The 116886-nt window shown below is 35.7% G+C and overlaps 13 protein-coding genes and 2 long non-coding RNA genes across 28 annotated transcripts; 2 read left to right on the top strand and 13 right to left on the bottom strand.

Moving 5' to 3' along the window:
• Nucleotides 1–7057: 7057 nt before the first annotated feature.
• LOC143344933 (uncharacterized) lies at nt 7058–18706 on the bottom strand. The gene is made up of 2 exons (XM_076771568.1): nt 18388–18706; nt 7058–7332 (listed from the first exon to the last, which is right to left on the bottom strand). The coding sequence occupies exons 1-2, from the start codon at nt 18440–18442 to the stop codon at nt 7058–7060; spliced, it is 330 nt and encodes a 109-aa protein (XP_076627683.1). The 5' UTR covers nt 18443–18706.
• Nucleotides 18707–19148: 442 nt separating this feature from the next.
• LOC143340551 (esterase E4-like) lies at nt 19149–26084 on the bottom strand. Of its 3 annotated transcripts, XM_076762677.1 has the most exons (10): nt 25975–26081; nt 25206–25362; nt 24560–24848; nt 24312–24497; nt 24038–24237; nt 23797–23953; nt 23199–23525; nt 22969–23113; nt 22762–22909; nt 19149–19180 (listed from the first exon to the last, which is right to left on the bottom strand). In XM_076762677.1, the coding sequence occupies exons 2-9, from the start codon at nt 25338–25340 to the stop codon at nt 22771–22773; spliced, it is 1578 nt and encodes a 525-aa protein (XP_076618792.1). In that variant the 5' UTR covers nt 25341–25362; nt 25975–26081; the 3' UTR covers nt 19149–19180; nt 22762–22770. The 3 variants fall into 3 exon arrangements, with proteins under 3 accessions (XP_076618792.1, XP_076618783.1, XP_076618774.1); XM_076762668.1 differs by lacking the exon at nt 19149–19180 and having other exon boundaries at nt 22637–22909; nt 25206–25384; nt 25975–26084; XM_076762659.1 differs by lacking the exon at nt 19149–19180 and having other exon boundaries at nt 22637–22909.
• Nucleotides 26085–27047: 963 nt separating this feature from the next.
• LOC143342976 (defensin-A-like) lies at nt 27048–27945 on the bottom strand. The gene is made up of 3 exons (XM_076767362.1): nt 27622–27945; nt 27258–27418; nt 27048–27179 (listed from the first exon to the last, which is right to left on the bottom strand). The coding sequence occupies exons 1-2, from the start codon at nt 27698–27700 to the stop codon at nt 27258–27260; spliced, it is 240 nt and encodes a 79-aa protein (XP_076623477.1). The 5' UTR covers nt 27701–27945; the 3' UTR covers nt 27048–27179.
• A 1132-nt stretch (nt 27946–29077) lies between these two features.
• Nucleotides 29078–30358, bottom strand: LOC143340669 (defensin). The gene is made up of 3 exons (XM_076762896.1): nt 30200–30358; nt 29620–29800; nt 29078–29406 (listed from the first exon to the last, which is right to left on the bottom strand). The coding sequence occupies exons 1-3, from the start codon at nt 30267–30269 to the stop codon at nt 29367–29369; spliced, it is 291 nt and encodes a 96-aa protein (XP_076619011.1). The 5' UTR covers nt 30270–30358; the 3' UTR covers nt 29078–29366.
• A 327-nt stretch (nt 30359–30685) lies between these two features.
• Nucleotides 30686–31797, bottom strand: LOC143340676 (defensin-like). Its single transcript, XM_076762906.1, has 4 exons — nt 31779–31797; nt 31534–31643; nt 31205–31365; nt 30686–30940 (listed from the first exon to the last, which is right to left on the bottom strand). The coding sequence occupies exons 1-3, from the start codon at nt 31790–31792 to the stop codon at nt 31205–31207; spliced, it is 285 nt and encodes a 94-aa protein (XP_076619021.1). The 5' UTR covers nt 31793–31797; the 3' UTR covers nt 30686–30940.
• Nucleotides 31798–33768: 1971 nt separating this feature from the next.
• LOC143340682 (defensin-1-like) lies at nt 33769–34576 on the bottom strand. Its single transcript, XM_076762919.1, has 3 exons — nt 34467–34576; nt 34166–34329; nt 33769–33900 (listed from the first exon to the last, which is right to left on the bottom strand). The coding sequence occupies exons 1-2, from the start codon at nt 34543–34545 to the stop codon at nt 34166–34168; spliced, it is 243 nt and encodes an 80-aa protein (XP_076619034.1). The 5' UTR covers nt 34546–34576; the 3' UTR covers nt 33769–33900.
• Nucleotides 34577–35604: 1028 nt separating this feature from the next.
• Cat (catalase) lies at nt 35605–49457 on the bottom strand. The gene is made up of 8 exons (XM_076762555.1): nt 49119–49457; nt 42364–42535; nt 41504–41645; nt 38426–38576; nt 37987–38166; nt 37515–37706; nt 36725–36961; nt 35605–36109 (listed from the first exon to the last, which is right to left on the bottom strand). Exons 1-8 carry the CDS (start codon nt 49440–49442, stop codon nt 35708–35710), a joined length of 1800 nt encoding a protein of 599 aa, XP_076618670.1. The 5' UTR covers nt 49443–49457; the 3' UTR covers nt 35605–35707.
• Nucleotides 49458–66488: 17031 nt separating this feature from the next.
• Nucleotides 66489–66935, bottom strand: LOC143345236 (uncharacterized). The gene is made up of 3 exons (XR_013080249.1): nt 66895–66935; nt 66678–66751; nt 66489–66590 (listed from the first exon to the last, which is right to left on the bottom strand). It is a non-coding gene; the product is annotated as an uncharacterized LOC143345236 (long non-coding RNA).
• Nucleotides 66936–70739: 3804 nt separating this feature from the next.
• On the bottom strand, nt 70740–85444 carry Syd (JNK-interacting protein syd). 5 transcript variants are annotated; one of them, XM_076778604.1, is made up of 18 exons: nt 84799–85444; nt 80871–81188; nt 80645–80765; nt 79856–80263; nt 79541–79774; nt 78441–78458; nt 78205–78262; nt 78082–78138; nt 77496–77831; nt 77238–77417; nt 75679–75880; nt 74729–75612; nt 74397–74616; nt 74029–74314; nt 73750–73947; nt 73455–73544; nt 73114–73171; nt 72320–72443 (listed from the first exon to the last, which is right to left on the bottom strand). In XM_076778604.1, exons 2-18 carry the CDS (start codon nt 81177–81179, stop codon nt 72440–72442), a joined length of 3663 nt encoding a protein of 1220 aa, XP_076634719.1. In that variant the 5' UTR covers nt 81180–81188; nt 84799–85444; the 3' UTR covers nt 72320–72439. The 5 variants fall into 5 exon arrangements, with proteins under 5 accessions (XP_076634470.1, XP_076634381.1, XP_076634547.1 ...); XM_076778519.1 differs by having other exon boundaries at nt 73114–73174; XM_076778355.1 differs by lacking the exon at nt 73114–73171 and having other exon boundaries at nt 70740–72443; nt 85101–85443.
• A 230-nt stretch (nt 85445–85674) lies between these two features.
• LOC143352003 (uncharacterized) lies at nt 85675–95063 on the bottom strand. 4 transcript variants are annotated; one of them, XM_076784241.1, is made up of 12 exons: nt 94914–95063; nt 94093–94156; nt 92729–92931; nt 92546–92610; nt 92391–92468; nt 90233–90699; nt 89425–89581; nt 89184–89357; nt 88604–89098; nt 88400–88535; nt 88061–88286; nt 85675–87973 (listed from the first exon to the last, which is right to left on the bottom strand). In XM_076784241.1, exons 2-12 carry the CDS (start codon nt 94116–94118, stop codon nt 87415–87417), a joined length of 2586 nt encoding a protein of 861 aa, XP_076640356.1. In that variant the 5' UTR covers nt 94119–94156; nt 94914–95063; the 3' UTR covers nt 85675–87414. The 4 variants fall into 4 exon arrangements, with proteins under 4 accessions (XP_076640356.1, XP_076640347.1, XP_076640339.1 ...); XM_076784232.1 differs by having other exon boundaries at nt 88061–88283; nt 89425–89584; XM_076784224.1 differs by having other exon boundaries at nt 89425–89584.
• A 260-nt stretch (nt 95064–95323) lies between these two features.
• LOC143340986 (uncharacterized) lies at nt 95324–96981 on the top strand. Of its 4 annotated transcripts, none has more exons than XR_013079541.1 (3): nt 95324–95646; nt 95743–96104; nt 96216–96981. It is a non-coding gene; the product is annotated as an uncharacterized LOC143340986 (long non-coding RNA). The 4 variants fall into 4 exon arrangements; XR_013079540.1 differs by having other exon boundaries at nt 95743–95788; nt 95881–96981; XR_013079542.1 differs by having other exon boundaries at nt 95331–95405; nt 95531–95646; nt 95743–96981.
• A 13-nt stretch (nt 96982–96994) lies between these two features.
• LOC143340977 (protein zer-1 homolog) lies at nt 96995–102693 on the bottom strand. Its single transcript, XM_076763457.1, has 9 exons — nt 101893–102693; nt 101471–101738; nt 101058–101376; nt 100760–100965; nt 100503–100674; nt 99503–99826; nt 99275–99424; nt 98951–99203; nt 96995–98407 (listed from the first exon to the last, which is right to left on the bottom strand). Exons 1-9 carry the CDS (start codon nt 102365–102367, stop codon nt 98211–98213), a joined length of 2364 nt encoding a protein of 787 aa, XP_076619572.1. The 5' UTR covers nt 102368–102693; the 3' UTR covers nt 96995–98210.
• A 202-nt stretch (nt 102694–102895) lies between these two features.
• Nucleotides 102896–108297, bottom strand: Rnrl (Ribonucleoside diphosphate reductase large subunit). The gene is made up of 12 exons (XM_076771403.1): nt 108024–108297; nt 106564–106833; nt 106376–106464; nt 106088–106265; nt 105421–105784; nt 105044–105348; nt 104803–104965; nt 104352–104740; nt 104082–104269; nt 103666–103974; nt 103395–103583; nt 102896–103301 (listed from the first exon to the last, which is right to left on the bottom strand). The coding sequence occupies exons 2-12, from the start codon at nt 106598–106600 to the stop codon at nt 103044–103046; spliced, it is 2469 nt and encodes an 822-aa protein (XP_076627518.1). The 5' UTR covers nt 106601–106833; nt 108024–108297; the 3' UTR covers nt 102896–103043.
• A 37-nt stretch (nt 108298–108334) lies between these two features.
• Gat-1b (GABA neurotransmitter transporter-1B) lies at nt 108335–114540 on the top strand. Its single transcript, XM_076771540.1, has 14 exons — nt 108335–108503; nt 110334–110630; nt 110807–111026; nt 111123–111224; nt 111293–111461; nt 111546–111678; nt 111883–112017; nt 112105–112208; nt 112460–112584; nt 112672–112784; nt 112848–112979; nt 113083–113286; nt 113622–113789; nt 113880–114540. The coding sequence occupies exons 2-14, from the start codon at nt 110397–110399 to the stop codon at nt 113979–113981; spliced, it is 1941 nt and encodes a 646-aa protein (XP_076627655.1). The 5' UTR covers nt 108335–108503; nt 110334–110396; the 3' UTR covers nt 113982–114540.
• Nucleotides 114205–116020, bottom strand: LOC143344963 (male-enhanced antigen 1). Of its 2 annotated transcripts, none has more exons than XM_076771740.1 (4): nt 116002–116020; nt 114895–115116; nt 114748–114819; nt 114205–114678 (listed from the first exon to the last, which is right to left on the bottom strand). In XM_076771740.1, the coding sequence occupies exons 2-4, from the start codon at nt 115069–115071 to the stop codon at nt 114463–114465; spliced, it is 465 nt and encodes a 154-aa protein (XP_076627855.1). In that variant the 5' UTR covers nt 115072–115116; nt 116002–116020; the 3' UTR covers nt 114205–114462. The 2 variants fall into 2 exon arrangements, with proteins under 2 accessions (XP_076627855.1, XP_076627767.1); XM_076771652.1 differs by lacking the exon at nt 116002–116020 and adding an exon at nt 115444–115581.
• Between the last annotated feature and the right edge of the window lie 866 nt (nt 116021–116886).

A 116886-nucleotide genomic window follows, 5' to 3' on the forward strand; every position in this document is an offset into this window, starting at 1 on the left:
TAAAACGACTCGCTGGACGCCGAGGTCTTCGCGGACCTCGTATACTTAATTTTAAACCGCGGCGGACTGCACTTACCGTGAACGAAGTTACAAGTTGTAAACTACACGTTGACGTTTACGACATCGTTCTCGTGACTCTGTTATTAAACTCGAAGGTGTCGCGGAAGATACCGCGGTACGTTTATCTTGCTAATGACTCGTCGATAATTTATCGAGACCGTTCGACGCTTCGAGACTCGTTAGCGAAGTGGCTATTGGACGGGGACTTTTCTAACGCCCTGGACGTTAAATTCTAATCGAGAATTACCGAAGTCTGATCAGTGGAGGCGCGACTGGGGCCGGAATCCGCGAAAAGTTTCGTACGCGTAAACGAGTTAATAATTAGACCCGGAATTATTCACGGTTTTCGCTTCCCGGGAACTCGTCCGTCTGTCTTGGAGAATCGCGGGCCATCCCCTTGGGCAAACCGCGTTAATTCGAAGTTTACGATCCGCCACGGATTGAGACGAGCGGCTGGGATCTCGCGAAATTAGAGTCTGCGGAGCGTCGATGCTCTCTACAGATTTCAGGAGGGCAATGTGTGGGAAACGAGCGACGCTGCAACACTTGCGAATCGTTCGAACGTCTCTCGACGAGCACTGCACCTGATATACGGGTAAAAGCCCGTTTGGAAGATATCCTGAAGGACAACGTGGCAGATCCGGACACCTAAAACGGGCCACGCTGCACGACAAACTCTAAACCTTGAATCTAAGTTCGCTGATGACCCACCTGATGGTTGTAAAAATTACTTTTTCCTCCCCGAGGAAATAATTTCCAAGTAATTGTTTTTCTCGAACGAAGCTTTATCGAAGTTCGTAAGAAACTAAAAAATAACTCGTAACTCGTTGTTTGGTTCGTGTGTTTTTAAGAGCAAATCTCTTCGATCTATCATCGATGTGTTAAGGTTGTTTAAATTGGGACCAAAGACACGTATCGAGTTTTCGAGGACGAAGAATTCGTTTTAACGAGATCAGCGTAGTAAGTTTCGCTGTTCGAGCGAAGTAAACTCGCGTGTAGTGGTCTGGTGAACAGAGTCGTTGCGATTCTGACGAGTACTTCCGGCTGGGAAAGCGAGGACCAGGATATTTTCCTGATGGTTATAGCTTCGATTACTAGTTTTGCGGAATCTTGCGAACGCGCCGAGGCGATCGTAAAAGGCAATCGCGTAACTATAATCAGCCTGAGCCGTACAAGCGCCGGTAAAAGCCGTTATGGCCGCGAAAGAGACGAATGCTCCCGGAGCGGATAAGCCGGAAACGGGATAACGTCCGCATCGCCGCGACGTAAAATTTCATGGGTCTGCGAAATTTCTGCCGAACCTACCAGTCCCTATTGCTCGAATGCCTCTTTCGATCCTGATAACGTGCGCTGATTGTACGCAGAGCATAGCCGAAAATCGATCAAATTTAGCTCGTTAACTCTGATCATCGTAAATTAATTCCGACAAACGATGGGATTGATGAACAAGTCATCGAGCTATCGAGACTCTTAACTCGACGATTGTATCACAGCTTTTTTCAAGCTTTTCACAGTTTGTCATAGTGACAAAAAAATGTTAAAAAGCTGATCGACTGAAATCATTTTTATTAAGAAGTTCGCTAGTATTGTAGGATGTATTATTATTAATCGAAGATATACAGGGTGTTCGGCCAACCCTGGGAAAGATTTTAATGGGAGATTCTAGAAGCTAAAATAAGACGAAAATCAAGAATTTCAATTTCTTGACTCAGCCCTCATTAAAAAGTTATTAAAAAATTTCAATTCATTCTGAAAAAATTATTTTTGGTTGCGGGGCTCAATTATCATCATTTTTGGTTATTGAACATACCCTCGAAATCCTACCCACTTTCAAGAAAAAAATTCGAATAGATGTGAAATTTTTCGACAAGATTAAAAAATTTCAAATCGTTCTAAAAAAATTCTTTTTGGTTGCTGGGATCGATTATAATCATTTTTGTTGAATAGACATACCCCCAAAATCCTACTCAGTTTCGAGAAAAAAATTCCTTACCGAAAATATAATTTCAGGCCAGAAATGTTACCCCGAAATTTCATGCGAATCTTTAAAACGTGATAACTTCTGCACGGATTGGACGATTTTGATGTTTAAAAAAGCAAACTACGCGTATTTTGGCGGAGAATATGTACAAATCGCAAAAATATTCGAAAAGTTGGTCCTTGACCCCGCAAAATGAGAAAAACCCCATAAAAATGGTCCAATTTTCAAATAGCCATAACTCCTACAATTGTGAATATATTTCAATGAAACTTTTTTCTGAAGTAGAGCTCATAGATTCCTACAGAAAAGTATTAAATAACTTTTCTATAGGGTGTCAAACAAAATTACTAAAAATCGACAGGGTGTAAGTGCTTAAATTTTTCGACGAAAAAAAAAATTTTGAAATCTGTCTAAAAAAATTATTTTTAGCTAGGGGGATCTATAACAATAATTTTTGGTTAATAGACATACCCCCGTAATCCTAACCACTTTCGAGAAAAAAATTCAGTACTAGCGGAACTTGAAATAACTTTTTAAAGAAGTCTCCATCAACAAATTGGTATTCTTGATTTTCGTCTTATTTTAGCCTCTAGAATCTCCCATTACAATTTTTCCCAGGGGTGCCCAAACACCCTATATAATATGATATTCTATTAATTTGTTGACTATTTTTAGTCTTCTGTTCGTTTGATAATCCTTATGCTACCTTGCATGGATATTTCTTGAGTTTATATCTGTCGTTTGCAAGAACTAATACATGCTAAAATATTGCTTTCGTTTCCTGCCATTTTATAGAATTGTTTAACTCTTCAATAAGGTACATCAGCATCGACTGTCCAAATTAATTAAAATCTGTATCGCAACGTTATTTGTAGAATTGTTTCGACGCTTTCACTCGATGTGCTATTAGTAGAATCTGACCTGATAAAAACGTTCTCGTTTCGTATAATTGTTCGACTCTTTAGCTAGATACATCAGCATCATATGTCGATTAATTATCAGTTTTCTATTTTTATTTTAAAGTTATTCTGTTTAAATCTGTACAGAGTCTCGTGCATTGAATGCTACAAACTCCTTGCACGCGTCTTTCAATGTCAGTGTAAACTAGCTTGGAAACTCGTTTTTAGACTAACGCGTCCAGATACGGTCGTACTAGTTACGGATGCATCGATCGCTACCGCGGAACAGGAAGAAGTATCTGGCGAGAAGTAATTTGTGCAGTCTCCACTATGAAACTTCTTTCGATCGACATAAAACGAAAATTATAAAAAATAAAATAACATCGTTCGAACAACCACCGCGATTGCGTGTTACCAACGTTTTAATAACATTTAATTTCGCACAAAGCTTTACAACAAAATAAGCAAACGCGTCTGATGATTTTAAGCATGCTTGCCTTATTTAGTTGGAATTTTCTACGAAAAGAACTTTGAAAAAGAAATGGAAATGCTCGTGTGTCGAGTGTCGCGCGGGAAATAATGCTAATTCGGCAAAGGTAGTGCTGTTGGTTTCCGATAGCGCGCGTAAAGCTGAAACTTTATTCGTTTGCGAACACGAGGTCGTAGCTATACATGGAAGCCGTCGTTAGCCTTAAGCAGCAACTAGAGTTTGTAAGTTGCTAATAAACTAAATAAGGACTTAAGTATGGTATAAGGAAACCGAGTTTGCGGTTCAACGTGTTACACGGCAAATTTAAAATCATACGGGACGCGGAAACGAGATAAGTTCGCCTCCGTTTAAATACATTTCGCAGTTCTTATTAAACTCGGTGGGATTATACCGTTACTTTTTCTCCTTTACCAAACCTTTTTTCACAAATTGAAATAATTATTTTTAAATAACTATTCGAATTTGAATCGCGACGCAACTTTCCAAAAATTTACTTTCAAATTAATCGCGCTTCCGTCAGTCTGGGAAAGATTCAATGGTTGAGATTCAATGTTTCGTTCGCGCGTAAAAACAGCGTTTTCGTCGCGTGGTCGATCCCCAAACATGTGAAGCAAATGTGAGCAAATCCGTTATTCGACGAACCCATATTGTTCTACGAAGCACTGAATTCGAAGCACTTTCAGGTACAAGAAAACAACTATGAAAGAATCTCCGAGAAAGTTCAATTTAGAATCGAGAAAATAGAAGGTTCTTTGAAACAAACTCCAGGAAGATTTCTGTTCTTGGAGCTGTAATAATCCAAAGATCAACAGCGTTTCTGACCGTGAATTTATTTGAAAGTTCGTGTATGAAAAGGGCGCGAGATTCGAACGACGAAAAGGGATCGAAGGCTTCGAGGAGAGACGGTCCACGATAGTAATGGTGAAACTGTCGACGACTTGATCACATCTGCGTAATAGTCGCGAGATCGTTGTTAATCCATGAAGGTAGATAGTCACTCACGGACAGACAGGGTAAGCGGATCGCGGTGGATTTTAATTAGAGAGACGACCGCTGCCCGATTTCATCGTCTGGTTCTCCGGCTCCGTTCCTTGGATTCACCGTGCAGTCGCGTCTGGAAAAATGCCTGGCTTTAATTCTTCGGGTATTCACTGGTTCCCGTTAAATACACTTTTGCCAGAAACTTCCCCCGCGCGTTGAATAACCAGATTCAGAGGTTTTTCGTCCGCCCCGACACCGGGCATTTCAATTCACCGGAAACGACCGCCGCCATCGTTCTAATACAATCTATTCGCGATACGTTGACCCGGGTTCCTCCGATTTAATCGATCAAAACATCGATCGGTGACTCGTGAATCGCGAGCGCGGTTCAAAAATATCGGATCGTTTCGCGTAACGAGCGTTCCCGTTTTACAAAATTGTCGTTTTGCTGAATAATTTCGTGTCTGAAAGTCGCTTTAAACGATGGACGTGTGTCCCTTGGGTCAGCGAAATTTTCCAATCGCCACCCCGATTTTCGCTCTCGTCTCTGTCAACATTTACAGAATCCTGTTAAGTGTTTCGTTGGGCGATCGTTATTTTGAATAATTTTCTAACGAATTCTCTGGTGTTTCCTTGCATTTTGAGTCTTTGGTATATCCGTCTCTCCTATACACTCTCCACCGTTGATTTTCGATAACACCGATGTCTTCCGATGATTTTAATATTCATATTGTTCAATCAACGATGGTCGAGTTCTCTCGAAATGCACAGTTTTTAATAATAGCGTTCGGTGATAAGATTTCTGGTTTCTGATAATGTAAAACCGTCTGAAATTGATTTCCCGGTGCTTGAGCAATACGGTATAAACTGTGTGAATCGAGAAAATTTTTACAAGCGGGTTGATCAGCAGAACGACCGATCGTGATTTCAGTTTAAGCTCGCATTGATGAACTTATTCAAGGCGACAGGCCCTATTTTCTCTTCTTTACGAAAATATTCAAAATAAAAGCAGTAAATTTTATTCGAATTTACCATGTTATTTATCGTCACAGAAAAAAAATTCTTTAAAAGATTCTCCCTCTGTTAAAAAAAATCTTGCGAATTTATTAAACTTCGCGGTTTAAAATAGTTGATATCAAAATCGTGTACACCGAAAAAGTAGAACCACAAAAAAAATGGAATTGTTCAGAGTGAAATTCGTCCCAAAACCGATATCAGATACAACTAGACTGCGGATGTTTATGCAAATACAAATTTGCGAAAACCCTGTATTATTTTTCGGTCGCCGGAACAATTCGATTCCTATCTGAATTGCTGGATCGGCGAACTAGGTCAGCAAAGACTGTTTTTTGAACATTGGAAAATATTACAGAATGTTTGTAAAGCTATATTTGAATAAATATCTGCAATCTACACTATGTGTAACAATGTCGATTGTCTATTTTATATCCGTACGAACAAACCAAACCTGGACTATCGACCATTGACACATTACATGGGATACCACATTGAAAATATTCTTTACTATATTTAACTCGTACTTGTTACAATAACATAAAATGGTCTGTGACGAACGATTTTTCAACCGAGTGGTGGTAGCAAACGTGTCGGTATTAACATCGAACAGTTATTATTCATCCGAGTTTCGAATTGTTTCCAATTTCGAGGACCTTCGAGTATCCCATCGCAGTTAAATACTACAAAATTGATCAAATATTTATTTTCCCACTACGTACACTCGAATTATCGCTATTACAAGATCACATGTCCCTTCGTACAGTTCCAAACCCCCGAATTAGTATTACATTTAACATTGAAAAATTATTCCTCACCCAAATTCCAAAAGTTTCGAGTGTCCCACCGTACTAAAAAATCCATCAAGTAATTATTTTCTCACTCTATACGCTCGAATTATCGTACCTAAAACACTCGTCCCTTCGTACAGTTCCAAACCCCCGAATTAGCATAACATTTAACATTGAAAAATTATTCCTCACCCAAGTTCCAAAAGTTTCGATCGCCCCACCGTACATAAATACTAAAAAATCCAGCAAATAATTATTTTCTCACTCTATACGCTCGAATTATCGTACCTAAAACACTCGTCCCTTCGTACAGCTCCAAACCTCCGAATTAGTATTACATTTAACATTGAAAAATTATTCCTCACCTAAGTTCCAAAAGTTTCGATCGCCCTACCGTACATAAATACTAAAAAGCTCAATAAAACATTTATTTTCTCGCTCCATACGGTTCCAAAACCGCGATCCATCGACGATCGTCGCTCGATCGATCCTCTAAGCGAGATCGACGATCCTCCTTATTCCGGTCGAGTGTCGGGAGCGTATTTTTCGTGCGCTTCCGGGGTAAATCGCGAGAGAGGGACGGCGAACGACGGGACAAGCGCGTTTCGGGGAGAAAGAGAAAGAGAAAAAGGGGGAGAGAGAGAGAGAGAAAGAAAAAAAAGGAGAGAAGAAGCAAGAAGCGGCGGGGCTCGTTGTCGGTGCAAAGGGGCGGTCGAGTCAAGGGGATGAAAATTTTGAAATAAAACGATAACGAGGTCGGCGCACGCTACGCCGAGCCCGCTGCTAGAAACCGTCTGCTGCTTATTACGTCACGCTGAACGTAGTTACTAATTAGTTACATTCAAAGCGCCGCGGCGCGCACCGCCGTCGAGAGGGATTGAACGAACGCTGCCGGGTTGCTCGGGGTTGGTGGTGGTGATGCTGGCGCTACCTCGTAGCTGGCATAGGCGATGGAGATGGCGGTGTTGCAGCTTCCCAAGCTGCAAGACCGAGACGATGCTGGGTTGTTCGGGGTTGGCGGTGGTCCCGTCGATGATGGTAACCGGAAAATGGTAGAGGTGGGCCCCGGTGGTGCCCGTAGCGAGATGGCGGCAACGATAGTGGTGGTGTACAGCCCTGTGCACGGAGAACGAAAATTTGTTTTCCTGCCGTGAGCGCGCGGGGAGACAGGGAGGAGGTAGGGGAGGGGGGACTAACGGTAGAGGGGTGGTCGGACCGGGAAAAAGGTAGAAAATGGAAAAAGAGGAGCAGAGAAATAGGAAGAGACGGGAGCAACCGTCCTTTCCCCTGTAGGCGGGTAGTTGAAAACGCGGGCACAACGCGTCTGCGTCTCCTCTCCTCTATCTCGCCTTCTCCTCTTATCCGACAGCTCGGCTCTATCTCTTTCGACCCTCTCTTTTCCACTCTACGTCCCAGGCCCCGCCACTCGCAACCCTTTTATTTCGCGATCTCGTTTCCGCGGCGGCGTTCCCCTTTTTTTTCCTCCCCTCTCTGCTCCGTCTCTCTCTCTCTTCCAACCGCCCGCGACGACTGATTCTTTCTCTCTTTCTCTCTATTTTTTTTCTCTCTCTCCCTCTTTCTCTCTCTCTCGCCTGTTTGGTCGCTTTGACTATCCTCCACCGTTCGCCGCGTTTTTTCTTCCCTCTTTTTGCCCGGTTCCGAGCGTCTCTTTCGCTCGCTCCGACCGCCTCCGCGTATCCACGGCGAAATCGATCGACCGAAACGTTCCCGGAGAGCCGAGGACGAACGAAAGTAGCAAGAGATGAACGGGTGAGCTGGTTAGAGGGACGTCAGGAGGGGCTGGGCGCAGGATGAGAATTCATAGGGCGATTTAAGGGCACCGCGGCAAGAAACGAAACATTGGCGACGCCGAGTATCCGACGTCCGCTCAAAACCGGCGAACCGCTGTGATTTTTATGACCCGGCTGATTCACTGCTTCCCGGAGCTTCTTCGTACGGATCGAGCCAGGTTCACCGTGCAAACTTCCCTTTTTTCGAGGGAACTCGCGTGTATTCGACGCACACAACGACCGAAACACGTACGCTTTGTATCAGTATTACTCCAGCGAAGCTATACCAAAACCAATATACCGGTATTATTTCGGTATTCCGTCGTTGAAGAGTCATTAAAGATTAAAGCGACGTATCTACAGACTCTTACTACGTTCCGTAATTAGAGAACCTGTATTTAGAATATACTTCAACCTCCAAAATTTCCTCGTCGCTGTTACCTTCATCTAGTTCAAAGATCGATAACATCTTTAATGTTTAATGTTTATTAATCCGAGTGCTTGCAAAGTATTCAAATATTAAGTTACTCCAACAGTCTTGTCGATCGAATTTTAATTCTCGACGAGGAAATTAAATTTTTATTCTTGTAGACATTCCCTCTAATCCGTCTTGTAACATTCAATGTTCAGTCTAAGCACTGTACTTGCACAGTATTCAAATATTAAATTACTCGAACAGTTTTGTCGATCGAATTTTGATTCTTGACGAGGAAATTAAATTTGAATTTTTGTAGACATTCCTTTCAAACGTTCTGTAACCTTCGAATAATAATATTTACGATATTATTAAATTATTCGAATAATCTCTCAGTTTGAGTACTCGTAGTGCTCCACCAGACGCGGCTTGTTTGTTTCTCCGTCGCGAATATTGAACTCGCGATCCTCGGTGCCCTCGAACATCTCGATGGAATCTCCGTTCGCTGTTGGTCTTGTTTGCGTCGTGCCTGTTTTCGCTGAATGCTTGATTTTGACAATAAGATTGTAGCGCGCGGAGGCAAATATTGAAACACTCTTGAACCCGTGTTAACTGATGTTAGTTGATTGAAATTAACGAAATAACGGTATTCCTGATGTGTTAATATTCCTTCTATGCTTAACTCGTCAAAAGTTCGCATCAAAATTGTCGCTGCAATCGTAATTTATACGATAATGTTATATATAAACGTTTTGAGCCAATTTGGACCCCCTTCGATAAAAGGGGTAGTCTAACATATAAAGAATTATTAATGAATTACCTACTGTTAGACAAGCTAAAAAATAGATATTTAAACCTACCACGATAGATCATTTTACCGGTTGAACGATTTATATTCTTTTGTAAAAGACCGGACAAAATTTGGTATCAAATTTTGATTAGCTTCCGATGTAAATAGGAAATATATAACAAAAATGACAGGAGAGAATCTTAAATTTAGCCACACCTACGCAAATAACTAAACCAATCACTTACGGTGACAATCACTTCTCCGCCACACCAATTAGCTAATAGGAACACACACCGAACTGATGTAAACAGCAATCACATATCCAAAATACATTTCGTGCTCAACAACCAAAGAGTCCACTTCAGCAGTCAAGTGTGACCAGTCCAGATAATTTTCATACATTTACAACGATCCCGATCACATTAGTTTGTTCTTCGGGATATTCCAATTTAACATTTCTCGTCGACCGTCAAATTATCGATACATTTACCTTACCGAATACGTATTTAGCGAAATTAACTTCGATGCACCGCCATTAAAAATGCACTATTTTTGCATTCGATTATACGAAACATTTTATCTCGATATTATTTCCGATAACCCACGTTCCGCCGTATCTCCATTATGTGCTCGAATTATGTAAAGTGAAAAAGTTTATACGGTCGTTTCGTACCGGTTCGATCACGGTCGAAAACCGTACACGAAATATTACAACCGAAATTTGGTCGAACAGAAGGTCCGGTTGGCTCTGCGGTAGCCATTTTTAATAATCACGTTGGCACAGCGTCAAATTTTTATTCTGCAAATTCCTCCGGGATCCGCTGGTCGACCGAGTCCCTTGTCGAACGTTCCATTTCATCTCGAATATTTTTATCTCATCGCCGCATGCACCGGTAACTCTTTCATAATCAGCTCTCCTTTTTTTCTTATCTCGCGAACCAGCCTGGATCAATCGACCGTAACGTTTTAAGAGTACGTTTCGCGGGGAGAACGTTTGAACTCGTGACCTGCAAAAGTTCAAAGTGATTTTGGCCCCCGCTAATCGGGTGAATCTAATATCACAGGCGTGTGTGTTGCTTCATCGGAGCATGTATTCGTCTGGTTGCTTTACCCTTTGATACTAAAATTGCTCGTGCTTTCGCGAAACTCCGGCGTAATTCTGATAATGAAAATATATTGGCCTCGCCGGATAACTGACGTTCCTTCTTTTTTTAACGCTGAGACTCGTTGAAAATTTCAGTACGACGAGTGCTTTCAAAATCAACGTTCATTAATATTTTCTAAATATTTGAATATCAGCTTCGCGCAATTTTATCGTTAACTAAATATTCGAATGTCAATTCCGTTCGTTCCCCTGGCTCTATGTTTCTTCGTGCACCTTCAAAAATTGAATTTAAATCAATGATATTTAGCAAACTGAGCTGCTACAGCTGATTCTACATGTTCGATAACTCTTTGTTTGCGCTAATGGAAGTTTGACAACTCAATTTATTGAGTAGACAATTGAATGATTTATCGCAACAAGTGCCATTAGATGTACTTCGCATGGTAGTTAATGCATGACGGTGCACCGTCCCATTTCAGCCGCGTAGTCGGACAGTTCTTGAATGAACGATCTTCAAACAGATGGATAGATCGTGCAAGACCTGTTGCCTGCGTGTTCTTCGGATCTAAATCCATTAGATTTTACCAGCACTTAAAAACATTTGTTCAGTGTACCGTGTACACAAAAAGACCGACAACGAATTTCCCCGAATGGGTAATATTCGAACCCAAAAAAGCAAGGAATGAATAGAAAACTAAGCAAAATAAGACACTGTGTTCTCAGTCTTCTAAAGTGGATGTTAGAACTCTCTATAAACTATATCGACCGCGATTCGCCGGATCACCAAGTACCGACTCCTTTTTCGTTCGATCGTGTGCCTCGTTTCTAACGGTGTCCGCCCCTTTTGTTTTCCTTTTCCCAACCAATTTCGTGATCTCGTTACCGTAAATCTTCTTCGTGTACTCCGCGAACTCGGTAAACCGATAGAATCAAATTATTCGTTTCCCCTCAGGTTTCGAGCGAAGAATACAAATGAAGTTAGTACGAAGGGACTCCTTCGTAGCGATAAATCTTTTCAAAATCCGCGAGCCGCTATCGGTTTCGTTGGAACAATGAAATCATTTTCGCGTCGCAGGTTCGCCTGGCGACTGAATTAAACCTAGGCGCTTTTTACGCCCACGAATCGCGGAAACGGTTTGTTGCTTACCTCGTCGGATTTGGACGGTTCCTCGAAGATAAAACAAACCGCGAAACGAATCGGAATAGAAGCGTTTGTTAACGTTTCGCTGATGGTGCAGCATTGAAACATCGCGTAACGTTGCAGGAGAAATTTCGTGTCGTCGTATATCATCGGAGATTCGGATATTAATAAAAGAGATCTCACTAAATCGGGAATAAAAGTTCGATAAAATATCTGTGTTATATTTCATAGTTGTTTTAAAAGCCAATATTGTACCCTCATAAAAACTGCTCAGTCTTAACGAACTCTAAGATACGTGATATTTTATGATCTCTTGTATTAACGGAGAATTTAATTCCATGTCAGAAACTTTTCGCTTCCCTCGAATAAAAACACATAGTAACGCGTCTGAAAGCTTCTACGTTTTAAAAGGATTGTTTCGGCCACGAGCAAATAGTCGAAATGTTTTTACAACTGTTGCTCGTGGTCGTTGCTTATGGCACAGCCACTCTGTGCTCCTTAACCGTGTACCCTTGAGCTTTACCCACAGAAGACGATGCTTCTGTTACGCAGGAATGAATTCTTGCGGAGACTAAGTGTGAAGGCATAAGTCTGTCAAAATTAATCTAACTTCCCGTCCTGATTTTTCCCATAGGGACTAGCCAATCCTCATCGTTGTCACTTTGACAAGGCAATTCCTAACAATTTGCAACATTCCCACCCACGCTGCTGTCCAGTGTCCAGGTACACCAGTGAGCGAGACGTTGTCCCTTTTTAAATAAACAATTTGGGGAAACCAAAGCCCCCAAGACCCCGATGGTCTGCAGCTATGCGCTACCGCGAGTTTACGATACGTAAATCGTTATTGAGGCAAGGAAAAGCTCCAAGGATTCCAAGTCCTGTGTGGAGTTCGGAGGTTCCTTAATAACAGTAACGTAACTTCCAAGTAAAAATGTCTCAAAAATAGCGAAGAAGTCACGCTCGTATCATAAACCCCGCGATGTTAAGGTTCCTTTGGAATCCTTAACAAGGATTGACGTACAAACTCGCTTTAAACGGACTAAGTAATTGTCGCTATAAACGCTGAATAATTGTAATTTTCCAGGTATCGAGGAACGTTGTTATTAATTAGAAATGCTCCATTAATTATATCGGTGGAACGGTACATCGTGCAGTTTGTTTTTATCCGAGTACACAACGTACCGTGAATGAAGTTAACAGAACGCACGAAATGATCGAATGGACGAAAATGGGAATTAGTGATACGGTTTTGTTAAAATTTAAACTCCTATAGAAACGTATTTATTCGTGAGGCGATCAAATTTTAAAGTTTTCCCTAAAAATGTTCAATGTTTACTACTAGCGTTTAAAACTCGTAAAATATTTGGCTATTAAATTGATCGAATTCTATTACTATTCTGTTAACAAAATATGGAAAAAGATAGACCTATTGTCTAGATAGTTTGGTCACAGTATTGCAAAGAATTAAGGTTCTACGACGATAAGTTTCTTTTTTTTTCTCAGGAATTTTTGTATAATTTCTGGTTTGTAGAGCAATATATGTATATCTGAACTTTGTGCGTCATTGCGTCAACCAAAAGGGGTCAAAGTGTGGCTCGTCAAATTCGTGGAACAAGAAATTGGACAACGAAGTTACGTCGATTAACGGATTAAAATTATTGATCGACCGGATACGGTTAACCGACTCTGCCAGTTAACTGCCAATCGGTTAACCGCGCGACGCAACTTTATTACGACCCTCGTCTCGCGAATTCTATGAATGGAATATCAATTGCGGGGAAACGGACGGCGGATTATCCTGACTTACTTTGCTGTGCTGCGGACCATCAGACAGCACGTGCCCGTCGAATAATTCTCCCGCCTTATTACGCAAATAATCACTTCGTTCATCCATGAAGCAAGCGTAAACTTCCCGTAGAAAAATGTCTACTTACACCAACGGTCTCCAAACTTTTAAAAAAAACAGATATTTCTTCCTTCCTTATTTTGAAATTTCAAGCATTTTTCTAGCGGTAACATACAGAAGATAAATCAAATTTTATAATTTAAATTCGATAGAATATATTTTGTCCCTTATTCTCTCGCTTCCCCGATTAAATAATAAAAAGATAAAAACACACGCGAGATTAAAACTTTAACATTTTCTCGTTTCGGCAAAATTAATTCTACAATTTGACGAGAAGCAATAACGATGAAATTCAAATAATTGATATTATTACACGTTAGCAACAATGCGTCAAGCATTGCGATGTAAATCGGTTACCACGGTTATTGCACAGTAGTAATACTAATAGCAAGTCGAATTTGCAAATGTTTACGTTAGAATTAGCATGCATACTCCAGTAAAGCTGTACGTACATTGACTATCGACTAATTGAGTTTCACTATCGAAATATCCCGGATGATCTCTGACGATGCGAACACGATGTTTATATTCATTATAAAATCGATCGAAGGAACACGCCATATCTCGCTTGCGACTTCGAATCTCAAGATGCAACTGTATCTATCGTAGTAACAAGATTCTATAAATATATGAAAAAAAATGTCAAATATTAAACTATTTATAATATTTAGATATCATATTTGGAAACACATCGAGAAATTGAATAAAAATTCAACTATGTTCGTTTATAATAATCGTGAGAACAGTGACCAATTAAATTTGCTTGAAAATAAATCGCGTTTGCAACGATTTGTTCATCGATCGAAATTTTCCGCGAATCGGTGCGGCTAGACGCAAAGTGTAAAACACTATCGCGAATATGGCAAAGACGCGCCTCTAACGCGGAATTCCAGCCCACCAGTGAGAAACGCTGATTGATTGAACGTGGCTCAGGCACGATCATCTCGTAATCGTTGTAAGCCAAATACGTAAACGCGATACGTGTTGTCGCAACTGGGATACGGGCGGGGAATGCGTCGCGGTAAATAGTAACACGACAAAGATTATCGCGGAGAAACGTTTGTACGCGTCCAATGGGCAACGACCGCAATGATTCTAGTCACGGTTTGCGTAACCATTCGCGCGTTCGAACAATACTCGACCCCGGAGAACCGCGATCCTTTTAGGGGCGAGCTGTACTTTTTCGCGATTGACACTGAAACCTAACATTGTTCACCCCCCGGGGGAAATACCGCGCCAACGTTTCGAGAATTTAGATTTCGTACAGAATTAATTTTTCCTCGAGAAGCGTGAAAAATTTTAGCTCGTGCAGAATGGGTTTTTAGACTTTGCCTTATACGAGAGTATCAAAAATGCGAAGAAACAAGAAAAGAAAACAACTAAAACGACGTTGAATCGCGCAAAAAAATGATTGTAAAATGATTGTAATTGACCCCTGCAATGGAATATCGATTTTGAACACGACTAAATAGCATCAAAAACTTAATTTGGACATAATAAGAATTTTTTTAAGTTTTTATAATACCGTTGTGAGCTTTGAAAAAATTGAAATAATTATCGCCAACTTCTATTACTTTCTATTCCCCGACTTTCGTGGTAAAAGTTGAATTTCATGGCGGTAGAATTCCGATGGTTTAAATTCGAAGTATGCGTCGACCAAATTTTTCACTCCGTCGAATTTTCGGAATGTTTGCCCTCTGAGACAGTGGTCCCATCGATCGAAATAGACGGTAATCAGAAAGTGCTGCATCTGGAGAATAAACTAGGTGATGGGAGGACTGCCCAACTTAGAAATTTCAGCGGTGATTTTTTGGGGATATTCGATCGCAATAAGAAAAGAGGAATGTTAGAAAGACAGCAAGGATAATTAAACACGTTTTTGTTCTTTGAAACTATGTTAAAATTTCAACCAAAAATGTCCATTTCCGACAAATACCAAAAAATAGTAATTTAAAATAACGAATTTCGTGGCATATAAATCTTTGTGATGCGCGTTATATACCAAAAACGAAAGCTTTCCGCGACCTAATTAACGACCAACGTCCCCATTTTTGGGGACAAAACTACAAAAGATTTTCTGCTCTCTAAATGGTCTTACCAGCGACGGTCATTGTTTCAAAATTGGAACGCGCTTTTTTTAGATTCGAGATAGACATTATATGTTTAACGGCCGTAACATTAATCTATGATCTTCGAGAATGTAACGCAAGTATGATGAAACGTTTCATGAGTGAATGTAAATTATTTGACGTTTGAACGGAGGAAAACGAAAGCGACTCGAGATTTATTTTAATTAAAGCTATTCGTCTAAAGATTATCTGAAAGGATATTGCAAAAATTCGGGATAATCTAAAATTTACACAAAAATCATTTTCAACTAATCAGCATGGATTTTTTTTGTATAAATTAAAAACATCCTCTTTTTTAAAAAGGTGACCTTTTTCCCCTCAAACCGGAATATTGCAGAACCAAAAAATTAATTTATGTTTCCGATAAACTACTTCCTGAATTTTCATATTCATACTATTCGCTCATAAATCAACGAAACGCTTTTTTCTTTCGTCGAGTCCAAACATGAAGCTTGTAAAAAAATGTGAAATCGCTATATCAGTTTCGACGTTAAACGAGTTACATAATGTAAAAACTCTACTGTCCGAGAACAAGGTACAGCCATTGCGCAAGCGAAATGATCCGAAGAGGCGAAGGAAACAATATTTATTAGTGTTATATAAGATTCAGTATTTATTATTCCTCCGTTCCATTTGAAACTGGACTGCGTATTACACGATACTTTGGTTTATTGAGCAACCATAATTACTGACTTCTTTCCTTGATATAATTCTACTTTATGCTCTCACAATTGACTCTCATCTATCTTTTAACCGTCGAACAGATTGCAGGCTACCCTGTATACTTAAAAAAATAAATATATAGCTTGGCAGCTACGAATCGTGCTAAATCTAGTTTGAACAACATTAATTCTCCCATAAAAAGAATAAACTATCAATCGTTGAAATGTATTTCAGGAAATGAAAAATAACTGTTTTCCAATTAGAAGCAAATTCATTCTGTATTCGATACAGCAAATTTAACATTTGCATCTTCTGACACAGATTTCTCGACAGCTGACTTTTCTTAATTTTTCTCGGTATTTCCTGTACCCCGATTTTAACTAAATATTTTTACCTTACTTCTATCACGCGTATTCGAGCTTTGACATTTATTCGATTTATTTTCTTCGTATTTCTATTCTTATCTTGTCATTATATGCATCTCGTTTTCGAAATAATATTGCTCGCATCAACACTACTGCTAACGAACACTCTGTATCTGACAGTTTTAATGTATCTTTTCAATCAGTGATGAGTAAGTAGACCAATGGATATCTGGCCGTAAATAAACAAATAAAATAAAATAAATTTTCGTTAAGGTATCCTAATAGCTTCGATCTACCTTGCATCGGGTTGGACGCGTTTCGAAATCTTCCCGAACGTTTCAAAATTCTCAAGGCAAGTTCGAGGAAGTTATCGACGCTGGGTCGTCGCCAGAGGCGTCGAAGGGGATCAGACGCCGGGGGTGACTGGGCTCGCGATCGTGCCCTCGAAACGAGTGACCGGTTTGGAAATAATGCGAGCGCGGGAGTACAGGTCGGTTCGGTTGGTACGCGAATTAACGCTCAGGAAATCGGATTACGTCGTGACCCACAGCACCGCCTGTCTACTAACTCTTGCATTAGCCTCCCTTCGAGCAAATTGCGTTTATCCTGGAGCGAGCAGGACGATCGGCTTGCCGGGAGTACTCTACCCCCGGGGTAAATTGCTAATTCGCGAGTCGCAGAAACAACACGATCGTGGATAGCACGCGGGATTTCGGCCCGTCGAAACTGACCCTTGAACTATGCAATGGCCCGTGGCCCGATGAGAAAAGTTGCAAACATCGTCGGAATCGCCGCGCCCGAATGGACGTTGAAAAAAACAATTACGCCTGACGTAAAATTCTCGGATACGGCGACGCTGCAGTTCCTCTACGATGGTCCATAAATTCTACCATTGTTTATTTTTTCATTGTGAACATAAATATAATAACGACAAAATTTCTTCTTACGGTGTAAGCTGCTTTGCTGCGGGTAGGATCTCGTGAGAATTTCGTAGGGGGACAGAAAAGGAAAGGAGGGGGTTTTGCAGCAGGCTCTGCCTTAGACGACTGAGATTTTGGGGAGTCGATCGAGCGCTTGTGAGAGCGCAATCCCTCTGGTGGCGAGCATGGGAAGCGTCTTTACTTATACTGTCGTAAATACGATTCGCGAACATTATTCTTTATTTTCGACTTCTTTTCACGAAGAAACAACGAAACGCCTCTATATACTGTGTCTCGAAACGAGCGAGTAAACAGCTAGGAGTCGATCGAATCCACGATCTCAAGGAGCCCGAAGATCTCGAAAACCTCTTGATCGATCAGCGCGAATCTATGGCTACGTAATTGCATCGAGGAGGAGAGCTAATAAGAGGAAAATAATCGTCGCTCGTCTCGAGCTTCGAGGAACGTTTCGAATAACCTGTTAGAGTCAAAACTGCAACGATGCATTCCCGGTTTCATTCAGTCTCGTTGGCGGGAGACACAATGCCCGGTAAAAGTAATTGCATCCCTCGCGAGAGAGAGAGAGAGAAGGTTAAATCGCCTGTTAGAACGCTAAACAGATAATTGCGCGTAATCGACCGATTGGTCAACTCTCGCCAGCGCTGGTAATCGTGTACGATCGTTTCGCCATCGATTACAATTATGGGGACCAGTCTCGTTGCCCCGACGTCCTTGCAATAACGTTACGAGCACAAAAATCGTAACGCTGTCTTTCGCGTCGAAACCGCCGAGGGAAAGTCGGGCTTCGTCGAAGGTTGCGTACGAACACGAATGTAACACAAATTGAAAGATCTCCGTACGATCACTCTCTCCCGTAAAACGTTATTATTAATGACTTACGTAACGGACGGTCGTCGTTCTTTTCGCGAACTGATCGGAGCAATTACCTGTTATTCGACTTTCGAGGCCACGTCGATCGAACCACCTGACGCCTACGGCCATATTCAGACGTTATGCTGTCGCCTGGGACACGAACAGGTCCCACGCTAGACCAGCGCTGAAAATTTCACTCGAAACGATCCACGCGAGATTTCTTGATAAATTAATTAAGCGACTAGCTTCTTCGGGAGTCGAACGACACGCTTGTGCGGATAAGAAGGAATTAGGTTGCAATTTTGACGAATCGTGATTCGCTGTCCGCGAGCCTGGCTCGTAATGTTTACGTTTGGACCAAAATCTTCGTCACGAATCAGACTCGTTAAAGTACGGAAAGGGGTTAATTGGTCTGTGATCAAATTAAATTTAGAAGCAAAAAAAATAATAAACGCGTATCCAAATCGATTACCACTCACTCGTCCGCACCCTGCACCTAAGAAATGGGTACAGGGTCCCGGGGGCCCCACGTGGAGGTGAGATGAGTGGATTTGACCAGAGTGGGCCCGCCAACTTCGTCGAAATTCTCTGCACCAAGCTGCCACCAAGGTAGCAGCCCAGATATAGGAGAATATCGGCTACATCGGGGTTTTCGACCTGTCAAAAGTCAGGAAGACCCACTCCAGCCTCGTGCCCCCTTTTCCGATGTGCAACGACGAACTCGCGCTTACGCACGCTGTAAAAGTTCGGCCTCGTTTGTTTTCTGAAACAGAAACGAACAACGACAGAAGCGTATTCTTTGTATTTTGATGTACAATGACAAACTCGTACTTACGAACGCTATAAAAGTTTGGTCTCGTTTGTTTTCTCAAGCAGTAGCATACTTTTTATTTTAATAACCTTTTCTTTTTAAAGGTATTGCTCCCACGGTATATAGGACGTGTAATGTAGTTTATAATTATTGCAAATGGACTACTTGTCCGGGCATTGTTGATATATATATTTTTTCTTCGTTAATTAAGAATCTTCGACCTTCGTAATAGTAATCATATTTGTGCTTTCGTTTCCTTGATCTCACAGTTAGATCTCATTTGTATTGCACTATGTATGCCCATAAATATTTGGTGGGAATGTTAAATACTGTACATATTTTCACATTTTCGCGCCTTAATAAATACGCAGGTGTGTGCACAAGTATTCGTACATGGTCAGAGAAGCACGTGGAGACATCTCTTCGTCGGCGATCGAAGATCCTGGCTGCGTATCGTACATGAAACCAGAGAGAATCGCGCGTATTTTTACCACGCGATCTGCACGGGATTGCACGGAATCGCAACTGTTATAAATTGATTGCAAAATTTCATTGGGGATTTGTAGCCCTCCGCAGTGCGCAATTTCGACTTGCACCTGGGTTTTTTCCCCCCGGTTGCAGGGTAATATATTTGACAACGCGTGTGTAGGTGCGTGTGACGATCGCGTAGGACAGCTTGTAGGATCAACGTGTACTAAACAAATTCACAAAAATCGTTCCATCGATATCCGTTCGATAAACGATACCCTCGAAACGACGTTCGTATCGTTTTGGAAAACGATAGGGATACGATAAAATTAATATTCGAACGCTATAGAATTCTCACGACGAAAGGTATAAATATTTTATTACACAGGGTGTTCGGCCACCCCTAGGAAAAATTGTAGTGAGCGATTCTAGAGGCCAAAATAGAACGAAAGTCAAGAATACCAATTTATTGATGGAGCCTTTGTTAAAAAGTTATTAACGTTTAAAGTTCCGCCCGTACTTAATTTTTTTCTCGAAAATGCGCAGGATTTCGGGGGTATGTCTACTCACCAAAAATGATTGTAATTGACCCCTGCAATTAAAAATAAATTTTTTAGAACGATTCGAAATTCTTTAATTTTGTTGAAAAATTTCAAACCTCGAATTTTTTTCTCGAAAGTGGGTAGGATTTCGAGGGTATGTCTACTCACCAAAAATGATTATAATTGACCCTTGCAACTAAAAATAATTTTTTTAGAACGATTTGAAATTTTTTAATTTTGTTGAAAAATTTGGCCCCCTGTCGATTTTTCTTAAAAATTCCTTTTTCATTTTTAGTAATTCTGTTTGACGCCGTACAGAAAAGTTGTCTAATACTATTTTGTAGGTGCCCATGAGCTCTACTTCAGAAAAAAGTTTCATTGAAATATATTCACAATTGTAGGAGTTACGGCTGTTTGAAAATTGGACCATTTTTATGAGGTTTTTCTCATTTTGCGGGGTCAAGGACCAACTTTTCAAATATTTTTGCGATTTGTACATATTCTCCATCAAAATACGCGTAGTTTACTTTTTTAAACATTAAAATCGTCCAATCCGTTCAGAAGTTATCACGTTTTAAAGATTCATATGAAAATTCGGGCAGACATTTCTGGCCAGAAATTATGTTTTTGATAAAGAATTTTTTTCTCGAAACTGAGTAGGATTTCGGGGGTATGTCTATTGACCAAAAATGCTTGCAATTGACGCCTGCAACTAAAAATAATTTTTCCAAGACGATTCGGATGTCTTTTTTTTCACCCAAAAATTTCACATCTTCTCGAATTTTTTTCTAGAAAGTGGGTAGAATTTCGGGGGTATGTCTATTCACCAAAAATGACTGTAATTGACCCCCGCAACCGAAAATAATTTTTTTAGAATGATTTGAAATTCTTTAATTTAATGTTTTAATAACTCTTTAACGAAGCCTCAGTCAAAAAATTGATACACTTGATTTTCGTTTTATTTTGGCCACCAGAATCTTCCATTAAAATTTTTCCCAGGACTGACCGAACAACCTGTATATTATAGTGGCCAAAAGCGTACAAATTATTTATCCATCGAAAGGTCCGTTTGTACACGCGATATTATTACAAACCCGTAAGAAGCGAGAAGCAGTCAGTTTCCAGTAAAGTAGAGTCATCGGCAACGAACGCGAATTAATTCGTTGCCTTGAACTCCGGGTACGCCGGAACTTGATTTCCCCTTAGAACGCAAAACGATACTCCCGCGACGAGAGCCGCTTAACCGTCGACAATTTGACGCGGGACAAACGTTTCGGGCCAGGGGCTGGTCGACGTGGCTATTTGCAATTCAGCACGGGTATCCGGTATCCGTATTATCGTTGAAAAGGCCGAAATGCCCGGCGCGGGAATACCCGGAGGAAATAATTTTCAACGAGCCCGCGGACCGTGGGCCTCGGAGAACGAACAAAGATGAAAAGCCCGACCGCGAATATGACTGACATCGGGGGTGGCTATATATCCTGGCGATCTACGCGAACGAAAAGTGGCAAAAAAAAAAAAAAAAAAAAGGTGGACAGAGAGTGGGGAACGTAGTAAGCGTATGGATGAAAGAATAGAGGAAACGAGAGAAAAATAGCGAACGTTGGATAGCGAAAGGGATGGACGGGAAAAAGGTACGAGGAGAAAGAGAGAAGAGCTACGAGAGAAGGCACGAGGTGCTTTAGAGAGTAGAGTCCAATTTTTAATGAAAGCGCGGAAAGAACCATAAGTGCATATAGTGGCCGCATTTGTCCGCTTCTGAAGGGTACTTCATGCAGAAGAGTCCTGCAGGACTACCGTGCTCGGTCGGTCCGATCCGGTTATAGCCCGGCTATATCAGGGGGAAAAAAGATTCCAATAATTGCTGGTCGAAAAATATCGACAGTAAACTCTCTCGACCCTTTAATTGCATACCGACGCACAAGGCATATTGGTTTTTCAGTCGTGATTCTCTCTGCACCGTGCTCTTTCGCCTCTCGTTCTCTCTCGCGCTTCGTCTGTGATCTTTCACCCCTTTCCGTCGGTTCCTTCGCTCCGAAATCGCCAAGCTTTTTCTGGTTATCGCCCCCCGTATTCGGGGTGACCTTTTTCCCCTTGACCGGAAAGGTCAAATTTTGGTACGTCGTGGGGGATACCGGAAGTTGATATGCTTTTCAATTTTTCCTAATTTTATTCGAATCGCACACTGAAATGTACCCTCGATGCTTTAATACTTTTCCATTGATACATTTTGACCCTTCGTCTTTAAACGCCACGAGCAAAGATTGGAAGAAAATCCATTGGTTACGAAAATAAATATGAAGAGAGTATCAGTTTTCAATTTGCAGCGAGCATTGTCAACTCCATTTCAGAGGAGAAATATTTCTTATTAGAAGAGAATGTTCGAACGAAAACGAAGAATAACATAAATATCGATTTAAAAGATAGATTACAAACCCTGGTATATGAGACAGTCTTTAGACGTACTGAAATAAATTGCACTTTTTAAAATCAAACCAGATATTGCCATCCGACCATAAAATTGTTTTTACTGTTTTTTCATGTGACAAATGCAGGTGTCGCTTAATAACTTATTTCTGACATCGGGTCTGGATTAGATCTAGATAGTCCATTTGAAATAGATTCACCTAGAAAGTTCAATTTGAGCTACGCAATAATTCCGGTTCCTTGGTTACCAATTCAGACTCTTCACCGATGTCTAAGCAATAGAAATTATCCTTTGTCGCGGGCTTCCAACTGGTCTTGACGAAATCATCGTGACACGTGGTAGGATTTCTACGTTAAAAATGTGAAATATATATTATTTAAATGATTGTTAAATTAATAATATTTACCCCGTTCTAGCGAAGTTGGTCCACATCGTGGTCAGACGTTCCAGTATAATTCTGTCTTTCGTGCCATTTGCAGGTGGTTCACGGTTTTTGGCTTTACAAATAGGCGAGTAAAACAGGTATGCCAATTCGTCCATATGAGATGCCCCTAAAAGTATGTTTAAGTATTACTCTTGCTTATAAACTCGACGACAGCCCTGACATAAGTGAGATTCAGAGTAATGTAGGTTTACCATTGACCAAACGTTTACACCTGAGATCCGTGAATGTGTTTTCATTCCCGACGTACGAAAATCTGTAAACGTAAGTAGGCGTGGACGTCCTTTTCAAACGATCCCTCAGGTACAGTTTTAAGGGCGCGATAAAAAATACGTATGTTTGGAAATATATAAACATGTCCAGTTTCTTTATGCTAATTGGTTGCCCATCGAAATACCAATCCTTGACAGTCTTTAATAATTCTTCTAATTCTACGGGCCCTAACTTTTCTAATTTTCCTAAGACCTTCACGTACTCCGGTAAATAATTATTATAAATTTCCATTCTTTCTTCGCCATTCGCTGAAACAAAATAATAGCATATAGATACGGCCAACGCGTCGCGTGTACGTCGATAAAATTCACGGTTACGCTTCGTTTTGGAGGACTTATTTTATGCGTCAAGTCAGTAAAGTATCGATCAAGCTCGATGTTAAATCTGTACTATACTTACGACAGAACCCGTCGCTATAAAAACGCACATAGGCTGTCTGAGTTAATCAGTGGTAATATCAATGGTAAATAATAAAGCCAAAATTGTTGGTCTTCCAAAACGAAGTTCAACCAAAATCACCGTTGCAGAACATGCTGCATTCGTATGGCAGGTAACCAGCCATAATAGGAATGCTGTTATCGTTCGAGTATAATTGTTCGATTGGCAATGGCAAAACTGGATCGTCTGCCATTCCATCGTAACTCACTCCAAAGGGCAACTCATACAACTCCAAGTCCTGTAAAACGATAAAGGAAACGTTACGTTTGTCGTTAAAAAATCGCCTGATTGTCTCGAGACGCGGTCATGGAAAATATTTTGCCTGTCTCGTAATTATGGACGAATAAGCTCCGACGATGTCCTTGTCGGGCACTTTACGCAACATTTCGACGACTTCCTCGGGATCTGTCGACGTTATTCCGAGGATCGACGCGAGTTTAAAACTGCGTTCCGCAACAAATTGTCCGGAGCTCCAATTGGCAGTCAAAAATCCACTTTGTAAGATTGCTTTGTGAAAGAGTCCTGTATAAAAATGACGATTTATCAGATTATTGAAATTTTAACTGGTAACGGTAGGTGAGAATCGATAAATCTACCTCGTGCTTTTGGCGATATAGATAAGGCGTGAGTTATTGCTCCTCCCGCGCTTTGACCAAAAATCGTGACGTTGCCAGGATCGCCTCCAAAGTTGGCAATATTCTCCTTAACCCACTGCAGAGCTGCGATCAGATCTTTCAGAGCCTGGTTCCCGGACGCGACTCGGTGCCCAAGGTTCAAGAAACCTTGAAAATTTCAACGATAAATCTTTTCCTTTAATTATCGAGTCGAAAATGATCCAACTAACCGAATGCGCCCAATCTATAATTAGCTGAAACGAAGACAACGTCTTTTGCGACCAAGTAATCAGGACTCATTAGCTCGGGGCTTGCGGATCCTGTTGTGAATTTACCGCCATGGATCCAGAACATGACTGGCTTCGATCCACTGACAGAATTGGTATACACATTCAGGTAAAGACAATCCTCGTTTCCGATTACATTGTACGGTGGATGTTGTCTCGCCTGTACGCAGATCTTTTTGGTATATTTGGTGCAGTTTCTGATATCTGTCCATGGAGCGGGTGGCTCTGGATCCTATTTCCAAGTCGAAAATAAATATTAATGTCTATTCGATAATCTTTCTACTTGTCCCATTTCAATTTACCCGGGCAAATATCTCGAAAGATACGAAAAAGATGTTCCTCGAACATGCTTGCAAAGGTAGACGTCAATTTTTTTTATTTGAAACGTACGTTTTTCTCTATATATTTTTACGGCTTGTATCGTGACATAATATTTACCTGGGTAGATTAAAATGAGTCATCCTTACGTTGCTGTTTGATACTTCTCATATTTGTTTACGCCATTGTATTTAATGGAGATTGGAGTTAAACGAGATTGTAAGCAATATTTTAAGATAATGTAAGTGACTAATAGTAATAAATGCATTACCTTGAATCTGAGTTCTCTAACAGGAGGAGCCGCGAAAGGTATCTCGTAAAAAGCGATGTAAAAAGCACCCAAAACACTTTTTACGATAGTACCCTGTACTTTACCCTGCTTTGTAGTAACAGTCGGCTCATTCATTATTGCGTAAGACCCTTGTCAGCTAAACAAGAGTTCACCACACTCTACACAATATATCTAACATAATACACATAATTTTAATACATAAATTCAATAATTTCACCGTTGAAATTATACGTCGTAAAATAAATTTTAATTCGGTCTACCGAGACTTTCTTGACTAATTGTACATACAATTGTTTATTAAATTAATAGTTCTTTTTGCGTGACGTCAAAAAAATGTCAATAATTTATACCTTGGACATATAAAAAGTTTTACTATCAACTTTTGCTTTTCAATTCGTCGATCGATTTTATACGAACAGCTTGAAGCAGCTGCTCTGACATTTTAGTCCAAAGTGAGGCCAGTATTTTAGGCCACACTCGAGGATGCTAGGAATATTAATAAAAGGAATCATAACTGTGGAAATACCATAGTGAACGTACGACGTAAAATTTCTAAAACAGTCGTCCAGGCGTTTTAAAATGGACGTTTGCTTAATCGAGGTTGTTACCTCAACGTGAATCGCAAAAATGTCTCCACGTTCGTTTGAAACGTCATAAATATCGCGTACTACCATTTCACTACCTCGGCCTTAAGGAATATACACCGTAAACGTTGTACGAACCTCATTTTTATAAAGTGTATACTCACTTTTCACTCTCTTTGTACGAGCGTATGATAGAGAACTGCGGTTTGATCTTGTCTGGTTGGGAATTTGACACGATCGCGGTTAAACATTGACATTATATATAGCAGTGTCTCAAGCACGGTGAAGTCGTTTATATATACATAATATATGTAAAATATATGCAAAATATGCCGGACACTTGTAAATATGCAAAGTACGTGCGCATAGAGCGAAATACACACGATGTCCCAGCAACAACGATGACGATCACATCTGCCAATTTTTAACATATTATTTAATATTTGCATACATACTGACAATTTTAAATGCACATTTTGCATTTATTTTACGTATTTTACACATATTATACACATCTGTCGGTGATTATGAGTTTCTGTCAAATACTCTTTGCTCCGAGATATTTATGCTATTGTGCTCGGATAAGAAATATTTTGTCAGTAATTTTTATGCGTAGATTTGACCCCTTAAGTATTTACATATATTCCTGAAAACCTCTGTACGTTAATATCTAGTTCTTTTATACGCTGTTGGCGACCTCGTAATATTACTTTTTATTTATTAATTTTGGGGTTCAGAAAATTTTAAACTCCAATTAACTGAGACATTCCAGAGTCAACGGTATGATCAACCTTATAGCGATATCGAATCTGACGGTAATGGAGAATACGCCAACAGCCAATTGTTTCAGGCGAAGTGATCCTGCATCCGCTATACGGGGGTCATAGGTCTCCGTGCGCCGCGTGTCAATTTGCTGCGCAATCGCAAGTCACTGGCCGGGAATGCACGCTTTGTACGCTCACAGAAATGAGCATAGCGCTTTCCTTGGCACGTAGATCGCGACTGTACTAAAATTAACTCTTATCTTAAGATACCAGTACTACAAATTTTGAACAAAATAATATCCGATTGTCCAAACACAAAATATCGATCTCAAACTTTTCTCGATGCAATAACAAAAAGAAACAGTTTAGTGGACAATTTTCTATTTACGAAATGGCGTAGAAAAGCGAAATTCATGCATACGGTCTTAATTCGCTGATCAGAGGCTGTATAGATTAATAGAAACACAATTACAATAGCTGCGATATCATTTATTAGTCTTATCATATTCCAACAAAAATTATGAATCGTTGTGGATCTAATAACAAGTTCCGTTACACAGAAAATTATATTGCCGGATTTGGTATGTAAACTCGTTACATTAAATCTGCAAAGAGAAAAATCACGTGAGGCCCTTAAACGTAATTAAATTTAAAAATGAGATTAAACGTAAGATATCACGTACCTAGTTGTAGCAAGTGCAAGTACCCTTTATGCATTTTCCACCCTTTCTGCCCTCGCCCCGACAGTGGGCAGAGCAAACAGCGTCCCCGAAGATGCAGGAAACACCTTGCGTGTCGACACCACTATCCGCAACATTCAATTCGAGAGGATGTAAGTCTTCCCCTGAAATATTCGCAGTTACATTAGTTTGGGTCAGAACAGAAAGTTCATCTTTCAAACGATGTTTTAATAAAAAATTATAGATAGATTTTTACATAAACGCAAACGGATTTCTTTCTAGAAACGCTTTAGAAATCGTTCTCCGAAAACCTTTTCATTCGACGAGTACTATTTCTATTTATTTCTACTTAATAATGTGTACTAACCTTCGGCCACCTGATTGGGAGCAGCCATGGCAGCAACGACTGCTACGAGCATGAAGACAACGAGAACTTGGATTTTCATTTTGCTTTCGTATAAATCGGAGTCTGGTCACTCTAAATTTTTAAACTGACTTTTCAACCGATTTACGATGTTTATATAGAGACCCACCTCACGATAACTGATATTCTAGCGAAAGGTGGGGTTCCATTTCTATCGATAAGATGTAAATCCGCGATATTTTATCGCGCTTATTGTGTCTATTGTCACCTTTTAATATCTTTATCTGCGCACTTCATTTATCGTTTCTTTAATCTATAATATTTATTTTAAAATAGTTACTTGTACGATTTTACTATTTATAGTATTTATAGAATTTTCGTGACTCATAAGAATTCAACGAACTTTGTTCCAGCGTGATCAGAAAACTGTTGAAGAAATCAGATACTCGTCAACTTGTAAATACGTGCACTATTTGTATTAATATTCAACGGTGAAATTTTATCAAACTTCAGAGTTGACTTGATTATTTATAATAGTCCAAAAATCATAATCATCGAGAAAAAGACGTATAATCTTATTAAAAACGTTTACGTCCTCAACGCCATAAATACTCGTATTGAAACATTGTTAAGCGAACATTTGATGTCACAGTTTTGTAGTAATATAAGAATAAAAATCGAGATCGTAATCGTTTAAAATAAATTGTATAAATAAACGTGTCGTGAAGATTGTCCTTGTAACTGAACGGAATTTAAAGTAACAAAAAAAACAAAAAGATTATCAGTGATCTTATCGATAAATGGAAATCGAAAATTCGAGAAAAGTAGCATGACACAAGATGTTTACTACATCATATCGCATAATCGAATCTCCTCTTCCTGTGTATAAGATTTCTCGATGCATTTATCAATTTTAAGAAATACATATTGTATTTATCTGAAAGTATATTTCCGACGAGCATTGACGTTGTACAGATTGAACGAGGTAAAATTATTTCACCCTGTATCTTAGTAAATCAATGAAAGATAAATACGACTACGCAATATAATAATACATAGAATTGATAAAATCAACGATAATCAGTCGAGCATTAGTAATTCGTGTAAAAAAAACAGATAATAACAAGGTGAAGTGGGTATTGCAAAAGATCATGTACTTGACATAAAACAATAAAATTATTGGTAAAAATACTAAGTTTATCCTCGATCATTTCTCAAATTATAATGTGACAAATAAAAGTATTAAATAGTTCTAATAATTCTACTAATAGGAAAAGGACGTTATCAAAAAAATTATAAGTACTAACACTATTTCAACAAAAACGTGTCTTTTAGCACCTTTGATAGAAATAATCTTATAGTTTATTTATTCCAAATTTTTTAAAGACACATCAATTTGAAGCGCCGATTTCAATGCATCAATCCATCAATTCCATCGTCTTTCAAACTACAGTATATCGACTTTTTCTAATATATTTATCCATTACACATAGGACAAGGGTACACATTTGGGAACAGATTTTCTATGCAAATAGTGATATCGTTTATTTTACACTCAAATATACAGAAAAAATTTCGTTCTTCGCATCGAAATTTAATAAGATGAATTTGAACAAATCGATGTACAGAATGAAAACATGTTTTATCAATAAGTATCTTGCCACTCTCTGAAAACCAAAGTCAGTCTTTAATCGCTTTAAGTAGAAAATTCCATCGTTGGATGTCGGTGTGCACGCGAATGGTTGAATTTAACCAAAACGTTGATCCCAGAGATCCTTGAAGTTAGTTCTAAAAAAGGAAGAATACTGTAAGACAGAGAACCTAATTGACGCCTTCGAAGAACGCACCAAAATTTGTGCAAATAAAAAAAAAAGCAGAAAACGCAATGAAACGTTGCTTTGAAGTGTATCATTCTATACAGAATCATTAATGAACTGAAATATGGAAATACACATATTCCAACATTTATTATAGACCAATCTAATCGAAAAAATCACATACTTGCGACAAAGACAGACGCCATCCTCGCAGCGACCACCGGCTTTGCCCATGCTGAGACAGTTGGCAGCGCAAGCACTATGCTCAGCGATCCCCTTGATCGATAGGAGGTCACAGGTCACTCTTCTTTGTCTGAGAACGCGTTCTTCCGCTGCGGGCAGTTCCAACAGTTCAAACTCGCTCTCTGAAAAGCACGAAGCAGTTGTATACATTTTGTTTACATTATGATGCAAGCGACAATATTGCGAAAGACTTGAACTGTTTTCATCTATTTACATCTAGATCATCGAATATCTCGACGTACTTGAATTTGTTACAAATTCTTCTATACAAATATTTTAACCTACGCGAATTTCTTTAATGCGTTCAAAAAATGTACACAGCGCGGGTAATTCACTGATAAATGATTTTTATAATATTAACCAGTCCATTATTCTATTAGAACCTTAAATCAAAGATTACAAAAAATTTTGCGCGTATTTGGTTATTTTGGTTCTCTCGTGAACAGACGTTTAATAGAAAATTAATAGGAAATGTGCGAGTATTCGAACATTTAAAAATCTATGATAAATTTTACACTCACCTACGGGTGCAGCCATGACCGCGGCTGCAGCTACGAAGAGAAAAGCGGCTAGAAAGTAAATCTTAACCATCTTGGTCTTCGTTTGAGATTTTTGTTCTGCTTTGAGAAAAGACTGAAGAGAAACTGATAGTTCAATCGGATGCACAAGCTGTTTATATACAAATGTTCTTTTGCACTACGGGAGTCCCCGTCAGACGCGTAAATAGCTGTAATTCCGTAAAAATCTTTTCCTACTATGTAGTGACACAATGTTATGACTACACTGTCAGTCATTATGAAACCTCAATGTGCTGTAGTATGAAAAATATATAAAAACTGCTGAATCCAATTATATGATATACGCATATCTTTATTTATCGATTATTGTAATTTGCATTAATCATTTTTTTAACCGAATGGTCTAATAGATCCAATCTTTTATTTTATTTTAGTATTTCACGTATCATGGACATACATTAATCTAGATTAATAATACAACTTCGATGCAAGGTACGATATCGTTTATTTTTAATTTAAGTGTACATTAATAAGATTATATACTTTTATAGAACAATATGATTAATTCTAGTTGCTGGAACCCATTGAATTTTCGATGTACCCCTTACTAAACAGCGATGGAAACGCGTCGAAGCGTTTCGATGATCTTTGAAAATCATTGATACTACATTAAGTTACGCAGAAAATTCTATCGCCAGATTCGATGTATATTCGAGCAGTCCGGGTCAATGTATAGCATTAGCTCTGAAAACAACAAAATAACACATGGGTACATTGTACAGATTTTCTGCCATTCTGTATTAAAAAGAATTAGAAACTTTCCATACATAGTTTAATGCAAAAAGTCGCAAACACTTGGGATCGTCTTCATAATCTTTTCAAAATCAATATTCGTGGCTTATAAAAGATGTAATTAAAAGATTTCACTGGTTATACAATGGTTGGAATCTTGGATTACAAAATTAGATTGGCAACACCGAGAAGATTAAATTTCAAAGATCGCCGTACCTAGTTGTAGCAAGTGCAGGTACCCCTTATGCATCTGCCACCTTTTCTGCCGATGCCACGACAATGGGCAGAGCAAGCCCAATCTCCAAAGATACAGGAAACGCCTTGCGTATCGACATCATGTTCCGCAACACCCAATTCGAGAGGGTGTGATTCTGCCTCTAAAATATTCGCAGTTGTATTAGTTTGGGTCAGAACAGAAAGTTCAACGAAAAATTATAGATAGGTTCCTATTTAAACAGAAATTGATTTCTTTCTAGGAACGCTTTTCAAATCGTTCTTCGAAAACCTTTTCATTCAACGAGTACTATTTAATAATGTGTACTAACCTTCAACCACCTGATTAGGATCAGCCATGGCAGCAACGACTGCCACGAACATGAAAGCGACGAGAACTTGGATTTTCATTTTGTTTCGATCAGGTCGGTGTCTGGTCACTCTGAAGTTTTAAACTGAATTAACAACCGATTTATGGTGTTTATATACACACCAGATTATGAGATATTGACATTTTTTTAATGGGTGGGGACACGTGCATTTCTCGCAATAAGTTGTTGCAACATCTTTATCGTACCTGCTGTTACACATGTTGTCACTTTACATTATCTGTGTCTTCCGTGATCGTTCGTTTCGATTGCATTTTTCCCAATTCTGCTTGCCAGTTAATAAAACAGAAAGAAAATATCTAAAATTAATGACTGCTCCAGGTCATCCAAGTATCTTCAATCGTGATGATACGAAAAAAATATTTTGTATACAATTTAAATGTTATCGAGAGATCAATACCTTGCAAGGAGTATATTTTAGTCAAGATCATCGACGTTTCCTGTTGCATTTGAGTGACCTAATTTAAATAAAAAATATTGTAACAGTGTAAATTTGAAATTTCCAGTGTATACTCTGCAATTGTTACTTTGTTTCAAAGATTGCACGGAAGTGATGCATGCATCTTTATCTCACTCTTCATCCGCTTAATCCACCGAAGAGAACATACTTCATGAAATCAATGAAAGACAAATACTACGCAATGTAAGAATACGTGGAATTGATAAAAGGGGCGTCTATCAGTCGAGTACCAATCATTCATACAATGGAATAGATAACGAGAAAGAAAAACGCATATTGCAAAAGATTGTGTTCTTAATGAAAAACCTTTAGCTAAAAATTTGAGCAAACGCAACAACATAACGCAGTTCACAGTATGATAACGATCATAGTATTTCTTCCAATCAGATGTTAAATCCTGAACGCGTATCGCACCTTCTGATACACATGTTGCCACTTGTCAATATCTAAGTACATATCCACTCTTGATTTATCGTTTTCTGAATCATTACTGCTCTTTACGAAAATATCACTCGGTTGATTTAATATGTACCTATTCATAGACTGTGCGTGATATTCGAGAAAATACCACCGTAATTATAATGTTCAATGGAATTCGTTCCAGCAAATCAGCAACAAAAATTATTTACAATATTGCACACTCAGGTTTTGATCATTTTCCGACACGATACGATCGTTTGAAGTAAGAGAAAAATAACAACGATGAATCAGAGCATCTCGATATTATTTTTTAACGTTTCACAAAACTTTTAACGCAAAATGTTGGGCTTGATCAAAAAATTAATGATCTTTCATAAAGTCTGTTTTCTAAATCTTCTGTACATCTTACACCAATTATAATATTCGCTTAGAAACGAAAATTCTGGTAGGTGATCATGAAATAATATAAATGTCGATATCGTGATTTTAATCAATCGAGATATGGAAAAATACATGTTAAAGCTACACCTTATAATCGATCTAAATTCAAAATACAAAAAGAGGAAAAAATATGACAGATACATCTTATCAGTAAACGAAAATCGAATATTCTAGAAGCTTGCCTGACGCAATGTACTCGTTACAAAATATTGTACGATCAAGATTTTAAAAATGGTCAATCCTATGGAGTACAGTTTAGAAACACACAGCCTTAGAAATGCTCGTTATATTTTCTAGATCTGCATAAAAATTAATTCATTTATTATGTATACATATTTATGTATACATATTATTATTCTATATACTTGTGTTAAGATTTCTGCTTAATTAATAAAAAAAAAGCTATGCTCTTCAATATTCCCAATCGTTCTGTCAAAAATACGAACACGGAATTTCCGGGAGTAAACAGACTGACTCCTTTTGTATGCAACTTTTCCTACTTTACGGTATGTCACGTTGCGGTGCTTCCCCGTCGTTTCCATTCTGGTTTTCCCGACAAACGTGTTATTTGTATCCATATCAATATTGCTATCTATACAAGTGACAATCCGTTTGAAGTATCGTTAAAAAAAATTTTTCATCGCGCATATGAACGTGTGTTTACTCAGAGTTGTTTAATCTGTGCTTTCTCTTGTCAAAACTCGACCGTAGTAATGTTCAGAAAGGCATCAACAAAACTTTTCCAGACTGCAAATTGCACCAGAAACGTATGGAAATGTATTTATGAAAACGTCCATAATAGGGATTGGTTGTTTTTTAATTAACATCTACAAAATATATTTTTTTATGATTCAGAATCTTTCACCATGCTTATTTATTCATACATATTTACATTACATGTTTTAAAGATTAAGTCACATTGCACAAAAAATTGTATCGCCGGATTTCATGTATACTCGAACTGCTTGTACCAGCTATTAGCATTAGCTCTGAAAACAGAAAAATAATGGTCATTAATTTACATATTCATAAAATTAGATTTTTCTTTTTAATTATTGCAATATACGTAGCTTAATTGAAAAGGGTACAAAATACTTGTGATTATTATTCTACTCGTCCTAAGGATAAACGAATGTTGAAAATATACAGAGTGTTCTGTTACAAATATAGTTAAAACTGGTGTAATGGTTGAAACCTTGGGTTAAAAAATTAGATTGGCAACACCTAGAAGATTAAATTTTTAAAATCGCGTACCTAGTCGTAGCAGGTGCAGGTACCCTTTATGCAGGTGCCACCTTCCTTGCCAATGCCACGGCAGTGGGCAGAGCAAGCCCAATCTCCAATACTGCAGGTAAATCCTCTCTCGAGATCACCATTTTCTCCCAAAGCAGCAACTTCCACAGCGTCAATTTCTTTCTCTAAAATTTACGCAGCAATTTAGTACGGTTTGTCTATTACATACGACAACTAAGAGCTACGAGCAATTTAAATCTTAAACATGGATTAAAATTAATATATTTTTATTCTTGTTGTAGATTGTATAGTGTATACTAACCTTCGGCCACCTGATTGGGAGCAGCCATGGTAGCAACGACTGCTACGAGCAAAAAAGCAACGAGAATCTGGATTTTCATTTTGTATCGAACAAGTCAAAGACTGGTCAGTCTGAAATAGTAAACTGAATTTTTTACCAATTGATGGTTCTTATATACAGCTCTCATTATCATAAGATTATCTTTAAAACGGTGGGGACACGTGTATTTTTTCTAATCAGATGTTATGTATAGATGAAATGATACGAATATCAATATCGCGATTTTAATCATTGGAGATAAGAGAAATGAAAAAACAGGTGTTAAAGTTAAACCTCATAATCTATTTAAATTTTAAATACAAAAGGAGGAAAGAATATCACAGATACATCTAATCAATTGACGAAATCGTTATAAAAAAAGTGACCAATTCTACGAAGTAAATATTCACTTAAAATTATATAGTTATAATAAATTGCGTTAACTTTGTAGTAAACTTATGGGTTTACTATTTTTTAAAATGATACTGGAAACATGCAAATGATAGTCTGACGATCCACAAATAATGTAGAACATGCACCATAGAGAAAATTAGTAATACGAAGCGTAACACCCAGCGTGCTACTTCATGTTTAAGCTCTAAATATATTCTCACGTTAAAATCTAATGAGATTTTTAGTAAACTTGCTCCAATAACTACATTTGAGACAGTTAGAAACAGACTCTTATTTTTCACAGTCAGAATTTTATCAAGAATACCATCGAGATTCACCTTGTACGATGACGTAAATTCCTCTTCGAAGATAACCCGATAGGTTACCTCGTGACATTTTTAAAGACTCGAAACGAGATAATTCCTGCAATAAATTACTTTGTAATAACTTTATAATGCGCATTCTAATCGTAATAATAATTTCAAAAAATTCGAAGCAAGATAATCTTGAATTATGTAACTCTACAAAAAAAATTTCAATATCAAATATATTCATTTCGACCAAGTGACAATGTAACGAGTTCACTCATAATCTATGCAATACCCAATCCAGGGAAAATATTTATTTTATTGCATTCTACTCGTCATAAGGGAAAAGGTAAACGGAAAATCAATCGTAACGATGTTAAACAAATAGCTAAAGACGATCTCTAACGAAAATAGGAATAATAATAATACATTCTTTATTCGTGCACAATAATAATAATTACATAGTGTATAGAAATAATAGTAAAATAATGATGAATATAATTAAAAGCAAGGATATTCTCTTCACAAATTGGCTGATTGGCCTGAAGCACTGATCTTAACACCAATTTCCTTGAGGCATTCCGTCAATCTTTTGCCAAGGTCTACATCCACCGCGCTGAAGTTCTTTACCGCTCTTTCGACGATGAACGGCGACGCACGGCTAAGATTATCTGCCAAATTCTTCACCAGTCTTGACTTCTCGTCGGAGTTGAGAACGTCTCTCCAGAATACGGTAGCCTGTCCGAAATCGTCTTCGTTTACAGGCTGGTAGCGATCCACGTCGCCGCTCACAGGATAACTTGGTGAACGCACGGCCGGGCATTCTTTCGGACCTTTGAAACTGTTGGGATAGTAATTCGGCGCGCCATTTTGATTGTACACTGTCATGTCACCATCCCGTTGGTAGTTCGACACCATAAATTTCTGAAAGTCAACGAAGTTGATCAATTATTCGTACTTGCATCTACGAAAGACTTGGCTGGTTTTCGTTTACACTTGCTATATCTTACGCTTAAAGTTGTATATTAAAGAAAATAACTGTAAAACGTTCTTGACTCTTGGTTTCGAGTCATCCTCCGTACATGAGTTTCATGAAAATGGATGCAACTTTAAAGTTTGCATTCTATTAGAAAAATACAAGGCAAGCTAACGGATTAGTGCTTCCTCCAACAAACAATATGCAAGTTAATCCTTTTCATTTCTCTTATTTTCATTATATCTTTTCTTGCTGGTACTCGTTACTGTCTGCATAATTATTTTAATCTACGGCTATTAATTTTCACGGATCTCCACTGATTCGCGACTACGGTTCACGGTTTAAATTACCCTTGAAATTGCACTTTAATTAAATTCAGTTTCCTTTTAAATAAACGTAACGAATTTATTGCATACTTGCCTCGATTTAACGCGTTGCCTCCCGCTTAAAATTAAATTAGCATCGTAAGAAAATAATGTATGTATTAACGAAAACTGAAAATTTTACGGCTTTGGTGGGTCGATAGTCGTATGGAAGTATGGAGACAAAGCTTGGTAAATTACCTTGAATGGGCAATTAACTGGAAGTTTAAGATAATTCGGACCGAGACGATATCTTTGAGTGTCACCGTAAGCGAACAGACGACCCTGCAGCATTTTGTCAGGGCTCGGTTCAATACCAGGCACCATATGAGCCGGATCGAAGCCCAGTTGTTCCACGTCGGCGAAGTAATTCTCTGGATTTCGGTCCAACACCAGCTTACCAACAGGGATGAGCGGGAATTCCTTGTGCGGCCAGACCTGTTCAACGCAGAACGAAACACTTTAATCATGGCGCGCTCTCACGCGACTTTAAATATTTCCATACAAATTAGAATTAAAATATCTTCGATTCCAAGAACTAATAATTATTGTTTAAACACGATCTCCACATTTCTGCAAGCACAACTCCATTCAATTTGAAACGAATTACTTCATTAAAATTTAATTCTGAAATTTCGACTTGGATTAAAACGGGACCTTAATATTCCCATACGCAAAACATTGTTCGATTCAAAATGGAAGAATAACTGTGTTCTGTTTCATTTGAATTTTAAATTGAGGATTCGATTCGAAATCAAAATGAAACATCTACAACTGAGACAAGTAGTCGCTTATTGCTAATAGACGATCCAAAAACGTCTCTATAAACAAAACACATTGATCGAATCGTTACTGAACGACTCGACATTGATTTCCTTCGTTGAACTTGTACTTTATATTACGCGTATAAAATTTAAATATAATTATTCCAGTTAGCAGCTCCAGTTTCTTCGTCGCCGAAGCTAGCTGCTGTTTAACATCGATTCGTTACCTTGGTCACGTCGAATGGATTCCATCTGAAGGTCTTTGCTTGACTGGGAGTCATAATTTGAATGTAGAACGACCAGGACGGAAAGTTGCCACTCGCGATTGCATTGTAGAGATCCCTGATGGAGTAATCAGGATCCGTACCGCTCAATTTTGTCGCTTTTTCGACCGGAAGGTTCTTGATTCCTTGGTCGGTCTGCATAAATATAAAAAAACAATAACACTTCTACTTCTCAGCAAACACTCTAAGCTCGGTTGGACAGATACTTACAAACACGATTAAAATTCATCATTACACTATTTTTTTTGAATTGTTGGCATTGCAAAACTAAGAACCGACGTACCGAAATATTTCTGGTAAAACCAATGTTACCAAAAATACATTGTTCGCGAGTATACGTCCACGACTGTGAACGTCGTGGGAAGTGAAAATTTTCGAGAACGACGATTATACGCTGTGGAACCAAAAATCGTACCTTGTAGATAAATTTACAATAATTTATCTCGTTCTTGGCGTTCACGAGCTTGAACGTGTGCGAACCGAAACCGTCCATGTGGCGATGACCATCGGGAATACCGCGGTCCGAGAACAGGAACAAGACCTGCTGCGTCGACTCCGGTCTCAGAGAAAGGAAGTCCCAGAACATGTCGCCGTCCTGTGGAAGACAATTCGATTAACACGTCGTTTAGAGCGGCGCTAATTAGGGAACGAGTAAACAGTATCCAGCATCGCGACTACGGAACGATAATGGAGTTGTTCGCGCGACCTTCGACGAGAAAAACGGTGTACTTTTGCAAAACGAATAGTAGACTCGATCGAAGTTTAGCAAAATTGATTCGGTATTTCGTACATCAACAACGATTAAAATTTAACTGGCAAGCAGTTACGCATTTTTATACTAATCATTGTCGCACCTTCAGATGGGTGACAGGGTTTCTCTTCTGAGTGTGAATGAAACTGGGGAACATCAGTGGATCCTTGACGAAGAAGATCGGCGTGTTGTTGCCCACCAAATCCCAGATACCCTCCTCGGTGTAGAATTTAAGAGCGAAACCACGGGGGTCCCTGCAAGCGTAACGAACCAAATTAATATTAAAGGACAAAGGTACCTCCAGTTTCAACGGTGATAAATACTTTTTCCCCGATGCAACTGCACGATGGCGAAACAACGAATTGAGTCATTTATTAAAACGCAACGCGAGATAAAAAGTTCGCAATCGCGTGATTCATTGGGAAATTGTTTCGCCGACGGAGGTTTCGAAAAAGAAACTTTTCCACGCCCCTGGACGATCGATCGCGAGGTGGTGTGCTCGTTTGCATTTCCGGTACGCTATTTCGCGCGTTTCCGTGCCACTAAGTCGGCTAATTCGAACGCAAGGAACAACGAACCGAGCGTTTCCGTCATTCTCGAGTGGCCAACGATGCAAAATACGAGGAACTGTCCGTATTTTATATCGAGGCGACTTCTTGGACTCAATGAGAAGCAAAACTGAACACACACACACACGTGGATAAAAGTTTCTGGCGACCACCTTTTTTATATACAGGGTGTTCACCCACCCCTGGGAAAAAATTTTAATGGAGGATTCTGGAGGCCAAAATAAGACGAAAATCAAGAATACCAATTTGTCGATAAAGGCTTCATTAAACAGTTATTAACATTTAAAGTTCCGATCGTACAGAATTTTTTTCTAGAACGTGGGTAGGATTTCGAGGGTATATCTATTCACCAAAAATGATTGTAATTGACCCCCGCAACCGAAAATAATTTTTTCAGAACGATTTGAAATTTTTTAATTCAATTTTTTAATAACTTTTTAACGAAGCCTCAATCAACAAATTGATATTCTTGATCTTCGTCTTATTTTGGCCTCTAGAATCTCCCATTAAAATTTTTTCCAGGGGTGGAGGAACACCCTGTATATTACATTTTGAACAACATAAATGTATAATAATTTATCAAGAACGAAGTCGTCCTAAACTTTTGTCCGCTACTGTGTGTCGTCGAATTTTTCTAAATGTCACCATCGTAATTTAAATCGAAGGTTACGTTCGAATATTCCAAATTTGCAATTCACAAAACGTACGAATGCACAGTCGACTCCGAATCAAAACTACGACTTTGGGAATGCCAGGTTCCGAAATCAGACTACGTTCGTTTCCCTGAACAATCGGAAACTGTGACTAGCGAATCGAGTAGTTTTCCTCCAATTGCGCCGACATTTGTTCGATCACGAGTGACGCGAGGCTTTTGGCATTTCGTTTGACACCGGGAACAATCACCGTACCAGAAAATGCTCAAATGAAACTTATCGAGGCAGAAGTAATACCGAATTAATGATTGAAGGGCATAACGAAGGCAAGTCGTGATCGTTAGGGCAGAGACAGAATTTACAATCTGTACTTGTAAAACTAAAGCTGAAAAGAAGTCCTTAGCTCGATTAAAGAAACGTTTCGATAGCTTCTTAATCAGGAAGTGACTCGTTTAGAAAGTTGATCGTAAAATATTTAAAAAAATTCGAGACGCCCGGATAGATGAAAATAAATTAAATCCAGTTTATTGAAAAGCTAAAATAGCGTTGCTCTACTGGCTGTGATTCTTTAATTGGCACTGATCCGTCGTCGTTTCGATATTTCACGCCACTTAGATGCCGTTACAAACCAGAATACGATAAAATCGCGGTTACGAAGATCCAGATCAATCGTTTCTGCGGGAAACGAAACCACCAGGTTACCGTGAGAATCCTAAACATCGAGAAAGCGAGTCACAGATTATGATAAGGAGCCTGGAGCGCTCAACTGGAAAACATTCTACTGCTCTTCGTTTATCCCGTAGCGGTATAAGAAGAATTCAGCGTAAGGATTTGAACTCTCGTCCTTATAAAATGGTGGCGGTGCAAGGAACTAAGCGAGCGTGACAAAGCAAATCGCGTGACTTCCTCTGAAAACTTTCTTAACTCGTTGAGGGATGAAATTGTCCTGTTAACGAGCGACGAAGCGCATTTTCATTTATCTGGTTCACTGAACGAACAACATTTACGTCGCTGGTCCGATTCGAATCCCAAACTACTTCATTTGCGTTCTCTTCGCGGTCCACGCTTAACTATCTGGTCCGGTATAACAAATTTAGTTTGAGCAACGTTCACGCAACGAGTGCAGAAGAATTTCACGATTCGAGTAAATTATGTAATATCAAACGTAACACCGTGCATTCAAATAGATATTAAGCAAGTAGGAATTGTAGATAAACAACACTTTTATACACGCGGATGAACGTTAGATAGAATTATTATCTTCGAGTGGCTACTTCACGTGTCATAATCCATCTGTTTGCACTTGCATTAACGGTAATAACCTTGTTCAAGATGCATCTATAGTGGACAGAATGCACAGTCAAACGTTCCTATTGCCATCTGAGCAAACAAAATAAAGCTTGTCTTACAATGGATACGTATTTTTGCAGTTACGTTTGGTCAATGGATCGCACGTGTACGAACATTAAACGCGCGTTTTAATCGTGTCTGCAATGTTTGCTCGTGACCTATATTTATTTGAAAATTTACTTTTAATTAGACGACAAATTCATCGTGGATAGAAAACAATAGGCGAATATGTATATTAAAAGAACAGAACTTGATAAAATTTAATTTTAATTAATTCTATCGAGCTCGTAATTACAATGTTATTAGATTGCCACAACACTGTACAGTAACAAATATACATATGAAATTATTATGTATGAGTATCACATGAAAACCGTACAACCGACGATGATTAGAGTAGACAGCGTACTTTCGATTTTATCTTTCATTCTGTAATTTATACATATTTTCTTATTTTTCATTCTTAAGTAAAAGATGACGTATTCGCGTCGAAACGTTCGAATAAAATTTGCTCAACCGCTTCTATCAAGACTGAACAAAGAGTTCACGCTTAAATATATTCTAGGATAGCGTGCGATGCGCTTTTTGCAAAATTTTCTTTCTAATTACCTGACCGTATCTGCCGAACCGCTTTCACCGCTAACGGCGGAGAATCTCACGGCGATGGGCGTTTTTTTACCAATGCTGGTCAAAACCTTCGCCTTAGTATACTTGGAAATATCGTGGGTAACTTCGAAATAACCGAAAGCACCTGTAATCGAAAGACAGAAAACATATAGTAAAGTAAACAATGGTTAGAAACCAAGAGGAAGATATAGGAACTTGAGCAAAAAAAATTTCTTTATTCGTTGTCGAATATTTCTATTTTTATTTATAATTTCCAGAGTTGAGATTCGCGAATCATGAAAATTTCAAATCATTTTGCGATTTTTTTCTTAAGAAATTATTGTTGAGAACCGATTGCATAGAAGAGAATTTGCAACAGCGATAAGTAGGTAACAAATATAAAATTGGACCAAACTATAGTAGCTTCTGAGTCATCGTGTACGTAAATAATTTGAAAAATAAAGCCTAAGGTACTTGACCCACATAATATTTTTCTTTTGTTCTGTACTCAAGATAAATCTTTAAATCAATGAACAAGATTATTGGATTTTATAATATATACTGATTATTCGAATCTTGGTATGTCGTAATAAGAGAGACGAACGCTCTGATTTAGATAATATTAAAACGAGGATTTATATGCTTTTAGAATTATTAGTGGACATCCCTGTAATGAACGTATATCTATTGATTGTTAAAGAATATTTCAGCAGCAGTCGTTTATCCTGTTACTCATTCAACGATCCTCGTATTTGGTATTTTCCCTTTGCAACGTGAAAAATCCCAACGTCGAGCGACAATCTGTACTGCAGAAAATCCTTTAACATACGTTGATACGCTTAGAACGTGACAAATTAACTAACCAGCTCCTTTCGCGTGTACAACACGCTCCGGAATCCTTTCTCTGTCGAAGTGCGACATTTCGTCGAGAAAGACATAATCCTGCACCAACAAGGGACCACGTGGACCCGCTGTCAAAATATTTGTTTTGTCAGCAATTGCTTGGCCACTTGCGGTTAACAATACTGGCTCGCCCTAGAAAAATAATAATACGTCTTTATTTTATTCGGTCTGCATACAATACGAATCGAAGGATTAAATAAAATGTGGAATAAACAGATACAATTTGTTAATTTTATTTTATTAATTATACCCCGTACCATTAACCCACTGCCCTCCTCAGAATATAATTTTCATTTATTTTTAATTTCAACGTTTGTTATTGCACATTACTTTAACGTCGCTCGTTTTATCGCCATTTTTCACGTGAAAAAAAAAATTTCCACGGTATCTCATAAAGATTTAAATTACAAGTTTAACGAACAAGCTTCGAGCAGTGAAAATTATATTTTTAGTGTATATTTAATTCTAATCCGCTGTATAATCGTTGATATTACTTGCACATTGCAAAAAATAAAAATGACGATATTAAGTAAACGATTGATGCACCTTGAAGAAATATTGTCGACATGAGCAATGCGAAACTTATCTTGAATAATGACGCTGCGTAATGTTTCTACCATTGAAGATTATCGTTGCATGAGTCGTCATAGATAATGCACATTTGAATTTAAGCGAATCGTACCTTTCCTCGCGATCAATATATTGAGCTTAATTGGTCAATATTGAATATTTACTAAAACCGTAGTTAACGCTGTTTCCTTCGACGCTCCAAATTCTAAACACATACTCTAGTTAATTTAAAATACAGTTAATTGTATTTTCTGGAGACTCAGGATCCTAAAATTACAACTTTAAAATATAAATGATTTCTTTTTTAAGTAATCGTGATGCGATTTACAAAAATTTTGTCTATTAATAGCAATTTTTAAACTTTGTCACGTTCCTCCAAACAATAGTTAAAGTATTATTATTATTCAAATAAAATTCATCTTATCTCAATCTGCAGTTGATCGATAGTTGATTTAGTGCAACAGAGACGATTCCATTATCTTTATTTTTTGACTTGCCAACTGATTTTAAGTCAATCTTCAAGTAAACACGACTCAGAGATACGGATTATTACGATATCGTTGCAGAGATTGTGTACCGATTGCATTCCGTGTTGTATGGAATAGTATTCCATAATCGAAGTTGGCATTGGTTAATCCAGAGTTACGTAATTAAGTGGAATCGTTATATGCACAAGAGGGCGATGAAACTCATCGCATACGAGAATTGTTTCACTCTACGCTGATTACTTCGTTTCAAGGTAAATTGTGAGATAATTATACTCGATCAAAGATTCTCTATCTGCCTAGATTGATAAGAAATTCTTCTATTGTTTTAATGTAATCTCTGTATCATAAAACGAAGTCATTACGAAATTTCAAATATAATTTTTCATGTTTCAAAGACCGTGATAAAGTTTAAAAACTATTCTTCACAATAGTATCAGATTTCGCTACTTTGCTCGTATAACCATGTCCACCTACATAAAAGAATGTTTCAAGTAAATATTATTTGACAAAAGTTTTCTTTCTTAACATGAAGCTAACAATGTGATTGGTTTCTAAGAAAACAACTTGCAACAACTACACTATATATTTTTACTGTATTTGTGTTTTCTATATTCAACAATGACGTAGAAAATTAAAAATACGATATTGTGAAATGTTATAATTGAAATCAATTATAAAATTTTCGAGTGAGTACTTTTCATGTGTCACAACCCATTTCCACTTACATTAATAGTACGAAATACTCTTGCCATCTGATCAAACAAAATAAGACCTTGTACAATGGATATTGTACGCCAGTGACTCATATTATTAAAAAGTTCACTTTTAATTAAACGACGAATGCATCGTAGAAAAAGAAACATACAATGGATAAATTATATATTAAAAGAACTGAACGTATTATGTAAATTTCATCACACTCTGACCTTTATGCATTATATCGGTGGTAGTTCAATTGTCGTGGGAAAAACAATTCTAAAATTAAAAGTTAATCAAATTTTACGTGTTTGTGATTACAAATTCATTACCTCTCACTACTATTTTCTAACTACAAATTGCTTTCGAATTTCCAACTAGATAGCCTGCAACCACTGTACGAGTAGCCTAATCCGTGCATTAATTAGAATAGTTTACTGTTCGCGGGAAGCCTTATTTTGTATATTATACTATGTGTTATTAGTAATAATTTATTACGATACAATAAATTAGAGAAAAAGAAAATTATGAGCACTGGTTCAGAAACATTCAATTCTCGTAAATCTGTCAAAATTATGCAGAAAACCAAGAGTATTAACTAACTAATTTTGTATCTCACTTTCCACGATAAATCGTCATTTTATATTACATCATAGATATTCGATACGATAACTAATTCGAAAATTACAGGAGCTTACAAAATCGTTTAACGATATTACGTAATAAGCACACTTTTACCTTCGATGTCGCGTTCTTTTGGTCGTTATCTAATCGAAAAGTAAACGATCCATTAAGATTTCATTTCTCCGCGTATAAATTTTCTTTCGCTATATCGAAACAAATATTTTTATTTTTAATGCCACGGATAAAATCGCTGTTTGAACTGAAATCTTTAATTGCCGAGTTCATACACGGATGGATAAACAACGATGGAAAAGCTGTTCGATTTCTAGTCGTTTCAGGAAACTTTTATCGGACGTCTATCTCCGGGGGCCATCGTTTGATCACCGAACGACCGTCGATATTTAAAATTTTCCGAAGTTACGCGTTCGAATTTTTTTTTTTTTTTTTTCTTTTTTTTCCCCCCATTGCACGCTACCGTGACACACTTCTAGATCTCGTAGCGGCAATTATCGTCGTTTCATCGCCAGCACTACGGGACACCTAAACGGCAATTTGCGGTTTGTGTATCGTACCGATTTCCATCGAACTGCCACGCAATTTCTACTATTCCGCGGAGGATTGCAGCGTTCGCTCGCGTCAATCATCTGGCGTTGAATTATTCGACCGCGATGAATAAAAATGACATACGATCGAGGAAAAACGCGCGTCCACCGCGCCTCGTTCGCCTGATCAATGAACAGATACGCAGTCTAACTAGGGGAACGGTCAGAGAAAACAACGTGCATTAGTCGTTGTTTCCCCTTGGGGAAAATAAACGTCATCGTCTTTCCAATTAACATACAAAATGAACGCAAAACGGTTTCTTCTAATTATATTTTTGCAACGATATAACGTTCACTCTATGGACGCAAATAAATGGCGTAACTCTGAAGATTGGTGAAAATGAAACTCATAAATTGAATGGGAAGTTAATTCCTTTTCTATTTCCACAAGATCGTAACTCAAATATTTACATTATGCACACCTTATCCGAATGTTTGTAAACTGAAATGTTTTAGAGACAAGCTATATCGCTTTTTTTTAAATTTGTTTAACACCGAGCCAGGTGATTCTATTTCGACAACATATTCTCCTCTAAACGTGAAAAAACACCGTAAAAATATAGAATCGGAACACGTTTTGTTTCTAAATATCTCGTAACGTGTTCGCTGTTCGATAATTAACACAGAATTTTCCTATCCGCGATCGAACGAAAGGTGGCAACATTCACGAGCTGCGTGACTCACTATGGATAATGCTTCAGGATGATGTGCCCTTGGCAGTGGTCCACTTAGGAAATGGAAAGGCTGTTATTCAATGCTATTTTTTACGTTAAGATAAACTAACCGCTGAAGAAATGCTAAATTAAACGAAGCATTATCAGCGGATCATATCGCAAATTGAATCTAATCGGCGAAACTTTGAAATCGCGAAGATCATTTTTTATGGAATAACTGATAAATCTCTGAAAACTTCCCAAGAGAAGATTTAAGGAGGCATATCGATCCAGAATTTGGAAAAAATTTTTTTCAGAATTACGAGAACTTCTCTCGTTTCTGACGAACGAGGCATGGAAATTCTCGTGAGAATCTATGTGCTAACCACCCACGCGATCGGTATTGTGTTTAAATCAGTTTCTCAACTCGTCGTGAATTATCGTAATTTCACAATGAACTAATTCCTCGCGGCGAACAAGAATTTTCAACGCGTTCAGAATTTGTAAATCCTTTCTCGGATATAAATCTAACGCTGTTCGTAAAATATTTCCGTCTACGACCACCTAATAGAAGAAATAAACTACTTTAGATCCCCCAGATATTCTGATTTCCCTAGCAAAGAGAATTTTCCTCTATAAATCAATCTAATTGCGATATTATTTAATAATTTCACGTTCACCGTCGACTCGATTCACGCACCAAAACGCCTACGTAACAAAGTGTACATGCATTACGATATTCAGGGGCAAGCTGATGTGGGGAATACCATTAACCCAAGCGATTTTGCTATTATTAGCTTCATTTGCACCGTCACTGCAAAAGAGGCACACATATATTTCGTCAAATACTCGGGCCACGTATGTGTGCAAAATGCGTTGCAGGATTAAATTGATACTACGTCAGCATCCTTAATTAACTTCCTGAGAACTGTACTATTGTTCGAGTAACTTGGAATATTCGTATTTGCCAAAGAATTTTGTAGATTTTATAGGTAAACCAGGTTATCTGGTTGGCGTGCAAGGATTATTTAAAAAAAAAGGATTCAGAACTTCGAAAACAGATAAATTGATTCTATTGCAAGCTAAGCGTGCAGGCTTTCTTTGAAATTCAGCTTGTAAAGCTCAAGATTTATCGACTCTTCTAGGACGAAGGGGACGTGAGAAGTTCTTTGCTAATTGAGGTGCCTAATTCTGAGAAATGACTGCACCGATGAGAATATATGATCGTGTCCCGTAAACTAAAAGGTACTGATATTGCTACTTGAACTTGATCACTTACACTGCAGAACGATGTACCGATCTTTCCAAATTTGAAGAAACCGGTCGACAATTATTAGAGTACCTAAAAAAATGCTACATAATTTTAGTCATCTCGTTTAGCGCTAAAAACACCACACAAAAATTAAATTTGAACTATAAAGTGTACTTTCGAAAGTGCTTAATTAATAAAAATTAAATTGGAGATACTAAAAAGGTTTGCTACGAAATACTAAATGTGCCAGTGCCTTTGTTTACGCGTGAAACGTGTCGTGATAACAATTTCGTGCCCGTAGTAATGTGAAATATTGCAAATAAAGATCCATACGTACAAAAATACATAAAAGCAATATTTTCAATAGTTACAAATGTTTTTACGCTTTAACGCGTGCTGTACCAATGCATATTTTCATCCGCCACTCTATCTTGCATTTGTTTACATTTTCGTTACTCTCATTTATTTTTAAAACGAGTTACGAAAGAATGAAACTGTCTATGTTTTTTACACTATTATTGGATGCAAATCAGAACCAAACGAAACGGAATTATAACAAATTATAATTCTATAATTTAAATCATAATTTGCTCGATGCACAATCTAGACCTTGCTCCGTCATACTATTAACTCTTTCGAGGAATTGTACATTTTCTGAACAAGACTTAATTGAACAATAATGATCGGAGTCACTTCGTATAAAAGAATCTCTCGTGGGTTTCTGCCGGACTTAATCTAGAAGTTAAAAGAAAGAAATCTTATATAAAGTTTGTGAATAAACGCTTTGTTTTTAGGGATAAAAATAAATGTTCCATCATATGGTATAAAAGATCGATTGTGTAGTTACATGTTTCTTTTTTGTAGTTCTCAAAAATAATTTTTATTTCCCATTGGAATAATCTGAGGATTCTGTAGAACCGAAAAGAAAGTTCCGATGTGATTCGCGAATTAGTTAGAATACTGTAACGAATTCATGACAATCTCAGTAATTTTAAAGAGTGCGATAACGTATCGCTATCGAGAACTCCTTCGATAGAAAACAGCGCTCGGTAGTATTACTCAACTTGTACACAAAAATAAACCGTCCAGCGTATGTAAAGAGTCGATTGTATTTGACTAAGGTCTAACTGAAATAGCAAATCAAGAAGTATAATAATATCGTTGCAAACTTTCATTCACCTTTTAATTTCACACGTTGCTTACTGATATTGAAAAGAGTGACCTTAAAGTCGCTATTTTTTTCTCATTTTTCGAAACTGAATTGCCAAATAATATCTCATGACTAGATATCAATCGCAAAAAATTTTAAGTTCAGCTAAGAATTGGTTTCAGAGATCAATGGGTCAAACTAGTCAAAAATCATTATCGCATCAGCCTACATATATCAGTCCAACAGTTCGAAATTTTCAGAATGGAAAATGGTCTATTTGCTATACTATATTGTACTATTTAATTCCTGATAAGTCAACCTTGGTACACAAACTATTTGACGATGGACAATTATAATTGCTACTCGCAGTCTTTATTGTTATTTCTACTTCAATATTATTTACAAGGCCACTACAAACAGAATATCTACAACAAATCTAACCTAAACGATACATCCATTGCTCTATTTATTCATACACACGAAAAACACATGTCGAAAACCTAAACAGTACACTTATTCCTTCGCGTGGCTAACAAACGTGACACCTGCCAAACAAATCTGCAGTATCGACCAGTGCCTGTTTTACCGATGGGTCAGCAACGAAGGAGAACGGCGGGCAAAATGTAAAAAAAGAAAAAGTGAAATTTCACTACGATGTCCAACGAGGACGCACTACCTACCTCTGAATGTTTCTTGTATTCGTTCAGCTGCTCTGCAGCCGGATCTCTCTTGGAGGGCGTCATCTTGTCCTGATCTTTCTTGCAAGAGTAACTTCTGAATGAAAGTCGATGTAAAGCGAACGGCGTGAGAAGCTTTCTCGAGAGGCGTACACTAGTTTGCGTTCCACGTTGCGAACAACTGAACACTCGCAGGAGCAACGGTCTTTTATCATCGCTGCGAACCGGTATGTGGTGGAGGCGCGACGAAATGACGTTGCGTGTCAACACGCGATCCAACGACACCACCCGAGCAACCTGTACAAGGCCCGAACTCCTCCTCGACATTCTTCGGCAATCTTCGCCTGACGCGTCACTACTTCTTCGCCGCTTCAAAAATTTACCGCGGAGACGGATCGTTCTTAAAAAGCTCTTCCACTCTAGAATTCCAACAAATTGCACATTTGTTCCCTTGCATTCTCTTCAACCTCGAAATTCTAAACTTTTGAACCATAAAATTGGAATTTTTTAAATTACAGAAGCGTAAAAGTCGAGAGCAGTTCGAAACTCCGTTTTGTGGTATCCTCGTTCTCGTTTAAAGAAATTTAAATAATTTTTGCTTTGTACTCCCATGGTTTTGTTCCTTTGCATTCCCTTCAACCTCGAAATTTTGAATTTTGTTAATAAATGATTATCGTTGATAAATCCCGATTAGAAGACAACGTTTAAAAAATTGTACCGTTTGTCGTAGCGTGTTGACAATTGCAAGTTTGATAAATTCGCGAGACGAAAAAAAACCATCGCGATCGGATTATAGGATTATTTTATTGGAACGAGTCGCGACAAAATTTATTTGAATACTAGAGACGAGTTGGGAATGAAATTCTACTATTGCACGTTGAAATTTTATATTTATAGGCGTTAAAGTGACCGCGACCGTTCCAATCTAGTGCCTTTTCTAGTAACGGACTAATTACGTGCAATGATTCTAAATGATACATTTCCAGGCAGTGTTCTAAAACAATGAAACGTCGAATTCCCTGATTCCCTACTGTTTCATTACTTTGTACTGCATACTTGCAAGCACGTAAAGTACTTCCGATTCTAATCACTCGTACAACACGAAACATTGTAGAAAAATTTTCGTTAAAAAATCAAAATATTTGATAGACTATTTTTCTTTTTTTTTTTATTTTTAACCTTGCAATGTATCTATGTTTGTCTCTGAACACGTTGCAACAGCATTTCTGCAACATTTTATGTTTCAAAGTGTACACGATCTATTTCGACAGTGAAATGACGTCAGAGAATTTCGTGTATTAGATGATCTCACTGTTTCTCCTTATAAAAGTTTGTTAAGTTCAAAAAACTTTATTAGGAAATCTGAGAAACTGTTGTAATTATCACAAGGATACGGGAAACATTAACGTACAACTCTTTCAAAATTGTTGACGATATTGAGTAAGTTTGTAGAACGTTACAAAACGAATTTTATTTTAGTTACAAATGACATCGAAGCTAATTCTTTTATTCGTTAATAATTTCTTTTGTCAAAGAAACACTCAAAGTTACGAATACGTTAAACATTTACGTTTCATGGCGTACTAAACAATTGCTGGAGAACATCATGAGCGTGTAAGAAATCAAGAGTTCTATCTATTATTGCAACGACGTTGCTGAAGAACCATGCAAACAGTAGTTACGCAAAACAGAGAAAATATCTATTACGACAAAAGAAAAGGAAAACTTGTATTCAGCGAATTAGACGATGAAGTGATTCAAACTACGCCTCGATTTTCGTTCAGGAACAATTTAATTTGCATTCAAACTGAATTACAAGCTAATGACTTAGGAACCAATCAAACCTAATCGCTACAACCTGTGAAATACTTTCGTTTGAACTGGCTCGAGAGTAGTATTAGACATTAATCGAATAATTAATAATAAAGTCGATTTTCCCAAAAACAAAGAACTGGATAAAAAAAATGGCATACAAAATAAAACATGCGCATGCAAAAACCAACCGCATTAGTCTGTGACAGCCACGTGTTAACGTGAGCGCGTTAGGTCAGTCCATGACAGTCACGAGCTGGACTTCTAAAGGGTTAAAGAATAAAAACTGTCACTAGCTGTCAATCATTATTATCATTATCACTATGTGGCTCTGATACATATTTATTTTCGTTAATTTTCAACGTGGACTTTACAAAAAAAAAAAGAAATTGCTTATTAGGTGTACATGGTTTATTTTTTGGTTAATGACAAATTTTTTACATATTATTTTCCAACCCTTAAAGTACGACTGATTTATACTGGAATGGTTCTGAACGTTTAGACTCATTTCCATCAAAAAGATCACGCGAATCGATCAATGGTTGCTCTCATAAGGGCGCAGCAAGCCTTCGTTTAATGACGAGAAATTGGGTTCGCTGGATGTCGATCAGGGGTAGTCGGAACCGAATTCTATTTCGAGCCAAGACGCGCGAATTATTCAACAAGGAAATAGAATACAGAGAGCGAAGAAAATGGAACAGCGAGGGAGTGGCCCAAACATCAAAGGTATGCCGCCCACGTTATCGGTTCCGTAACTGTTAACGTGATATAAAATTTGTTATGTTTTTTCATTATATCTTTATGAGAGAGATCAATGATTTGGAGAAATTTATCCGATGAAATTGAATCTAAATACGGCCTTATCCGGTGACACGCGAACTTGCTAATTTTAGGAACATACCGTTTCAGACGCAACTAAAAATATTCAAGATATACGACTATTCTTCTTGAGGGGTAAGACCACTGTAAAAACCTGAAATAAAGCGATTTTTTTTTTTTGGATGGATGAGAAAGTAAGAGGATAATATTCAAGAATGTTATTAACTACGTCGTTAAGTGTTACAAAAAAGAATAGTGCAAAATGACGACGCTGGAGCCATTCTCACGAGGCGCTCTGTGGCACAAGACAAAAATTTTTCTCTTAATCTACATGAGTATAGCTAATACTCATTCGATAAGTTAATTTTAATATTATTTATTGATAAATGATTGCCCCATTTTTTTGTACAAAATTGAACTTTCTACTTCAAATGCTCGCCAATCACACAAAAATTAATATTTCAAAAATCCTCTATGTATTTCTCTAGCTACACTCATGTAAATTAAGAGAAAATTTTTTATTTTTTTCCGGATACAAATTCACATCAGTTACACTGCATAGCGCCTCAGCGTCGTCATTTTGCACTATTTTTTTTTTAACACTTAACGACATGGTTAATAACATTCTTGAATATTATTATCTTCTTATTTTTCCATCCATCCAAAAAAAAAATGCTTTATTTCAGGTTTTTACAGTGGACTTACCCCTTAAACCTCTAACTTGAAATAGAAATAGCAATTAATTATCGACAATTTATAGACGTGAAGTTGTAAATTTGAAACGTGTACTTTTGGAAATTGCATCGAGATTTTTATAAAAATGTCAATTTAAACGTTGCTTTCGTGAAAGATAACGAAAAGATCACGATCACGATCTCTGTGTACAAAATTGATATAAAAATCAGTCGATCGTATAAGAACTGATCGATAAAGATACCGTGAGATGAAAAATGTTTGATGATTAAGGAAATTTGGGGAAAACTAGATTAGAGGATGAACAAACAAACGATTCTTATCAGTACTGTTGTTGATCATTCGATTTTATAGATATATTAATATATAGACTTTTGTCCATTGTACTTTTGTTAAAAAAATAAAGCATAAATGTCAAGATTATATCAGTGTCCGAATATGTTTATGAGTTACTGTGCCTGATAAAATTTAATTTTGACTAGGTGCGGCTGTCAAATATGCAGATAAAAACATTGGTCATCGTTAAAACTTCGGTAAAATCATTGATAATACTCTCGTAAAGATATAATGAAAAATATAAAAAATTTTATAATACATTAACGATCGCCATACTGATACGCTTGCGGCGACGCTTTGAAATTTTGACCATTCGTCATCGTCATAGAAAATTCGTCAATGTTTCAAGAACGAGTTAAAATAACAGAGATGCAACGAAATTTGTAAAATGATCCAAGATACATATTCTGTCGAAGAATTATCTATTCAAGCAGGTTCATAATTATTTAAAAACATTTCGAAAACGAGTAATGATGATATTCAATTTATCGGTTAACAGACTGCAAAATTTACAAAACAAATTAAGTGTTCAGTAAAAATACTGCAACGTTCAATATGCACAATGTCACTAAAGACATCTAAACATCCAGACCTAGATCCATAAACGCCTAGAGACGCTTATCTGTACTATAATTCAGTTAATAATTATGCTAAATAGCACAAGTTGCCTTCGTCATTTTTTACGCACGACCTACATTATATCGAACAAACTTTTTCTTCTATTAGCTCGTTTCAAGGTTACATTGTATCTCTTTATATTTTTTAAATGGAATCTTACATTATTGTTTCAATGTCGAATCTCGAAAATCGACAAACTCGTTTAAAAGTATCTCGAATCGATCCGAAGCCACGGAGAAATAAAAGTTATTGAAACAGAATTAACAATAAAATTTAACGATAATTGTACATTAACAAATCTATTATTTAGCTTATCCCACAATTTCGGTCTCCATTTTGAATAGTTCCATTTAATGATACAAATAATTTACACATAGGCTATCTTGGAAACAATATTATCGACGTAGTATCGTTTAAGTGTCGAACTGTCGTAAAATAAATTACTCAAACATAATACCGCGAAATTGCTATACATTACAATAAGTACCGCGTTGTTCACAACTTGGACGATGTAAAAATTTAAATTTCCTTCAAAGTTCAACGAGAACCATTAATCATGTTCATTTACAAATTAAACAATATGAATCGTACAAAATGAGTCATGAAGAAACTGATTATTGAAACGCTAATTAATTTCTCGTAAATAAAATAACCCATCATTATGCGTGGAAAACAATTAATTTCAATAAATAGTAGCATCCCAGAATATATCATTTACTACCCCAACTATTCATGAGTTTCTCGGATCAAAATTTTTCGTAAAATACAGATAAAAAATCCGTAAAGTAAACCGCGTAAAGGCCCAATTATTTTGAAGTAACGTGACTTATTACCCACTCGATTTCGTCTATTGGAGCCACAAGGTATGCACGTGGAACGATAAAATGTTTTTAATAATCTAATGTTCAATTAGCATGATGACGCGTATTGTCAAGTATACGGTAACCAGATTCTTTCTTTAACGCACCTTTGATCCGCGAACGTGAATTGGAATACCGTTTTCTCGAAGCGACTGCTTCGCTAACCTATTCTCGCTTTCCGCTTAGTATCGTCAGCAACCAACAGAACTCCTCGAACTATTTATTACTACACTTCACGCACGTAAAGTTTCAGGTCGCTGGTTGGAATTTCAACAGTAACACGAATAAAGTTGGCAAACCCGTGCTTCTATTGCAAACGATGGGTCGACAGTTCGATTATTTGGGAAACGATCAGAGTCAAGAAACTGTTCGAATTCAGACTGGTAAAAATACATTTCAGGATAAAAAAAAAATACGCGTCATACTTTCAAATTAATTTTATTTTTAATGCAATTTGTTCCAACAATTTGTATAAAGTACCACGAGACCGTGTCTGTAGTTACACGCTCCCCTTGATAACAAACTATCATTTGAAACATTCTTTTAAACAACAAATAGTTTATAAGTATTACCACAGACGAGGTATACGAGTAGACCTCTCACCTTATGGACTTTCGTAGCCCAATCTGACTGCTATACCGACCTGAAAATTCGGAGGTGATTTTAGCGTCCTCTTCTCATGGATGGCGGTCAGTTGAGAAACTATTCACTGCATTAGTATTGATAGGCAAACAGCTATAGTGTTTGCGTAAATACATGTGAGTTGACTATGGAAGGGATTAAAATTCATTTCTGAATCTGTTGGTAACGTTGTGAATGACACGAAAATGGTAATGTGGTTTCGAAACCCTATAAAAATGGACCGAAAAAATACATTGGGTGAAAGATCTACTCGTATATCGTCTCTGACAATAATCTAGAATCTTTGATGAATCAATGAGAATCAAAACAAACATAGTGAAGAAGGTCTATATTTACGATGACCTATGCAAGGTGGATCGCAGCCAATTTGCTAATGTTATTTAGTTTTTAATTAATAATTGCATTACCCAGCTAAGAGTGATACGATTATTAATTAAATGCTAAATAATATTACCCAGGTCTCACCACGCGGAGGTTGCTGCGAATGGAGACCCACCCTAATCGATTCCCAACCACCCTCCATTAATAAAGACCTTCTGTGACCAACGATCGTTGGTCAAAGAAGAAACAAACGAAAGTGCAACCAATGAAGGATGCACAACCAACGAAGAGAGTTGAAAGAATTTTCAAAAGAATTTGTCTTCAAATAAAAATAGCCTGCCTAACATAATGGTTAACCAAACACCTGCCTAACTATAAGTTTAAATTCGTTTATTATATCAAGAAACAATTCTAAATTCGCAGCCATTAGCTCGGTGTTACCCACGAAGAATAACTTTTCTATCGTGGGTGACACCGATTACCAGGTCTCACCACGAGGAGGTTGCTGCGAGTGGAGACCCGAAGGGAGATAGATGGAATCAAAGTTCCATCGATCTCCCTTTTACATTCTTACAAGCTAGATTACTAAACTAGAGAGATAGAAGGAAGCAATGTTCCTTCGATCTTCTAGTTTAGTTGTACCAAGTAATTATTTCGTTTAAAAAGGGGTGAAGCTAAATTATGGGAAACGCGACGCGACGCGATGCTGAACCGTGCAGCAGATCTTCGGATCGAATCAACACTACCCTTGGTAGATTGATTTCTATTTCTAGAAATCGATCTATCATTGGCAGGCGACTAGATCTTTCAGACAAACTGGACGGCCGATCACATGTTTCGTTCGACGAAACAGCGGTGATCGAAGCAAGAAACGAGAGAACGAGTCGAGAGAAGCTACTTGTTAAATAATTACTTGGCAGTATTGGGAGACGCATGCAATAGAGACTTAAAATTAACGTCGAAGCTCAAGTCTAGTCAAGTTGAATCTAAAATTCGGACGATAGAAGGAATCAAAGTTCCTTGTACCAAGCAATTATGTGGTTAAAAAGAGGGATGAAGCTAAATCATGGGATACGCGACGCGACGCGACGCTGAACCGTGCAGCGGATCCGAGGATCGAACCTACTGCCCTTGCTAACTCGATCTCAACAAGAAAACAGAGAACTGCAACTCCGAATCGAGGTCTCCATTTCTCCAACGCAACCCGCCGGGAGCCCGAAGGACCCGACTTAGGCTGTCTGACAAAGAGAGAGTACCTGAGACAGAGTCGACTTCCGCTGGAAGGTATGCGTTTCCGCAGAATACGGAAACTCCACACCTTCCAGCGAAGTGCCGTTTTCCCTCAATCAAGCTTACCAAGGGAAGGCGATTAGATCTTTCGGACCAGATACACGGCCGATCACATGTTTCAATCGATGAAACAGCGGTGATCGAAGCTAGGAACGAGGGAACGAGCGAGAGAGAAGCTACTTATTGAATAATTGCTTGGTAAGACGCGGAAATATGTACAATAAAGGAATCTTCGACGTTAATTTTAAGATTCGCGACGAAGCTTAAATCTAACCGACTTAGAATTAAATGTCCCTCGGCGGTTGTGGCGTACTCCCTCGATGTCCCTGTGAATAATCTGAAACTAAAATTGATACACATATTAGTAACATACGAAAGGAAATTTAATAAACACCATGCAAACTAGACAAAGCGATGGAATAATTAGTCGTGCTGATGTACCTAAGAGTGAGAATCTATAAGATTCTCGATGTTAAACCTACCTAAGGAAATGTACAAAATTTACACATGTTACAAACAAAGTATTCTACCTATACTTGCGTAACGAGAGTATAATGTCGAAGTAAAATAGCAAACGATTACTCAAATTTATCCCAAGAACCATACAAATTTCAAAGACGAACAGAAACGAAGATTGACCAGAATTGATAATCCAACGATGATATCGAGGATTGAAAATGTCTAAGTAAAATAGCAAACGATTACAACAATTTATCTCAAGAACCACACAAATTTCAAAGACGAACAGAAACAAAGATTGACCAGAATTGAAAATCCAACGATGATATCAAGGAATGAAAATGTCCGAGAATTAAACAAAATATCTTAGCGAAATAGAACAAGAATAAAAATCTTATTCTAATTAGTGACATCAAAATTCAGAAAATAATATACAAACAAAAATGGTATATGATTCGACACAATCATGGCAATTCAAAAAATAAGGCAGTAGTAGAAATAGAGGAGGACAACATAATAATCAGATAAAACCGGACAATCAAAGACCATTGAATTATGACCAAACAAATAAAATAAACTGGTCAATTTTGTGATAATAATATAAATAAGTAAAGTGAGCTTACTACTTGTTGAGCATTAGTTACCATTGCCAAGGGAGCACCAAAGGTCCAGCTGTAACATAAGAAACGATTCGTAATTTAGCAAAAGCGATGAACAGTTCCATAACATTCAATTGGTATCAAACGACAAAATAGAAGTGGGGAGAGCAATTTTAAATAGTTCTTACCAGTGGTCATCACCGTCCGGCACTGGTCAGCAGTGGTCAGTAGTGGTCAGTAGTCGGATCTGTACTGGTCAGCACTGGTCAGTAGTGGTCAGTCCTGGTCAGTCCTGGTCAGTCCTGGTCAGTCCTGGTCAGTCCTGGTCAGTCCTGGTCAGTCCTGGTCACTCCTGGTCACTCCTGGTCCTCAGTGGTCACCGCTCCTCGAATAGCCTGATTTAGGCCCGCGAGACCCGATCCCCCTGGATGCTCCAGGGGTACTGAAGAATTTGTCCAGCGGTAGTCTTCGAGTGGGGAAATCGAAGAGTGGGGAGACAGTGTCAACGTGAAGAGTTAAGAGTCGCTTGGTCTAGAGAAGAACACTATTTTGATTGGTCCCACATCTTGACCATTTCTGGATCTTCACTGGACCGCTGACCTTAATGTCAACCTCACTGTTGACCACCAGTGACCATAAGCTGGTCATCATTGATCATCGACCCATGAAAACTATTACGAAGATAGCCTTCTTACGAGGATCCTCTTACAATTTGATGCATGATCTTTTTAACATTTTGTTCTACTTTGGAAGAGTGTATCTCATGTTATAAAACACTTATGGTACAGCGATAGCGTTCATCCCACTAGCGATAGATCTATTCTTTACCTCGTTTATGTGTAATAGGTATACATGAGTTGGAAAATAAAAATGCCTGGGCAGTTGAGACTCAATTTCGTATGCAGGTTGACGCAAATCGGATTTCAGCTGTTTCGAAAGCAAGAAAGAAAGACTCACATTCGCCTTCTTTCTTGAATTCCCGAAGCTGACCAAAGCACCTAAGCTCACGTATACACGGCTGTGGATTGGTGTGCGTAAATAGAGTGGTGAGGTAATGGGGCTCTAGAACTCCAGAAAAATGGGCCTCAAAAAAACTCGTATATCTACACAAATCTACTCGTATACCTCGTCTGTGGTATTACTAATCAGTTTTCTGATTAATTTATAATATCATAAAAGTCTGATCTAGCTAGCCTTCAGTCTACCCTTAGTATAATAATATAGTATATGCCCTTAAAATTAAATTGTTTATTTAACCATTCCTCTAACGGCAAAAAGCTCAAGTTTGCAGAGAAATAATTTTCATTTTGCCATTAAATGGCGCCACTAACGTTCGTACTGAGGCAATACCGTTTTCTTCGTTACCAGTCGACTTGGACAACTCCTTCTATAGATAATTAACCTTCGGTCGATAACATGTGTGATCACAGACGAAGCACAGACGAGGTATCGAGTAGATCTTTCACCACAGAAGAGGTATACGAGTAGACCTTTCACCTAATGTATTTTTTTCGGCCCATTTTTCTGGGGCTCTAGAGCCCCATTACCATTTTCGTGTCACTCGCAACGATACCAACAGATTTAGAAAAAAACACAAGTGGAAGTGAAACAGAAAATGAAATTACAAAAATTTTAGTATTTTTTAACGAAATGAATGCTGTACAGTTCAGAACTGAGCATGAATCGATTAATTTCATTGGAGTAACTAATCGATTAAGATCATTTAAAGATATCAAGATTATTAAGATACGTAAGAATGTACCTCATTGATAAGTACACCGCAAATCCTCTATTATTTATTTTAAATTGTAATGTATCGTTTATTGAAAAAATAACTCGGTAAAAACGTATTTGCGACTCGAAATCAAACAAGAAGGTATGTGAAACTATAAGAAGAACGCAGCCATTAGCTCATATTATTTCCTATGTAATTAATAATTATATTAATTACATAGTAAATAATATGACCCAGGTCTCACCGCGTGGAGGTTGCTGCAAATGGAGACCCACCCTAGCCTCGCCCCAACCACCCTTCCTTTGGCGAGGAATTCGAATACCTATCTAAGAGAGAAGCTATCGAAAAGTTAAAAATGAGCTACATAGGTCAAGTTCTTAAAAGAACTGCCCAACAAAAAGAAGAAGAACCTAACACAATGTCAATAGATGTGAGATGATACACATGTTTTCTAGAAACGAAATTTAAATGTGCAACTACACGTACGAACTCTGACTAATGAAGAGATCGACAACCTAACAAAATGTTGATACATGTGAGATAATCCAACACATGTTTTCTAGAAACGAAATTGGGATGTGCAACTGCACGTACGAATCCTGATTATTAAAGTACCAATATGTACTTTATTATTAATTGTTCCTTCTTAAATGGGCACTTTCATTATGACAGTGCCTAATAAAACACTGAAGATCCAACCAGAAATGTACAACTGTACATATGAACCTAGCATATTAGAATACTAATATGTACCTTAATATTAATCATTCGTACTTAAATGTACGCACACGCTTTGGTAGTATTTAATAACACGCTGGGGAACGCTTCATTACCTTATAATCTATATACATTTGTACTTATATTCTAACGCAGTTTGTAGAAACGAAGAAATATGAGGGAATATTTTCTTTCTTGGTGTCTTCATCAATCCCACGATGTTTTTCTAAAATAGAAACTCATACACAACAAATATAACCGGCATAAAACGAAGAAATATGAAAAGATATTTTCTTCTTGATGTCTTGGTTAATCCCACGATATTTCCCTGAAACATAAATTCAGACAATAAATAAAATTGTATGAAATATTTCCCTAAGAACGATCAAGTTTGAATCCATTTACTATTTCCAAGTTCCATTCTTCAATGTTTATATATCCTGTAACAAAAACTTGCCCAAAAGATTAGTAGCTGAAATAAAAGTGTATTAATGGGCAGAGAAAGAAAAGAAGCTTCTACGAGTAAAAATTGATATTAAAAAAATTCAAAAACATAAATATTACGCAATTGAAATTGAATGAAAAGTTAAACTCGTCTCAGTGTTAAGATAGATACGAAATAGATTGAAAATTGTATTCATTTATTACCGTAGATTTTATTTTTCGTTTCGTTTATCAAATAAAAAAATTGTCAAGACGTATACATTGCAATAATTATATTTTACTGCATTGAAAATTAAATTAGGTTCGTACGAACAAAGCAATAACGAACAAAAATTTCGATTCCACGCGGAAATTAACTCTCAATATGAAATATCGAATTGCAATTTGCATACCCTTTTGAAACAAGCATTCTATTTTCCATGAATTAAAACAATGATCGCGAAAAAACTTTGATTTATGCAAAGAATACAGAATATTTATAAAAAAATTCACTATTTATAAATAACAATTGGGTTGCAAAGGTTATTATATCCCGTAAAAATGACCAACTCTAATAATGAATAATTAGTGATATAAATAGATATATTAGAATCATGAATTCAATCTACAATAAAATTAATCATAATGTAGCATTTTTAAATGCATTACAAATCTGTAATAAAAATATATTCACGTAAATTACAGATTTTAACACGTTATAAAGAATAAAACAATTGGTCTATTTACAACAATACTTTCAAGCAGTATTTCCTTTGGCAAACATATGAAGAAAAGATAGATTTCGGATAGAATAATCGTCCACTCGTCTTAAATTCAAACAATCCGTGAGTGGACCATTCTTTCTTTCGCAACACTAATTTATAATATAAAAAAGTATACGCGAGTGGTGCTTGTTATTCGTAAAATGAACCACACAGGATTCCTTTATTAATTAATTCGCGTGCACCCATATTCGATCATGCGCAACACTAATTTTAATAATGATGTCGAGCCATTCGAGGCTTTGCAGAATCCCAGCTTGCTTCTTGGATGATCCTGATGCAGTGGCTAGCGTTTTGGCCAGCTTTTGGGCATTGAATCGCAACTCTAATTAATAAAAAACACGACAGGTCAAGATCGCAACGCTACTTTATAATATAAAAATTCCAAACACGATTTACAACAATAAAATCAACCGTGAATGGTGATTATTCGCAACGCTACCCTGAAAAGTAAACGCGAAAAATAGTAATTCGCAACGCTAAGAGCAAACCGATCAGTTCATTCGCAACACTATTTTTAAATAACAATAAAAGCAATCGCGTATGGAATTCGCAACGCTAATCTGAAAAGGAAACGCGAAAAATAGGAATTCGCAACTCTACGAGCAAACGCGATTATTGTATATTCGCAACTCTATCTTTAATGGAAATATATTTATGTTTCGCAACGCTAATGCAAATCGCGTTGCCCAAAAATGCTGGATCGGGTGCTGGCGTCTTCAGTTGTAGCTACAACATACATGCATAAAATAAACTAACTACTTCAAGCTACTTCAAACTACAATAGAGTGGCACATATGGGGATGAAGTTAGACGTTTTAAATATCGCAACACTACGGGGCAACAACGCGATTAATCAACAATCGCAACGCTAATTTATAATAGAAAAATTCCAAACGCGACTTGTAACAACAAAAGCAACCGCGAATGGTAATTATTCGCAACACTACCCTGAAAAGCAAACGCGAAAAATAGTAATTCGCAACTCTAATTCGCAATCGCGTTTACTAAAAATTCGCAACGCTATTTTTAAAGCAAACGACCGGTTCCTAAGTTTGCATAAAAGAAACGCGAATCGTGTTTATAAGGAACACTAATATATCAACGCGATAAATATTTATTCGCAACTCTACAGCAAACGCGAACATTGTATATTATTCGCAACTCTAACTTTAATCAGGAGCTATTGGTACATGTACATACACATGTACTGGCCACAAAATAAACTAACTACTGCTAGTACTACAATTGGGGTAGAATTTGGGCATTGAAAATATCGCAACGCTAAATAAAAAATCGCACGATTGATCAAGATCGCAACGCTAATTTATAACATGAAAATTACAAACGCGGCTGGCATCCAGTATATATATAAAAGAGTAAAAAAGCAACGCGAATCGTGATTGTTCGCAACGCTATCCTGAAAAGCAAACACGAAAAATAGTATTTCGCAACTCTACGAGCAACCGCGTTTATCAATAATTCGCTACGCTATTTTTAAGCAAACGTTCAGTACCTAAGTTTGCAAAAAACCAATCGCGTATCGTGTCAAGGCGCAGCACTACTCTGAAAAGGAAACGCGAAAAACAGTGATTCGCAACTCTACAAGCAAACGCGATTATTGCATATTCGCAACTCTATGTATATCGTAACCGCGAGTTGCCCTGATGGCTGGCATGTATGGTGCAATCATGTACAAAGTACATGCATACGTGAGCCAGCCAGAAAAATAAACTAACTACAACTACAGACGAGTTAAGTGACAAAGTAGTAACAGGAATGACTTTCCATCCTCATCCAAAGATGAAGATGAAAAGCCATTTGTTGTAGCCCACTCTTGAAACAATTTGTTAGGGCCTCTTCAGCTCATATAGAGCCTTTTCTTTCTTCGGCGGTCCTGCCAAAGCCTGAAACTTACTTAAGACTTGGCTCGAGATTTTGTGCAATACGTAGTCTTCCAACAATATACGAATTGTTGGTCGAGCATACGTGGTGAATCTCGAGCGGGACGAGCGTTTCGTAAGGGACCTAATCGCGACCGCGAACGCGAGAGAGCGACTTTAAGAGTCGCGCGATTCGAGAAGTCGAAAATAAAGCCGAAACAAACAGCATACACCATTTGAATCAGCAAGATTTCTACCCTCGAAATCGTAACTACAGGAACAGAACTGCCACGCGAGAAACGCGCCTACCCGAATTACTAATGTGGACAGTCCTGCCCTGACCCTACCTACTTAGATTAAGCACACACACCAGAAAGTTACCTACCTACCTAACCCTATATTTAAAAAATTGCAAAACTCAATCAAGCAAACAAACACTCCACGGTTCTCATTCTGAATGTCCGGGCGCGACCTAAACTAGAGAGGACTCCCCGGGGTTCCTCCGACACCCGGACATAACACTCCATTCATACTCTAAATGTACGTACCATTTCCTGAAATCGACTGACAAAGACTAGTGACCATTGCGTATTTGTATTATAGATAATATTTTAGTATAAAATCTTTATATAATTTAATATAATACAAAGTCATTGATCAAGTATATTGTATTTATTACTTTATTGTATGAATTACTAGAACTATCGTGTATGGAAATAAATATATAAACAGCAAAATCAATAATTAATTTAATAAATTGGTAAATAAAAATTGAATGTTGCAGTTAATACAAATATAGAGAATTATAATGAATTGTTTAAACGACGTACTTCCACAACCTAACCACACACACACATGTGGATAGTACGTCGCGCACGATTCACTAACCAATGTCAGTCGCCGATACATTATTAGAAATTGTTATAATCTAAGTCATCGTGCCCGTTGCCTTCGCTCATGCAAATAGCACCTGGGCGTGTGCATGAACTTGGGCAACGAACACGGAAAGATTAGTCTGAAAATCCTGACTAAAAGAAGTAGTTAATTAAATATAGCTAAACGGTAGTTTTTATTTGATTTTTAATCAAAAAGACTCGACTTGTTATATGAAATATATCAACGAGAAAATACATTAATATTGAAAAATATTATTATGTAAGAAAAGTATTATAATTGAAATTTAATTACGTGAAACGAAAGACTTTATTTCAGATTTTATGATAATTTACTTTAAAATTGAATTAATTTATTTGAAAATTGAAATAATTGAAATTTAATAAATAACATTGTTTAAAAAATTCAACAATTCATAATCGATTCTATCGTCAAAGTAAATTTCTAAAAAGATGAAAGTAGTATACAATTCATGTTAGTTTAACTCAAAAATCGATCAGTCGCGAAATGTCTTCTTGCACATAAAATACATTAAATACGATCCATATTTAAGAATTATATTAATGTTATTAAAATTACTGTATAATGTTATAGTAATTAATATTTATATTCTACTCCATCATACGATTAATATAATATCTCACACATTATATCAATTCATATTCTATTCAATCTATAATTCATGTAAAGTTAAAAATATTCTATACATTTTATAAAAATTGTTTCATATATATTTTCATAAAAATTTTATAATAATCATATTAGGTAATATTTATTTAGAACATTAAAAAACGCGAGTGCAAGAAGACCCTAGCCTGCACTAAGAAAATATGACAATTTATATTACTACTCACGGGTATTTTTCATACCCGTGGTCACTTAGACTCGTCAAAAATAACAAGTATACAACTAGTCACCCGTGTTGATTCGGATCTTTCATCCTACAACATGGTTGGGGACCAGAGGAACATAAATGCATGCGACTAACTTAATCGTAGAATGCAAATGCTCGGATGACGATGTTGACCACTTCAAGTCATCAGCGAAGTCAGCATGGTCCTGCTGGTCTCCAGGATGTGACTGTAAGAAGAATGCAAGAAAACAATTAGAATCTGTTGTTAAAATTATAGAGATTTTTAAATAACAAATTTCAAAGTATAAATTTATATTTACGTTGTTCGCTCGTGGTCCACCGCCCGATACCCCCCGGGTACTGCTGCTGGTTTCCATAATGAGGTCCAGAGACTGTAAGAAAACTGTAAAAAAAACAATTAGAATCTATTCTTAAAACTGTAGAGATTTTTAATTAAACATTTGAAAGTATAAATTTATACTTACATTGTTTACTCGTGGAGCATCGCCCAATAGTCCTCTTCAGTGATGCACTGACTCTAATTCCGGTAACGAGAAGTTTAAATATCAAATTGAAAAAATAATTAATTTGATTAGAAAATATTAAATTAGAGTACCGCGACCGAAGATTGAAATCGGCGAACAAATGATTCTATTATCGCGATTCAGAAAACAAGGAGAGCCACGATGCTCTGGAAGTAATTTAAAATTACGTAGGAAACACTGCTTCTATTCTCGCGTTTGCCTAACTACGTTGTACGACAACTTACTCAGGGTCACTTTACCCTGAAAAACAAACTGTTGCTACGCACAATCACTGAATCTACCGACCGCATTGCGCGCGGCCAACAAATTTCCTGGAAAGAAAAACCTGAAAAGAAAGGGACAGGAGACAAGAAATACAACAAGCACACGTGTGCTTTTCCTATTAGTTTTCTCTTTTCTTTTTCTTACTAGAGTTCGACAACAGAAACACTGCTTTACTTAGTACTGCTGTATACATAGTTTGTCACGTAAAAGGTTAATGCCACGAAGGCGAAATATTCTCAATCAATGAGAATTTCAACGATAAAATATTAGCTATGAAAATAATTACGTACAAGTAATTATTCAATTTCTAAATATTATATCACTAAGTTTCATAATTAGAGTTGTAAGCATGATTATGTTTACTTTATCGAACGTTAGAATATCCCGTAATTTTTATAAATATTCCGAAATTTGCAACAATTAAAGTTCGTTGGTTATTTATGCTTGAATAGCATATTCCAACTCCGCAGTTACTACGTTTACTGAAACTTGTATTGAAATATATATGGAAATTGCAATTATAAAAATTCATAAAGAAAGAAATATAAATAATCAATTAAATAAATATCACTCGGAAATATTCAATCGCGATAAGAATACAGTTGAATATAAATTATTCCAATTTATCGTTGATATCTATTGACGCCATTTCTGTATACTTCGATATGTATCGAAGTGGATAAAAAGTTTGTTAACGATTTTCGTATTTTATCTTAACAATGACCGATTAGAAAATTATGATCATGCTTGCAACAAATGATTTAATAATGAAATACAAATATATAAATATTAATATACCCGTTAATTTTTGTTGTAATTGTTTTAACGTTACCAATATTCCCTCCAAAATTTGTCGAGTGACCTGCCATCTGTTATGGTGTCGTTTACGCGCCAATAAAAGTTTCCATGGCGTCGAATTTCAATTAGGGACTGCAACAGAAATAAAATACAAATTAAATGATAATTAAACAATAATTGATAATAATTAGGAAATATCAAAAGGTTAGAAATACGTACTTCGTTGGTCGCGATACACCGACACGTCTTGTATTTCGAAAGGGAATTTCTTGATTTCGAATTCCAATAAGAGACTGTAACAGAAACGAAATAAAGATCCATTAAAGTACATAAACTTTTATTGTAATTAAGTAATAAATGGAAACCGTATTGCAAGAGATCGTAATGAAAACGCGAATAGTAATAATAGAAGAATAAACAGGTTAGAATTACGCACCTCGGTCGCGAAACGCCGATACGTCTTGACGCATGTTGCTCGGTTAATTTTCAAAGTACGACTGGTGGCTCCTCGTTGTGCTCGGTAACGCTCGTGAATTAGTTGGCGGAGTGGGGGAAAGGCCGATGTTTCGCGAAGCTTGTTATTCGAAAAGGAATAGAGATGCCTCAGGTAGAAACCGCGAATACGCGACTTTCTAGAATAACGTAATTACCTTGACTTTAGAATTATACATATTGATGAATGGCGATACATATAATGTACAAATTAAATATAACTCACATTTTTGTCGATTTATAGTAGCAGATGACAAGATTCTTGAATTTGTTAACATTATTCACTTCGATCATTACATGCAAATTACTTATAACTTTAAGTAATCAAAGAATCGCAGATAATTCGTACTTCTCAACTCATATGCATTTACCCGCAATTAGCCTGTTTGCCTATCACACTAATACAGTGAGTTTCTCAACTGACCACCATCCATGAGAAGAGGCCGCTAAAATCACCTCCGAATTTTCAGGTCGGTATGGCAGACAGATTGGACCACGAAAGTCCATAAGGTAAAAGATCTACTCGTATTATACCTCATCTGTACTTTTACTCAATGTATTTTTTCGGTCCATTTTTCTGAGGCTCTAAAGTCCCATTACCATTTTCACCATTACAGATTTAAAAATAAACACAAGAGGAAGTGAGACAGAAAATGAAATTCATTGGTTCGAGCGATAGGAAATCTTGACAAATATTAAAATAACTTTTTACTTATTATAAATAAAACTTAGCATTGTTTAACATTCCAACGCAATAGTTTAAACAATTCTTAACAATATGTGGTATATGAATAATGAAAGGGCCCATCAGTATGCGTAAATAATAATTTTTCGCGAAATAATTTGTCCACCGGACGGGTTGAGATGGCTGACACACGCTGTGCTCTCCCCACTCCTCCGCCACTACATTAAAGGCTCATGCGGAGCTTACGTGTCTCATTCTCGCGGGGGGGTCCAAGGGTGGCGGACTTCCTGGCTCGGTGGGTATCCCGGGATCATCCTAGGCTGACCAGGGGGACCAGGGCTGACCACTACTGACCAGCGCTGACCGCTACTGACCACTACTGACCAGTTGACCAGTGGTAAGCATACGATGACCAATAGTGACCAGTTGCTGACCAGTAGTAAGCCTTACTTAAATATCCCCTCTCTCTCTTATTATTCTGATTTGTAGCATGCTCGTTCATTTTTGACTATCGTTTGATGAAAAATTGGGTTTGTTAAATTCAACGGTTTTCGTTTCGTTACTGTGAATGTTTCCACCATTTTTACATACAATGAGGTATTCTATTAACTGGTTCTTCTATTATTTCGGCAATTGTTGCGTTACGTTGACCATATAAGACTCTGAAAGAAAATGATTCTCTATGGGGTATTTCCTTCAATCGTTTACTGTTTCTGTTTCCAATTCTTTCCTGAATTCGTATCCGTCTTTGTCTATTAATCTGCATTTTTACTTCGACTTTGTTTGCGAAATTGCTTTGTCGATTTCACTACTTGTGGTATTAGTTGAATCTGACTTGGTAAGATATTCCTCATTTCGTAGAATATTTTTACTGGTCAGCTAAGTTCACTAGCATCGTCTATCAATTAATCCGAATTTTTATTTCGACTTTATTTGTGAAATTGTTCCGTCGTTTTGACTCAGATTGACTTCGTTTAATTTATTAATATTTTCACTTCCTTATCACGTATAAATTTTGTACATTTCTTTAGGTAGGTCTACCCATCGAAGAATACAATAACTGTATTCTGTGTAGGAATATTTCAGAATTTCTTAGTTTGTTCGATACATCAGCTGAACTTTCTTCACTTGTTGAATCACAGATGGATTGGATAGGGTTTATTAAATTTTCCTTAATATGATACTAATACAAGTATTAGTTTTTGTTTCAGCTCAGATCTATTACAGATCGATTCCAAGGACATCGAGGGAAGACGCCACAACCACCGAGGGATTCATCCGTCGAGGGACATAATTCCATGTACATTAGACTTAAGCTTCGTCGCGAATCTTAAAATTAACGTCGAAGATTTCTTTATTATACGTATCACCGCGCTCTACCAAGCAATTATTCAATAAGTAGCTTCTCTCTCGCTCGTTCCCTCGTTCCTAGCTTCGGTCACCGCTGTTTCATCGATTGAAACATGTGATCGGCCGTGTATCTGGTCCGAAAGATCTAATCGCCTTCCCTTGGTAAGCTTGATTGAGGGAAAACGGCACTTCGCTGGAAGGTGTGGAGTTTCCGTATTCTGCGGAAACGCATACCTTCCAGCGGAAGTCGACTCTGTCTCAGGTACTCTCTCTTTGTCAGACAGCCTAAGTCGGGTCCTTCGGGCTCCCGGCGGGTTGCGTTGGAGAAATGGAGACCTCGATTCGGAGTTGCAGTTCTCTGTTTTCTTGTTGAGATCGAGTTAGCAAGGGCAGTAGGTTCGATCCTCGGATCCGCTGCACGGTTCAGCGTCGCGTCGCGTCGCGTATCCCACGATTTAGCTTCATCCCTCTTTTTAACCACATAATTGCTTGGTACAAGGAACTTTGATTCCTTCTATCGTCCGAATTTTAGCTTCAACTTGACTAGACTTGAGCTTCGACGTTAATTTTAAGCCCCTATTGCATGCGTCTCCCAATATTGCCAAGTAATTATTTAACAAGTAGCTTCTCTCGACTCGTTCTCTCGTTTCTTGCTTCGATCACCGCTGTTTCGTCGAACGAAACATGTGATCGGCCGTCCAGTTTGTCCAAAAGATCTAGTCGCCTGCCAATGATAGATCGATTTCTAGAAATAGAAATCAATCTACCAAGGGTAGTGTTGATTCGATCCGAAGATCTGCTGCACGGTTCAGCATCGCGTCGCGTCGCGTCGCGTCTCCCATAATTTAGCTTCACCCTTTTTTAAACAAAATAATTACTTGGTACAACTAAACTGGAAGATCGAAGGAACATTGCTTCCTTCTATCTCTCTAGTTTAGTAATCTAGCTTGTAAGAATGTAAAAGGGAGATCGATGGAACTTTGATTCCATCTATCTCCCTTCGGGTCTCCGCTCGCAGCAACCTCCTCGTGGTGAGACCTGGGTAATATTATTTATCGTTTAATTAATAATCGTATCACTCTTAGCTGGGTAATGCAATTATTAATTGAAATCTAAATAATATTAGCAAATTGGCTGCGATCCGCCTTGCATAAAACGTTCCAATTGGCCGACACGAGAATTGTTCTCGCATGCTTCGAGATTAATTCCCTCGATGCTTGAATATTTTTCAAATTTACGATCCAAAATACACAACTTTTCTTCGTGTGCATTAATGTGTGTTTTGTTGGGTGCTGCAACATATTGTTTTGCGGTTTTAGTGACGCAATTTATGTATCTGTTAGAATTCTGTATAATTTACTGATAAGAAATGAAAGATGAAAACTTATACAAAAGAATGTGTCGTATAGATCTTGGTTCTCGACAGAAATTCAAAAAAACTTTCAGTCTCCTCGAATTTGTCCATATTTTCATACCTGTTGTTTGCAACAATTATTAATTAACATCAGGCAATAGTTAAAATAATGCTCGATAGCGTGTGTTGTATAAATAATTATTTTTAATACCATTTTACGTAGAATATTCATTTTTCGGTCAAAAACTGTATAAATGGTGGCTTCCCTCAATGTAGAATTCATCGGTGAAATATATTAAATATATTAAATAAAATGATACGTGTACACGTACACCCCTGGTATACAATAATGAGAATTTCGTATACTTACAGTAGAAAAAATGAATCCGGTTCATTCCGTTTCGCAACTTTCTTTATTAACGCCATTACAGCTTCATCATGAGCCAGGTACAATTCCGAGCTCGACATCGAAAGCGAGCTCGCACAATAATGTGCAGCCCTGACACATCATGCACATCTTAAATTTCACCAGTTTGTCGCTTAACATAGGAATTTACAAAAGTTTCGCAAGCCCAAGTGTCGGCGACTCTCTCACAATCCCGAATGCAAGAAGTTTACTTCTAGTCGAAATCGCTATATCGGTCTAGACGCGCAACTTTAAACCATCTCGCTATAAATTGTACAAAGAATACAATTAAAAGTCGTTCCTTGTCTTTGGTAATTAAGGGAGTGTGCTGACGGTAAAACAAAGTTGCAGCAATATACGATAAGAAATAGATGTACCGTCGTTGTGTTTTACGCATATAGTAAAATCACTTCTATTCCATTCGTCAACGAAAACATAAATTATTAATCTCCACGTACGCGCTATAAATATCTCGCGAATATGTACAGAAATTCATTCCGGCGCTCTTTGAGACCGTCGTTGAGCCTAAAGAAAGCGAACGCACGCGATCTGACATGATATTAAAAGATCGGTCGTTTAGAACATAAAAAATATATTACACTCCATATATGTATATATTGGACGCAAATTAAACCACTCAGGTCTGAAAAATAATATACTCTCTAACTAAAACAATGTACAATATAATATGCTTAAATGCTGCCAGAGTCAATTGCACCTCTTAATCCCTGCACAGACATATAAAGGTTATTTTACCTTTGATGGTAATGGAGATATTAATGCAGCTAGGTCGCAGTCACCACGGCAGCTGTGAAACTCATTGTCCCGTATCTTTATCGGTTATCACATTGGTTGGCGGAAATGTAATGCTCTTTAATCAGGACTGACTCCAAAACATTTCAGAGGTTTTTTCCCGTACGGTATGAAGTACGCGCGTCAGGATGAACGCTGTTTCTCAATTAAAACGCCGGAACTATATCGTCCAACAACGCACGCAAACATGCAGGATCGTTGAAATAATTTTTATATAAATTACGTTATCATTACGCAAGAGCGAATTAGTATGCCGATAAGTAGGTACTTTACAGAACGTACTTTAGATAGAAGCTAAGGGATTATAAGCGTTAAGAGATTCTAATTATGTTTTTTTTTCATTAAAAAAGAAATATTTCCTCGGTAAACACCGAATACCTAAGGAATTAGTAACCCGTGGATGTTACTTGGCCAGAAACTCCGAATAATCTTAATACGAAAATCTAAAAACGTTGAAAATAATCCCTAGTACTTTAAAAAAATCGTACAATATCTCTTACCTCTTCGCCGTTACAGAATATTTCCACTTGCTTATGGAGTCTTTCGTGTAATTCGCTACTATCGTTATATAGGTATAATTAAATAGAACATTAGTTCGGCGCAGTAAGATTTCACACGGCCAGAAGTTGAAGTCCAATTTGTCGGTGCCTTGACAACGCACAACGGAAACCACTCAGATTCTTGATTCGCATGTAAAAATTTAAACTGGACCATACACCGGGATCAGCATGCTTTCAAAGTTCCTAGGCTAGTCATTCATAGGCACTGGTACAGGACATTGTACTTGCCACACTATCAGATGGCTCTGTTCTCCGTGTTCCTCAATGTTCGCGGCAACAGTAGTGTTGGGTCTCTCCATGCTCTCTTCCGTTTCCTCTCCATCACCTAGAAAAAGATTCATCGATACGATGCATAGACATTAGTAAGAACACTCACGATTCATGATAAAAAAAAGAAGTGCGATTATCGGTTGCGTATTATACAGTACGATGCATGTCAGCTGGAAATTCCCAACCCCCAGAGAATGAAGAAAGCAGATAATGGTAACGGGTGTATAGTTGCTTTGAAAAACGAAGGTGCAGACACAGTTCCTTGTATTAATGGAGATTACGAAGCTATAAGTTTTTACTGTACACAAGCGAACAATTCCAGACCAATTTTTCTTCCAACCAAGAGTAACAAATGAAATCAGATGTTCTGTATATACTCACGTGTACATTTAATGTACTAATGACACTTTGCGTAAAGTTCTGTACATTCACACATGTACACTTAATGTACCAAAGGTCTTTCCAGAGAAACAAAGACAAGATATACATTCTTTTAATGTCAGGTTAAAGATGTATCTAACTACTTGTGGACATGTTAGTTGAATTTCATAACACCGTGCACAGAACATTCAGTAGTTAGTATGTATATATATGTATATATATGTATATATATATATGTTTCACTATCAATAACGTAAATGATTTATCCATTCAGTCGCACAAACACTTGTGTAAACTGAAGTAAAGACCCATTAACCACTCTTCACTTCTCTCTGGGGGCATACCTGACCAACTGCCATACAATCAGATGAGTCGCCACGTCACTTTCGTCTTCCGCCTCATCTGCTGGAAGTATTACAATCGTATGAAACAATATTTGATTGGACCCTTTTCGTTACATTAACAAAATGGTACACGAAGTGCCAGATTTAGTAACATTTTTTTTTTTCTATAACAATATTAATAGCATAGTACATAATTTGTCGTGTACTGGAATTATCATGAAATGAAAAACCAATTTTGCATGTTCCAAATGAGCTTAATTTCTCGAGCTGTTGAAAATTTCAACGGATGATTAACAAAATAAATCTATATAAATAAATGACTTATTAATATCATCACTCACCAACTCTAAAGTCTATATACCCTTCACCTCCTGAAAGGACCAGCATGGCTGGTTGAGAACCATCTGTCACTACACTCTGGCCACCATGACCTGTAATTATACAAACAAATTTTGAATTAATTTTATTGTTATATTCCTTTAAAAATGTATAGAATTTTGGGGGTCTCGTGGAAAGGATCGTAAGAAAAGAGATAGGGAGAGCGTTTTCCGGTCGAGTGCTTGCGAGAGGAACGGCCCCTCTGGCGGCAAGTACGGGAAGCAATGTGGACCCCACAGAATTATTAAGCAGACATACCAGGTACAGCAACGAACATTTTCACGGCATCTCTATGTCCATGGAAGCTAAGTTGTGCATGTTGCATACTGCAATAAGGTATAAAACTTCCAGGTGTAACGCCACGGTCTGACGCAAAAATTCTGATACCGACTCCTGGTGCATCACTTTTGCCACTTCCTGCTTGAATTCTAGATACTGCCATCGAACCGCCAGCACCTATTTTACATACGTGTTTCATTTTCAGTCAAACTTTGTACTATTTAATTTTATAATTGTAACACTAATATCTCAACTTACTTTCAGATAAAGGAACAGAAATTATCACACCATTTCCTGTACCAATCCACAGCCTATTTGAGGAAATAAGTAACGCGGTAATTCTTACAAAAGAAAAACCAAGCTTCCCAGTTCCGAGCATTTTGCTAACATAAGGCTCGATATCGACGTCTTGAAGATGTTGATAAGTATGAGCATGATAAAGCCTTAACGTTGAGTCTAATCTAATACTGACCCAGACACCTTCGCCTAACCAAGCTAATTGTCTCACTTGCGACTCTCGACGTGGGTGAGCTTCAACGGTACACTAAAAGGTTTATTTAACACATGATTTAAAATAACGTTTAACCTATAACGGAGAAAAACTATATGCAAATAAGCAAGTATACCTCGACAGTCATTGAAACTGGATCTATTACATGAATCTTATTTCTATATCCGCACCATAGAGTTTTACCACTAACAGAAGTCATGCACCTAGTTGAATATAGTGGGCTACCCAAAGTAATCACATGATACTGAGATAGATCCCATTGTCCATCTGCACCTCTTTTAAATAATGCAACAGTTCCGTTGGCAACAGCAACGAGAACTCGACCTTGCACATGTCTACAGAAAAAATGCAAGAAAACTTTCGGTCATGAATTAAATTAATAATTGTATGAATTACTTTATTGTTTGGAATAGATAAATTTATAAATATTTATGATCCTCTACGTACACAATAGCCACCGCAGCATCCTCCAATACAACAGAATGTAAGCAGACCGACCAGTTTGCCACACCGGAATGTACAAACACTGCACCATTTTGAGCCCCAAGCCACATTGTCGGCTGTATCGAGGACATTTTTTCTATAGGAGTACCTTCTTCAACTTCGTCACTTTGCTTATCTTCATTTGCACCCTTTTCTTCGTTCACCCGTGTAGAAGATACTTCTTGGTTAACTTTCACGAAATGTACTTTTCCCAGATTTGTCATTTCACTGTCTACGCTTTCTACTTTTTGCGATTCGGTAGTTGCATTCTGATTGGTGTCGTCCGACTTCTTAGGATTTTCATTACTCTGTTCTTCCAATGCACTATCCGATTCGGTTTTATTCTTCTCCGATAAAGTTTGATTATCCTGGTTACTTTTCTGATTATTTTGTTCAGTATTTGAATTCGCGTTCGCCTCGTGACCACCATTATCCGTTACTCCATTTGCAGTTCGTACTACTTCTTCGCTAACAGATTGAGCATAATCACTTTCCTCAGCTCCAAGTACACTTGCAATACAAAGTAAATGTTCATCGCAAACGTTAAAAACTTCCAAAATTTCGGCTGGATTATTAGCATCTATCACAGTAACTTTCGACATTGTTTTAGTCGATGTACAAATCCAAACCAACGAACTGAGTTGCTGTTGTAAGTGTTCTGCCCCCACTCTCTGGTTTTCATTCTCTTGAAGCTCCTTATCCAAATGTTCAATAGCATCTTCGGCGTCAGTTTTCGAATTGGTACTTACTTCTCGAGCTTCGGCGGCATAAAATACACTTCCTCCAACCATGCAACCACCGTCACGTGTTTTACCACCACTTAAATTTACACCAGCACCACACCATATCTAGACAACAAAAAAATAAAAGCAATTATTATACATACTAACTTCTTGTTTGTGAAGCAAACGTGCCTTCATCCCAGGTTGTGATTCCTGTAATGGTCTGCAATAAACTGGCACAGGAACAGGTTGTCTAACTGGAGCACTTGGTTTGCCTGGTAAACTCCAGCCATAAGCTTGCAATCGTCCATCTTCTTTTCTAACATGTGCGCGGACTTGACGATATTGCTCTCTCCGTTCATTTGCGCGTCTGGCCATGAGTCTTTCAGAAGATCTGTAAAAATGTGTAAAATATAAATTAGCTGTTGCATATTTCTAATACACACACGATCAAAATAAAGTTTTTAATTGTAGAAGTTAATAATTTACTGGGACGCTCTGTTGTTTGTTCAACCTTTTGTGCCTATGAAGACGTTCTTGATCACTGGACACATTCTTCGATTCAAATGAAGTCTTAATTTGACTGTTCATTCCATCGTATCTAATGTTCAGCTTCATTATTACTTGCACAATAAAATTTATATCCAGGTTTAGAAGCGGAATGTTAGACATAGTGCAGAACAGATTTACCTGCTGGCCAATAAGCACCCCACCGAAAACCAGAAAAACCAGGTATCTCTTGACAACGCCATGAAGGAGAGGCAAGGATGAAACCCGAACGAAAAATCAAAGCGCAGAGCAAAAGTGAAATAAAAGCCAAGTTTATAACATAGTCAAAACTTCATTTATTTGCTGATCATTAATGATCGTATATTATCCTTCTTTCAAAAATGTACAAATTGTTTTATTTACAAAACTATTGCTTTTCAAGCATGACTTTGCAAAGATAACAAATAATTTAGTATGTAGTTAAATATATAACCACTACTATGAGTGGTAAATCTATCACTGATAGATTGGTTTATATTATAATATATAAATAACGTTCGGTTTCAATATACAGATAATATAATTTACAATTTTCTTTATCTATAAAAAATAAGACTAAAAATAGATGCACGAATAAAAGCAAAATTGTCAGAATGAGAAAGTTTTTGTCTGTGTGAATGAACTATAATCCTATTTCAATATTCCATTACAAACGCATACAATATTGCACGTAAAATATACATCCACGATCTTTATTTATTAAAAAATGGCAGGTGAAATGGGAATCGGATCGATAATTTGTTAAAAACCATCACATTAGAAATCGCTCAGGCAAGAAATTATTTAGAAATGACTCACATCTCTTAAGAGCGATCAAGAGTAATTGAGACTCGCGATACAAAAGATTATGGATCCCAACTGACCAAAGGGGACTCAATCTGCAAAGATGAGGTCGATTCAAAGATTATAAAAAAGTCAAGTATCTAAAATTCTGCCCCATGTAAAATGTAAAACATTTTTGTCATTGCAATAGCTTTGATAAAATATCAAAAGAAATGTATGCGTAAAATTTTATGGTGTCATTGTATCCTTATGAAAACTTGCATAGTAGAAAAATCACAATATCGTAAGATTGTAGTTAGAAAATAGCATAATAATAAAAAATTAATTCCTACTTAGAGAATAGAGAAAAATTTGGCAGGCTTTAGTGTCGCATTAACGTAATATCTAAGTGCGTGTATAGAATTTGATTGATTTCTCACATGGTGTCTCCTTGGTCGAAAAATTCATGGCGAGGTTTCAACGTATGTCTACGCATGGTGCCCAAAGGTGGTGCTGGAACAACTTGATTTGTTGGTGCGCTATATTTAATGTGTGGTAATGTGTGTGGTCCTCGAAGCAAAGTTCCCCGACCTGTAGGTGCTATGAAGAGACTACTAAAACTGCAGACAGAAAGAAAGAATACAAATTACTATCTGCTCCAACAATGAATTTTTTTTTTTTATGTAAGAGATACTAACAACTTCCACACCGAACCTTTTACCCCCGATATACTGGCAGGATCAGTCTTAGAAGCTCTAAGCATTTCTGTCCATCTAACTGCTTCTTGAAGTTCCATGAATCGTTCCTTATACTGATTTCTCTCCATAAGTACTCTGGCCATTTCTACTCTGGTAAACCTCTTTCTTTGTGCCAATGGTACATCTTCCTCATCGTCACTCTTGACTGCTTTTGCTGCTGCCTCTGCCTCTTCCTTAACATTCTTCAATTCTTCTTCGAGAGCAGCGACTTTTTGCCGTAAACGTTCCCTAGTTTGTTGCAAACCCCGAACTTCTTCGCGTAATATTTCTTGCTCGCTAGAAGAAGTATGTACTCTCTCACATGTATATCACCACTAATATCATGTTCATTTATGTTAAACAATAATGTTTATTTACTCGCGTTAGTTATTAACTCTTTGGTTCGCAATAACAAAGTTATAAAATCACTTTTTTTTTAAACGTCAAATATCAAGCAACAACATACAATGCAATAAGTTTTACTACAGGATTCGATATTATAAGGCAACAGATTAAGTTAAATAAATACTAATATATGTTACTTTACCTTATCAACTCGTCCACTTTGATGATTAAGTCATCTTTAACAATGTTGAGCGCATTTCTGACACACAAAAAAATATAAGTGTACATAAATGACATAGTATATAAATATTAATACAATACTCACTTTGTGGCCAAAAGCTCATTATTTTCCATAATAAGACTTTCCACTTCTTTGCCCATTCCTAGTGAAAGACGCTTCTTTAATACATTTAAAATAGCACGATTGCTTTATTTTATTTATTGTACAAGATAAATTTAAGTAACTTTATCAAGAACATAGCTTAATTAAAATAGTAAATTCTATAATCCATTTTGAAGTAATTTTAGATGTAATATAATATAAAGTTAGTAATATCTTACCAAAAAAGTTGTCATTGACTGCATGAAGGATTATTTATGTCATGCAATTATTTAGTCAAAATTGACAATACCCCGCAGTAATGAGAAGGTAAACAATGGAACACAAAAATACATTAATATATTTTATATATTGTAGTGTGTTGTATATATTTTATATTTTATATTTTGTAGTGCAATGTCCTGTAAAAAGTAATATAACCCAGAAATAATTTTTCTATATAGAACTTCGTTTTCGGGAAAATAAATTTTGAAAATATGTGAACTATGCATGCGTTTAATCGATGATTCTTAATATCTTAATATTAGACCATACTTTCAAGCCAATATTAACAAACTTGACATCATTAGACTCGATTTAGCGCAGTACATGCAAGTTCAAAACACCAAATACTAACAACCCCAATGTTATGGAATACCACTGAACCTATTCATATCAGATTATAACTCTAAATTCATCAACATTGGCTCTAACGCTTATGTATGATCGTATATGGATGAATAGGAGATACCGAGTTTATGGTCCTTAGGTTCTCATTATCGCGTTCTATAAGTCCGAAATACGAACATTTGCTTTAGTTTTTAAAGCGCAGCGCAAGAATATTTTGTTCTACATTTCCAATTTATTTCTCCATGTAGAATCATCTACTTCTTGATTATATCGCTCATTACAGGATATTTTGTATATTATCATTGTATAGAAATTTGTATGATATAAGATTTTACTCCGTTAATATTAAAGAATTTAATTATGACATTAACCCTTAGAGTTCCAATATTTATGCAATTACATATTATTTCGAGATTAATTTAAAATTCTAACGGTGAGTGGAAGTTTATAAATAGAATATTAATATTAACCAAGTGTTAATTTTTATAGAATTCACGAACGTTAATCTTATCATTGTTAATTTAGGAATATGGAGCATGCTTGATTTAGTACAAAACGAGTATTGTACTATTCGATTCGTCGATAATTACATACAAAATAGTATGTATAAAGTTTAAATCGTACTTCTGTATGTAAAACTGAGTAAGAACTCAAAGGATTAATAGACTAATGATATATTCTTATGAATGTTTAGTTAATTTACAAGACATACCCGACGATGCATACTCTCCAGGATGAACCCAACTACCAGTGATGTCTGCTCCTTCATCCATCTCACCCAACGCATCGGCATCCTGAAAACTAAGTTCCTGGTACAATGTATTGGCACTTCGTTGCTCTCGTTCTGTTCTACTCCTTCCACTTGGAGTAGTTGGTAGTTTCTCTACTATCGTTGGTGATGTAGGTGTAACCAATAATGGAGGTGCTTCAGTTTCTGGACTCTCATCTATGAATAAAACAGCAAATACGATATAAATATTCTTAAATCTTAAAATCTTAAAATTTAACAATACAAAAAATTACATACGTCTAGAAATCGCAGTTGTTTTATTTGCTTGTGCTGGTTTATCTGTTAATTGACTCTTATCAAGTGTTTCTATAGCAGCTTCACTGCTGCTATCCAACATTTCAGTTCTTAAATTAACAACATTTGGTGGACTATCATCTGGAACATCTTCTGCATTCATGCTAGCTTCTAAACTCTGAAAACCATAACTCAATGGTCCAGAACTTCTAGACATATGAGCCAGCCCAAGAGATGGTAAACGAGATGGACCACGACCACTAGTTGCATTTTCTAATCTTTCTGTACTCCCAACTAACATTTTTGTTCTTTCCATATAATCTACATGTGTTTTAAATAGTTCTGTGTATCTTTCATGCAATCGTGTATATTCTCGTTTTAGTTCTGCCTCTTTCTCTTCAAGACGAACAACTAAACAAATACAAGAAATGGTATACCATATATGTTATATCCATTTAATTGCAAGGATTAATTATGACAGAACACACTCTAAACCTAAATGATATAATCATACAATTATTTAACTTTAAATTATAAAACATAAAATTCTAATAGAAAACATACATGAAAGGGAATTATCTACAATGTTATACACGCGAACGATTGGAGTGCTTAATTCTAAAATAAATTCGTATTAAGATGCATGCACAAATTCACATCCCAGTATGTCCAATCAAATTTAACCCACTGAACAATTAAATGAAAAGAAAACAATAAAAAAAAAATATTCTACTCTACTGTAGAGGGATGTTCTGTGAAGGAATGGACTGGGAGAGCCATTGACATTTGTACCGTGATCATGTGAATTCTTTGTCTTCAATTCCAACATCCTCACTATTGATTCGAGACTCTCAATTTTTGATAAATATTCTTTTCTTTCATCTTCTGCAGCATCTTCTAGCTCCAACAGTTTCTAGTTAGAGAAATATAAATGTTATTTCTCTAAGAATAATTTCATATTATATTAACTAAAATATCAAAAATAAGAGTCACCATGTTATAGAAATTTGAATCATACCTGATCAGACGTTTTTCTTAACTGTTTTTCTCTTTCATACTGTGTAACCAATTGTTCATTGTCTTCCCTTAATAGTTCTAATTCAACTTCGCGTTCTTGATTTTCTGTATAAGATATATCTAGACATTCTAGAACATTGACTAGAAGGGGCATTAGGTCTTTGACCACATCATGATCATAACGAGCTATCATTTTCTCAAATTCCTGATAAATACTGCCAGCCAGGCTCTGAACTTTCTCAGACATGACCACATGGCTGTCTTCATGAGTCCCATATACGGTTTCTTGATCCATTTCTATTTGACTCATTTTGTATACCTACAATATCAGGATTCAAGATAAATATCATCAAATCATTTTACTTTATTATTATAGTTCAAGTATTTCCTTGAAATTGTATTCTATGTTTGTCATGATACATCTCATATTTCAAACTATTTTTAGGCATTTTGCCAAGTAACAAGTTAATATTACCAAGTAAGTATGACACAACAAAAAAGGAAATATTAATTACTGCGGACTCGTACGAACCAGTGTTTTTACAACTGTGCAAAGATTATACAAATACAAAAGCATTATACTCAGCCCTAAACAATTTTTATTTCGATTTTATTTTAAATAACATTTGGGAAGGGAGGAGAAGCCAGTTTAATAAGGTGGACAACATTTCATAGTATGAATTTCAGGATAGCAGATTCTTCATATCAAAAGAAGAGGCTCCTTTAAAGGGCATTTAACATAGTGTTACCAAACATCCTACTTTGGAAGGTCATGTCCTACAATTTAATATTCTGTCCTTCACCCTACTTTTTTAAAAGATTAAATGGTTAAAATTTATGTTTTACTTATAATAAAATTTTGCTTATTCCTTTACATTTGTTAATCTTTAGAATAACTAGAATATTAAGGAATTTGCCAATTGTTTTTACTCTCAATCTAGTGAGTAATTTATTGAAATCTATCTAGGATTTTTTTCCTAATAAATGGAAATTGTTAGAACTATGGGGATTCTCAACTATAAAATGTTCAATTGTATAATACATCTATATAAATATGTATCTAATATATTTATAATAATAATTAAACAAAATATACATAATAGTAGGCATTTTTTATTCCATCTTTGGTTTCAGTCCTACTGTCAGTTAATTATCTATATTTTTCTATATTTATTTATGTTGTTGAACATTGTATAAAAATCTGTACAACTTTCATCATAATTTACTTCAGTTATCAATATTACTTTCAACATATTTGCATCATATTGAACCTTGTCATGTGTCCAAACATTATTTATAAGGGAAAATACTCTTTCAGTTGCAACATTAGTATGAAGAAGTATGATTAGCACGAAAATGAAAGGCAATTTCGATCCACCCATGAACTAATGAGATGGTGCAACTATTTTTTATAAATGAAAATGCTGACTCAATGTCCGCCCATGAAGAGAGTTTAATTAATATTATTCAGTTATATAATTCCATATTTTGAAAACACACGAAGACGGCTGAAAACCAATTGGTATCACGAGTAAATTTAAAATACAAACGTAACCGATTTCAATAATCATGAATTTCGTGGCCGACCGCCTAATAGCGGCCGATATAATTGCTTGCTCGGACTTAACCCAGACCTAACCAGTTTAATTAGTTCTTATCTTGAACTATCAGGTTTAGGGCATAAATAGCTTAATATTTTTTGTAGAGATTGAAAAGCTGCATCGAATAGTACAATAAAAATTATAGGGTTTCATTTAAAAAAAGAATGCAATTTCGTTTAATTTTGTCTTGTGACATTTTTTTATCTGTAACCGTTTTAAAGATATAACTTTTCCCAGTTACATGAAATAACCCTGTATTATATACTACAGAAGCAGAAAATCATAATCATTGAAATCGGTTAAGTTTGTATTTTTAAGTTCACCCGTTATACCCATTGATTTTCGGCCGTCACGATGTGTTTCATGCGTTTATAGAAATAGTAGATGAGCGACGGCAACGAATTCACACATGCGTTGCGAAAGACGCATACGTATAGGCAGAATTCAGTAGTACAGAACCGAAAGTTTTTACAAAAATTTCGAAACTAATAAAAACCCAAAGTTAAAATTTTATATTCGAAATTTGTGATATTTTCCCTCTCCCTTCTACAAATTTCACGCCAATCGATTACCGGCTGTTTTTAGCTTGTTAAGACAATTAATAACATCAAAAACAGTCATATCCTAGTCTTCTATTTGTATTACTGCTTTATAAAATGATGAAGCTAGAGTGTGACCCACGAACCCAATTTCTATTAAATAAGGTAACCATAAATCCCAAATTTCCTGGATAGTGCTGAATTTTCACATTATCCCAATTTTGTTACAGGTAATTCAGGACACCTGTTTATACTATTTTGTCCTGAATGGACATAAATGTTTAGACTAAAAACATAAATCAATATTATATTCTATAATATTTTACAATGAATTAACATGAAACATTCAATATATTGATATCAAAGAATATGAAATTTTCATATGATTTCTCTATTAAATTATCACTTGTTTTCATGGATTCAGAATTATTTAGAAAATTAGAATATATGGCAGATTCAGGATTGGAAATTTTAATTGTATTACAGATAGGTATTATTTTACTTTCATAAGCAGTAGTTTAGGTAAGGAGAGAAAATGCATATTCACTGAAGAGTTACAAAAGGAATTCCCTTTTATTACAAAATCAAGATGCTGACTCCAATGTTAGGAACAATATCTGTACATCTAATTGTTCAATTAATCACATTGGTTGCCATGGCATTAATGTCTACTTAAGTAGCATTCAACACAAAAAAGCAGTTTCTCTTACTACATCTTGCTCTTTTTTAACAAATTCTTTTAACTTTGAAAAAATAGGTACCTTTGCATACCATGCTGTTTATAATAATCATAATTTTAGATCTATGGATTATATTGTGCTTATGCAGAAGGAAAGCTAGGCTGTGTTGACATTCCTACTCTAATACCTGTCTACTATGCCAATGCTGTGATTATCTGTTTCACTCAGTCTCATGATGGTCTGCTGTCTGATTTTATTATTGCTAGACTAGGGAAGTCAACACAGCTTTGCTTTCTTTTTACATAAACACAATATATGTAAGCTGCTCATTTGGTTGCTTACTAACTGATGTGTCAAATCACATACCAACAAAGATCTTTTCTGTATTAATTACATATGTAAAACAGAATTAAAAGTAAAAGTTTAGAGCTAAAGTCATTACCATGTGATACATCTATTATTGTCAGTGACTATATAGCTGAATGTGTAAGAAAAAATAATTTAGTAGAAAAAGTTACTCTTTGTGTTAATAGCACTAACTAATTTTAAAAGACCTAACATTGGAATCAATATTTTGTTTTTTAATAAAAGAAAATTCATTTTTTATATAACTCTTTAGTGAGTGTTTGTATCATAACAGGAATACAAATAGTCACTTAAGAAAGCAATAATTAAATAAATTACCTTATATAAAAATAAAATAGTACCTATTTGTAATGCAATTAAAGTTTTAACTTCCTTGAATCTGTCATGTATTCTAACCTTCCAATTAAATGTACTAAATCCTGAATCCGCGAAAACAACGAAAATCTAGTAAAGAAGATATGAAAGTTCGATATTATTCGGAATTAATATATTGAATGTATTCATGTTAATTCATTGACTGATATGCCATAGAATGTAATATCGATTTATCTTGTTAACCTAAAAATTTATGTACATGGAAGTATTCCATCGTAATTCGGGACAGAATAGCTGAACTCGGGACAAATAGATGTCTCAAATTACCTGTAAAAAAAATTGGGACGAAGTGTGAAAATTCGGGTCGTATGGTCGCCTTATTTTTAAGGAGTTATTCGAACATAATGGTATTGTCAAAAAATACAAACCGCACTATTTTCATATGGCTCAAAAATAATTATAATTTTACATCGCACTAATTCCCAAATATGGCTAAATGATCCGCCTTGGTAAACGCTCGTAAGAGATCCAAATGTCAAACGTATAACTGCACATAACCTTGCACAAGACACGATTCAAGATTAGAATACACTTTTAGAGCGACAAGATTGAATCAGGTCATCGCGACTCCACGTCAGAGAACTGCTGAACCCCGTGGTACTTGGTCGTTTGCATTATCACTATTTTTACGTATCAGAGTCCGCACTGAGAACGAAGTGGGACGTCTTGCCTTGAAGTGGCCCGTTCCGTGTTGTGATCTGTGACGTTTCGCAACCACCTGGGCCTCCTGGTTCCCTCTTTTTTTTTTCTCTCTTCTCGTTGCGTTTTCACTTAATCAAATACGTTTATAAAGCGCTCTGCTCGATCACACAAAACGCACCAAGACGGCACGCACTGGAGAGAACATTTCTCATGAATTACGTTGTCACGTTTGACATTAGCCAATTTCATTAATTTCTGTCAACTCTGTTGACGATCGTTTTTACATACAGAAGATTGCCATTTTTTTCACGCTTTCCACCGACCAATGCTGCAGACGTATTGTTAAATTCTGACGTGTTCGCAAATAAGCCTACAAAATTACGAGATGCGAAACTTATTTATGTAATTGCTTCTCTCTTGTTAGATGGCCGTGCGCGACAGCAGCGTATTCAGTTACTTTATGGACGTCTATATTGTGTTCATTTTATGAACGCATATTACTAGATTAAATTCACGACATTTATTTTCTAGTACAGCGTTACTCAAACTAGGGTTTGTGAATGTACTAATGAGGATTCGTGATCTTTCTCTCAAAAAACATATCGTGAAATCAGAAAAGTGTTGCTGTAATATTTTATTTTTGTTAAGGGGCTTTTTTTAGACAAAATTTGTATACTTATCTGTGCACATTTTCAGAACACATTTTTTTATGATATACTTATTAATTTATTGAAGAAATATATCTGACATTGTGTCATATTTAATATAAATACGATTTCCTCGCTCACTTTCTAAGAAGCAGTATTATCCACTTCATTAATTGCAACATATTGCTTTTCACTGATAAAATGTGTATGAAGTTATTATTTTAGTGAATAATGTACAGAAAATTTAAGCTAAGAAAATATGGATCTATTTAAACTGCATACAAATATTTTTAGTTTTTTAAAAAGTATTAAATTATATAAGAACTTATGTAATAACTTAATTCTACTCTAGGAAGCCTGCCAAAAATTTTCCTTTATTGAACAGGTTTCTAGGGAGATAAAAGTTGTTAAAAACACTACTCTAGTAATACTACTATATGTAGTTTTTGCTAAAAATCATACAGTTTCGTAATACAAACGTATAAGCGTCGTTCGAATGAAAATAATTTACTTAATCCTGTGCCTATGATTATGAAAATGGATTAAGTAAAAAATCTGAAAAAATTTAATTTGTAGCTTATTTTGTATTTCAACAAACTATATTACACTAACACAGAATAAAAAAATATTAAAAATGATTGGTTTCAGCCACTCATCGTTTAAATACGTGTATGCCACTTTGTGAAAATTAATAAGAATGCATACAAGTTATTAAAAAGAGCAATATGAAATTGTTAATGGAGAAATAATGAAATAAAAAATTATCGCCAGAGTATGCTACCACTTCTTACTGGTATTTGTTTTTTTTAACTCAAATAATAGTTGACACAAGTGACCGGCATCTGTGTACTTAACTCATTTGAGCGATCCGTTAGAATTCGAACAATTCAAAGACTAAAGTTGCGACTAAATCTCTCCACAAGAAATCTAGCGAATACGATTTGATTGTAAGTAATTTCGTCAAATTAATATACGAACGAACACAGAAAATAGTATAAAACAGTAGAAGTTACATAATAGTGTTTATTATAATTATCTATACGTGATAAGTTTATCGAATTTGTTATACGTCCATTTACATTAATAATTAAAAATTGATATTTGTTATTTCCCAAATATTTTCACCAAATAATTTTTTGATGCACAAATAATCGCTACTATTACACAACTATACTTAATAAAATGCTTATACGAGTAATGTCCTTTACAGTTCTTATTAATATTATAGTCACTAAATGTGCGTACATAGTGACTTTTTGAATTACAAAGGAATTGAACATCGTGAAGTTTATAGCATCGAGTGTACATTTCAAACATGTCCAATGTTTATTAAATAAAAATTTTTAAACTTCAATCATATTGGATGATTTCATATAAACTTTCTGTTTTCTATCATCTACGTACATAATTACAACGATGATCTAACCACTTAAAATTATTGTTCGCATAAAGATTTCTTACAAACACGACATTTAATCGGTTTATATCTACAACAAATTCGTTGAAAACGAACAAAGTTTCTGTACATAAATCCTTAACTTCGTCCAAAATATCTACGTAGCTCCATAAATGTAATAATCCCGTTGTATGAAACGCTGATCATGAAAGTTTTCTATGGCTAAGTTTTGTATATTTGTGAAAAAACAATAAGAGTATATTAGGATATGATTGAAACGTACTAATAATTCTTGGACTTTACATATCTAATTTCTCAAGTTTTACTTTCACCTCCTTCTTCATAGTATCCTTTTCATCTATTTCAATTTTTTCATTGTCCCTTTCTTTGTCTTTCCCAGAATGTTGTTGTTTCTTATCTGAATTACGGAAACGATCATAACGAGAATCTTCGTCGTCGCTGGATTTACCTCCTGCTTCTGTTTCCCTCAAAATATCGCCCAAATCTTTGTCAACATCATCCCACAACTTATCGCTACTATCGGCTGGATAATCATCATCTTCTTCTTCTTCGCCAACCTTTATTCCGTTTTTGCTATCTTTCGTGCTCTTTTCAGATTCAGAAACATTTCCTTTTTGTTCGGCTGGTTTACTGGATTCAGCAACATTAGTACAATCAGTAGTAATTGCCGATAATGTGTTACTTGCAGATTGTGGTTCAGAATTAGTTGGAGATTTAGTATTTTCGGTGATAATTGCAGCATTTGGTGTGGAAGTAGTATTAGCAGATGACGATGATTGTAGATGTATTCTTTCCGCTTGTCTTCGTAATGCTTTATCGTCATTATCACGCACATACCTGTATACAATATTAAATATTATTATATAAACATCGATATCTATATAAGAAACAAACAATTTGTAGAATTAGTTTTGTAATTTATACCGTTTAAGGTGACTTCTAGTTGAACAATGAAGCGCTATTGCCCTTTCGCTGTTTTCGCTACGTGGTAGATACATCTTGCACAATTCACAGAATTGAACTTCGACACGTTTTATATATTCCGCCCCAACTTTGATCATTTGCTTACTTTTAAGCTTCTTTTCCGTGTCATTTGTACCTTCACTCTCTGGTTTCTCTTTCTTCTTCTCAGGAGACTCTTCATCTTCTGCTATAAATTATGTTTATGCAGCAATTTTTAAAAAAAACTTACATTTGTAAGTTTTAAATCAAATTTAAATTTATTAGAAAAATAATAATATTATATAATAATTAATAACGTACCGTCCACATCACCTACGGAATCTAGAGTCATGAAATTATCGAGATTAACTTCCTTGTCATCTTCCTCGGGTCCACTTGAATCTGCTTCTGCTTCGCCATTGCCAGCGTTCATTCTTTCTTTCAACGCACTCTTTCTCTAAAAGAAGAATACATTATGTACGAACATGTTAAAGAAATAGTTTAATATCGCGATAGAAATAATACCTTAATGTGATCCAAAGAGCACATGTGAGTTTCAAATAGCATTGGTGATCGAAATTGAATGCGACAAACACGGCAAAATGGAGTAAGGAATCGTTTCATTTGACGATGGGAATCTGATAGCTGATGCACTGCTTTAAGGGAACGATAATTGAGTTTACAAATGGGACAAAACATGGTACGAGATGGTAAAGTACCACGTGCTGCATCACGGGCCTCGACACGTCGTTGTTCTTGTCGTTGTAAAACACGCATACGGGTCAAAGTTGCCTTATGCCGGGATGCGATTAATCTCATTGCTGCACTGTGACGGCGCGAATATAAATGCAGCGAATATTCTTTAAAAGTAACACTACGATGAGCGCAATGCGGGCAAGTTAATTTAATGAATTTTCTGCCATCTCTCCTACTGGGTAATTCTTCAGAACCAGTGGTTCTACCATGATCTGTCTTATCATTATCATCTCGTTCCTCATCGTCGCCGTCATCTTCATCGTCCTGAAGGGGTAACGCAATAAAAACAACATCCATCGTAACACAAAAAGGCATAATTCTGATGATTAAAATATTGTAACCTACTTACCTCGTGCTTTCGATCATCATCTTCATCCTTTACTTTAACTTCGTCGTCGTTTTCTTCTTCATCTTCGCTATTTTGCCTTTCTCGATCTTGTTTTTCTTTCTTACGTTTTTCAACTTTTTCCTTTTTTTCATCTTCATCTTCTTCTTCCTCTTCTTCGTCGTCGCGTTCATGTGGCTGAATTAATGTCGGTAAATGTTATAATAAGTATTATAGAAATACATTAACAGTCTTATGGAGTTACCTTTTCATCATCATCCCAATTACTTTTGTTATCATCATCCTCTTCATCGTCATCGGAAAATTCAGCGTTAATAGCTTTGGTCATCTCTCTATCCTTGTCCTTCATGCTGGTTCCTGATCCTGACTCCTTTTTACTTCCGGATAGCCTAGTAGTACCGCTACTAATGACACAGCAATTTTGTTTTGACTTACATTATTTCCCTTCGTCTTGTTCTGGTTCCTTTGTCTTTCATTATATCATCAACCAAAATATTTTTTTTCTTAGTTGACATACAGCAAATATCGCGATAGTATTTGTTTCTTTTATCCCCCTTAATTAATGCATTTCGTATTGCAATAAAGGTCTTAACTATTCAGCCTTTTTGCATTGCATTGTGCTCTTATTATGTCTTCGCATTTTCGCGTCTTAAAATACATCTAAGAAACAACGTTCTTTTATATATTGGTTTTAGTCACCGCTATGTGTAAGAATGATAAATAATGATCTCGTAAAGTACAAGTATTATAGTAGTTCTCATATCAAAAGTAATTACATTGTGTTTTGACGATACGCACACAGTGTATTTATGCGTATCAGAATCAATTCCCTCTTTATTTAGAACCCTGCGAAAAGTTTGCCTCTCGACAGTAGAATATTGGTTTCGTGCGATCATTTGTGTCATTTTTTTGTTTTCTTTTACCATTTATGTCTATCATCGTCTTGACTCTCATGTCATATAGTCGGATATAGTCAGATCGTTTACTGACAAATAAGCAAGCAGGCTACTAGGACGGTATTGCGGTTGGTAAGTGATTTATTAATTAATTACCTCCTGCGCATTTTGGTAGTGGTCATGCGCACACGCTGGATGTAGTCTCGCGATCGCGATCCTAGCAGCTTGCGTCGATAGTCAAGCGATGGCAGAGTACGCTTGCGAGCCATGACGACGTCCGATCGAGAGCTCATGCGATGGAATCCACCCCCTCTACCACTGCCGCGAGTTGAAATGCGACCTCTGTAGTTTGAGCTTTGATGCGATATTCGCCCTCGACTCGAGTTATATCTCTGAGTTGGAGGCGCCATTTCGCTAATCCGAGGGGGTGGTGGAGGTGCATAGCTCCGTGATGCTGAATGACGGTCCTCTGAGCGGTGGTACGATGAAGCACGTTCGCTCTGTCTCTTGTCCTCGTACACGGCCGAGGATGACGACCCCTTATTATCGTCATAAGGTGCTGACGCAGACGAACCACCGTACGACGAAGAGTACCTCTGAGAGCCGCTACCGCTACCACCACCCTGCCAAATCAAATTCAATTGTGCTCCTTCCCATTGTATCTTTCTCTTTTCCTGCCCTTCTCTCTTTTACTCTAGACACATTTCTCCCCAACATTGTTCCCTCCTATCACATATTCTCCATACATTTTTTTTTTTTTCTCTAATTCCATTCTGTCGATTCTTTTGTACTCCCTCATTTACTTCGCATTACAGTGCCAATCGTCTAGTACAAAATCATCCAACCTTGTACCGTTACGGTCACTACACCCATTCCCGTTGGATCACCAAAATATAGATTTACCATCCCTAAGTTTGAAAAGCACCTAAGATACGGTTTTATCTCTCACGTTTCAAATATAAATAACTTTATATACCACTTTTTATTCTATATTAAAAACGATCTTTACTTTTCGAAAAATATAATAGTTTATTCTTGCCATTTCATTCGTTGACATGATCTCTGAATAGTAGCTATGGTCAGCATTCACAGTTCCTTGAAGATATCAAATGAACGGAATTCTGTATGATTCTGCATTAATTGTTCATGGATAGACCTTTCCAATTTGGATGATATAAAACAGATGTATTTTTTTGCATATTCTTATTTCTAAAGCATTCTTTCATATAATGTTCTATACGCCTCACGCATGCTTATATGGATCACGAAATCAAATAAAACTAATGAAATTGTAGTTCTAATGATACATCCTTGCACAATTTTCTTTAAGGGTAAAGTATGATGGAAAAATACTTTGTGTACTTCCACTGTTTGTGCAAAGCTTTCCACCAGCATATATTCTAGTTTCAAAATCTATCTGTGGATATAGGGTAGCATTACGCATACAGAAAAGGCTGATGTTTCTTAGTCATTGTTAATTGAACGTAACTTAGAATGCATATTCTTTACATTGGAAAGGTCTATGATTACTTTGATATTACTGACAATTTATTTCATTATTCCAATGATTAGTTTTAATTGATGTAATTTAGAAAACTGCACAAAGCAGTACATTTTGTTAGAAATTTGTGCGGTGCGGCAATGCAGGGATGCTGTCAACATTTCAATAACTGATCTGCATTATGCAGAAAATTGGTTCAGTTGAACATATTGTTTTACGTAAAGAACAATGCAATTGTAATGTCAGCATTTTAAAATTCGTATTTGTATATATCTATTCATCTGTTCTGATATTTTTCAGGTTGCTCTCAATACTTATTAATGCAACTGTGTGCAGGTAACAATATAAGTACCATCTAGGTGTATTTCATCTTTTAATTATGTGATGTTTTCGCAGTGTTCCACCAGTAGTGTCCCAACGCAAAAAGAATGGGTGTTCAAGTAGCCGTTGGCTCGTCGCTTGAAAGGAAAGTATGACGACTTATGAATGCCTTGCCTACTACTTTTTTCTTTTTATTTTTTTTTATTTTTTTTTACAAATGCTTAGACGAGTGTCCTGAAAATATTTTTTACATGGAATATAATATTCCGAATATTATACTTAAGCCTTTTCAATGAAAATCTTTCAGGACCATCGTTTGTACATGCTACATAATTAAAAACTTTAAAAATTTTCTGTGAAGCAGGGCTTTCAAGATGGAAAAATAGTTCTTGACCACAGCACGGTAGGAGATTCAAACAAAATAGACTAATGCTCATTCAAGATGTATCTTGTAACAAGAACATTGTTATATTTATATTATAAAATACATACCTGATAAGAATCGCTTCTCATCCTCTTACGGGTCGAATCACTCGATGATCGATGATCATCTCTTCCAGAGTAAGAATCCTAAGAAGTACAACACATACTCATGGTATTCATAAAAATAGTTATGTATACAATCATTACTTTATTCGTATACTTACTCTTGGTCTTTTATAACTATTTGAATGTTCACCCCTTCCTCCCCTGCTGGAATATCTCTCAGATCCTATCAAAAACACAAACATGTAAGTGAATTTTTTTTGTGAGTATATTTGTAACAAATCAATAACTTATACAAATGTTATGTTATCTAGATTATTGCCAAGCCCCATAGCCCAACTAACCAGAATTATATTTTGAACGAGAGTCGTAACTGGTTGTCGAATATTTAAATCTGCCACCTCTAGAAGAAGAGTAACCTCCTCTACTAGACATGTTTCCTCCTGTTGATCCACTATTCCATTCATTTCCACTACCGCCGCCTCTTCCCCTGTATGAACTGCCGCCGCGAGAATTAAATCCCCTGCCGCGCGAACTCATATTAGAGCTGCAAATCAAAGAAAGTTGGTTTCAAAATATGCAGTTTCTTTTAAATCAACATTTTATAAACTGGTATCAATCTTTTCTCTATTATCTTAAATAAAATAAAGTATATCTAATTATCAATACAACCAAACACAAACAAATACTGTAAATCACTAGTAACATTCTGGATGTGTTCTTGAAATTACAAAAACATTCACTAACTGCCTCCACTTTCCTTCAAGACTTATTTTTTTCAGCTGATAACTCATGTTTAACACTCGGGTAACGACGCCTGGGTCCATTCGGACCCACTCAAAACGCGAAAAATAATAAAACAAGTGGCCACAAGAAGCCAAAAAAGTAAACAACATTTCGTATCTTCTGAAAATAAATATAGGGTCAAATGCTATATTTATATACATATGGAAATGTTATGTACATGTTGTACAGAATCAGAATAAATATTGTTATTATAGTCCTACCTCTAATGTTATCTTAAAAAATTTCATTAACTTACTAGTTTCTCATAGTAAAAAAAGGTTTGAGTGCAAAGGATTAACGCCATTTTTTTATATCTTAGCATATATTTCCAATTCAAATTACTTCAAAAAGAGTTGTAGCTATTCAAAATTAAAGTTGAAAAAAAATCTTATGTTGCACAACTTCAAAGTCTACATAAATACACATTATTTTGATGTACAGAAATGCTACAGATATATCAGTAGATTAAACAATATAAATACTATAAAAATTAAAAGCATATGTATAAAATAAGTTATCAAATTCTCTTTTATATTACTCCTATAAGAATAAAACTTTATTATTTTTTATGATATAAAAACATACCTAAGAAAGCAAAGAAAAACAAGAATAAAATCAATATTTCAAAGATTTATAGTTTTTAAATTTTCTGGTCACTTCAAGTTTTATTTGGTCACAAAATATCACAAAAAATGGGTCTTGGTCATATTATTTAATTCATTAAATCAAACATTTCTTTCATTCATTCTTCATAATATCTAAAACATTGAAACTACTTTTAATGTTAATATTAGTTCAAGCTTTATATACATGCATAAAAAAAATGTGAATATTAAAATACATAATACATAAATTTAAAAATAAAGTTGCTCAACCACGATAAATTAAAATTTGTAAATATATGTTTTGTATTGATACCAACCTGCATTTGATGTAGCTGTAACTCATAATTACGACTTACAGATGACAGATATGGTGTGAAAAGTCTATAGACAAAACAAAAACATCCTTATACATTGTATCAAACCATATAAATACATTCATTAGATATCATTATATGTTATAATCTTTATTTAAACATCCAATGTTATTCACCTATTAAATATGATCTTCAAAACAACTTGTTTTAACAAATAAAAATATTGGAGTTAATATATTTTGTTGTCCAAAATTTAGCATTATATGTTCAATAATTCTGTGATATGTATTTAACATTACTGGAATTCTTGACAAAACTTTTGCCATTAATAAAACAATTTACCTATATAATATACACTCTTTAACTTAAAATTAACAAGTTTATTTTAAAAATAACAGATCTGATAGTTATTTGCAATGTAAAACTTTGCAGTACCATCAAATATTTATTTTTCTGATCGATAAATTTATGTAACAAATGTCGAATAATGTTATTGTTACATTGTAGAACGTGCACGTTTGCTAAAGATAAAAAAAAATAAGACGCACATTATACATCGTTCATTGATGCTTACATTACACGATTCGGAGCAATGTTTCCGGCGTACGCACGTATTAAATAAATGTTTTAATCTAAAGTAGAATACGTTGTAGACATTTCTGCGTTAGAATGTTATTTTTTTTTAACGAAATTAAATGCATTTCTACTAGGATAATCGATAATTTTATCGTCTAATTCCTAAAATTAATGGCTACACTCGGGCAAAATTTTAAAATAAGGATTTATTGGAGAATACGCATTTACATTAGTTAAAGGAAGCTTACCTTACTAAACTGCGAAAGTTTCCCCTGTAGGAGATGCTATCGAGTAAAATTTATATAAAGAAAATCACGTATTTCGCACAAAACTCCTCGCACATGCCGTGGACGCACAATCAGGTAAAATGTCGTCCTTCCCCTGGGCTGTGGCGTCACTCTTCTTCCGAGTTCTAACGATCGCGGGGAATGAAGGAACAGAACCGGAAATTGATACATTCATGACTCATATTTATGTTTTAGTAATGTTATATGTCTTATTTGTTTAGTATAGAAGCGCTAAATAACGAACTAATAATTTTCAATAAATTAATTTTTTGTAATATATTTTTAACATCTTGGAGAAATTACTTTTTGTCTTCTGTATAGATGCATAGAATTCGAATCACATTCTATGCAAGTACATACATGCGTGGTATCTCTGTCCCATCGACAGCGCCACGCGGAAACGATTCGAACGTTTTTCGACTTCCGTTTCAACACTGCACGTAGTCAATGAAGGTATACAAATAAATTGTTGTTACTATTAAACCGTATTTTTCTTACGAAATTTATGAGATTGGATATACGCTCTTGAGACCCTTAGCCATATGACCTAATTCCACCTTTTCACGTGGATTCCATAGTTGTAACCCCGACATGATCTTAACTGGCGAAAAGGGTGGGTTATGCTCTGAACTCAGATGTATAGAAGGCTTATCCAACTTCAACACCTCCAGGATGGATTCTTCCACAGATACCTGTAAGTTGGTGAAGGTTGTTTTGCAGAGTAGCTTGTCTGATCTTAAAACTTCAAGGTTTCTTTTTGTTGAGTTTTCTTGCCATGTTCTGTTTTAAGGTCTTCTAATTATTGGTGATGGAAGTACAAAAGCTCTTATACATAGGTATTCCATTCAAAAAAGAGCTACAGTTATCTGACTTTGTGCCCAGCAAATAAGAGACTTCAGTGGCTAGCTAATGTACCTTCCTTTGTCAGATGCCTGGTCTTTGTATGGATACTAGTCTAAGGTTGATATGAGCTTAGTGGCTGCTAGGTAAGACCAACAAGCAAAAATTCATAGGCACAATTGCCAGATACCAAGCCATATCAATATACTGGACAGCTGATTCAATCATTTTCATTTAAAAATCTAAGAATGAAACTAGAAAAGAAGAATGAAATGTACCACTAATTGTGGTACTACTGGTGGACAATTTTAGGTACTTTCTGACCATCATTGACCACTTCTTTTACTGACTAATGACAGTACTGCTTCCAGACATGTAGGTTAACACATAGTAATTTCAGCATGTTGTTCACCATTATTACAGACAGAAGTATGCAATTTGAGTCATTTCTTTTCGCCTATTTCGCAAAGATCAAGATATTGCCATACCATCCCCGCGTTCACTGGTGAAGGAATGCCTGTGGCGTCTTTGTGTGGGGATTTTTCCCTAGGGTTGTTCGTGGTGGCGCTTCAGTCGCGCGGAAGGGCGATTACGCTCCCGTCCGTCGTGCACATAAGTCGGTTCCGCGCTTTGTTCCCGCATCGCAATATATAGTTTTATAAAAGGAAGTGGAAGTTTCTAATTTCTTTTCCACACGGGTACCTCGGATTCCTTCATCTGGTGACCCTGACGTGGTCCTTTATTTGTCTCATTAGTAGCGCCATTCGCGGAAGCAATAGTTACTGCCACGCAAGAATCGAAACGAGGGCGCTTGGTTCGCCTAACGTTTTCTGGCACGCTGATTACATATCGCAAATCAGTTATCGTTTAAAACATTCAATTATTTAATATGGTACTAAAAAGTATATTTTGTTACATATTCGTACATTTATATAAAAAATATAAAATATGTTATTATAGCAATATGTAAATATTAGAATAAATTTTATTTAACATTATTATCCATCATACTAGTTTTTTCACATTCATTTTTTTTTTATTTTTTTTATACACATTCATTTTCCATTGAAATATAATTCTCGCAAATTGTTTCTTTTACTACTTATACGTAATTAAAATCAAAAAGTAAAATGGTATTAATTATTTTAACAATTATGAGGATGAATAGGATTTTATGAAATGAAAAAATAAAAACAACTCAATCTTATATCATGTCCTTTTGTTATACATTAAACAGATCAGGATTGTTTGCAAATTCATTGCACGCATATATTGATATTACATAATGATTATAACAATAATCGATTAGATAATAATTTGTGTAATGTATTTGCCTTAGTTATTCAAATCTATAAAAGAAATTTATAAATTTGTTGTAAGTCTATATGATATATTTGTTTTATCAATTCATTTTATTTGACAATAGCATTATCGTTTAAAAGAATTCCGATTATAATAGTATAGATGTACCAACACGTAAACCTACTTAATTTCATTGTTATTTTTTCTTAATTATATTTACACAATAACCTAATGTATCATTTTGCTTAAAATCTTTCTATCAAATAAAGTTTAATGGCAACTGAAAAAATTAGTTATAATACAAATATCTATAAAGAATCCACACAGAGACATATGAAACTTAACATAAGTTTTTAACATCAAACTTCAATTCATTATTGTTAATTAAAACAGAGAAATATATTATTTATAAAGATTGATAATACACTGGTGGACAAAATTATAAGACACCCTCATATAGTACTCATACTATACATACACTTAGTATAGTATTCATATCGAACAATATTACATGTAAAATAAGACTATTTATTTTTAAGTAATATTTATAAGGCAATGTACACAAATATAACCTCACAAAATGACTTTTTGCAAGAGACTATTAGTAGTGTCTCATAATTTTGTTTTACCTCAATTTCGAAATATGCTATTACTGGGAAATGTTTTGATACTTTCTATTTGTTTACATCTCGATAGTATTCTAGGAACATTCTTTTTATATTCATTCTCCTTCTTTGTTAAGTAAGTATTGTTATACATACATTAGTGTCAATCAAATCAGGTATTTTATAATTTTGTCCTTCAATGTAAATATCAAAAATATTTTATGCCAGCTAATTAATAATGAATACGATAATAATTCTTTTCATACACATTTTAGAAATATTTCATAACATGTAATAAATAAAATATGCAATGAAATGTTCATGTAAGGAAAGTGTGAGTAAGATTGTTTGAGCAGTCATTCAACTTGAAATGTACATTCTAGCAAATAAACATACAAATACTTTAGCATATTGTAATAATCTTACTCACACTTGTTGATTAGAAGTATAAATATGAAATATTTTACTTCAGATGGTGTTACATTTAAATTATAACAGTGCAAATTATTTCTTAATTGACTAAACCAAATTCTACATTTACAGGTGATTGATGGTCATATGCATCATTGGAGTTGTTACTATGATAGCAATTTTCAATTACAAAATGTGCAAGTTCTTTTATACGTTCATATGGTCTTGGATCAGACATTAAAGTATTCAATTTCTCAAAACCTCCTTCTCGTACAACCAATATGCAATATTTATGAGCTGTTAAAAGAATAATTATCGTTCTAATACAAATTACTTGCGTTACTTATACTTTTATTAAGAGTTAAACTTTTAATCATTCTTCTTAGCATAAATAAATAAAGAAAAAAAAAAGAAAGAAAAATCAATCATTCTCAATTATTTTATAAGTATATTATTAACCCCTTACACTACGTTGAAATTCGGAAGAAACCGTGCCTAACCCATACGCCCGATTGATCAGAACGAACCCTAATATCGGAACTTGAAACACGATATGTCAATCGATAGAATATCGATATTTACGAGTTCGACTCGTGATATTCATGTTTTGTTGAAATATCGATTACGAGTCATACTCGAGTTATTCACGTTTGACATGAAATTGAACAACGAATCTGACTCGTAATATTTAAGTTTGGCCTAAAATTTTCATCACGAGTCAGACTCGTGAAAATAATGCAAGGGGTTAAGAATTCTATAATGTAAATGACCAAAACTTTATAAAAAAAAAAAGCAATCTACAAGTTACAATAAAATTAAATGTAACAATGGTAAACTTACGGTAAACAGTCGTGAGATTAGCAAGAGCCCAAACTGCCCAATGCTGACATTGTGGTGTATGATATACATCTAACAAACGCAATAATGGTACAAACGAACGATAATTGATATTGCGTTCTGAAAATATATCCCACTGTTCAATAGCTTCAACCATAAGTTCAAGTATTTTATTTCTATTTGGTCTTTTAATTGTCCATGCTTCAACACCATCAGATGCTATATGAGCTAGTATACCAGCAGCATTATAAGGTATCTAATCATAGAACAAAAATTTTAAATACTGTAAAAATACAATTATCGATTGAATTATAGATATTAAAATACCTCAATGTCTTCGCTACCAGAATGTAATAATTTTTCAACAAACATCATGTAGTCTTCTTGTACTAAATGTACTCTCAGATGTTGTATTTCAGCTATATTGCCTAATAATCCCATCATATTTTTTAATAATTCTTGTTTGTGACGATATTGCTGTAAAAACAAATTTTACATGTAACAATATACTGCAATTTTTGTCACTGATTTTATTTAAAATACAATAATACATGCCTTCACACATTTACGAAAAAGCTCCATGCCATTTTCATTAAAAAATCGTTCGCAATTTATAGGTGTTTCATCGGTCATGTTCCACATTGTTGACCATGCTACTTCCAAAACATCGTCAAATACTTTAAAGCGAACTCTATATTGTATTACTTCAAGCATTATCTTAATACAACCGAGATTGCCTAATAAACGCTTTTCTCTGCCTGTTACATGACATGCCAAAATGTTTAAAATATATGTTCCAATTCGTTGAATATACCCTCCTTGATGTGTGTGTTTAACCGAATGTAAAAGTAGTTTCACCAATGCTTCATAATTTGACATCTCATAAAACATAAATAATATGTTACAATTAGATATATTTTTATCATTCACAAAATATTGTATAATATGAACAGCCATAACTAAATGTTCAATATAAATAATATGTAAAATTTTAATTTATTACGTGATATAAGATCTTTATTTACTAAATAAAATCTTAATTTATTAGACAATAATTGCTTATTAAGAATGATGCAATCAAAAAGAATTTTTTGGTCTTTATGGCAGCATTTCTTGAACATATCAAAAATTTTGAATACTACATAAAATTTTGATTTATTACATGGTATAAGATCTTTATTTACTAAATGAGATCTTAATTTATTAGAAAATAATTGCTTATTAAGAATGATGCAAACAATACAAATTTTTTGGTCATTATGTAGCATGTTTTGAGCATATGAAACTATTTTGAATAATATGCAACATTTTGATTTATTACATAATATAAGATCTGTATTTACTAAATGAAATCCTAATTTATTAGAAAACAATTACTTATTAAGAATGATGCAATCAACAAGAATTTTTTGGTTTTTATGGCAGCATTTCTTGAGCACATAAAATTATTTTGAATCCCTTTTATGTTTTGTCCTGAACGAAAAAAAAAATTCTTTTTGATTAAATTTTAAAATACAGACTAAATGTTATTAATTTAAATAGGTATGATACATACAACATCCTGTGGTATACGGAATTGACATAATATTAGGCAAACATTGCGCATTATACTTTCCTCGTTTTTATACATGCTCATTCCAGTGAGAAGAGTAGAAACAATTCTTTCTTTCAATTGCGGTTCTAACTCATTCTTTTCTTTCATTTTTATGACATAAAATAATGTTCCACTGTAAAAGAATCATATTCTGTATCAAACTTTTTAAACATATATTTTTCAACATGTAACTCATTCTATTATTGATGATTGAATACCTCCCACGTATTTGTATATGTTTTTCTAGTGGATGCTTTTCCATTGCTTCTAATATTGCACAAAGTGCTTGATCCATTCTATGACAATTTTCAAATCTGTACACGCGATAAAGATCATTCAGTACTTTTAATAAAAAACCAGGTCTATTATTCATATAAACATGAGCTGCAACCAATATCTGGTCTTCATTTGCATCCCCTGCTATCTGACATTCAAAAATACAATAAACTTAGGAAAATAAACATTAAAAATATCATATAAAAATAAGTATTATGTAATATTTTTTTTGTCATTTACCAATTTTGCTGGAATATTACGTCGTCTGCAAGCCCCGTCGCTTGTTCCATAGAGCCCTAAAAATTGTAAAGGCCTGTCTAGTCTGGAAACAAGACCTGGTATATCACAATGCTTGCTATTACTAATATCATCAAACTCAAAATAAGAGGAGTGTTCAACTGCTTGTATTCCACGGTCTACTATTTGTATTCCTGCTAAATTTGTTCCACTAATATCCAAAGAAGTTAATTGTGGCAAAACATTCACAATGTTGGACAGAATAGTATTAGGACTTTCAAATCTTGCTTGCGAAGACTCGAGTTGGGATATATCCAAATGCCTAATCACAGACATTACAATGTTACATTAAACATTTCATTTGAAACATTACATATTTTATAAAGTAAAAATAAATAAAAAAAACAATTAAGTACCTTAAATTTTTTAAATGGCAAATGCTGTTAACAAAAGCTTCTGCCTGAGTATTAAGTCTGGCATTATGTAAAATTAATGATACTAAATTAGGGAGCATGTCATAAGAATGAAAATAGACTACATATAAATTGTTGGATAAATCCAGATGTGTCAAATTGCTTAATCCAGTAAACAGTAAATTGTACTGCTGTGGTGGAAGTTCAATATATTCTAAAGCCAGACTTCGTAGATTTGGTATCTTGAACACATATCCTCGTTTGTCATATTCTGGTAATTCGAATTAATAATATTTTAGAAATAATATCTTGTGACAACTAATATTGTTATTGTACAATTATTAATACAGATTTGTATTGAAATTGTAACATTAGAATCTACTTAATCGTACCAAATGAAAAAGAAAAATCATTTGTATTCTTACCATAAAATGCTGCCAGGTTGATAAAAGAATTCTTTCCTCGACATGCTAAACTGTGCAGATTACTTGCATTGGCATTAATATATTCAATAGCAGCTTCCGTGACATAAGGACAATCAGTAAGTTCTAATTCCACAAGTTTATGAGAAATTAAAATTTGCGCTGATTGGTTAGTCATGTTAGATCTCGCAACTTTGACACGTTTAAGTTTAGTTGTTGATGTATCACTGAATATGTGAAAAATTTCATCGTGGAATTCTATTGTATCACTTCGTAGAACGTATTCGATAAGTTTATCACATATGTCGGTCGGCAAAACCAATCCTTTCGAAAGGCTCCGTAAAGAGTTTTCTTTATCACATTGCTCTTTTACCGAGATAATGTCTAAATTTTTGCAGATTACTCGAAAACAAAGTTCCGCCAAAGATTTAGGCCCTACGTATTTATTTAAATGAAATAAATATTCTATATCCGCCATTCTGTACGTTAAATGAAACAAATTGCGTAAAATGTTTCATATGAAAATATGGGCAACAATTACGAAATTTCAACTGTCAAATATGTCAAACGCATCAGCTGGCGCATCATTGCCCAAATTCGTTGCAGTGGAGTATCATTTTATTTACATCTTCTTCTTTTTTCGCAATTGAAATAATGAGGGCAATATATATTTAATCGGCGCAATGCCGAATCACTCACAAATGTGTCGAAAATAATGTATTCGCACTAGATAGTCAACGAAATTTATTCGACACAACTGGAACGCAACTATTACGTATATATCTACTCACACTTGGAATTTGACATTTTACTTGACTACCGTAGTAACGCTACCCCTGAATACTTGACTATAGCACATACAATACAACACAACAATTTATCAGCATAACCTAGGTATAATTAGTTACCTATCCTGCATTGCGCGAAATTCTGAATTCGTATGTATTTCAAGAAACTTTTCAATGATAATTAAATACTTAAAACTGAATGACAATGTGTTATAAAATATAGACAATAAAATACTTTATTTCAGGATCTTTACCAAATCACATGTTGTTAATTATAATACTTATAAACTTATAAAATATTTTACATTTATTGTATTCCTAAGTAAAAAATTAAAGTACAAAATACAATCATCAAAATGTTTATATTTATGATCCACAGGCCATGCATGCATCCCCATTTTCGAGAGAACATGCAAGCACAGCTTCAATGTCTCCATTACTTTTATTTTTCACCCATCCATTCTTCTGTGGAGTAGACGATTCTTCAACATTTTCATTTTCGGAATTCAGAGACTGATCAGCACTAACAGTACTAGTATTTCGTAATTTTGATTTATCAACTGTAAATTGAAGAGCATTCGCTGCCGGTTTTGTTCTTAAGTAATACATACCGGTCTTTAAACCCTGTAGCAATCGAATATTTTGTATGTTTATCAATAATATTAGAAATCTAAATATGAAGTGAGAAGGATGCATTGACATAACTTTTAAGCCTACCATTTTCCATCCATAAAAATGCATTGAAGTTAATTTTTCTGTCGTTGGTTTAGCCATGTGAACATTTAATGATTGCGATTGATCAATGAACGCACCACGATCTGCTGCCATTTTTAAGATCGTTTTTTGTGATATTTCCCAAACAGTTTTGTAAAGCATTTTCAAATCTGCTGGTATACGTTCAATTTCCTATGAAAGTCATCTTATATTAATATACGTTCTTTAACGTAATTATTTAGTAGTATAAATAAAAAATGTACACAGTATTAACCTGAATAGAACCATTATTTGCTATTAATTCATTTTTCATATCCTCATCCCATAGATCTCTTTCAGTTAAATCTCGTAATAAGTGAGGATTCACCACTTGAAATTCACCAGATAATACTCGTCTTGTATAAATATTACTTGTATATGGTTCTATAGATTCATTATTTCCTAAAATCTGTGCAGTAGAAGCTGTTGGCATGGGAGCAATTAGCAGTGAATTTCTGACTCCATGTTTTGCAATTTTTTCTTTCAATGATTTCCAATCCCACAAATCAGTTGGAGTGACATTCCACATATCGTATTGTAAAATCTAAAAATGTTAATAACATTATTTATATGTTATGACATCGCAAAAAAATTATTATAAATTTAATATTAAATTATATTTTAATTATTCCTATAATTTAGTTTACTTACTCCTTTACTAACTGGGCTGCCTTTGTAAGTTTCATATGTACCCTTTTCCATAGCGATTTCACAACTAGCCTCCAATGCACTATAGTATAATGTTTCAAATATTTGAATATTAAGTTGTTGTGCCTCTTCACTTTCAAATGGAAACCGCATTAAAAGAAATGCATCTGCAAGTCCTTGTACTCCAATACCTACGATACACGTGACAAATATTTTTATGATTATGAATAAATTAACATATTTGCACCGTGCATAATAATTAAAGACATTTACCAATAGGCCTGTGTCTTAAATTTGATGTTTGTGATTCCGGAATTGGATAGTAATTAACGTCGATAAGTTTATCCAAATTATATGCAACAATTTTTGTTACTTTACGAAGTTTTTGGAAATCAAAAGTTTTATTAGTAGTATCCACAAACATATTGACGGCGATTGAAGCCAAATTACATACAGCAACTTCATCTGGACTGGAATATTGTACAATTTCTGTACATAAATTACTACACTTAATTGTTCCTATATTTTGATGATTCGATTTACGATTACAATGATCCTTATAGAGCATATATGGAGTCCCTGTTTCAACTTGTGAAATAAGAATGGCAGTCCACAGATCTCTGGCTTGAATTTGTCGTTTATATCGCTTCTCGTTTTCGTACCTAATGCAGCATATTTGTGTAAGAATAATAAACATTTAATTGCGTAATATTAAATGATGTACCGTGTATAAAGAGCTTCGAATTCATCGCCCCACACATCATGCAAGCCAGGAGATTCATGCGAACACATTAAAGTCCAAACACCATTTTCTAAAACTCTTTTCATGAAAAGATCAGGAATCCATAATGCATAAAATAGTTCTCTTGCTCTATTCTCTTCTTTACCTATTAATCGTAATTAAACATAATATTATGCAAGTACGAAAGTATTATTAAATGTAGTATATTTAATCAGTAATTTACCAGTATTTTTTTTTAGATCCAAAAATTCAAAAATATCTGCATGCCATGGTTCTAAGTATATAGCAAATGCTCCCGGTCTTTTATTTCCACCTTGATCGACATATCGAGCTGTGTTATTAAATACTCGGATCATTGGGACCAAACCATTAGACACACCAAGTGTACCAGCTATTGGTGTACCCCTTGCTCTGATACAATGTACATTGAGTCCAATACCACCAGCTGATTTACTAACAAGTGCACATTTTTTTAATGTATTATAAATTCCTTCAATGCTATCTTCACTCATTGTTAAGAGAAAACAACTGCAAAAAAAAAAAAAATGAATTTTAAATCATGGAATGAAATGTATTTTATTATTTATGTTAGGAATGTACCTAGACATTTGCTGTTTCATAGTACACGCAGAAAAAAGCGATGGCGACGCATGTGTAAAATATCGTTCTGATAAAAAATTATAAGTTTCTATAGCTCTATCAATATCTTCCCCATGAATAGCAACTGCAACTCTCATTAACATGTGCTGTGGTCTTTCAACAACTTTTCCATACATTTTTAATAAATAACTTCTCTCGAGTGTTTTAAAGCCAAAATAATTGTAGCTAAAATCTCTCTCATAAATTATTGCAGAATTCAATCTACTTGCATTATTTTTTATGATATTGTAATATTTTTCACTAATAACAGGCCTGGGTTCATTTGTATATGGTTCCTTTACATTGTGCAAATCATGCATTACCTCTATAAATGAAACAAAGCAATTAATACAAAAATAAAATTATTAATTAAAATTTAATTATTAATAAAAAAATAAAATAAATACAAATATATATATATATGAATGAAATTGTAACTTTGTAATTATAAAATTGTAAAAAGAGTAGATCAACTTAAAATATCAGCTGTAGAACATTGCAAAATTTCTGCTGGGAGAGAAGTTACCAGATATGCCGACTATGGTTTAAAAACTTTTTTGTTCTATATAAATGATTGACAGGTGAAACCTTGTGTAACAGTTAATATTAAATATAATTAATAAAATACCACTAAAACTTTTCTTTGTTTCCTTGTGAAGATTTGAAACTGCAATCCTTGCAGCTAATATAGCATAATCTGGATGCTTAGTAGTCATAGTGGCTGCAATTTCTGCTGCAAGATTATCCAATTCGATTGTAGTAACTCCTGAATACAAACCATTGATGACACGGAAAGTAATAGCAGACTATAAACAAACAATTAAAAATGCCATTAATTTATCTTATCGTAACAAATTGTAGATAGTTTTCATTTAAAAGCAACAATGAATAATGAACAGTTAATAATGAAACCTACAGGGTCCACATAATCCATGTCTAGATTGTAACATAATTTTTGAATTCTGGATGTTATTTTGTCAAAATGAACGTCTTCCTTTTGCCCATCTAACAATAGTAAAGATTAGTTTAATATTACAATTATATTCGTACGTAATAGATTTCATGGAATAGTAGTGTAAATAGATTACATTTTACAATACTTACTGCGCTTTATTACATACATCTTCCCTTTTCCAACCATTATAGTTCACAATAACGTAGTCTTAAATCAACGAAACTTCTTAAATTTTTCTTAGTCTTATGTATGCTTTTACACAGTATTTTTTCAGGTTGTAACGTACTAGTCGAAAACAGAAGCAGTTCACATGCTGGTAGGCTCTCAGCCTGGGTGTAGGGAGTGGTCATGTGACACCCATAAATGATGTTTGAATACGAAGACGCGATCAACGGTTTCTTAACCGTTACAAATGTTCCCTGTACAATATTTGAGTGAACTTATTTTCCTTTTCTTATTAAATTGCCGTTCCTTAGTAATTTCTTCGCAAAGAAATAAACGAGAACTTAAAAAATTGCTTTCCAGATAAACAAATTCAACAATTTGTGATACTTTTGTAATATATGAAATTGAGAAGAAAATCTTTACGGAAATTCAAATTTAATAATTAATCGATGATGAATATAGTGGCCATATTGTTCGATAACCTTCCCCCATTAACGAGTATTTTTACTAAATGATTTTCTTTCACACCTCATGATCTAATAAATGATCAAACATTCAGAATATAACTGATCGATAATAAATAATTGTAAATTAATTAATTATTAAAATACAAATTATTTGTTCTACATATGAAGAAATCAGCTAATTACTTTAATGCTTAAATTAACAAATCAGTTTGCATTATCTAATAAATTATTGCATGCAAATTAATTACATTAAACAGTTTAACAATTTTTTTCTTTTGTTATTTATAATATATTATAACACATAATATCGCCTTCCTACTTCTGTGCTTCAACTTTAACTAAACGGATAATTCATTTATGACCCTGAAATTATAGTAACTCTCTGGTAGAGAAAGTGCTCACAAAATGTTTCCGGCTGTCATTGCTTCATAGCTCATTTCCGTCTTTCATTATTTTAATATTGTAATACAATTCCAGTTACGCACACGTTTTTGTTTAATTTCTTTGGCTTTTAATCATTATACGTATTCTTTTTATTACGAATCTAACCCGGAGATACACGGTACATTGATTATTTTTGTTGACCAAGGAAGCAAATTTTTTTATTAATTGATAGTTTATTAATTTATAAGAAAAGTTACTATTCCCATTTTTACTTTTGTAACAAAGAATCGAATAAGATTTCAACTGTTGATTGTTCGATCGATCCAAAAGATGCACAAATATTATACGTCACATTAATATTACATTGTCGATTCACCTCAGAAATGTACGGCGCATCGATTACTTTCGAACTTATTCCGCAATATAATATCCATTATATTTTCTGTTGCGATAAAAAAATAAATTGCACTAAAAACAAATAATTATTATAAGAAATTGCGAGATATGTAATTCTTATCCGCTTGGTGGATCTAGCGTTTAAAACAATAAACGCAAAATACCACTTTATGAGGAACAGCATGAACGTGACTTACATCAGTATGATTCTCAACCCATTTGTTAACGGTGCCTGTACCAAAGCGGTTTTGGTTTTTCGGGGCAGAGTCAAGATCAAGCGTGGTCCACCGTATTTTAAACATGTTCATCAAAGAAGGAAGCAATTCGCCAGCCATCGGTGTGGTCAATCAGTTATTACTGGACTCCGGTGCTCTCTTATCATTCACATAGTGCACCTAAATATAGAGTGACACTGTGGCACTAATTTGTTGAATGAAACGATAGGTGTGTTGGTGCTTGGGGGACTGAACGGCATTGTGGGGTAGATCTGCAGAGTATAGCAGAAATCTCGACGCTCGCCTTCGCGAGCACGATTTGTGAACATAACGACCGGGCCAACGCACGACCACGCTCCTCGTATAATTTTTTCTTTTCTACGACAGTTCATGGATTGTTATCGGCAATAAATATCGGTACCAGTGGAAATATCGTTCGGATTTCGTCGTGAAATTGTGCACGTACGTACATTGTTCGAACTGCATGGCGACAGAACAGTAATCCTGTTCCGCGGCCGCGATCACGGTTGTTAATAAAGTGTCAGTTACTACTTGATCAGTGATCACGTTATAAGTCCATTCAAGACTAGCTGTTCCGTTCGGTTAAAAAAAAACGTTTCCAAATGTCTCTTCCTTCGGCCATTTTCTTTCTCTGTAAAAGACAAGAGCGTAAGACGTGAACTTACATCTACAAAATTTCTTACGATCGACGTTAGATCTTAACACTTTCTTCTTTTCGCGGATATAGATAAAATTATTCTATATACTAACTTTGTGTTAACAGACCTTTCGTTAAGTTTTCATTAGAAATCGTCCTTCTGTATTCTTCGTTCCGACGATTAAATCAATTAAATAATATTTTTTATCGCATTCTAACAATCGAAATTAACAGAAACACTGACTAGACGTATTCTAAACTTTATTTGCGTTCATTCGTTCAAGTCAGTTGCTATACAATTGAGCTTACCTTGTGATCAAAAAATATTCAATTATTCATCGATATTTATTTTATTAAATTATTCGACGATTTTCGAGCACACTTTTCTTAACTTTTTCAATGGTTTCGTCAGTCGCAGAGGTAGACGGACGACCGGAACGCCGGACTCCGTAGGCTACCGTTAACATTTTCAACACTTCCGCGCATATTTTGTTAGAAACACAAAATTTCAGGCAAACTCGTTGCTCAACTAAATTCGACATAGCGAAATTCGCAGAGTACACCAAACAATGACTTACTTACAAGGCTGACAGATGTATCAACTTAGAAAAAAAATGATTTTGACAATATCTCAAGCGCGGTTTGTTCGGATGAGAGATTCCGGATTTTTTTTTTATCACAAGGTATTACGCAATCGAAGCGCAGAAGTTACAAATCGCTTCATACTCGGAATACTGACTTTGAAGGAACGTTGCACTCGTGAATTCGATGCTGGTTTATCTTCGGAGACCAGTTCATTTTTTAATCTATCATGTAGAACAGATAAAGCACTTAAGGTGGAACAATAAATTCTTTATCTATATATCAATTAATTCTTTACCCTCGACGCAGTGAATTGAAAATTTATATTGACACGATACCATTGTGGCATGACGTTCGCGGATCGAAGTTCGCCGTTTCACGTGATGTTCGCCGATGACCGCTTTTTTTTTCACCGATGATTAATTTAAAATGGGACAAGGTTGCCCGATGGGAACAACGTTTGACAAACGTGATTCCCGGAAGTGGCTCGTTGTCTGTCATCCATCATCATCAAGACCCTTGCACAGCAGTGTCTCACGTAACGACGATGACCGCTGAACATTTAAAGTTCCTCAAAAATGATCGAGCCATCTTTCATCTATTACCCGTTGCAAACTTGTCCGCGCCAATCGTTCTGTTTAATTTATGAATCATAACTTTCGCGCCAAAGCGTCGCAATATATCGCAATATATTAATATTCGAATGCCGCATCAACATTGGAGAGGACGGTTCGCGAGCTGTTCGCCAACGGAAGCTCGCGAACTACATACTCACGAGCAGTTATAAGCTTGTTCGCTATTAATTTTCGCCATATACGCATGCCAATGTACAAACTTTAACAATGCCTGAACAAGATCAGAATTCTATGAAATTGTGTTACAAACGCGTCCAACTCGCGAACGAGTGTTCGTTGTTTGCTGAGGAGCTCGCTGTTCGCGAAACTGTTTAACACTGTGAACTTGAGTATCAAGTGTTAATCGATGAGCAACAAACATCGTACACTCGAAGGTATAAACTGATTTGATGGTATTCTTTGAGATACTTCTTATAGATTTGAGAGAGGTGTGGTAGGATGAGGTGAATTCAGTCGACCCTACATTCAGGACGAAAAATAATGCCTTCGAGCGGATCAGCCAAAGTATCTAAGGTAGACAGGTCCACAAGTCCTCTGCCACAAAAGCCTGTCAGTCCCGTCCAAGAATTGAAAGCCCTATTCGCTGAGCCGCCGTTGAGGGTCTCGAACGGCGGTAAAGATCAAGATTTACATTTCGAAGCTATTCAATGCTTGCAATCTACTACTTCTAAGGATTCGAAAACGCTGCCGGAGCGAGGAACTTGGAGTAGCAAGGTAAATGCACGGGACTGCGAATCGTAACATTGTATTCTTCGTTTCTAAATAAGGGAATCGAAAAAATTACTGGTAAATATAGATAAAATACCGTCATTTTGCCATTTACAAGGATTATTACAGTACCACCGATATTTACCGGTATGAGTCCCTGACGAAATCTTCTTCTGTCGCAGGTCGAGTTCATTTTATCCGTAGTTGGTTTGGCAATAGGACTGGGAAACTTGTGGCGATTTCCTTACCTCTGCTATAAAAATGGCGGCGGTGCTTTCATGGTTCCCTACTTTATCGCTCTTGCGCTCGCCGGGGTGCCGATGTTCCTGATGGAATTGTCTTTAGGTCAGATGATGACCATAGGTGGATTGGGTGTCTTCAAGATAGCTCCTATCTTTAAAGGTTTGAAATTGTGATTTTGTTTACTCGTGGATTGTTCGATTACCACAACAATGGGAACGAGTATTATCCTGTAACGTTCAACTATTTTCCAAACAGGTATCGGTTATGCTACGTGTGTGCTCTCCTGTTGGACGAACGTGTACTACATCATCATACTGGCGTGGGCGCTCTTTTACTTTTTAGTCTCATTGCGAATCGGTATGAATATGTTATATACGATGTGTTTTATGCATCGTCTACAATTTTCTCGCAATTTGTCTGTGTAGATGTGCCGTGGAGAACGTGCGATAACTCCTGGAACACACATTACTGCCTCACCACCACGGAACGTTTGGAGGCGACGTGTTGGCCCGAAGACGACGACACTATATGCGCCACTTCCATCGGTAACGTAAGTCACGCATTGCTGAGGGATCCGGTGAAAGAATTCTGGGAGTAAGTTCGCACGGTAAAGGAAAATATGAAGTGTTTCGTTCGGAACAATTGTTCGATCGTTTGTTTTTCTTTTCCCTCGAAAAGGAGACGCACCCTTCAAATTTCCGACGGCGTAGAAGACGTGGGTGGTGTTAGATGGGAATTGGCGGGCACGTTGGCCGTCGTCTGGATCATGTGCTACTTCTGTATTTGGAAAGGCGTGAAATGGACTGGAAAAGTAATTTTAAACAGTAGCGCGCTTAGAATGTTACTTTTTATAAAAAAGAAAAGATATTAATTTTAATCGTTTCGCTTAATAGCTTATTACATACGGAAGCAATATTTTTTTGTTACATGATATTAAGAACTGCCAAAAAGAAATATTTCTACATATTTCTCTCAAACGGAACGTATATATTAATAATCATCAATGATCGCACAGGTTGTTTATTTTACATCATTATTCCCGTACGCATTGCTGGCTCTTTTGTTGGTAAGAGGATTAACGCTTCCAGGGGCGATGGAAGGTTTAAAATATTACGCAACACCAAATCTTTCGAAACTCGGCGATCCCGAAGTACTGAAACGTTAATTATCCTTACTTCTTCAAATGCTGCGCTTCGTTGGATTACGATTTAATTAACATTTCGATAAATACCCGTAGGTGTGGATAGACGCAGTGACACAAATATTTTTCTCTTATGCGCTGGGTTTAGGAGCACTGGTTGCCCTCGGAAGCTACAACAAGTTCAACAATAACGTTTATAAGTAAGTAGCTTAAGTACTTCCTTCGAATAATGCTCGCTTCTTCTATCAAGTAATTTCCTTCGAGTATACAGGGTGGTCCACTTAAATAGGAACATGTCAATATATCCGTGGTACTAGAATGATAATGATATTTATGTTTTTGTTTTTAATGAAAAAAAGCGAAATTTGTTTAATTTTTTTCTTTTTATCCAAAGTTCTGAAATTTTTAATATTTGGCTCTATATTATATTACTTATTTGTATTTGTTTCAGGGATGCGCTCATCGTCTGTACAGTGAATTCATGTACGAGTATGCTCAGTGGTGTAGTAATATTTTCTGTAGTCGGTTTCATGGCTCACGAACAACAGAAACCTGTTGCGGACGTAGCTGCCTCCGGTAATTAAAATTTATATTAAATTAAGGAACAGTATGCATATATTTGTCTTTTCTTAATATTTTTATTTTTGTGATTGTTTTAACTAGGTCCAGGATTGGCATTCCTGGTTTATCCTTCCGCAGTTCTTGAATTACCTGGATCATCAATTTGGGCTTGTTTATTCTTTTTCATGCTTATTCTTATTGGCTTAGACAGTCAGGTAACTTAAAATATCTTAACGAAACTGCCTTCGATAATTACGATCGATTATTATGTTTTATAGTTTTGTACAGTTGAAGGCTTCATAACAGCCGCGGTAGATGAGTGGCCGCACGTTCTCAGAAAACGAAAAGAGTTGTTCATAGCAATTGTCTGTTTTGTCTCGTATCTGATTGGTCTTACTTGCGTTACTGAAGTGAGTAACAAAAATGATGAATTTTTATTTGTAGTTTCTCTCGCTGTATGATGCGTAATTAAAATAAGACGCGTAACACAAAATATTCTCGTAATGTTTTCAGGGGGGAATGTATGTATTTCAACTCTTAGATTCATATGCCGTGAGTGGATTTTGTCTACTCTTTTTAATGTTCTTCGAGTGCATTGCTATTTCGTGGGCATTCGGTGTAAACCGTTTTTACGATGGTATTCGTGATATGATTGGTTATTATCCGTGCTGTTGGTGGAAAATATGTTGGACATTTACTACTCCTGTCATTTGTGTGGTAAGATATTCCATTGCAAAGTACATATATGGGGTAAACTGCATAAAGCGTTACAAGCTATTTCCCCAGAAATTAATGAAAATATCGACTTCATTCTGTTTCTTAATTAAATAATTTAGGAAGTTGATGGAAAAAACGGGAGTCTTCAGATTTTTTCAGAATAGCGTTATTTTATTAAATATTCAAAATGATGATCTTGGATATTTAATAAAAAAAAGAAAGTGATGTTTTGTAACACTTTGTATGGGCCATTCTATATAATTTCTAGCTACTATTTCTGAAGTTATAAAATAGTGAGTAAAACAACAAGTAATAAAAATGAAATTTGAAATTAGGGCGTCTTTACATTCAACATAATTAAGTTTGTCCCTGTGAAATACCTTACATACGAGTATCCATGGTGGAGTCATGTATTAGGATGGCTGTCTGGTCTTTCGTCAATGTTATGTATTCCAGGTTACATGATTTACATTTGGTGCACAACATCAGGAACTACCTCTGAGGTATATAACTGAAAAATGATCTCGATGTTGGAATCCTGTAATACTTACACTTATTAATTTCATAAAATATGAGGAACATTTTTCTTTCAGAAATTCCGAAAATTGATAAGAATAGAAGATGATGTTGCCACCCTAAGAATGAAATTGAATCCAACCAAAGCTGCCACTATTAGTGCAGAACTTGAACTATAAGTGCATTGTGCCCTTATTCAATGACCATGGATGATGCATATGTGTTATTTCAAAGTATGACTGGGAGAAGCATGATTTCATATATTGAACAATATCATATCACATAATCATTTACCATAATAAATAAAAACCAAATGTGAGTACAAAGTAAAATGCATTGATAATAATGAGGTACAAATTTACAGTAAAATGAAGAGCTTGAATTTCAAAATCTAAAATGCAATTAAGATAAAATAAATAATTTTATTTCTTGTAATTTACACAATGTTAGATTTGTCTACTGTATACAACTTAAGACAGTGCATTATACCTAATACACAGAGATTTGCAAAAATATATAAAGTGTAATTTCATTTTTATTAATATAGAAATGTAATTTAGATCTGTAACTTAAAGAAACAAAATGAAAACATTACCTTTCCAATTTGTAAGAAACCACATGCATAATTTCATGTAAAAGCATTAATTAAAATACTTAAATTTACTTTTCCCTATTTTGTATTTCTTTAATACGCCCAATAAGTTGTTCTTTCCATTCATCTTCAGATATAGTATTTGCCCATTCTGGAATTGCTGCAGTTGGTAATGTGAAAGTTGCCATCATGGATTTTACTTGATTGATTTTGTCTGCATCCATATCAATGTTTGATCGATTACGAGGGGATGACCAAACTTCAATTGTTTCTGACATACAATCCTATGCAGAATGTACATTAATACAAATACATACAGTAACATTAGTTTTGTAGTCTACATAAATACTTACTTGTTGTGGTTCTAGTGACGAGAGTGACAATGTTTGACTAGATTCACCTGCATTAGATACCCATTCATCATCCTAAAAGGTGAAATGTGTGTTTTAACAAAAATATTGACCACATATAAATACTGAATTATAAAATGAATGTTATACTTCATCTTCATACAACATTGGATCACTATCTGTAGGTACTTGAGATAAAGGTATGTATCCAGCCATTCCTGCATCATCATCCTCACTGTCTGATTCATTCATTCCTCTAACATCAATTTGTAAATTTGGTGCATTTAAAGTTTCCTCTATAGGTTGTTGCGTCGGATCCGGAGACATTGTGCATTACTTATATTTATGTTTACTATACTTCTTACTTTTGCCCTAAACATACATTCACCTATTCTGTCACAATCGGAAATTTTTAACCTAATTCTTGTATATGACAATATTTCTCGTATTAAAACTTGTAAAACATGTTTCGTATAACAGAAATAGAATTCTGATTATACGACTAATATTCCTCTCAAAATAACCCTAATCAAATTAACTATAAATGACAAAAAATTAATCGCAATAGAGAAATTTGACAGTTCACAGCTGATTTCGAACTTCTTGTAACCGCTTCATAGTCTTTGCAGATAAATCGTTAAACTTAAGATAAATATTATAAGAGCTAATCTTTTTCAATATTTATAAATAAAAACTTACGCCAAACTGTAAAAAATGTACATATTCGTAAAATTTTATTCAACAAATGTGTAAGAAATAAAATCAACTAATTTTTTCTCAAATTACAAACTATACAATCAAGCAGTTATTTAAATGAAGTAAATATCAGAAAAATTTCTTTAACGTTATTTATACTAGTAATGATAAAATATTCAAATAAACGAAATGAAGAATAGTTTAGTAAAACATTAAAATAAACCTAACATCCAATGAGAGTGTGTCACACAAAAAATAAATTAAGAACTTATTAAACATACTGTTAAAAGAACAAAATTTATTTGATCGATAATCGATTCGAATTTTTTTTAACAATTTATTTTATAACAGAAATGAATTAAATATTCGCCCTTGGTATTATACACGAAATAAAATTCTAAATGCATTAAATTGTTATTAAATTTTCTGGTAGAAGTAAAATAATATCGTACTTGAACTTGAAAAAAAATATAGGTAACTTTTACGTGTGCAGGTTAATTTTAGATATAAGCTTAATTTTAGATTCATTGTAAAAGCGTCGAAAGAAGACATTATATCTACCTCGGAAGTTTTTTAATTTTAAAACGTGTAAATTTAGGCCGAAATCAAATGAGTGTCGAAATAACGGATATTCCTATATCTTTCTTTTTTTCAATTTGTGAGAAGTTGCCATTTCGGTATTCATTTGTTAGCTAAGCTAATTTTAACATTATTTCTACTAAAAGAGTCAAAAAACCGCGATAAAAATAGTATTAAAGCCATAGTGTACAATTATTGGTTAAGTAGTTTTTCCCCTAGAATCGCCATGTTTAAACAAGGTTGGTACTCTAATTCCTGAGACATAAACTTTCATGAAAATTCGGCCTATCCTGTATCTCGACGACGCTAAATCCGCCCAAATCGTCGGTACAACATATTCTTCCATTGTGTGCTACCTCTACGTTATTCTTAGTTTATGGTAGGTTACATCTAATTTTGTGATTTAATATCATTTCCATAATTTTATAATATTTATAATATACTTGACACTAAATTATAAGGAATTTATCTTCTATTATTTAATATGATTATTCTACTGATAAATCACCTTGCAAACAAGAACATATCAAAGTATTTAGTGAATATTACGGACGGTAATATTACAAAGTTTACGTTTAAAATCGGCCTATTTCTACCACCCTCCATTGTCTCGAATTGGAGGTAGTCCACGAAAGGTTGAAGGTACAACACCCAACCCTAGTCAATAGAAGAGACCCTATCTTTCTGTGCGACCAAGTCAGACCACAAATTGCAAATAGAATAATAAAAACCTAACACCAATTAGGTATCACAGTTTTACCTCAGCCCCTACACTCCTTTGATTTATTTCTAACCGATTTTCATTTCTTCCGTTTATTTGACAGTTTCCTTAGAGAAGAACAATGTAGGGATCAGGAGGACGTCGAA

This window comes from Colletes latitarsis, chromosome 1 (genome assembly GCF_051014445.1).
Source record: "Colletes latitarsis isolate SP2378_abdomen chromosome 1, iyColLati1, whole genome shotgun sequence".
NCBI classification, from domain to species: Eukaryota; Metazoa; Arthropoda; class Insecta; order Hymenoptera; family Colletidae; genus Colletes; species Colletes latitarsis.

Bases quoted from the DNA above. Each gene is read 5' to 3' on its own strand.
- LOC143344933 (XM_076771568.1), bottom strand. From the start codon at position 18,442: ATGGCCGTAGGCGTCAGGTGGTTCGATCGACGTGGCCTCGAAAGTCGA. The intron at 7,333-18,387 runs GTAATTGCTCCG...CTCCGTGCACAG, and splicing joins CCTCGAAAGTCGAATAACAG to GGCTGTACACCACCACTATC.
- LOC143340551 (XM_076762677.1), bottom strand. From the start codon at position 25,340: ATGAATGAGCCGACTGTTACTACAAAGCAGGGTAAAGTACAGGGTACT. The intron at 24,498-24,559 runs GTTAGTTGGATC...GAAATTTTCAAG, and splicing joins TTATAGATTGGGCGCATTCG to GTTTCTTGAACCTTGGGCAC. The intron at 24,238-24,311 runs GTAGATTTATCG...ATTTTTATACAG, and splicing joins TATATCGCCAAAAGCACGAG to GACTCTTTCACAAAGCAATC.
- LOC143342976 (XM_076767362.1), bottom strand. From the start codon at position 27,700: ATGAAAATCCAAGTTCTCGTTGTCTTCATGCTCGTAGCAGTCGTTGCT. The intron at 27,419-27,621 runs GTTAGTACACAT...CGAATATTTCAG, and splicing joins TCCCAATCAGGTGGCCGAAG to GGGAAGACTTACATCCTCTC.
- LOC143340669 (XM_076762896.1), bottom strand. From the start codon at position 30,269: ATGGTTAAGATTTACTTTCTAGCCGCTTTTCTCTTCGTAGCTGCAGCC. The intron at 29,801-30,199 runs GTGAGTGTAAAA...CGTGCTTTTCAG, and splicing joins GGTCATGGCTGCACCCGTAG to AGAGCGAGTTTGAACTGTTG. The intron at 29,407-29,619 runs GTATGTGATTTT...TTCCTTTTTTAG, and splicing joins GGCGTCTGTCTTTGTCGCAA to AACTAACTTCAAGGATCTCT.
- LOC143340676 (XM_076762906.1), bottom strand. The intron at 31,366-31,533 runs GTTAGTACACAT...CGAATATTTTAG, and splicing joins TCCTAATCAGGTGGTTGAAG to AGGCAGAATCACACCCTCTC.
- LOC143340682 (XM_076762919.1), bottom strand. From the start codon at position 34,545: ATGAAAATCCAGATTCTCGTTGCTTTTTTGCTCGTAGCAGTCGTTGCT. The intron at 34,330-34,466 runs GTTAGTATACAC...CGTAAATTTTAG, and splicing joins TCCCAATCAGGTGGCCGAAG to AGAAAGAAATTGACGCTGTG.
- Cat (XM_076762555.1), bottom strand. From the start codon at position 49,442: ATGTCGAGGAGGAGTTCGGGCCTTGTACAGGTTGCTCGGGTGGTGTCG. The intron at 38,167-38,425 runs GTGCGACAATGA...TGTCTTCCACAG, and splicing joins ACCCTGTCACCCATCTGAAG to GACGGCGACATGTTCTGGGA. The intron at 36,962-37,514 runs GTAACGAATCGA...TGCGTTGAACAG, and splicing joins ATCCATTCGACGTGACCAAG to GTCTGGCCGCACAAGGAATT.
- Syd (XM_076778355.1), bottom strand. From the start codon at position 81,179: ATGAGTCAAATAGAAATGGATCAAGAAACCGTATATGGGACTCATGAA. The intron at 73,948-74,028 runs GTAAGTTGAGAT...TATGTAAAATAG, and splicing joins TTCTGTTCCTTTATCTGAAA to GTGCTGGCGGTTCGATGGCA. The intron at 73,545-73,749 runs GTATGTCTGCTT...GTATAATTACAG, and splicing joins AATGTTCGTTGCTGTACCTG to GTCATGGTGGCCAGAGTGTA.
- LOC143352003 (XM_076784224.1), bottom strand. From the start codon at position 94,118: ATGAGTTACAGCTACATCAAATGCAG. The intron at 90,700-92,390 runs GTATGTATTTTA...TTGATTTGGCAG, and splicing joins TGAGAAGCGATTCTTATCAG to GGTGGTGGTAGCGGTAGCGG. The intron at 89,358-89,424 runs GTAACTCCATAA...ACATTAATTCAG, and splicing joins ATTGGGATGATGATGAAAAG to CCACATGAACGCGACGACGA.
- LOC143340977 (XM_076763457.1), bottom strand. From the start codon at position 102,367: ATGGCGGATATAGAATATTTATTTCATTTAAATAAATACGTAGGGCCT. The intron at 99,827-100,502 runs GTATGTATCATA...ATGTTTTATGAG, and splicing joins TCCGTATACCACAGGATGTT to ATGTCAAATTATGAAGCATT. The intron at 99,425-99,502 runs GCATGTATTATT...TTGTTTTTACAG, and splicing joins TTTTTCGTAAATGTGTGAAG to CAATATCGTCACAAACAAGA.
- Rnrl (XM_076771403.1), bottom strand. From the start codon at position 106,600: ATGGTTGGAAAAGGGAAGATGTATGTAATAAAGCGCA. The intron at 104,966-105,043 runs GTAAATTACTGA...TACGATTAATAG, and splicing joins GGATCTAAAAAAAAATACTG to GTAAAGAAGAGAATAGAGCA. The intron at 103,302-103,394 runs GTAGGCTTAAAA...CGATTGCTACAG, and splicing joins ATTTTTATGGATGGAAAATG to GGTTTAAAGACCGGTATGTA.
- Gat-1b (XM_076771540.1), top strand. From the start codon at position 110,397: ATGCCTTCGAGCGGATCAGCCAAAGTATCTAAGGTAGACAGGTCCACA. The intron at 111,027-111,122 runs GTTTGAAATTGT...TTTTCCAAACAG, and splicing joins GATAGCTCCTATCTTTAAAG to GTATCGGTTATGCTACGTGT. The intron at 112,980-113,082 runs GTGAGTAACAAA...TAATGTTTTCAG, and splicing joins GTCTTACTTGCGTTACTGAA to GGGGGAATGTATGTATTTCA.
- LOC143344963 (XM_076771740.1), bottom strand. From the start codon at position 115,071: ATGTCTCCGGATCCGACGCAACAACCTATAGAGGAAACTTTAAATGCA. The intron at 114,820-114,894 runs GTATAACATTCA...TTCACCTTTTAG, and splicing joins CAATGTTGTATGAAGATGAA to GATGATGAATGGGTATCTAA. The intron at 114,679-114,747 runs GTAAGTATTTAT...CATTCTGCATAG, and splicing joins CGTCACTAGAACCACAACAA to GATTGTATGTCAGAAACAAT.